This window comes from Microtus pennsylvanicus, chromosome 10 (assembly GCF_037038515.1).
Source record: "Microtus pennsylvanicus isolate mMicPen1 chromosome 10, mMicPen1.hap1, whole genome shotgun sequence".
In the NCBI taxonomy this organism is placed as follows: domain Eukaryota; kingdom Metazoa; phylum Chordata; class Mammalia; order Rodentia; family Cricetidae; genus Microtus; species Microtus pennsylvanicus.
Genome location: NC_134588.1, coordinates 31,126,714 through 31,257,187, shown reverse-complemented (window position 1 = coordinate 31,257,187; position 130,474 = coordinate 31,126,714). Strand labels below are relative to the sequence as shown.

The 130,474-nt window shown below is 49.8% G+C and overlaps 3 protein-coding genes across 9 annotated transcripts; all 3 read right to left on the bottom strand.

The window, feature by feature from the left end:
* Nucleotides 1-8,794: 8,794 nt before the first annotated feature.
* Cacna1s (calcium voltage-gated channel subunit alpha1 S) lies at nucleotides 8,795-73,418 on the bottom strand. The gene is made up of 44 exons (XM_075988086.1): nucleotides 73,146-73,418; nucleotides 71,591-71,696; nucleotides 57,955-58,094; nucleotides 56,253-56,395; nucleotides 55,968-56,120; nucleotides 52,982-53,187; nucleotides 51,676-51,779; nucleotides 49,963-50,108; nucleotides 49,206-49,287; nucleotides 47,349-47,509; nucleotides 43,606-43,831; nucleotides 42,645-42,852; nucleotides 41,504-41,624; nucleotides 40,093-40,207; nucleotides 38,821-38,914; nucleotides 38,094-38,163; nucleotides 36,072-36,204; nucleotides 34,766-34,895; nucleotides 34,190-34,249; nucleotides 32,617-32,723; nucleotides 32,107-32,194; nucleotides 31,801-31,908; nucleotides 29,707-29,759; nucleotides 29,340-29,486; nucleotides 28,734-28,935; nucleotides 28,164-28,322; nucleotides 26,214-26,324; nucleotides 25,601-25,684; nucleotides 22,534-22,590; nucleotides 21,564-21,692; nucleotides 21,356-21,421; nucleotides 20,733-20,824; nucleotides 20,025-20,184; nucleotides 18,971-19,098; nucleotides 16,364-16,460; nucleotides 15,692-15,794; nucleotides 14,818-14,919; nucleotides 14,431-14,555; nucleotides 12,607-12,735; nucleotides 11,664-11,914; nucleotides 10,453-10,538; nucleotides 9,903-9,994; nucleotides 9,510-9,662; nucleotides 8,795-9,382 (listed from the first exon to the last, which is right to left on the bottom strand). The coding sequence occupies exons 1-44, from the start codon at nucleotides 73,295-73,297 to the stop codon at nucleotides 9,209-9,211; spliced, it is 5,553 nt and encodes a 1,850-aa protein (XP_075844201.1). The 5' UTR covers nucleotides 73,298-73,418; the 3' UTR covers nucleotides 8,795-9,208.
* A 1,625-nt stretch (nucleotides 73,419-75,043) lies between these two features.
* Nucleotides 75,044-75,616, bottom strand: Ascl5 (achaete-scute family bHLH transcription factor 5). Its single transcript, XM_075987421.1, has one exon. It carries the CDS (start codon nucleotides 75,614-75,616, stop codon nucleotides 75,044-75,046), a length of 573 nt encoding a protein of 190 aa, XP_075843536.1.
* A 15,809-nt stretch (nucleotides 75,617-91,425) lies between these two features.
* On the bottom strand, nucleotides 91,426-109,457 carry Tmem9 (transmembrane protein 9). Of its 7 annotated transcripts, none has more exons than XM_075988081.1 (6): nucleotides 109,436-109,457; nucleotides 108,790-108,900; nucleotides 107,697-107,788; nucleotides 102,097-102,205; nucleotides 99,164-99,295; nucleotides 91,426-92,395 (listed from the first exon to the last, which is right to left on the bottom strand). In XM_075988081.1, exons 2-6 carry the CDS (start codon nucleotides 108,862-108,864, stop codon nucleotides 92,243-92,245), a joined length of 561 nt encoding a protein of 186 aa, XP_075844196.1. In that variant the 5' UTR covers nucleotides 108,865-108,900; nucleotides 109,436-109,457; the 3' UTR covers nucleotides 91,426-92,242. The 7 variants fall into 7 exon arrangements, with proteins under 7 accessions (XP_075844196.1, XP_075844194.1, XP_075844198.1 ...); XM_075988079.1 differs by lacking the exon at nucleotides 109,436-109,457 and adding an exon at nucleotides 109,320-109,413; XM_075988083.1 differs by lacking the exon at nucleotides 109,436-109,457 and adding an exon at nucleotides 109,320-109,413 and having other exon boundaries at nucleotides 108,799-108,900.
* Between the last annotated feature and the right edge of the window lie 21,017 nt (nucleotides 109,458-130,474).

Sequence of the window (130,474 nt, the reverse complement as noted above, 5' to 3'; positions counted from 1 at the left end):
AGCCATGAAGCACAAGCTAGCACTGAAACTCATGATCCTCCTGCCTCAGTTTCTAGATAACTCTAGGCATACCTCATTGTACACAGTTCTCTGTCTCTTTCTCTCCAGTTCTTGAGACAGGGTTTCTCGATGTAGCCCTGACTGTTTTAAACTCACTCTGTATTCCAGACTGGTGTTGACTCAGAGATCAGTCTGCCTCTGCCTCACAGTGCTGGGATTAAAGGCGTGCACCTGCCATAAATGGTTCTTTTTTTTGGTTTTGGTTTTGGATTTCGAGACGGGGTTTCTCTGCAGCTTTGGAGCCTATCCTGGAACTAGCTCTGCAGACCAGGCTGGCCTCGAACTCACAGAGATCTGCCTGCCTTTGTGCTGGGATTAAAGGCACAAGCCACCACCACTGGCTCCTGTACATGGTTCTTAATTAAACATGGTGATTTTACTTACCTTTCTCCTTCGCTGTACCTTCTAACAGTACTCATGTGACAATTTTCAATGTCACCAAGTCCTAAACTCAAAAAGAACCCCCAGGACACATTTACTGCTAGTTTATTTTCAAGTGAAGGAACTGAGGCCCAAAGGAGGTAAAGAGACTTGTTGAAAGTTGCATAGTACAGTAAGTTGGGGCTGAGCTGCAAGGCTGGAAGTCTGGTTGCTATGCTGTCCCAGGGCAGGCTCCATGGCAGCATGATACGGACCCCAAGGCTAAACATCTGAAATTAGGCTGTCGTAAGTTTATAGTCCTGACAAAACTTTGGTCTGAGTGAAATAACGAAAGACAGCCCAGAGGCTGAGTTGTGATCTTCTGAGTCACAGAGATCTGGGCTCCCATCCCAGTTCTTCCCCTTATGAGCTATGTAGCCCTGGGCCAGTGATGCAACCATACCCAGCATCAGCTCCCACATTGAGGAGAATCACGTTCTCATCTCGGGACCATTATGAAGTTATGGTGGGGGACCCTGCACCAAACATCCCACCCAGTGCTTGCCTCAGAATGGGTGTCAAGCCTTCACATTATCCTCGGGTTCTCCATCTTTTCTCCAGCAGATTCCACCTCTGTCTGGACAGAGGGCTGGGTTTATTAAAAAGAGTACCAGCCGGAGAGGCACTTTCAGGAGTGTGAGCAAGGCTGACAGGACACAGGATGAGGTGTCATAGTGGGGGCTGGGATGGAGTTCAGCGGTGGGAGGCTTGCCCTGCATGCCTGGAATCCTAGATTCATCTGAGCAGCCAGTGTGAGATCTGCTGGGTAGAGAGGGGAAGCTGCAGGAACTTACCCACAGTCTGCTGACTACATACAGCACAGTGGGAGCACAGTGGGAGCCGGGTGCTTTCCAGGAAGAAACTTTAACCTTATGGACCCTTTCAGACTCAGGTAATCCTGGACCACCTCCCTGGAGGCCGGCCCTCTGAAAGGGGAGAGTTTGTACTCTCACCCTGTAATCACGCTGGATGGACTATGTTACATACATGTTCTCCTTTACCCTCACGATCATCTAGGAGGTATGCACTTATCATGCCTGTTTTGCAAAAGAGGAAATGGGCTCAAAGGTCCCTTGGCTAGGGTAGTAGTCGTTAGGGCTGTTCACATATTTCCTGTACTCTGCCTTCCAGCATAGGGCAGGACTACATGTCTTTAATCCTTGGATGGTAAGTGGCCGTGACTTCAACCAATAAAAAGGGAAGCTATAGGAGCCTCTGTCACTGTCACACCTGTGTTGTTCACAGGCCATGCACGAGAAATAAACTTTGATTGTGTTCAACTGCTGAACTTGTAAGTTGTGTGTGGTCCTGGCAGAGCCTAACCTGCTCTGATACAGTTAGTGAAAGCAGACCCAGAGACTGGAGATCTCCCATCTGTAAAGACACCAAAGGGCCCGAGTGATTTCCAGGGCCCTTTGAGTTCTGATCTCCTCGGCTGCTTAGAGGCAGATGGAAGAAGACAGAAGTCTGAGCATCTATCTCCATTCATCCTGACGTGACTAAGGTTTGACTTGGTTTCCCGGTCACTAGGTTGTGGTTACTGAAGAAATGTGTGGTGAAATATGAACCCTTTGGGGTCCCATAGTTCCCCAGGAGTTAAGGAACCACTCTGTGAAGTCACTGGAAAACACCAAGGGCCTTCCTCCGCCTCTGCCTGTCTTGTCAGTAGGAATGGTCCCCAGGTTGGATCCCAGGACTCTCTGTATTCATCTCTAGCTCAAAGATTGGCCCTGTTCAGCTCCCTTATTCCTTTGGGACTTAGTTATTCCTCAGTGAGATGGAGGCGCCACTAAGGGCCACAGTCGCTGCTCAGAGATGTAGGACAAACCTATTCCACAAGCAAGGTCATAACAGCTCCCATTTCTGAATATTGGGCTGAGCATGTGGTCAACGTTTCCACTTCATGCAGTAATGTAATGTTCACAACCCCGGGAGGAATAATTATCCCCACAAAACAACCAGTAAGGTCATGGCGCAACTAATAGAACAGGGTTCAAACCCAAGCAAGAGGATGGTGATTTCATCTTGCGTTGAACTACCATGAAGGAAAAGGCTGGACCCGCCCTTGACTGCTAATGAGCTAAGAAAGTGAGCAATATATCCTGTGAACTCACCTGCCAAAATGTGTACGGGCGTGAACACAACAGGTTTTGCTATGGGCCCAAATGCTCACCAGCAGGGAATGGGTGCACAGGCATAGTCATGATGGAATCCTATTCGGCAATGAAAAGGGATAAGCTACTGGCACATAACTGATGGAGAACAGATGAGTCTCAGTGGTACTCAGGGAGAGAAGCAGACCAAACAGCACGCATGTTCCTAATAATGATAGGAACAGCCTAGAAAAACAGAGTGAACCTGACGTATCAGAAAATAGATTCTGGCAGAAGGAGGGCTATGGGGCAGTAGGGGCATGAAAAGGTCAAGAGGGGCTGCAAAGGGCCACAAAGAAAGTCTTTTGGGTAGTCCGTGTTTGCATTCAGGCATCTGTAGTGGTCTGCCCTTGGGGTCCTGACAGGATAAGTCCTCAGTTGCAGCCTCTAAGAGCACCTTTCTCTCTCTCTCTCTCTCTCTCTCTCTCTCTCTCTCTCTCTCTCTCCCTCCCTCCCTCCCTCTCCCTCTCTCTCCCTCTCTCTCTCCTTGTCTGCCTGTCTCTCTGTCTCTCTTTCTTTCCTCTTTGGCTGCTCTTGTCCCCAGAGGCCTAGCTCCCCTCTCCCCTCCCCCCTTTTCCTATTTACCTCCCCCCAATAAAAGACCCCCGCCACCTGAGCTCGGTCACATGAGCATGACTTCTTTCTCTCCCCTGCCATGTTTTTAAATAACAGTTGATATGTATGTAAGGTAAAGATGATCTGACAGTTATATGCATTTCTCAGGGCAAAGCAAACCATTGTGTGTGCTGGATATGTGTAACTTACTTGGTTAATTTTACCTCAACAAGGCTGCTTTGTATGTGGAAGTCAAAGGTCATCATCTGGTATCTTCCTTAATTGCTCGCTGCCCTTTCTGAGACAGTCTCTCACTGAACCGAGATCACCCATTTGGCTAAGCTAGTTCACCCGGCGAGCCACGGGGATCCACTCTCTCCCCCACTCCTATCCCACCCCCTGAGCTGGGGCTCCCTACAAGGGCCACTTTACCGGGCTTTTTACACAGGGGACTGGGAATCTAAACTCAAGTCTTCATGCTTACCTAAGCACTTTACCAACGGAGCCTCTCCTGCCCACTCTAGCTGTTTTTAAAAGATAACTTCAATTTCCTCTTTGCTCAGTGGTGCTGAGTGGCATTATGACTTTTCTGGGGTCATCGAGGAAGACGGCTGCAGTCCTGAGCCCCTGAGGACCTCTCTGCCCTGAACCACATGGTATAGGGGCTCAAAGAGAGTTCCTCTCCTGCCTGTAGCAGGGCAGGGACAGGGAAGTAGGAGTGAGAGAATGAGGCATCAAACAGGAGCAGGGTAGAGAGAAGAGCTTCAGGAGGTCAGTCAGGACAAGCCAGGTAAGGGAAGGGGGGGGGGAACCAGATGAACCCGCTAGACCTGAAGACCAGCAGCAAGCTTCTCAGACTGATCTCCAGAGGCTCTAGGTTCTCCTGTTGACAGCACTTTTCCCTCGGATGACGCCCACAAAAGCTACTCCTGTCCTTGAGTTATTGATTTTCGGTCTCCCTGGACGCACCATTTCCTTGGCTAGACATAGACATGTGTCTGGGCCAGGCGCTACCCAGCAAATCGCCAGCCCAGAAGTGCTTAACACTTTACATTCCAGGTTAACCTTGAAGGTGCCAGTTCTCCAGAAATGCAGCCAGCCTGAAGATGGTACAGGACAGTGGTGGGTACCAGTCCCTAGGCAGTATATGCTGGGTCTCATGGCCCGTTTTTAGGAACAGTTCAAAGGCCATTTACTGACAGTCAGTTGGCTGAGGTGATGTCACTCTTCAAAAGTTTGCCTGTGTCCTTCCTTAGCTCGGCGTTTTTTGAAACTTGCATCAGTGGACAGAAGAGATGCGTCGCCCTGAGCAGAGTGTCAGCAAGGTCAAGGGAGGGTGCAGCAGAGTGTGAAAGGACCTTTTTTTCCTTTTTCTTTTATTTCCCCTTCTCTGTAATCTCCAAAGTAAGTTGAAGGACCCAAAGGGAAGACTCAGACTGGGTAGAGCAAAGACTTTTAAATCAAAACCAAAATTAGAGAAAGCCCAGAGGGCCAGGTGGTGCATGCTTCTCATCCCAGCCCCCAGGAGGCAAAGGCAGGCAGACCTCTGAGTTCAAGGTCAGCCTGGTCTACTGAGTGAGTTCCAGGACAGACAGGGCTACACAGAGAAACCCTGTCTCTAAAAAACAAAACAAGAAGTTCAGAGAAAGAAGTGTGTCCCGGCTCCCCACTCCTGGGCTGATGTGGGTCCCTTTTGCTAACCTAGAGGAGAAGTGGATGCTGGGGGCAGGCCTTAACTAATGTCAGATCTCTCATGGTCAGTCCAAGTGAGTCTTCCCCCACTTAGAGGGGACTGAGAGCCAGGAACAGCCTGTAATCCCAGCTCTCAGGAGTTTGAAACTGGGAAGTGCTGCATGACCGGACCTTGTCTCAAAAATCAAATCAAAGCAAAACAGCCAGCATGCTTTGCCCAGGACGACCATCTTGGTGAGCTCTCGCTCAAGCCAATTTTAGTGGTCAGAGCAGGTGCAAACAGCTCCAAGACAGGCCAGCAGCAAGAGCACAGGGTTATTGAGTTGTCCGCCCCGAGACAAGAGTAAAATGTGGCTGGAATCAGAGATGCCAAGAGAGCAGGGACCAGTCTCTGAAACACCACATGGAGAATCCAGGCCTCCTACGTGGGTCTGAAGCAGGAGTCAGCTCAATACACACCAAGGTGGTCATGGGACATGTAGAGGTAGCCTAGTGCTGAAGAGGGCTATCACTGCTCAGCTTCCCCTAAAAGCTCAGGTTTGTCCCCTTCAAGTCAACTTTGTCCGGTCTTAGAGATCTGAACCTCACACACAGTATCCAATAGAACCAAAACAGTTACTTATTACCAAGAACCAGGGTGGAGCAAGCCGGTAAGCAGCACCCTCCATGGCCTCTGCATCAGCTCCTGCCTCCAGGTTCCTGCCTTGAGTTCCTGTCTTGACTGCCCTTAATGATGATTTGGAAGCATAAGCCAAATGAACCCTTTCCTCCCCAAGTTGCTATGGCCATGGTGTTTCATCACAGCAACAGAAACCCTAACTAGGACGCGGGCCCTTACAAAGTTACAGCTGTACCTTAAGGTTGAGCAGGAATAGACTTAAGGGCAAAGTGAAATCCCTGGCCCTCACGTGACACAGCAGTCAGGGACTATGACTCAGGTCCCAAGAATCTGGATCCCAAGGTTGCTCTAATAACTGCAGTGTGGCCATTTCTCTCCTTTACAGACACCAGGTAATGGGCTGACAGTGGCTCAGAGTTAGAACACTTTCTTAGCTCATACAAGGCCTTGGGTTCAGCCCCTACTACCACGATAAATAAACCCTGAAGGGGCAGCCCTGTCCAGAGCTGGCCCAGGAAGCCCCAGGACTGGAGCCAGTATTCTCCTAGCTTTGATGGGATCGGACTTGGGCCCACTTCTTCTGGCCTTTCCAGAGAAACCCCATCTGAGCTTTGCACCTTCCAGATGGAGGAGGCTCCCCTCCTCTCCACCGTCTTTGTGTTCATCTTGTGCCCACCCCTTTCACCAGTGACAGCTCCTGCCCTTTCTGGCACAGACCCATCCAGCAGCTGGGGTCTAAATCTGCATAGAATTGTCAGGAGCTGAGAGGGTCCTGGCAGACACTGGTGCCTCCCAGTGACAGAAGGGGGGTCCGCCTGCCCCCATAGTACTGTTAGGTGGTCCTTCTGAGGGGACATCTGTCTCTTCTGCAACATGTCCACTGCTCAGCTCCCTTCTGCCATCATCCTCTCCTTGTGGGCTTTATTTGAGCAGTCTGGCTGCCCTGTGGGAAACCAGTCTTTAGGTAAACTGAACCCCGTAGAGGATGGAACTAACACACAATAAATCAGAGCATTGTGTGTATTGTGTAGGAAATTGCTTGAACTTTTCCAAGACGTGAAGAAGTTTCTCAGAGCCCACGTGTGCATTTATACCTGTCAGTCAGGCTTGGAGGACAGCATAGATTTGACAAATAGTATTTCAGTTCATGAAATGGAATACAATGCCAAACTGCCTAGGTTTAGCTCCCTTTGTGGTCCTCTTATTACGGGCACAGACTTAGGTAAGGTATTTCTCTGTTTCAGAGTTGCAAAATGAAGGTAATGATTTTTTTTCTAGTTGCTAAGAAGACTAAATACAGTAATACATAAAAGCAAGACTATTGAGGCACGACCTGTTTTATAGTTAGTATTTTATATATCGTAAGTACTGTAAAGATACCCAGATCCTTCATCTGAGTACAGCAGCTTTTGATAGCGTTTTATAGGAGAAGAAACACTTTTATGTAGGTTGCACCTTACCTCTCTAGACATGAGTTGGGTGAATGGGAGACAGTGTAAGTGCCCATGGGTGGGTTTGGAACTTCCTTCATCCCGGAGGCTGCAGTGTGGAATCCAGCCTGGCCCATTTGGAGGCCGAGGATTTTTGTTTGTTTGTGTTTGTTTTTTCTTTCTTTCTTTCTTTCTTTCTTTCTTTCTTTCTTTCTTTCTTTCTTTCTTTCTCTTCCTTCCTTCCTTCCTTTTTTTTTTTTGAGACAGAATCTCACTATGTAGCCCTGACTGTTTTGAAACTCACTGGAGGCTGGGCTTGAACTCACGGAGAGACACCTGCTTCTGCCTCCCGAGTGCTGGGGTTAAAGGCAGAGCCACCATACCTGATAAGACAGTTTTTTTCATCTCACCTGTCCCCAGTTTAGATGGATAGCCAAGGTGGCTGAGCTGGTGATGCTGAGCAGGTAGCGTCTACCCTTCTTGGCTCTCTGTGTCACCTGCCTAACAAGCAGCTTCTGGGCCACCGGTGAATGATAAAGAGCGCTGTGAACAAGACTGGTACAGTCCCAGCTTTCAGGGAGCTTAGCCTCTGGCCGGGATAAAATGAACTTACAGCAGGGGCGCCGTTCCCATTCCAGAGGGATGTTCTAAAGAGCCAGGTTCTAAAGAGCTTGGCGTGTCCAGGGAAATGGCAGCGAAACCAAGGTTTGGAGGATGGTTAGAGGTCAGTGAGCTAGAGGGCTCAGGAGGGTTCTAGAGAGACAGGCACACTGAAGCTCAGAGGTAAGCATGGCCGCTTGTGGGCGAGCAGCAGCCTCACCCACCAGAGGGTGGTGTCTGGTAGATCCGAGCCACACTTGGAAGACGACACAAACAGGACCCAGTGCAGAGACAGGGAGAAGGTGGAATGGCTGGGGAGGAAAAGGGATTTTCTTGGAGCAAAGACCCAACTTTTACTAGGTCAAGAAGAAGGGGGGTAGGTAGACAGTATGATTAGAGGGACTGAGGGGACAGGGCCTTCCGGTGGCTTCTGTTTGTGGGTGAGGTGGACAAGGCAAACTATTGGAGCTGAGGTTCAAGGAAAGGTGTGTGTGTGTGTGGGGGGGGTGGGACTGCTTCACTGACAGGGCTCCAGGAAGCTGTGGGGCCCAGCTGGGGCCGGATGCACAGGTCACCAAGTGTCACCATCCCAGGGCAGGCCCCAGGAACTCAGAAGCCCACTGGGGGTGTTCACCAGGAGGCTGTGCAGCAGAGCAGCCTTGTTACCATAGCAACAGCCACAGGAGCAGGCCCTTGGCCCACAGTTAATGAAGGCATGGGCAGAAGAGTGCCCTGTGGAGAGGGAAAGGCACAGCAAGGCAGTCCCAGCTTTAGCTGCAGGTTTGCCTTGTTATCTTTGCTGCACCTCCGTTCCCTCCCCTTGAACGTGACTCTGGTGAGAGGTGAGTGACTTTTGTGGGAAAGTGCCCTGTAAATCCGTGGGAAGCCCTCGACAGGAGATGGTAGTTGGAAAGGGAGCGCGTGAGGCATTTGGTTGGTAGACAGCAGCTGTTCGTTATTGCTGGGTGGTGTGGAAGAGCAGCCATGGAAACACAAACCTGTGATAACCATAGCCATAAACCACTGCCGCTGAGACTGGCCTTGGCGCTGGCAGTGGACTCTGGCCAAAGTCACAGGGTCACAGCTTCGACAAAGGTTGGCCGTGGTGTAACCAGGGTGTGGCATGGCTTCTGATGCCATCAGAGGGAAAGTGAAGATGGCCTGGGACCGTTCTGCAAGGCCCAGGATCTCTGAGAAAGTAGGTAGAGTGTAGAACATTTCAAAATGTTCTAAAACACAAACAAACAAACAAACAACAACAAAAAGACAAGCAGAAGCCAGGTGCCAGTGTCAGGCCTGGAGACTTTAATGTCCAGCTGGTTGGAGTGACTTTGTGACAGACGGACCCTGGCACCGATCAGACCTTTGTGAATGACATCAGAAGCTCTGCCAAATAAATCCTGCTTCTCGCTGGTGAGGAGAGGGCCCGACCCGCCCACCCACAGCCTCCAGCCTGCTTGAGGTGGTTCCTGACCACGGCTGCTCAGTCTGCATAGCTGGTTACTGAGGGAAGGCAGGCTGCTGGGCTGGGCTAGCCCTTCTCCATTCCAGCACCTTCTGGCCCTTGGTCATGGCGGCTCTAAGCTCATATCATTCTGTGTGGGCCTCACACCTGGGAGGAATAACTGTCTTCTGAAAGTCCCCATGTTGGATCTGGCCGCCCAGGGAGGACCTGAGGTTCAAGCCTCCCAGGGCATGGTTCTGCCCTCTGGGGATTCTCGGTTCAGTAGCTCTGTTGCTGCCACCTCTACTTCCTCTAGCTCCATCTGGCAGGCATCCGCCAGGGCCTGGCCTGTTGCCATGACGAAGTTAGCATCTGCTGCTAAGGAGTCTAGCCGTCCTCGAACCAGAGCCTGTAGGGAGGAGAGGAGATTGGGTGGATCTTCCAGCAGACTGGCCTTCTGGGGCCCTCTCCCCATGACAGACTGTCACAGGCCACCCTTTGGTGTGGTCTGCAGCTCCGTCCCAGCCCCACCTTACCTCCTGGATCAGGAAAGCAGTAGCTGGAGCCTTGCACCTGTGAGCTGAGTTGCTGGGAACGCTCTCCTCAAAGTTCCCACTGTGGGGTGTTCCCAGAGACCTTGGCAAGGAGCCGTTATTCTCTTCCTGCACAGGAGGCTCTGCCTGGGGGAGCTGTTTTAAACACACACAAAAAAATCAAAGATCCCCCCCCACACCCGGGCAAGCAGATACACTAGAGCCAACTCATCCAAGGGAGTCTCCATCAAGACCCACAGGGGAGGATGCAGGAACACAGCATCCTTCTGTGATGGATGGACTGCTTTCTGCAAGGCCCCTACCAGAGCCCCACTCCTAGCACCAGGCCAGGCGAGGTCTAGATGGCGCTTCCTCCCAGCGCATTGTCTTTGTTACCTGGCCTGGGAAAGGAGGCACCTGGCCTCCAGGCATCTCTCTCTGGGTCATCAGTCCTTTCAGTTTGTGCACATGGGATTTGCCGTGAGGTCCTGTGGGCAAGACAAAGCAAGGCCAATAGGGCCGCTGACTCCTGATGGGCCAAGTCTCAGAGTCTTTCTCAGCCAGCTTGAGAAGGTGGTTTAGAAGGTAGACATACGTTGAAGGCTGACCAACTCCAGGTCAGCCAGAACTGGCCCGGCTTGCCTTGCTTCATTCTTAAGGTCTAGGAGAGGCTGAGGGCTCTCCAGCAAGCCTGTCTTCAGCATGGCTATGTGCATGCATGTTAAAGCGTGTTGGAGAGCAAGGAAGTACCCTTGCTGCTACTGTACTCCAGCATTCTGGAGCCTTCCTCAGACTGGTAATGACGCTCCCCTCCCAGAGCTCAGCTAGCACCCATCTCATCATAAAAGTTCTAAGCGGCTCTTTCAAGCTCTAAGGAAAGAGGGGGCACCCTTAACTCCCTCCCCCTAGGAGAAGGCCCTGCTTCTGAGTCATGAAAGGGACTGACCAGAGCCCCTGCAGGGCTGACTGAAGGGTCCTTCTCTGGTAGCAGGTGTGTCTGTGTCTTCCTGGAACTCACTTTCATAGCAGATGCTGAAACGGAAGCAGAACAGTCTGGAACCCATTTACCGAGGCGCCAGCGAACATCCTGGCCGACTACAAGTGGCCTTCATGCTGGGGCTGATTCTGCCAGTGCTTGACTCTATCCGATTTTGGCTCTCGGGGAGCAAGTCAGACTCATGGCTGCCTCCACTCTTGTTCAATGCTCCCCCACCCTTCTCACATCCTGTGCTGCCTCGGCACCCTTAGGATGCTAGTTCTCAACCCTGACTACACATGGGCTAGCCTGGCAGGCCTGGAAGACCATTGTCTGTGACCCTCCGTGGTTCTGGCAGTTCTGAAAGCTCCCAGATATTTCTCATGTGCAATTGAAACTGAGACTTGTTCTGGGCCAGCCCACGGTCATCATACTGGGAATACATAACCCTTCTGTATCCCTAGTACATCTAGTTGGTCCTAATTGGTCCTGATCATACCACACAACACACACACCAACAGCAGAACTCAGATCTGACGCTTGTGTTTCCAGGCTAGCTAGCACCATGGTGACCCAAAGACGTGGGTACCTTTCAAGCATTCTGGCTACATATAGGCCTCTTTGGACTGGAGTGAACTGTGGGTCCTGACCAGGGAAGGGAGCTGCTCAGTTGGCATCTGCCCGTCCTGCCCAAAGAGACTGTTGCTCAGCAGGCCTGTGCAGAGCAGAAGCCCGACTGGGAACCCCGTCCCTGTATTATGATGGCTAAGTGGCTTTGCTCCCATCCGGTTGTATTCTATGGCACTTAAAATCACAGCCTGGGATTAGTGTGATTGGAACTACCCAAATCCAGCAACTGACCTTATCATCCAGAGTTTCCTACAGTGCATGTTGCTGCTGGAGGCCCTTTCTTAAGCTTTACTGTGTGACCAACACATTTCAGGGCCTCCCCACTGGGAACCACAGAAAGGCTGGCTCAGATTTAAGGCCAACACTGTCAAGAGGCTGCCCCCTGCTGGCCAAAGCCACCCCTTCAGGTTTGCCTCTTGTGTTAGGGGTGCAGAGTGGTCCCCAAGGGCACACAGCAAACAAAGGGCATTCTACAAATGTCATGGTGCCTCCTTCCCTCTCAAGTCTAACTCAGAACTCGTACACCCACAGCTGGAAGTTACCACTGTTACCTGGAAAACACCGGGCTGTTTCTATGGTTGCTGTTGCCATAGGCAACATTGGCATTGGCATTGTTGGTATTGGCACGAGCAAGAGGATGGGTGCCTGAGTTATGAGGGAAGTCCTCCAAGAAGACGGGTGACTCCAGCTCCTCCATCTCCATCTCAGAGAATTGGAGAGGTCTTTGGTTGGCCATGACAGGGGGCAGGGAGTTGGTCCTTTCCAGGAAGTTGTCCACTTGACCAAACAAGCCTCCAGTCCTCTAGAGGCAAGGGGGAGAGTAGAAATACTGAGAGCAGTGGCTGAATATGAGGATACGGGGTGCATGGAGGGTGGGGTGGGCTGTCACCTTGGGGTGACGGAGCTAGGAGAAAGCAATGGGATTGGAAGATGACTCAATAAGGCCGGAAGAGAATGGACAGAAAGGTGACGCTGGAACATAGCCCCGCCCTCGGCAAGGTCTACATTTGATGGACAGATGGGACACACCTAAGGAACCACCAGGTAACACACACATGGAAACATGGCACACTGAACTGGGAGTGTGCAGAGCTGTGTTCCAGCTCCCCTCTAATCAAGTGACGGGGGACATTGCATGTCGTCTCTTTGGGATACCATTATGGGAAAACCCAATAGAGTTTAATGGGGTATCCAGGAAGAGTCTTCAAGATCCAGTGGGTTACAACTCTCCACAGAACTCAGAATCAGGCACTAGCCTGAGTGGAAACGGATCCTTGGGAGGTGGAATTAGATGAGGATTTGTGGGCACTGTTGAAAAGGGTGTATCACAATCAATACTTTTGGGTCATCAATTCTGAGTCCCAAGAGATGTGAGTGGCACAGCGTAGGTGGTATGTTCAGTCCCCGTGTTCAGTGCAGCCTGGCTTCTGGCCCTTCTCTCTACTGCTGCTTTCTATGTCTGGGCCTCAGAAGAGGGTCATGGCCCTCACTCACCCGGAATATCCCCTCCTCCATGGCAGCCTCCACCATGGCTCTCTCCAGTTCCTCCTCTGCTGTCAGATCTCCTGAGATGGCCCGGTGGATCTCGGGAGCTGCCTCTTCCTCTATGGTCCGTAATCCAGCCTAGGGATGGTGGAGTGACAGAATGACCTTGTGTCCAGGAGTGGAGATCAGAGATGCCTTCCCTGGCCCCACTTCTTTTGAATCCCTGCACCTACCCCTTTCCTGGAACCTGTTCTCCATCTTGGATCAATATCACAGGACTATGTGGCCCCATGGTCCTGCTCTGACCTGGGGGAGACAGTCGGCATTCTGAAACATCTGTAAGGGGTTTTCTGCAATCTTGTGGATAGAGACTTTGTACTCCTCCCACCCAAGCCTTTCTTTAACGGTATGTGTTTTTTAGTCAATGAAACTTCATATCACAACTAATATAACACATAAAAGTGAGTGTCACCTGATAATTCCGAAGAGGACACAACATCATATTTTAACATTCTTACCTAAAATATACATTTTCTTTTTCTTGTTTTTTTTTTTGGTTTTGTTTGTTTTATTTTTTGTTTGTTTTTCAAGACAGGGTTTCTCAGTAGCTTTGGAGCCTGTTCTGGAACTCACTCTATAGACCAGGCTGGCCTCAAACTCAGAGATCTGCCTGCCTCTGCCTCTTGAGTGCTGGGGTTAAAGCTGTGTGCCACGCCTGCCCAGCGCAAAATGTACATTTTCTATCTAGTGTGAAGAAACATCAGCCAACCCAACCAGAGGGATAGCATAGCCAAGGCCTCAAAGGGTCAAGGCCACACTAGGGAAAGACTGCCAAGTAATTCCAAAAAGCAAGAGGCCAGGGCAAGGTGCTGTGCATGCAAGGTGCATGACTGTGTTGGATACTTTCTCTGAAAAGGATGTCATTGGGGCAGCAGGTAAAACCTGAACGAGGTGAGGGGCAGATGGCAGCTGTGTATCAACACTGCCTTCCTAGTTTCGGTGGTTGTGCTGTAGGAGAATTATGTAGAGCAATACCACGTTTTCTGGAAATTCACGCTAAAGCCTTCTGCGTGACGGAGTGTTAAGTGAGATGTGAGCTATTCTCAGATGGCTCACAAAGAAAGTGGCAATTGTGTAAAAGCATAAAGTTATTTCAGAACCACGAGGGTGACTCAAATATGTTATTGGACATATAGCCCAAATGTGTGTGCGTTTTGTTTTTAAAGATCTATTTGTTTTAACTTTATGTGTATGGCTGTTTTGCCTGTGTGTTGTCTGTGCACGTGTGTGTGCAGTGCCCAAAGAGGACAGAAGAGGGCACCAGATCTTCTGGGACTGGAGTCACATGTGGTTGCTAATGACCATATAGGTGCAGGAAACTGAACTCAGGTCCTCTGCTGGAGCAGCAAGTGATGTTAATCGCTGAGCCAGCTCTCCAGCCCTACATGCCTACTTTTGAATTTTTAAATCATATACATTACAATGAACACAGAAAAAAAGCAGTCAAAATCCCTATGATATAGTTCTAAACATTTTTTCTCATACTTAGTGGAGCAAACTCCAGAGTGGGGCAGGGTCTGCTGTCTTTGGAGGCCACTGCTCTTACTGGAGGTCTCTCCTTTGAAGAAATAAAATTTTCTTTGGTCCAGTCACTCAGAGATCAGGAGCTCCTGGATCTTCTGAGGCCTAAGCACCCTCCTTCATGGATCAACCTGAACTATCTTCTCACTTTCTTCCTCCAGCTTCCCTTCTATCTCTGACTATTGATGAGGGACCCAGAAAGGGACTTGGTTCAACAGAGCATCCCTTGGAACCCACCTAGGTTGGGCTTACCTGTATCTGAACCGTGTCCTTTTTGGGTCGATATCCATAATACTCCTCCTGGCGTTTCATGAACTTCCGGAAGTGTTCCTGGATGAGGAATGTGGCGTAGAACTTCCCCACTGTCACCTCGTCATCTGTAGACAGCCAAGGGGGGCGGGGTGAAGGCCAGTGGGGGTCTCACACTGGACTCCGAAGGGGAGGCGGGGGTGCAGCAGGCTCGGACACTCAGTCCATGCTGAGGTGGTGAATGGTTACCTTTCACCCTTAGTTGGTGCCCTGACATCTGCCTATGGTATTAACAGTGTCTAGGCGTCAGATTGCTAAGGGACTTCTTACAGAAGCTTCTCTTCCTTTCATTGTGTGCCCTGGACTCTGGTCTCCCCAGGCAGCACCCACCTCCTATGGGAGGGATGACTTGGTCCAGGAGCTTCATGCTGGTTCTCTTCCATATCTTTTTGATGATGGCTCTCAGCTCCTCATTGGCTTGTTCGAAGTTGCCTGGGGCATGGGAAAGGTGGCCCTAAAGTGACAGAACTTGACAAAACCTTGAACAAGCTACCATTCATGAAGCACACAGTGGTTCAGTGCTCTTTTATGGTAGCTGCTGTACTCTACCCCGGCAATGGGATGAGGGCAGGGGCAGCCCAACCCTTGGGTCCTGTGCTTATGCCCCGTAGGTTGTGGCTAACAATGATCAGACTGGTTAATATTGTAGGTCATCATCTCCCTTTCTTTCTGTTGAAACTTCAAATCTTTACATACCCCTGTGTGCCCCATGGTCCCCAAGTAATCCTCCTGCTGCTCCAACTTGCTCCTTCTTGAGTTCTGGCTTCCCTCTTGTCTGCCCATGGGTGCCTCAGACTTAATTGACCCAGATAGGGGAATGGCCCCAAAGACACCGGAACCCTCAGCCCCACTTCTTCCCGTGTCTGTATTCCTGAGTTAAGGGCTGACAGGATTAGTGGAGTCAAGGGTGGGCCCATACACCTGCCCAATACTGAGTGCTACCTCTGCCCCACCTGGAACAACTCAGAGGGACCCCAGCCCTGAATGAGCACAGTCATGCCTCTGGCCCCGACACAGCTGAGGAATACAGGACAGAACCTTAGTAATCTTGTCCTCTCAAGCATTCGCAGACTCCCTGCAAGACCTGCAGGGTGTGAGGAATTGGTGATTGTGGCCTGGCCTTCCTCTGCATCTGCCCACATTCCTGGGATTCTGTTTCAGAATTCACCTCGAGGAGAAAGGACATTCACGAGAAGTCCCTCACCTTCCGTCTTGATCTTGAGGGCTGTGCGTACCAGGGCGAAGAGTGTGGCGTTAAAGGTGACTGTGCCATCGCTGTTGAGGGGCATATTCATGCCCACCAGCCTCTGTGAGGGAGAGGTCGGATTTGCAGATGCGCTGCTATCAGGCCCAGCCCATCAGGTCCTCCTCAGCCAGTATGGGGTGGGAAGGGGAGGTTGTAAGGACTGCAGTGTGGGCTGCCTAGGATGCATTCGTGAGACCTGAGGTCATCAGGGACGGACTTGGAGAGTGCCGTAGGGCCCAGAATGTCTGCCATGGCCCCTGTGTAAAGGTTTGCACACTAGGGTGGTGCTGCTTGCTATAAACTGTGAGGGATGGACCAGGGGGGCAGGCTTCCTTTTCTCTTTGGGTCTTGGCCATGAGATGAGTGGGTTTGCTCCACCATGGCTCCTACCATGATGCACTGCCTCATCTATGGACTGGAATCCCCAAACCAGGGCTAAAATAACCTTTTTCTCTCTCTAAGTTATTTGTCTCGGATATTTGTTGCAGTGGTGGCCTATCTATGATTGACATAGCAACCCAGGAAGTCACTGCTGAACAATGTCTCCTTCTATCGGGCTCTCTCTAGCTACCCAGCCCCACCTGTTAATCTTCCTTCCCCGAGCCACGACTGCTCAGACTCGCAGGTTACCTTACATGCTACCCTGTGTGGGCAGAACTTCCCGAAGCCCAGAGGGGGCTGGATCCTCCTCAGCAGGGTCACCACATCCAGGTGCTTGATTCTGCCCCTGTAGGAAGACACATAGACTAGCATATCCAGGAATGCCACCCAGAGTTTCCTGGGGGAAGCTGGGGGGGGGGGGCAGGAAACACTTCCTAGTTTTAGCCCTTCTTTATAAGCTCTACTAGCCTAGTATATTATTCTAAATATATTTTAGTAGTTCTTCATAAATTGCATACAATTTGACCATATTCACTCCTGCCCGCCCCCCCCTTCTCAGATCCCCGCCCATAGCCTTTTAAAAGAAGAGAGAAGGTTTGGATTCATGGGTGCCCAGCACAGAATAAGGCTGGCTCTCCATTTGGGAGACACCTGCTTTCTTTCAGGGAGTTTACCCTCTAGCACAGGAGACCTGGATTCTCTCCCTTCATGCTTCCTTAGTTTTGGTCAAGCTGGAAGAGGGGCTCTGGGGTTGCATTAATAAATCAGGGGAGTGGCAGCCCACTTCAGAGAGTCCTCCAGAGCTGGGGACACAATGGCAGTGCCACCATGACCTCCGGAAAAGGCCCAAACAGAGCGACTGGGAAGGTCAGGCGAATACAGTACCAAGGCGCTGGCAATAGAGGAACACTACCTTGAGAGCATGCATTTGGCATGTTTTATGAACTGCCCCAGCCTCAGAGCCGGCTGCGAAAGAAATGAGACATTTTTGTCTTGTAGGGAGCACAGAGGTCATTGTGCTTACAGAGAAGCACTAGGAAAGCCAGGGATGTTAAACTTACAGGGATATCTTTTCAAGGAAAATATGTATAACCTGTTTTCTGCCCAGAAGGCTGGGGATGGAGATGACTAACAGCCTAGGTAACCCCTGTGCCATCTGTAGGGCCGGCCATACCTGGCTCCCCCAAACTCTCTCTACCAGGACTGAGGCTGCTAATAATCTAGATGGCCTTTGCACCATCTGTCTGACCAGGGGGCTCCCCTAAATTCCCACAAACAGGACTAGAGGTAGGCAGTAACCCAGCTGACTTCTGCACTATCTGTATGACCTGCCCAGATCCTTCCCTAGGCCCTTAAGAACCCGTCTTCGTGGAAGAAGTGATAAGTACTCTGAGAGGGTTTCGATGTAATTATGCCTCCTGCTGCACACGGGATTATGTCACACTAGGAAACTTTTTTTCAAGTTGTACTGTATTTAAATATGGCTAAAATAAACTGCCTGGTGTCAGACTCTAAAGTTAGAACTGATACCAGCTACTTAGTTGTGCTGAGCTGGATTTCCTTCTTGTTTTACGGGCATCATTACTCTGCTGGCCGTGGTGTTTGCAGAGGCCTCTACATTATCTGTATCCTAGGTGCTAAGTACATACACACAAACACACACACATAGACACACATATACAAACATACATGCACACAAACACACACACATATAAATGCACACACATACACACATACAAACACACATACACACGCACATGCACACCAATATTGGTATTTAGTACTGGGGATTGAGCTCAGGGTCTCCCACATGACAGGCAAGTATCTATCACTGAGCCACATCCCAGCTCCAAGGCCCAAGTCAGTACTGTGTGGTAGTGATAGACGCAAGTGGATTAAGAAAATTAGTTGTGAGCCAGGCAGTGTGGTGCACACCTTTAACCATAGCACTCGGGAGGCAGGGGCAGGGATAGCTCTGTGAGTTCAAGGCCAGTCTGGTCTACAGTCTAAAGCTACAAAGCAACCCTGTCTCGAAAAACCAAAAAAGAAAAGAAAAAAGAAAAAAAAACAAAGGAAGAAAGAAAGAAAATTTGTTGTGTGTGTGTCTATCTGTCTGAGTTGAGTTAGAGTTACAGGTAGTTTTGGTCATTTGACATGGGCACTGGGAGTTGAACTTGGGTCCTCTGGAAGAGCAGCCAGTGCTCTTAACCGCTGAGATGGCTGAGCCATCTCTCCAGCCATCTCCCCCAGTAGTTTTTAATGTTCCCGTTGAAAACACTTTAGAGTACAGCTGCCAAGGACTCTGGACACACTTGCCTTGAATTTTGGTGCCTTCACTTTTAATTTCTCCACACCTCCGTCTGCTCATTGAGATTACAATGACCAGGGGACCGAGAAGTGTCCCCAGCTTTAAAGTGCAGGCAGATGGCCCAAGGACCAGGCTAAGGGTAATGAGGACTCTAACTCACACAGTCTGAGTGGGTCTTGGGACTCTACACTGTAATCAACCTCTGATACAGCCAGGGGAGCAGAGCCCACAGTGAGCAGCCAGGCCTGAGTGCCTGGTGGGGGACTGAGAGCTCACTCCTCACTCCTGAGTACTAAGTGTCAGACTAGAAACCAGTGAGCGTTTCCCCAGAGTCAGGGTTTTTCTCCTTTGATGGATCCTGTCCACATCTGAGACATGCTGAATCACCCTGGAACCTTAGGTGGATTAAAAGAGACCAGAGAGACTCCTGAGACCCCTAGGAAGGGCGGGCAGTTTGATAAGCACCCAGCACTACCCACGAAGACTCACTGACCCCTAGGAAGGGCGGGCAGTTTGATAAGCACCCAGCACTACCCACGAACACTCACTTAGCCTCCGGATCATACTCGGCCCAGATGGCCTTGAACTCATCCAGGTGGTGAGGGCCCAGAATGGACCAGTCCCTTGTGAGGTAGTCAAAATTGTCCATGATGACGGCCACAAAGAGGTTGATGATCTGCAAAAAGATAAGGATTCCTACAGCCCAGGCAGGCAGTGACTGATGTCGGGGTGGGGAACCGGGGCAGACTAGGCATGGAGTTCCTCCCTCATTCCTTCCTCATTCCACATGCAATTGGGACTGAACTGTTCTTGTCCAGCATGTGCGTTGCCCAGGTACTGGTGACCATCGGCTAAAACCAAGGCACGGTACCTCCCTGGGGGCTACTCTGATCTCCAGAGCTATTCAGCCTCTTCTGGGCCTGGCCCATGCCCCTCTCACCACACCAGCCTTTTTCCGTCTACATCCGGGATCCTTTGAATTACCAGACTTGCTCACCCACAGACTCACTCCATGAGGGCCAGGGCTAGGTCTTGTTTATGTTTCTACCCCCTCACCTGGCCCTGCGCCTGGCAAACATTAGACATTCAAAGGTTTGGGGTGAATATAGAGAAGAAAAAGGAGCATCAGTATAAGGGAGCCAAGAGGATGCTTTTCCTAAGTGATAGCCCTGCCGCCCCCAAGTGACACCATGCCATTTCTGACCCTAACTAGAACCTCTTGGCTCATTTCCATACTGTCGCTTGTCCCTCTAACACAGCATCTTTCTGTGCTGAGGAATAGTTAGGGTTAAACATCTCTACTGGAAGCCTCTTCCTACTGAGAACTGGCCTCAGCTCAGTCCTCTGGATTGAAACTGTATATATAACGTGTATACTATATATAGTAAGCACGCTGAACACAGAGTGAAAATGACTTACAGTCCACTTGGAGCAGGAAAGAAGATCTCACAAGACACCCCCCCCCCCAAAGGATCAGAATAAGGGACAATCTAACCAGAGTTTCCAGTGTTCCTAAGATATCCCGTCTAGGAGGTGATAGGGTCCACCCCAACCCACCCCTTCATCCCTGCCCTGGCTGGAGCCTGCAGACTTCGGTCTCACCAGGAAGGCACAGAGCATGTAGAAGCTGATGAAGTAGTAGTAGGCGAAGTTGGTGCCGCACGTATACTCCTCCCCCGGGGCATAGTCTGACTCTGGGTCACACAGCTTCCCGTAACTGCAGGCCAGCAGGATCTCTTGCCAGGCTTCCCCTGTGGCACACCTGAACAGAGGAGGGGCACTGTTGGCCTATGCATGTCTGCTTGGTCCTTCCTTGGGAACGTCAGCACAGTGTGATGAACAGAACTGGGCTGCTCCCACAGGTAGGATTCCTATAAGTTTGGGTGTCACAGTGTCCCCTCTTCTCTGCAATCCCTCTGTTCCACCTTTATGCAGGGCTAAAGTAGAGTTGAGCTACAGAAGAGACCTTTTTTAGGAGTAGGGGTGGCTTTTATGCATGACTACAACCATAGCAAAAGTGAGTGTCATAGACCAATGTCAAGGGTCACTAAGACCTCATCACTTTTTGAGAGGGACATTTGACCTCTGAACTCTGCTTCAGCAGGGTGAAATAGGTAACATTCTACTTGTTTGGAATTCAATGTCAAACATCAATGCAAGATTTTCACAAAGGTGACAACAGGGCACCAAGCCAGGCAGGGGACCCTCTACTGCAGGGCCAGCGCTGCCCAGAGCACAGGGGACCCTCTACTGCAGGGCCAGCACTGCCCAGAGCGCAGAGGGGAACCCAGCAAAGCCAAGCACTCATGCCTGAAGAGCAGCAACACAGCTTGAGGAAAAGTCTGGAAGTTGTTGTTCCGATTTATTTGTGTCCCGTCCACCATGGCTATCTTCCCGAACATCTGCAAAGCACAGAGAACCAGGATACAAGCGTCTCTTTAACTCCCACCACTTCTTCTGCTTCACCTGCTTCCTACCCTCTCCCTAATTTCTCCCCAATGCCTTTCACTTCAGGCCACGTCAGATCCGAAGCCAAACACATTGGATTCTTTCCTGGATCACATAACATTCTTGCTATCAAACCAAACCAAAGAGGGAGATAGACAATTTCTCTTCAGCAAGCACTAAGTTAGTCAAACTATGGGGAGGAGTTCTGGGGCAAAGCCCCCAGCTAAGGCTTTAGAGACCAGATCTGGTCCCTGAAGTGCACCTCATGCTAGGGTCTCTCCTGGGCTACACCCTGGCTCATAACCCTGGAGCATCTGGGGCTCAGTTCTACCTCCTCTCTCAGCTTAGAGTTGACCCCTTGGTTGCTGTGGAAGGCAAGGAAAGGTAGTATTCAGCTGCATGTTTGGTGATGTTTCTGGGTCCACAGAGACACTTTCTAGCTTGGCTAACACTCATCCTTCGCCGTGGGCCCACCTGCCTCTCACCTGCATCCCGATGACGGCGTAGATGAAGAAGAGCATGACGATGAGCAAAGCCACGTACGGCAGGGCCTGTGCGGAAGAGGACGGAGCATCAGCTAAGTGTCGTCCACAGAACCACAGCCCTGGGCCCTGCAGCCTGTCCTCCCTAGTGGCTTCCCTGGGTCAGTTTCCTGGGTCCCTGGGTTTGGCCTGTTGGGCTGGGCACTCGCACCTGGAAGGACTTGATGAATGTCCACAGCAGGGTGCGCACACCCTCTGCCCGGCTCAGCAGCTTGATCAGTCGCATGACCCGGAACAGGCGGAAGAAGGCGCTGGAGATGCGGGCGCTCTCATCTGGGTCCTGTGGGGCAGCAGCCCCAAAGGTCAGTCTGGGGGTGGCACTCAGGGGGAGGGGGCAGGGCAGGCAGGAGATGCAGTGCACGCGTGCGCATTGTGTTGTGCATATGTGTGTGTGTTGTGGTGTGTGTGTGTGTGTGAGAGAGAGTTATTTATAGTGGGAGGCTTCCAGCCCCACTTCACAGTCTCTATTGCCTCATAGCCTTGGACCATTCTGAGATGCAGGGCTCTGGTGTCCTGTGTCTCAAGAGGGTTGGATGTAGGGTCCAAGTTATGCAGTAAGCCCGTGCTTAGGAGCAGAGCAGGGGTTCTTTCTGGGGTGAGGCTGCAGCGAGGCCCATGGCTGGCTTCCTGCTCATCTCTCCTCTATAAACCAGCACTAAGCTAAGTATCTGGTGGCCCGTAAAGTCTTCTAGAAGCGTCCAATAGCTTTACCAAGCTGTTTGCCATACGTTCAGGGTGCTCACTCCCATTTGCCTAGCCCTACTCTTGAATATTGTAAGTTGGGCAAGCTCCTGCCCTTGTGCAAAACTTAATCCTACTCCCTGTGTGCCAGTTTGGATCCTGTTCCCTGTGCCTGCTAAACTGTCAAGGAGGTCCTGTGCCCTCATCTATAGAGAGGGTATGGAAAAATCCTCCATCCATTGCTCAGGGCTCTAAGATAGCCACTACATCCATGCATATTCTACCACCGAGCCCCCACCTCTACCCAAACTCCAACCCTCACTGGGCCTGATCTAGGGAAAGGAACCCTGATTTCTGAGGGCACCCCATGCGATCCATGCAGCCAGCTCAGCATGCAAGCTGCAGGGCAGGGCAAACAGGCTCATGCGGCCTGAAATTACAACGTTCCCGCAGCCTCCACCCAGGCAATACAGTCCCCCGCTGGAGGCCAGGAAAGTCTGTGGAGAAAAGAGACGAGGGGGGGGGAGGAAAGGGGAGAGAAACACATGGGAGGGAGGTGAAGAGAGTTGTCAGAAAGGACAGACACAAGGAGAGTTAAAGAGAGAAAAAGACAGGCAAGGGACAAGACCTCACGTGGCTGCAGTCGGGGCAGAGAGTGGGTGGGAGCGAGGACCAAGCTCTATGGGAACCATGAGGCAAGAGGAATAAGAGGGGAGGGGAGAGTGGACAGACAGGTCCCATCTCATCTTTGAGGTACATCTATGGAGGGCAAGGGATTGGATTCTTCCTGGGTCTGGGTTATGTGGTACAGGGAACAACTTTACTAAGGACACACTGAGAAATACCTGTTCATCATTGTAAGTAGATCCCCCTATCCGCTGTGACCAGGGTGGATGCCCTCACAGGGGTCCAGCTTCCAGGGGCAAAATGGGTAAAGTTGGAGGAGACTAGAGACTCCTTCTCCCACCAGGGGTCCCTCGATTCAGGGCCGGGACCAGGATCAAGGCTCATATCTCAGTGGCCTGACTCCTCAATGGTTGGGTATATGGGAGTGGCTATCTTTTCCCTGGCTACATTTGAGGAGGGGCCGTCTTGGGAGCCCTGGGTTAATGAAAGAGGCTGTCTCTGAGCTTCCATGCGCCTGCAGGCAGACTGGCCCTAGCACTCAGGCTCCCTGTACCACTGGCCTCAATCCTGGCTGCATGGCAGATTCATCTAGAGAATTATACCGGACATATGCCCCTGCGAGGGCCCAACAGACCAGCAAAGCCCGTGACTATGGAACGGGCCTGGTTTCAGAGGTTTCAGGGCACACCAGAGAATCTCGTGGGACTCTGTTCTTTACTTGGATAGTCTGCCCAGTAGCCATTCACCATGAGTGGCCATTTAAATCACAATGAAAATCAAATAAAGCTAGGAACTAGCTGCTCAATGCCATCAGCTACATTTTAAACAACCAGGAGGTGCACGTGAGCAGGGCAGGGTGGGGCTGGTATTGCGGTTCTAACTCACAGGCAAGGCCTTTCCCAAGGTTGTATGTAAGGAATGTAAATCAGTCTTAACACGACCCAAACACATATTCCTGGCAAGGGAAATTTTCCACTTCTGAAAACCAACGAAGGGCCATGACCCCCTCCACAGAACCGTCTCTGGCGCACGGGCCTCAGACTTTGAGAAGTAACTACTTGAATTGGGGCTCTTTATTCTGGCTGTTTTGAGTTCTCTCTTCAGGCTGCCTGTGACAAGGGTGGCTCTCAGACCACAGGACATATTTCCCCGGCAAACAGCATGCATGAAAACACACAGCACATATACACTACACGTTCTCTCTCCTTCTCTCTCCCCACCCCCACCCCCGCTTTTACCCAGAGCCCACCCCTATCAGGCCTGAGCAGATGGAGCTGTCTGTCACCATTTGTGATGAGGTAAACAGGGTTCCCAGGATCCTCCCCTAGTGTAACAGACAGTTGGTGTGGTAGCCAAGTCCCCAGAAGGTACTACGATCCCCAAAGCCCCTTCCTCACAGACTCAGGCTTTTCTCAGCTGAGCTCCCTTCCAGGCATCTCCAGGGTTGATATCTGCCTTTCCCATCGACTTGGTGCTTTGGACCAGCAGGTAGGATGTTCAGAAGGAGGCCCTGCCTATGATGAATCTCATGCCTCGTAAAAGCAACCCCTTGGGTACAATCTCCCTGTTCCCCAGCTAGAGTAGCCCAGGCAGATGAATAGCCTTCTCGTCTTCCTCTGCCCTTGCCTTGTTCCAGGGTATGGCTCAATGTAAACCCAAGAGGACACTGTCTTTTGCTTTCTGTTCCTGATCTTTGGATCTCCTCTTCTAAACTCCTGTCTCTCTTTGCTCAGCATCCAAAATACACCCCAAGTTGAACCACCTCTTACCATTCTTGCAGCCAAAACCCTACTCTGTCCTCTGCCATGTGGACTGCTGCAAGCCCCTCCTGGTTGCTGTCCCTGGGTCAGCCCTGGTCCCTCTTTGCACAGGCTCAACACAGCAGCCACCGTGGTCTGAGCATATTTCACCTTCCAAAGAGCTCTTCACTATCTCAGAATAGAATCCAAGGTGTAACGACGGCCTTGGAGATATGACCCCAGCTTTTGACCTCTGTTTGTCCCCATTCCAGCTTCAAGAGCCTTCTGCTATTCTCCGCATTCAGCAGACAGGCTCCTCCTACAGCCCCTTGACATAGTCTCCTTTTGCTCTACAAAAGCGCCCCCCATAGCTGCATGGCTTACTCCCTTGTTCTATTCAGATCTCGGTTCCAATATGCTCACGATACCACCCTCTCATTTCCTTCCATGCGCCATCCTTACCTACTTTAATTTATTGTCATGCATCCTATCATGTGATAGATTTGGTTATTGTCTCCTGCCACCTACAATTTTGTTCCCGGCTGTGTGTGCCTCCAGCACCCAGAGCCATGCAAGGCACATATATTCAGTGAGTGTTTAATATCTGGCATAAAAGACTGAATCCTTAGAGAAGAGCCACCTTTTCAGTCCTTTAGATTAACATCTCAAAAACAGATGATTCGTTCAAAACCTTCAGTGACTTTTTATAAAGTGAGTGGGCTCATGAAGTTCCCAGGCTCCCCAGCCTTGTCCAGCCCCCTTAGCTCCTCTACATGTCCTCATGGATCTATGAGACATCCCATCATGTCTGACCTCTTCACATCCTGTCCCACATTTCTCCAGAAGTTTCCCTGCCTTGGGCTTGCTACCCTCTTCAATTCCACTGCCACCTCCTACACTTTCCCCAGCCCAGCCACAGATGACCCCTGCTTGCCGCTATAGTTTTTGATGTCTGCTGTGTGGGCCTACTCGAATCCTTCTGGTACCCCAGGCATCATTCTGCTCTAGAGGCAGAAGGCTTGTCCTTCTGCCGTTCTAACCCCCGGGGTGCCATGTTGCACTTGGCATGGGTACTCCATAAATGTCTGCAGACTGAATAAGAGCCCCTCCCCAGTGAGGGCTCTGCCCACCCCATACTCACATCGATCTCACTCAGGATGACATCAATGATGCTGCCAATGACGATCAGGAAGTCAAACACATTCCAAGGATCTCCAAAATAGCCCTGGGAAGGAAGGTCATGGACGAGTAAGGACTGGGCTGTGGATGGAAACAGCTCTGTTTCCAGGGACGGGAGAGAAGTATGGCAGTATCAGTGAGGGGGCACCCACCAAGGTGCTGGGCAGGCCAGGGTTCTAGCATCCCAGCTCTCCTCTCTTTCTGGCTTCTAATTTTTAATTCTCTTCCCCTAGAGCATCAGTGGCAGGGGGGTTGTTGGAAGCTTAGTCTAGATGGGAATTTCCTTCACCCCCAGAGCCCCCCTTAAAACTCCTGCCAGAGCTTGACAGCACAGAACCAGATCGGACTTGGATGAGACTGTGGGAATAGAGTCAAGAGCCCAAGAAACAAAGCAAGATCCTGGTCCAAAGCCCATGTTTCAGAGGCAGAAAGGCAGGCAGGGGATGTGGGCAGATCCACAGATGCAGTGCCCAGCGTCTGAGAGCAAGAGTCTAGGCGGAAGGGCTGTCAGTAGAAGGCGGTCGAGGTCTCTACTCCCAGGCCACAGCTCTGTCCCCACGGCCACAGTCACTCACCCTGGGCTTGAATGCTATGAGCTTGAGGACCATCTCCAGGGTGAAGATGATGGTGAAGGCTACGTTGAGAATGTCCGAGATGTGGTTCATCTGTTCCGACTGGTTGTAATGCTGGAGAAGCAACATGGGAGAGCTGGGCCAGAGGGGCCAGACTTACCAGCTGCAGCTCACGATCCCAGATGCCTCCCCTCTGCGGGCGGCTCCTACTGTCTGTCCTTAGGCCCACTTCTCAGCAAACTGGGAGGTTAGTAATCCCCTGATTCTACCAGATCATAAGTGCATCTTTCAGGCCTATTTCACCCCCATAACAGGCAATGGCAGAGGACAGAGTGGAGGTTCAACAAGCCCAAGTCCCACAAAGTATGCCTGCGGGCCTCAAAGCCAGATATCATTTACACATTGGTCCTGGGTGACCAGAATTGGCAGTCTTCTAGGCAGCGCTTTGCATAGTCCTTATGGTAGAGGACTAAAGAGAAGACCCCGTGGGTTCTGAGGTTGACATCAGCACTGTCTAAGGGGACACAAAGTTAGCTAAGTTTCCTGAATCTTATATGTCTGCTGCCCCAGTGATGGGGATAAGAGACCCTTCAGTCAACAGTCTTGGCTTCTGTGGACCATCTCTATGGACCATGTGAGACTCTTCCTTTTTTTTTTTTTTTTTTGAGACAGGATTTCTCTACAGCTTTGGAGCCTGTCCTGGAACTCGCTCTATTTTTAAAAGTTGATGTATTTCTAACTTCTTCTACAGAACCTTCCCAGGTGGGCGAGAAGGGTTTGTTGATTGCTCCACCCTTCAGTGGTGCTGCCTACGGTTGCTGCCTGACTCAGTCCCAAAGAAACTATTGCTTATATTCTTCTACATGACCAGAGCCTGTAGCTCAGTGAGTCTCCTCCCAGGACTCCAGGAGCCTACAGTGTGTGGTCCTATCATTGTGAAACATCCCCCACAGGCTTGTGTATTTGAACATTTGGTCCCCACACTGTGGTGCTTTGGGAGGAAGCAGGTCACTGGGGTGGGCCTGGAGTTTATAGCTAAGCCTTGCTTCCCGCTCTGTCTCTGTTTCCTGTTCTGTCGAGAGGGTAGCAGCCGCCACATGTTCTCACCATGTAACCACCTGCCACTGTGCCTTTCCTCAGCATTACAGTCTGTATTGTGCCCCCTCCGATCACAAGCCCAAATAACTCTCTCTTCCCTTAAGTGTTTATGTGAGATGTTTGGTCTCTCTTAGGAGAAAAGCAACTAACGTATATTTAGTATGCCTTGGGCTCCTAGGAGCAGGAAGCCTAGCTGTGAAGGTGTATTATATAGGGCTTAAGGGACCAGATTATTATTATTATTATTATATTTTGGCTTTTCAAGACAGGGTTTCTCTGTGGCTTTGGAGCCTGTCCTGGAACTAGCTCTTGGATACCAGGCTGGCCTTGAACTCACAGAGATCCACCTGCCTCTGCCTCCCAAGTGCTGGGATTAAAGGCGTGTGCCACCACGGCCCAGCTAGGGACCAGATATTTAATTTAATAGCAATGCTACTGACGATGATATGATCAATGAGAGGTGGCTTCTCTCCCCAGAGGGTTGCCTGCTTTGTGAGTCCTAAATCTATTTTTTTGGGGGGGTCAGAGCCAAGTTTCCAAACAACCTGGCCATCCAGATTTGCAATGGTGAAGGGAAAACAGAGAACATGTGTGTTCTGCTCCCTGCGTGCCCTCCTTGCCTGCAGCATCTGTCTCCTGTTTGCAGAATTGCTGTCCCATCTAGTTGGAGGCTTGAATTAGCTCCTTAACAAATAAACCATAAGGGACAAGGCTGGGACCAGTTCATTCCTGTATCCTGCAGCTGGCATGCAGCAGGTGTCTGGAGATACCTACTGGGATGAAATGGGAATGTCTCTGTGTCCCTGCCCTGCCCAGGCCCGAGGTCTTAGTCTGGTCAGTCTCTCAGCTCCTTACCTGCATGCCTAGGCAGATAGTGTTGAGCATGATGAGGGCAAACATCAGGTATTCAAAGTAGGAGGAGGTGACAACGTACCACACCTGATACTGGTATGGATTTTTGGGGATGTAACACCTCAGTGGGCGGGCCTTCAGAGCATACTGTACACATTGGCGCTAGGATGGAACAAGACAGGACAGGTCAGCACCAAGAGGTCCCTTCCTCCATCCCTGTACCTATGACCATGGAGTTGTAGGAAGCTTGGTGTGTGGTGCAGGAACAGCTGTGGCCAGGCGCTACGGGCTGAGGAACTCTGAATGACATACAAATTGAATTCCACTGGGCATCTTGGGTTCCCTTTGAGTGATCCCGGCCCATTCTGATCATAGCTGCAACTCAGGGCAGAGGTTCTGAAAGGCTTCCTCTGGGGACAACAAGTGAGTTCCATAAAGCCCTCCCTCCACCAGTGTGAACTGCGTTGAGTTGGAGGCAAGTGGGGTGCACAGACTAGCACTGGGTCTCAGTGGGGGCTCTCGTCACAGCCCTGGAGGGACTCTGCTTCCCATCTCCAGTGGGTGGCTCGGTACCTGGTTCTTGTCCAGCTCACAATTCTTATACTCAGTCTCCCCCTGCTCCTGGAAGGTGACGATGACAAAGCCCACAAAGATGTTCATCATGAAGAAGGCAATGAGGATGATGTAGATGATGAAGAAGATCGCCATCTCCACTCGGTTGTTGTAGATGGGGCCCGTGTCCTCCTCATTGGAGTCTATGGCCTTGTACAGTAGCCTTGGGGTGGGCAGAGAGGAGAGGACAATGGCATAATGAGGACTGGGATGAGGAGACTGAGATCCAGGCCAGGAAGGCGGGTGTTATCTCATGGGCCACAGGCGCAAAGGAGACTTTCTCAATGGCCAAGGCAGAACTGGTTTAGGGAAGGCTAGAACCCACCCTGCCACGGTCCTGACATTCCATGGGGCATCTTAACTATCCTCAGCCAACCATTCAGACTTCCCTGTGTGGAGAGAGGCATGCATTTGTCGGGGGATCGGGCATACTGTGTCAGAGTCCTCTGGTCAGGCACACTAAGGCCGAACACAGCCACAGGCTGCTATGGTCCGATGGGGGCTGCTGACTTCTTGGCCCCACCCTAACTGCGCCCATCAAGGACCCAGACCCCAGGCCTTACTCACTGAGGCCAGCCCTCGAAGGTGGAGACTGTGAAGAGCGACATCATAGCTGAGAGCACATTGTCGAAGTGGAAGTCGTTGTGTATCCACTGGCGGGGACGCAGCTCTATCTGTGTGGGGTCTCCATCCTTGTAGATGTAGTAATAGCCCCTGGCACAGGGAGGCCAATCATTCCACAGTGTGGCTAGGATACCTAAGCTCCACCCACCTCCCCTGGGGTAAGTGTGTCAGAAACACCAGAGAAGTAGGACAGAAAGGAAGGACACGGCTGCGTATTCCCTCCCCACAGCTACCCCAGTTCCCATCCTGAAGGACACCACATTCCTCATCTGGGCATCCCACACCCTTCAGCTGGCAAAGCCTGGTATACCTGCATTCCTCTTCAGTCATCTTGGATAAGTCATTGCAGCTGTAGAACTTCCCCTGCATCCAGGAGGGAAAAGGAGGGATGGAGACATGGTCAGGAATATAGGGTAGAGAGTGGGCTCTGGGGGTGCTTGGTTGGAGGAAGAAGGGAAGGAGGGAGATTTTCCTCTCTTACTCTTAGGGCAAGGCCATCATCATCAATTTTCACACTCCCCAACTGCCTCCCACTTAGCCTGGCTGCCACCTTAGATGGGCATTTGTGGAATGGCCAAGGGTGGACTTGAGGATGTAAGCACACCCAGCCCAGCTCCTTTGACAGTGATGGCCACTGAGGTGCCCAACTATCACCCTCTGAAGAAATCTTCCTCACAGTTCACACTCTACAAGGGAAGAGCTGGCTCCACCCTTGCCTTTCTCCTGCCTGTGGGCAGTCCAAGGCTGCTAAGAGCCAACAGATGGACCCTTCCAGTAGGGCTCTGACAGATTTAAATGTGTCCTCAGCATTAGATGGGGTCCCTAGCACATCCCAGATGAGGCCCCATCTCACCAAAACTGACTGCAGCGAGAGCACATTTTCCGTTAGTCTTTATCACATACTGAACACTTGCAAAAGGTTTGGTTTGAACAGGGTTGGATGCAAGTCATCCAGAGACTAAGTTAGGTTTGGTATCCATGAATACTAGTCCAGATCCTTGGAAGGCCCTGAGAGAGGCAGGCCTCCGTCAAGGGGCCCAACTGCTCTGCCAACCTTCAGTACTCTGTCATTTCTTCAGGTCACTCCTTTAAGGTTGCTAAAGCAGAGGGTGGAGGTGGAGTAAGAGACCTCACTGGTACTGAGCAGGGTTCTGGGTACTAGAAACCAGAACCCATGTAATTTTACCCAGAAAGCAACACCAAGCTCTTGGGCATCCTGGGCAGAATATGTGACCAATGTTCGGAGAGTAAAATGTGATGTAAAAGGCCGGTTGTACCAGAAAGGCTTCTAGCTGCTGGATGCACAGACCCTGAGGGCTTTGGCTGAGACTAGAGGACAGATGGGTCATTGCTCTTGCATAAAGAGCACGTAAGAGTCAAACAAAAGGTGGACCCTCATTGGTTGCTTCACAGCATGTGATGGTGGGCTCCTGCCTGCCAGACCTGGACTAGATGCCTGGGTAAGAGCTAAACAATACACAAGACCCTTTCCTGGGGGATTTTACCAGAGGAGGAGACTTGGGGGAAGAGGGTGTCTCTCTGCCATGTTGAGCTGGCTGATAGGATGTCCAGGTATTATAAGCATTCTGGCTCCTCCAGGGTGGTGGTCAACAGGACCCCTCCTCTCGGGGTACCTTGAGAGGCCAGATATTGACCACTTTCTTTCAAACCTATACCACATCCTCAAGAAGGATCATGGATTTGCCTTTGAGCCAAGGCCCTGGCCCATCTACAGAGGAAGCGATTCTTCCATATTGGTTGAACAAACCATTAGTGAAGCGACCCTATGACATGTCTAAGGCTGCCTGAGGTCATGGAATCACAAATGGAGTCGTGCTAGGAAGTAGCACAAATCGCACACTCTGCTATCAACTTCAGTGCCCTATAGGAGACTTAAGAGCCAGACATAAGATCTAGAAATTGAAATTCCGTGGGAGAACGTCCCTTGAGAGAAACTGAAGAGCTGCGTTCTCCCAGGGAAGAGTCAGTAAGATAAGGTGAACTGTGGATGAGAGGTGAAGATGGCCTCTGTAGAGGCTCCTGGGTGGTGTGGGTGATGCCAGACACCACAGCCAGGACCATGGATTGCACAGCTTGTTTGCAGCAAGGAAGGCTGCTGAGCCGGGGTGCTGTAGGCAGCCCCGACAATAGGTGGAGGCTGGAACATTGGTGAGAGGAACGGTAACTCCAGGGCTTGTGGGTAACAGCAGATACAACGGCAAGGGTGTTCAGAGAATCGTCGCCTGGCAAACAGGCTCAGGATGGTTCCCTAATTTTGACACCATAGAGTCAGGGTCACTTGCTTTCACGATTTGGGGGTTCCTTTGTTTGAGAAGAAGTGGCTGACTTTCGTCAGATCCTTCAAGTTGGCCAGGGAAGGGCCGCTGGCCAGTCAGGGCCTCACCTTGAAAAGCTGGACTCCGATGCAGGCAAATATGAACTGGAGGAGGGTGGTGACGAGTACGATGTTCCCGATGGTGCGGATGGCGACAAACACACACTGTACCACATGCTGGAAAGGCAGAGGCGGTAGATGGGCATCGGAGCTGTTCCACTGCACCCCACCACTCTGTCAGGGAACCCTAGGAATGCAAGACTGCCTCCTGGCACAACTAGGCCCATGGGGAAAGCTGGCTGGCCTGCCTCACCCTTGCCCCCATGGATGGCCAAGATGGGCATCGACCCCTCCCCCCTCTGGGGCCTCTCTCACCTTCAACCCTTTGGCTCTATTGATGGCTCGGAGTGGTCGCAGCACCCTCAGAACTCTCAATATCTTCACCACAGAGATGGCGCTGGACCTGCAGGAAGCAGATTGCTGTGGGGCCTAGAGGTGTGTGTGGCAGCCAGAGGCTTTGTCACCTCCTACCTGGAGCTTTCCACATGAGGCCTCCCTGACCCCAGGGTAAAGCTATTCCCTGAGCGTGGGGGATGGTCTCATTGACTCACTTCTCTGTGAACATAGATTTTGTCTCTTCTATTAGGCTAGAAATGACCCACGGCTGGGCCTGTGTTTCCCATTCTGGGGGCCTGGCTGCCTTCTCTTTGCTCAACCCACCCCACCCTTGGTCTCAAAGACAAAGCTCTGAACATTTAGCATTGCCACGTTAGCCCAGCTGGGGACAACCCAAGGATGTTCCTAACTAAAGCTCTAAGGCATGTGAGGTCCAGGCACAGGGCACACAGCACCCACGTGCTGGGACTCGGCCCTGCCACAGCTTACTCTAGCCCCATGGAAATGAGGGACACGGCCACCACCAGCAGGTCCAGGATGTTGAAGTAGTTGCGGCAGAAGGAACCTTTGTGCAGGAAGGCTCCATAGGTGGTCATCTGAAGAGAGACACACACACACGACATCTGGAGGAGCAGACCCGCCCCTCCTAGAGAAGGGTTTCCTATCATCATCTGTTCTGAAGAGTTCCCACTGTCTCAGGGGTGTCACTTCACTTAACTCCCTGCTGTAGCCCGAGAGCACTCCCTGTTATCTGCTTCAGATAAACACTGGGCACTTCCAGAGTCGGTCTCTGTCCTCAGAGGGGGAGGAGCCCTTTCCTCCAGATGTGTTCATGCCTTGGCTTCTCCTTCACAGGAGTGAGAAGCCTGGCTGTCCCTCCTCCGGGGACTCCCTGGTTGGCACAGGTCTAATTGTGACACCTCACTCCAAAGTCCTCCTTGAGTCTTGGGCAGCCGCCTTCTCCCTCGACCCCATTGTCAGTGGTGGAAGCGCTGGAAAGGGAAACCCTCTTCCTCTGCTCTGCTCTGGTCTTTACATCCAGTCACCCTCTCCTCTTCTACCGGAAGACAAAGGCCTGTGGTTCTGGGTTCCAGCCAGAGATGGAGCCTCCTCCTGATCATCAGAGCCCACTACTGTGATAACCTGAACCCTGTGTGCCCACCTCGGGAACAGGCACACAGGGCTGTGCTGTAGAAACTCAAACCAGGGCGATGGTTCTTCCTTTAGATGAGAACTGCTTTCTGTCTTTTTTCGATATGTAACCCTAGGTGACCTTAAGCTTCGGCGCTTCCTGCCTTCCCCTCTTGACTGAGCAGATTGCAGGCACATACCACCAGCCCCACTGTTCCACAGAGTTGGGAATGCGAGCCAGCTCTTTATGAATATTAGACAAGTTTGCTCGATGGAGCCACATCTCTAGCCCATGTGAGGGTAAACTTTGAACAAATTTTCAAAGGCTTGGAATTCCTGATTTGTAAAAACATTTGCGCTTATGCAGCAGAGCAAGGTGTGGCATTGGGAACCCCGTCCCAAAGTTAGAAGGCATTTCCAGACCTGCCCTGCTTCTCTAAACAGCTAGGCTCCATAGCACGTGACCAAGATACAGTAAAGCTAGCCTGGAGTCTACAAGTCTACTGAACTCTCACTAGAACACTCTCAGGGGTCACTTCTTTGAGAACTCTAGGAGGACAAGAACTTGCCTGGTGGCTAGAGAGAAGGGCTGTGGGCAAATCGCACTTTCCAGGTGGCTTTTAGGTTAATTGTGTCTTCCATGTTGAAGACCTGTACTTTTCTGATTGGTGGTGGTCACAGCTGGGTATATTTCTCATCTCCGACCTTCCACTCAGTCACCTGCCCCCTTGCCTCACTCCCCTTCGCTTAGGAGCTGGAGCCCTGTGTGGCCTCCTGGACCTGACTAGTCTTTCCTGTCAACATTCATCTCAATCTTACTTCCCTCCCCTCCTTAGCAGTGTCCCCAAGAGAGCCATTGTGTATAAGCTGGAGCCACACATCTCAGAGACACTTCGTCCCCAGAGATGTCTGTCCTGCCATCTTCACTCACCTTCAGGACAATCTCCACGGTGAAAACAGCAGTGAACACATAATCAAAATACTCAAGGATCTGGAGGTGGGGCAAAAAGAGGCAGCCGGTGAGAGAACTGGCAAAACAATGGTCCCACCACAGCCGTCCTCACCAGCATTCCTATCACCACCACCATCAACATCACCATTGCCGTTAACATTACTACATCATCACATCAATATCATCACCATTATCAACACCAACTCCCACCACCATCATCGCTATGACACCATTATTGTTACCATTAATATCACTGCCACCGCTAGCATCACTACAATCACCACCATTATGATTACCACCATTATCATCGACACTATCGATCCCACCACCGTCATTACCATCTTGACTGCCATCATAACCGCCAGCACCAGCAGTATTCAGGGCAGGCAGGCAGAGCCTAACTTGCTTCTGCTACGGCAGCACTGTTCAGAACAGCAGTGTCCAGCCCCAGCCCTGCGGAAACTTTAAGAGACTCTGGCCACATAGAGGGTATAACTGAACTTGGACCCCAGAGTGGGTTGGGGGTGCCGAACCAGTCGAAGGGGCTGCCGTCACCTGGTTCCTCATGGAGTCAGCTCGGATGGGGTCCTCAGCGGCCAGCGCAGCACTGCTGAGCAGGATGAAGAGCAGGATAAAGTTGGTGAACCAGGTGGCGTTGACAATGCGGTGGCAAAGGACACGGATCCTGGTCGGGTGGGAGGATGCGAGCTGTGAGATGCTGGAAGTCCAGGCCTCACTAGCTTCTGTCCCATACAGGGCCGCTGACTCCACTTGCTGTCCCCGCCCAGGCAGGGAGCAAGTATAACCTTGCACCCACACGAGCCCCTGGCTGAACACGCAGGGTTTGGCTCCCCCTTTGCTCTTTCAGTCTTAGTCACGTCTCCCAACTGAGCTCCTACGTCACTTGTGCCCTCTACCAGTGCCCACCACCATGAGGTCCCCAGCCAAGAACGGGGCAGGCCCATCTCCTTCCCTGGGGCAGAAGAAACTCCGTGAAGTCTGCTTATTCCAAAGCTGCAGGTTATAATACTAATAAATACTCCTACTCTCTCCATGCTTCGTCTAAAACTGCCCTTAGAAAAGAACTAGCAGGGCTGGAGAGATGGCTCAGAGGTTAAGAGCATTGCCTGTTCTTTCAAAGGTCCTGAGTTCAATTCCCAACAACCACATGGTGGCTCACAACCATCTGTAATGAGGTCTGGTGCCCTCCTCTGGCCTGCAGGCAGAATATTGTGTACACAGACAGAATATTGTGTACATAATAAATAAATATTTTTTATATTAAAAAATAATTTTTTTAAAAAAAGAAAAGAACTAGCAATGACAGTCCCTCTTAGGAGTAACTAACTGATGAAAAACTTAAAAGCAGGGGCTGGAGAGATGGCTCAGAGGTTAAGAGTACTGACTGCTCTTCCAGAGGTCCTGATTTCAGTTCTCAGCACCCACATGATGGTTCACAACCATTCACAATGATATATGGTGCCCTCTTCTGGCCTGCAGGTTTACATGCATGCATACAGAACACTGTATACATTATAAATAAAAATTTAAAAAAACAACTTAAAAGCACTACATCTCCCAGAAATACTAGCGTTTTGTTCATTTTAAAGGTATTTTATTTTTGTGATGTGCTGGGCATTGAAACCAGCACCTCATGCATATTAGGCAAACTCTGTTATGAAGCTACACCCCAGCTCACTGTGAGCATTTTAGACAGAGCACAAGACGATAACCTAAAGGAGTGAGCTGTGCATAAGGTACCCGAAGATGGGGAGAACCCAGAGTAGATCTCTCTGGGGAGGGGAGCCACTGTCTCAGAGCCTCCTCAGCTCCCCCACTTGGTTGTCACAGTGCTACCTACTTATTGGTGGGGCTGAAGATGAAGAAGGAGCTGGCCTCTGGAATGGGCACTGCTTTCTCTTTCAGCTGTAGCTCGGCCAGAGGGCGTGGCCGGGGGCTTACTGGGATCTCAGGCTCATCTTCCTCATCATCGCCTATGGGGAGAGGGAATGAAATAAGGGGTATTTCCAAACCTTGCCAGGTCCTTGGCTTCTGTACTCAGAGTCCTCCCGGGAGCCTCTGAAGCTGCTAAGCAAAGGCCAGTTTGGGGTTTTAGCAAGGTATGCCTGGGCCTTCCCTTTTTGGTACGTAGAGTACAGTCTAGCTCAGAAGTCCCCCAAACCTTCTGTAAGTAGGGCCACAAACAAGATTGAGGAATCTGGCTGGGCATGGTAGTGCATGCCTTTAATCCTGGGTTAGGATTCTAAAAACAGTGAAGAATTTCTAGCGTGGGCAGAATGGACCAGAATCTCTTGAGCTTTGGCCAGGCTTGTGGTCAGCGAGGCGAAGCAGAAGGCAGAGAGGAGGAAAAGGTACTCTGAGCGCATTCTGAGCACAGGCCTAAAGCTGTGCTCTGCCTGGGTCCCTCCACCCACGCGCCTCCTCCCCACCTTAGCAACCTGGCCAAGACCCTAAGCGTGCCAACAGCACCTGATTCCGCTCTCTCCATGGCGGAGACCTGTGGGTTCCTCAACCCACCCAAATCACACCCTCACTCCTCTCCATCCTAAGAGCCCCCACCCCTTCCCCAGCATGGCCCTCACATCTGCTTGGCCTGCCATGGTTGTTACTGCAGAGAGGGTTCATCCTTAGCGTTTGCATCTTTGCAGCTCCCCTCAATTCTTTATTCCTCGGTCTGTGTTTGTTTTGTTAATTTTATTGCACATATCTGCCACCCCCACCCCCGTACTGGGGATTGAACCCAAGGTCTCACCACTCTACCACTGGCCTATATCCCCACACCTTGGCCTCCAGAGCAGCTGGAATCATAGGGCTGTGCATTAGGGCCCAGACTGCACAGAACTTTTGTCAAAAGCCATTTCAACTTATTTTTGGAGAGAGGTTAGATAGAAATGTATTCAGGGTCTTGGTCAGACCTCTCTCCAGCCCACATGTTCTCTGCCCCTGCTCTCATTTCTCTCTAGCCCCTTCCGGTTCCCCTAACATAAGATTTTCCACAGCCACGCGCGCCCAACAGAGGCTACCCATTAGGTGACACAGCTCCACAGGACGCGGTCTCAATATTTACTCCCGCTAGACATTTGAAGAAATTTGGCCAGCTTTGCTTCCCAAACTTTGTTTAGGAAAATCATTTCCTGTGATCATTTGTTTGATTTGTGGAAGGCCAACTGGGTGCCAAATGCCGCCATTCCCAGCACAGAAAGGCCAGTTGGAGCTGAGAGACACTCAAGCTAACCAGCCGGTTCCCCAGTGAGCTATCAGAGCCTGACAGCACTTGTGCCCCAGGTTTCCCCGAGAGGCTGTATGGTGATAATCCAGCTTGACTCTGCCTCTCTCATGCATCATGCCCTTGGTCCAGATGAGCAGGGTTCACACTGCAGCCGGTGGCTCTATGCACTCAGGGGCTGCTCTGCTTTATCCTTTCCATTCTGCTCTTGTGGATTTTCAGACAGTGCAGTCTGGCAGTCATGGTTTTATTCGAGATCCAGGGTAGGGAATGATCTATCCCATCACCATATGAATGAAATGCCCCTTCTTTGGATAGAACCCGGTGGGCAGGGAGGACTTGTATGTCTGCCAGTCCTGTGCTCTTTGCAAACAGTACTGAGCAGATAGCTGGAACTCAATAAAAGTAAATGGAAGCATGTGTGGAATATTATTTTTGCTGTGTGTACTGTGGGGAGAGGCAGGCTTGCAGGTTGCTTCTTGGCAAGACTAGGTGAAGGGACATCTCTAGGGTTCTGCCCTCCCATCGAGTGGTTCAAGTAGGAAATGCACAGGACACATCCAAATAGAAAATTCAGCATCAGCAAGGTGCCCCTTCAACAGCATCCCGCTTCAGCCCAGGCTCTGGGATCCTTACCTGGGAAATCAGCCGAAGGGTAGGGGTCTTTCACCTCATTGACGTTAGATTCGAACTCGTCAATTTTCAGCTGCAGAAAGGAAGAGTGAAGGTGGTGGGATGTTTGAACTTACTGGGTTTGCGCTAGAGGGCGTTGTTCAGATTCCTGAGTGTTTCCTCTAACCTGGGAAGTGGATGGGAGTGGGGTTATTACGGCTTACAGATAAGAAGTCAGGTCCAACAAGGTATACGACTTGACCAAGCCCGTGTTGGGCACACCAAGGCTCTAGCCGGTCTGAGACCGTCTTCACTGTGTTCCCTTGGCTCTACAGGAGAACAACTTCCCAGGCCAAACTGTTCAACCTCTCTGCGCCTAGGACCCTGGCTCACGACTCCCTTTCCCCACTCTTCACGACGGTGAGCAGGGCCAGGCTGGAACATTCAAGGTGGGGCTAGCAGGAGTGGAAACCCAGGCTCTTACAACTGTGGGTAGGCAGGTGAGCTGCCTTCTTGTTCTACACAGGACTCCAGGGAAGTCTGGCTCCCAGGCTGAAGGGCCTGTGCCTGCCCACACAGGAGTCCCCGGAAGAGATGTAGATGTTGGCTCTCCTCCCAGAGCAAGGGGATGCTGTCCCCCACTACCCTGTGTCTCTTTCCTATCCCCAAAGTGCCCCTAGTAACCTGGGGAGCTAGGGGACTCTCAGAGGCTCTCCAGTCAGCCTGTACAATTCCCTGCACCAGCGCTCACCTTGGCCGTGGTGGGGATGCCTTCACCCTTGAATTTCTGCTCCAGTTTCTTAGCCATCGTGGCCTTCTCTTCTTCAGACTTGTCTGGGAGCCCCCTGAAGTGAAAAAGCAAGGACATCCAAGGCGGAAACTGTAAGAATGGTTTTGGGGCTGACAACACCCTTAGGAATATTTCACACCAGCGGCTCAGGGGAATCTATGGGGGAAGGAGCAGCAATGACCACCAAATGGGAAGGGCGAGACTCTCAGTGTTCGTCCTAGAGAATGAGTGGGAGTGGCTTTGTACCTGTCATATGTAGGATTCAGAATGGAATTATGGCCTGTCTGTCCAAGTTTCAAGCCTAGAAAGACCTGGGGTCTTCGTTGGTCTCTTTACCCCAGCAATTTCCATCTAGTCTCTAAGAAACGAGCATCCCATTCCTGCAGGCACATGCGTTAAAGGAAGCAGGCTCCAGACTGAAGTTCAGTCACACAAACTGTGAGCCTCTAAAACCCAGTTGCGTTAGCATTGTCTTGGTACTGGCTGGAAATTCAAGCCTTCATCCATCCCACCTGGTTCAGACCGGTTGACACGGACTCTATTTTGCATAAAACCTCCAGATGGATCATTTGCAGTTTGAATTTGAGAAACATTATTCAGAAAATGTATCCCATGGGGGCTGGAGAGATGGCTCAGTGGTTAAGAGCACTGGCCGCTTTTCTACAGGTCCTGAGTTCAATTCCCAGCAACCACATGGTGGCTCACAACCATCTGTAATGAGATCTGGTGCCCTCTTCTGCCGTGCAGGTATATATGGTGGCAGAATATTGTATATATAATAAATAAATATTTAAGAAAAAACCTATTCTATATTTACTCCCAGAAGCACCAGGCACAGAGCGACACGACCAATCACAGAGGGACAGATCAGCAGAGAACTGGGAAGTCAACCCCTACTTCACAGAAGCCCAAGGCTCCAAACATAAATGACCCTGTCCAAGGGGTCCAGTCACTGAACAGCAGGACTGTGAGAGAGAAAAGTCTCAGAACCACTAGGCTTGATCATTGCATTCCTTGAGGCCTGTCTAGAAGGCCAATTTGCCTCTAGTTTTGCCCAAAAAATTCTTGGCGTAAATTCTGAAGGCCTGAATGTCTTGCTTGGAGAAGCCTGCCCCCAAGAGGAGGTGCCATGTGGCCCCTGCTTATCCAGCTCATGGGTGGGGGACCCGGCCTAGAGCCTAAAGGCCCCAGCCAGAGTCCGTCCAGCTCTCTCCTAGAGGGTCCAGCACTCACTTAGACATCTTCCTGCGCTTCCTCTCCTCGGCTTTGGCCTTCTGGGCGGAAGTCAGGCTTTCTGCCTCTGCCAGGTTGTCCACAGCGATAGCCAGGAAGACATTAAGCAGGATGTCTGAAGGCCGGCTAAGGAGCCTTGAGTTGTGATGGAAGGCAGTTTCTGTCACAAGAGTTTTGTTTCCCCGTGTGTTTCAAGGCCTTACTTAATCCATGAGGTGGCAGTTTCTTGCCAGAGCTGCACCCGTGGGAGGGTTCAGGCCCAGGAGCATAGTCAAGTCCTCAGGGAAGCTTGACTGCTGATGAGGCCTGAACCCATCAGAGCTTTGAAGTTTTATTCTATGTCTACCAGAACAGATCCCAGCTGCCCGACAGGGATCCCTGGGAGTGAGGCAAAGCAAGGGGCATTGACTTCATCCCTGCCCACTCACCACGATGTCAGATTCCACAGCACAGCAGTAGGACCCTTCGGGTGCCATTAGCATCTCTCTGCTTAGCTCACCTTTTGACCTATCCTAGCTTAATATTCCTGGTCCCAGAGCTCAGACTGATCCCTGGTCATAGCTTCGTGTCAGCTTCCGCTGTCAACCTGATCTACCAGGGAAGAGGGAAACAATATTTAGGAACTTTCTTCATTTAAACTGCTAACTGTAGAAGGGCCCGCCCCACCTGAACAGGTGGTCCTAGATTATAACAAGAAGGTAGCTGAACAAGCCAGAGGGAGACAGCCAGTGAAGAGCATCCCTCCCAGAGATTCTCAACCTCTGGGCTGCGACCCCTTTGGGAGACTGAACGACCTTTACACAGGGGTCGTCTAAGACCATCAGAAAACACAGATGTTTACCTTACAACTCATACCAGTAGCAAGGTTACAGTTATGAAGTAGCAATGAAAATAATTTTATGGTTGGGGTGACCACAGTTTGAAGAACTGTGTTGCAGCATTAGGAAGGTTGAGAGCCGCCATCCCATTGTTCCTACTTTAGTTCCTGATTTCAGGTTCTTCCTTGAGTTCCTGCCCTGACTTCCCTTCATGACAGACCATAATATGAAAGTATAAACCAAATAAAAATTTTCTCCTTCAGGTTGGAGGACACCTTGGCTCCTCCCTGCCTGCCTCCGAGCTGCTGGACCGGGCTGCCCCATCATCTCCACTGCGTCTCTGCTAAGCCCTGGGCTTCTTCCCACTTACGTCAGGCTTTCACCAACCTCACAGCTAATTGTCCCTACTGCTCTCCGACATTTCTGGTGGAAAGAATTATATTGTTGCTGCGTTTACCTTTGCTGTGTCCCATTCCCCACTCCACAAACCTGGGAACCAGAGGGACCTCCTTCCTGACACATAGGGACCCCGGTCTTCCCTGCTAAGCCAACTCCCCCAAGTTCTTCTTTGCACCATGGCCCCCAGGGGATACAGTTGCCACAGACGAAAAGGATGATGAAATAAATGCAGACGAGCACGCCGGGGTAGGATGGGCCTCCGTAGGCCATGATCCCATTGTACATCACAGAGTTCCAGTCTTCGCCTGTCAGGACCTAGGCCGAGAGAGCACGAGGTGAGAGGACAAGTCACCCCAAAAGGCCTTTGTCAGCTCTCCCGGTCCCCACCCTCCAGGTGACTACTCCCTATTGCCCTCATTGTTCCTCCTTCAGCTCTCTACAGTGCTATCAGGGTGTGAGTGGGCTTGGAGGAGAAGCGAGTGGGCTCCAGGGAGGAGAGAGTGGGCTCGGAAGAGGAGCCAAAGACTGAAGGGCTGGCTGCCCGGGGTGGTTGGAAAAAGTCTTATCAAGCCTCTCAAGGGCCAAGTTTGATCATAGGGCCTCTACTCTGTTCTTAATCCCCAGGCTGAAGTGGACTGCACTCAGCCAGGCTTTTGTTACCCCAGCCTCCAAAAATAGCACCAAGGTCAAGTCCCTTGAAAGCACCATCCCTGTCAGCCGGTGAGGTAGTGAACGGAAGAAAGGCAGGATGAAGCCATGAAGCCATCTACGGGACTGACTGATGGTCGCCTACCACCCCTGCTGGTATTGCGTGGTAGAGTGACTTGTGAGATACTGATGACATGAAAAGGAACATGTCTATGCTCAACACTAAGAAAGCTCCTCTGGGAGGCTGTGGCTCTGAAGGTCACTCTCTGAACCCCAGCCATGATCCCTTGAGTGGCTTCTTGGAAACAGGCAGCCTCTGTGCCTCTCATGTGAGAGAGGGGTCTCAGATGCCTGGGCTTTCTCGGCTTGCAGAGGACACCTTCAGCTCGTCTGACTTTGCCCTAGAGATGTGAGCAGTGCACCTTCGACAGCCAGTCTACCCCCAAGTATTTATTTGCATCAGCTGCTATCGCACTCAGGCAGCAGGGACGAAGAGAAACCGACAAACTAGGCGTCGTCAGCCAGAGCTCCAGGGAAAGAGACAAACAGAACAGGATTGCAGTGGCCCAAGACCCAGGCGATAGGAAATGAGAAGGGTATTGAACTCGACCAGGTGATGTTTTCCCAGATACTGAAGCAGGATTCAGGCATCTCCCAGAGCGAGGTCTTCGCAGACGGAGCACCTACCTGGAAGACACTGATGAGGGCCTGGGGGAAGTTGTCGAAGTTGCTGCGTCGTACTTCTGTGTCTTCGAAGTCATATCGGCCCCCAAAGAGCTGCATGCCCAGCAGGGCAAAGATGATGATGAAGAGGAAGAGCAGCAGCAGCAGAGAGGCGATGGAACGGATGGAGTTGAGCAGCGACGCCACCAGGTTGCTCAGGGATGTCCAGTACCTGAGGAAGAGGGACAGCAAGGTGGGGGCGGGACAGGGACTTCTCCCTGGTTCTCCCATGCTTGGGAGGGCTGCGGCAATGGCACAAGACTGGGACATGATAGAAAAGGGCTTCCTGTAGCTGAATCCCTGGCCTCGCGGTGCATGCTCCTTGCACACTCCTCGGCAGGGCTGAGAAAGAACTTCCATCCTCACTATTTACACCGGAAGAGTAAAGACCTGTGCTCATGTTGGCATTGGGTAAATGCTTAAGAACACCCTAGACCCCCTTGTCTGTGATTTCAGCTGTCTGGAGCTGGTGGAGGACATCATTAAATCCTGTAAATGCAGTTCCGTGATACATTTTCAAAGAAAGATCATAGTCACATAAATTGTTACAGGGTATTATAATTGTAATTTTGTGCTGTTGTTAATTGTTCAGGGAAAGGCATGGTGTATTTAAGGCGCAGCACTCTCTACGGTTTCAAGCACTTATGGGGGGTTGACAAATCCCCACAGAGGGGAAGAAGCACAAATGAAAAGCCCTTTCCCCTGTCTGCATGGTCCCCCTCCCCCGTGTCCCTTCTTTCTTTTCCCTACCCCTCCCACGTTTCTCTGTCTCTTCCTCCCATCTTCCAGGGCTTCCCCTTTTCTCCTTTCTTCCTCTTTCCAACTCTTTCCTTTCCCTATCCTGACACAGGCAATAGTGAGACAATTCCTGACTTTGTCAGCCCCTGCATCCTCGGCCTCTCAGGTCCCGGCTGCCTGCACTCACTTGGTGATCTTGAAGAGCCTCAGGAGCCGGATGCAGCGGAGCACGGAGATGCCCAGCGGTGTCATGGCTCCCGACTCCACCAACAGGATCTCGAGGATGCCGCTGCATACCACGAAGCAGTCGAAGCGGTTGAAGATGGACATAAAGTACTGGCGCAGGCCCAGCCCGTACATCTTCAGCAGCATCTCGATGGTGAAGAGAGCGAGCAGCACGCGGTTGGCGACATCTGCGGAGGGCAGCAGAACGTTGCTTCCTTCCCTCCTCCTCCTCCTCCTAGCCTCTGCCCCAGGTGAGCCTCTACCAGCACACATGCCCTATCTTTCCACGGCTCTTGAGCCTTTTTAATTTTCAGGTCCTAGGAAGGGGCCAGCAAGAGGGCTGATATAGGGCTTGCCACTAAGCTCGATGACCTGAATTTGATCCCCAGAAGCTATATGGTGGAAAGAGAGGACAGAAATGTTTTCTGCCCCCCTCCACAAAACCAACCAACAAATCAATCAATTCATTAATCAATTAGAAATGTAAAATAATAATAACAACAATCCCCCCCCTAGGAAAACCTGGTGGATTTTGCCCATCAAAAGAACCTAAATCTGTATTTTCAGGATGGTAATCCCTACCCTAGTTAGCAGGGGAAAGGCTGTATAAATCCATGAAGGTTCACTCTTCCTCCTTAAACACAGTCTGTATTCCTGGTAGAGAGAGGCTGGGCCTCATGAAAGGCAATCTGCTCTCCAGTGCTTGGCCCGGTCCCAACTGGGACGCCCACTATCAGTATCTGTTTGTCTTTCTTAGCTACTTCCCTTCTTCCTTTTAAATGGTCTCTTCGTGTTCAGTTATCCAGCTCCAGGGTCAATTCCATGTTGCCAAACCCAGCAGACACAGACATTCACGTACTTGCTCTCCCACAATCCTGTTCACCATCTGCTCGATCTTTCAGATACTCTCTCCTCCAGCACCCTGGCTTCCGTGACACCACATTCTGTGGGGTTTCCTCAAGCCTACCCCCCTGTCTTCTCCAGTCCTCTCTGCCACACATCCTTCACCAAGTCGCTGGCTGTTGGTCTTGAGCCCTGTACTATCCCCTAATATCTGGTGATGATCTATGACTGCAATACCAGCGCTGCTCTTCCAGTGAGCCCCACCTTTCATTCTCCCTAGACCCAGCCTCTCCATGGCAACCCAGCCCCCGTTTTCCCGTCAGCTTCTTTGACACTACCATTAGATTGTCTCAAAGGTACCTCAGACTCAGTATGCCCAGCACCATAAGGGTGGATGTTGCCCATCATCCCACACTTGCCAGAACTACCTGGCTACTGACTCTCTTTGCCGTCTTGGAAAGTAGGACCACCACCATCTATTTGTCTGCTCGGTCTAGGAATCAAAATTCACCTCTTCTGGGTAGGGTTCCATTTTCACGTGGGTTTACTAATGCTGCCTGACAATGTGTACCACAGTTAAGCGGCTCTCAAGAAGACTGCAATGAATGAATGAACAAATGGGTGCATGCACGCATCTGAATGGCAGGTTTGCTTTTTACTCTTTCAAACTGTAGCCTCCACTTCATTTGAACTTCATCTCTTCTGTCGTGTTTTGTTAGGCCATGTTCCTGCTCAGCTCACTCGCATGCATCAGGCTGGTGACTCTTCCCCAGAGCAACTCTGTTCTTTATTTGAGTTGAGATTTTTCTCCCACGGGAGCTCATCACTGGAGATGTTCTTTCCCCCAGGGATTCATATGCCTTGACTTGAGGACATTCCAAAAAGGACACTTGTGCCTACTTCTGAAGGGCTCCCCCAGGGCTTCCATTTGTCTTTGATTGGTTTGTACGGGTCTGTCTTGGTTTACTATCCCTGCTCTGTGAAAGGTGCTGCAAGCTGGACCTCGTACCCCGATAAGTTGTAGGACAAGACAGATGTTAATTGTTTCCAGTCCATCCATGGAAGGCAATGAAAGACGGTAAGATGGTAAAAGAAAGATTACGAGGAGATGCTGATGGTGCACGAATCTAAAGGACACAGGTTGAACACAGGCTGCAGTTAACTTTTCCCTTGTGACATTCTTCTTCCCTCCGGGGACCCCCAGCAGAGGGAACCTCCAGACTCCTCGCCTATCTCAACAGGCAAAAAGGCTTTAGATCCCCTTACACACAAGCAGCCTCTCCGGGCCCTGGCTCTAAGCAAGTGTGCTGGCTTTTGCTCCCCACCTTACCCAGGCCCAGGGTCCTGTCTATGATCCCTGCATAGGCATGAAGAGTCAGCTACCACCCCTGAGGGGTTAGGTCTAAGATATTTCCATGAGGAAGTTCATGAGCTCCCTGCCTCCCCACCCAGAGACCTCTTTGTTATTTATTACAGTTTGAGTGTGCAATGTTCCTCCACAGAGTCATATGTCTGAACTATTGGTCCTCATCTGGGGGCACTGTTTTATGTCAAATCTTTAAGAGGTGGAGCGTCGCTGGAGGAACTCGGTCACTGGGAGTAGCCATGAAGTTTACAGCTCTACTTCCTATGTCTCTTGCTTTCTGACTGTAGGTACACACGATGCTACCATCCACCCCAGGCTTCTGCCTCCATGCTCTCCTGGTCATAATAGACTGGATCCCTTCTTAGGGGGCAAGCCAGAAGGACCTCTTCCTTCCTTGTGTTGCCTTTTAGGCAGTTGTCATGGCAATGAGAAAACGTTGTCATCCCTTGAGGCATTATTATAACCCATGCCACATTGGTGTTTGTAGCAGGAAGAGTACCTAGCTGTGGGACTGGTTCCTCTTTTGCTTAACTGGTTCTTGGTCACTGCCCAGAGCTCTGCACACAGTGGGGCATTCACCGAAAGGATGAGGCTGACCATCCATCTTCTGCCAAGGCGGGTCATTCAGAGACTCAAACCTGATCATAATATGTTTAGACTTACAACTTTTCATTGACCTCCTTGTACCCAAAGGCTAAACTCCTAATGCAACATGACAGTATACGAGGACCCCTGTGAACACCTGTTGTCCTGTTGTCCGTCACATATGAAGTTCTGTGGCTCCCTTAATTCACCAGACTATTCCACATGTTTGCACTCGTGGCATCTGCAGGAATCCCTGCCGACCTTGGACCGGTTGGGCTTTATCTCTGTATCCTTTTGATGTGTGCAGCAACAGCATCTTCTCTGGCAACATTTTTCTTATCATCTCATCTTTGCTCCTTCATTGTCTTCCCTGGATGGACTGGAAACAATTACCATCTGACTTGTCCTATGACTAAGCATGCTCCTTGAAGTCATGAGCAATGAATTAACTGTTTACCGTTTACACACACACACACACACACACACACACACACACACACACACACACACAAAATCTCACTCACTGCATAGTTGGTTATTGTATTTAACAGTATTTGAACTTGGATGCTTAGAACTCTCAATTATTGACAGTTTTACATGCAATGGTATATAATTGAACAATTTGCCTAGATATTTGAGGAAGCATCTGAAAGTTGTCCCTAAGTGTCATTGGCACTGTCCCAGATCAGAATGATGTGGCAGGTGGGATGGTGGGGATGCCACCTTGCCTTTTGGTGTCTCTACTCTCCCACCGTGAGAGGGAGTTGGGCCAGTGGTCCCACACGAGTAGTACCGTAATTTCTAGAAGGTGTTGTCAATCCCATTGACTTCAACACACCCTACAGCACCCTTGACGGCTTTAAGCTTCTCAGCCCGAGTGCTCAATCCTGGCTCCATTCCAGCTGACTCACCTTGCAAATGGGTCAGCCAGAGGGGCTGGTTGTGGTGCTCCGAGGCAATAGACAGGGTGTTAAGGGCAACGATCAGGATCACCAGCCAATAGAAGACCTTGGATTTCACCAGGTCGTGACACTTCCAGCGGAAGACACGGTTCCATTGCCTCCAGTGTCGACTGCAGGAGACAGGAGGATTAGAATCCATTACTTTCAGCCACACATATTCTCCTCTCATGCAAGAGAAATGAAGGCTGTGGGCCGTAGCACTAGGTCAATTTAGACTGGGCTTCTAATTAACAAAGTTTTGCCTTTCAAGTGAGAATGATAAAGCAAGGATCTCCCAGGCAATTAAACGAGACAATGCCAGCAAAATGCTTAGTTAGCACGGCACCTGATACAGATAGGAGCGAGGAGCACCGTGCATTTTAATTTCCACCAAAGGAGACTGCGCTGCCAATTCTACCCATTTTTAAAGGAAGTTTTACTAACTCAGGGGGGATTTCCAGATGGTTGCGTGGGAAAGGTGTGACCTCACATCGTTTGCTAAATCTTGGGCTTATCCACCGTTGGCTCAGCAATTCTGCTTCTAGAATTCTGCCCAGAACAGCCCATACTTTACCAGGAGAATCTGGTTAAATATAAAATGGTGCATCTATACCATGGAACATTTAATAGGCAAGGTCGTGCTGATAAAGATGTGTGTGGGCTTGTGAGTGTGAACATGTGAGCGTGTGAGTGTGAACGTGTGAGTGAGCTTGTGAGTGTGAACGTGTAAGCGTGAGCATGTGAGTGTGAGCGTGTGGCTGTGAACATGTGAGTGTGAGCATGTGAATGTGAGCGTGTGTGTGAGCGGGTGTGGTGCTGGAGAAATAGCTCAGCAGTTAAGAGTTCTGGCTGTTCTTCTAGAGAATCCAGTTTAATTGCTACTACACACGTGGGGATCTGATCTCCTCTTCTGGCCTTTGTGGACATGAGGTGTGCACAAGGTGCACAGACATGCATGCAGTCGAAACCTCCATATACATAAAATAAATAAATAAAAAATAAATTAAAAAGTGTGTGTCTTTATATATGTACATGTGCACACAAGTGTGAAAATTGACCTCAGCGGAAAAGTTTAAAGAAAAAATGCATAACAAAATAGTGTGCATTCATTTACTTAATGAATGAGTAAATGACTAATTTACTAAGCAAACTACTCAATGAAGTAAATATTCTTCAAAATCCCCTATATACTGGTTACTGTTTTAGTCTTTATGACGATAGCAATTAACACGAATAACCCTATTATATAGAAAGAAAAACAAGAGCAAAATATCCTGGTGTGTGTGTGTGTGTGTGTAAGATGAAAGCACAGAAAGATCTTAGTAGAATACACATCTGTTACCATGGTTACTTCTTGGAAGGGCAGCAGGGACTTTCGTTTTTTTTTCCTTTGGGCTTTTTTCTATTGCTGGGTCTTCCAAAAGTCATAACTATGTATGAATTTGAAAAAGGGCATAGCATTTTTCTCAAAACAAAGATAAAAGCTCAGAGTATCCTCTCCCCGCTGACTCTTAGCTAAGCCCACTTCCTTCCTAAATGCCATCTGCACACCTTCCCTCCTTCCTCTTGCAAGTTCCCAGCACCCAGCGGCATCCCCTCAGAGGGGTTAGCTGAAGGTCCTGACTGTCTTCTGTTTTACCTTGAGTGGTGTAGAAATAGGTCACCCTCTCAGCATCCTCCCTGCTTGCTCATTCCCTGGGCGTCTAGCCACGGCTGAGTCCTCAGAGCAAGAACGGGCCCTGTTTTCTTAGCTAGGCCTTTCTAAGGGCTCAAGCGCCAACAGAAGAGGTTGCCAGATTCTGGCCCCATCTCAGGTCAGGTACTCACATGAACTGGATGATTTTGTTCAAGCCCTCGATTTCATACAAGCTCTCTGTGTCTGAGCCCCCTTCATCCAAAGAGAGCTTGCCTGGGGACAGAACAGATATAGTTAGCAGCCTTCAGGGTCTCTTGGGAACAGACACACTTGGTTAGGCATAGAACATCTATGACGGTGGGCTCTTGGTTGGCCTGGCTCCTGCTGGGACTTCCTATGAACTGGAGAATCCCATCTGCAGGGCATGTGGCCACCGTGGGCAGGACCCAGGATGATTTGAGGAGAGCCCAGGATGCACTTGGGTTCTATCATCTTGAGGCTTGACACAAGGCATTGGTGACCCTCTGAAAGCAAGCATTATACATTCCCAGTGGGTCTCTGACTGTGCTGGCTAATTTTATGTCAACTTGACACAGGGTAGAGTCATCTGAGAGGAGGGAACCTCAGTTGGTATACTGCCTCCGAAAGACTGGGCGGTAGGCAAGCCTGCAGAGCATTTTCTTAATTAGTGGTTGATGTGGATGGGCCCAGTCCATTGTAGGTGAGCTCATCCCTGGGCTGGTGGTGACCCCTCCATGGCCTCTGCATCATATAACTGTGAGTGACATAAACCCTGTCCTCTCCAGATTGCTTTTGGTCATGTGTTTCATCACAGCAATAGTAACCCAAAGACACTGGGGTTTTGGGGACTACTCTCCAGAGAGTGACTGGGGGGGGGTGCTGGTCATCACAGGCAGGGGGATGCTGGCCATGGCTCTGGGCCCCAACCTTCTCTTAGGTCCTCCACGTCCATGACCTCGCCCTGTGTGATCCAGCTCATGTAGCCGCGAAGGTCTTCCTCCAGCTGCTGCTTCTCCCGGAGTTTTTGGAAGGTTCCCCTGGACTTGGCCTTCTCTCGCTCCTTGGTGAATTCCCTAACACAAAACCAGGGAGGTAGGGGAGAAGGGGAGAGAGGAAAAGGACGGTGAGAGGTAAAGGCGGCAGGGCCCACTGAGCTTCCGTAACACAGGACACATCTGAGCTGGACGCGTCTTCTTCTGGTCTGGCGCACTTCCTCTGGGCCAGGGACCCTCAAAGTGTCCCCCCGTCTCTCCTCTGCCCAGCCCTGCCTCCAGGCACATTTCCAAGCACTTTATAGGCCTCTGACTCCTTCCGTTTATTCTTAGATGTCAAAGGTTGACAGAACATTCCATTATTCCAACAGAACCATCCAGGAAGCCTCAAATTTGCCATACTCCTTGGTCTTTTAAGCTATCCTAAAACGATTTCTGATTACAGACTTAAGACCTGAGAAAATCATCTTGGACGCGAGGGGAAACTGGCTGTCACCATGAAGAACCTGGGGGGGGGGCAAGGCATCTTATGACCAGTAGAGGGCAGCACTAGGACACCGAGCGGAACTCAGAGTGCATTAAGAGTGAAGCCCGCTCAGTTAGCAGGGATCTAAACCCAGGCGGCTGAGGAGGGTCTACCTGTAGGACAGTGCTGGGTGCTCTTGACCATTGTATACATTGCAACCCACCCAGTGAAGCCCACCTACAGATGTCTTTTCAGAATAAAGTCACAAAGTGCACAAAATAAGAACACAGGATTACAGAGGAACTGATCAGAGTGAAATACAACCACAGAAATCTAGCAAATGCCAATGGCGGAAGGCAGGCGCTACATTGCTACAGGGATCCTGTTGCAAGTCTGACTACCGCCGTTTGACAAGCACTAATGAGTGTAGACAGGAGTGCAACAACGGACACGTGACACCATTTCCATTAGAGAACCCACAGGCGCTGCTAATGCCCCCGTGGTTAGTTGCCTGCATTCATTATTAAAGGAAGCACACATTTCAGTTAATACAATAGAAAGTCAAGATGGGTTTTCTCTAACCAACCTCACAGACTCCTGAGTTCTGTTTATAGGCTGATGGGGGCGGTAGGGCTTCTGGAGTGAGGTGATGTCAACCCATAAGGGAGCTGAGACTGCAGCTAAGCCCAGCACTGTGTCTGGGGTGGACTCCATTAATGGTGGGGTTCGTGTGTGCTGGACTCTGTCCTAAGCACTTTAAACACATTTCATGGCAGCCCTAGGTCCTAACATGATTATTTGACACATATGAACACTGAGGTTCTGAGGGAGTAGGGAATTAGGCAGGGTCCCAGAGCCTCTAGGTAGTAAGTAGTATCTCAGGGATGAGAGCGGCAAGATACCGCTAGTGGGTACTTGACTAGAAACCGTGTGCTGACGCACACCCAGGGCTGGAGTCTGGGGCTCACAGGCTCACACAGGAGTGTGGGTGCTGGAGGAAAGAGGAACGAAAACTGGGAGAAAGGTGCTAGCTTGAAGAATGCATCCTCTGCCTTCCTAGCTAAGAAGGAAGAGGCGCACCTGGCCCAGTGGGGCTCAGAGATGAGCTGAGGGTCATTGAGGGTCTGGGTCGCTCCTTCCTGCTCCACCTCTCCCACCCACCAACCACCATTACTTTCTTACCCGCTTAGGACACCCAGTACCAGGTTGAGGATGAAGAAGGAACCCAACAGAATGAGGGTGACAAAATAGATCCAGGGCCACTCATTCCCGATGGCATCGTTGACCTGATCCAGACAAAAATGGGAGATCAGCACTCTGACTTGAAGGCTAATTCCCGTCTCCCATTCTGTCCACCCAGACTCCGTAAGGCAAGTAGCCCAAGATCCGGGCCAAACAGTCTTCCCAAGGGACCCTTGCTGACCGTGTACCTGGCAAGAGAGCCTCTAACTGCCCCTCGGACCCCAAATACAGCCCATTTCTGTACAGCCAAAGCTTTTCAAAGTGACAGTCGTCTGAGACCTTAAGCCAAGTTTCCTGACATCTCTGAACAGTGTCTCATCTCTCTCTTAAGGATATGGTACGTGCTCTCCTCCCGGATGTGTAGCAGAGGAGAAATAGCACGCGTGACATTCCTGTGACAAGTTTAATCATCCGCTTCCCTAACGCGAGCCTGCGAGAAATGTTCATACTAATCCTTTATATTTGCAAAGCATTTGACAGTTTTACAATTCCAACCCCTCAGGCAGCGCCACATTGTGCTCGAGAGTTCTGGAATAGAGCCGGAGGAGTGAGGGCTTGAGTCTTGGCTCATTTGCTCATAGATTCATGGGTACAGTTACACAACCTCTCTGAGCCTCAGTTGCCTTACCTGTAAAATGGGAGTGACGCTGTCTGCTGTGCTCCAACACATTAAATAAGAAACGCACAGGGCTAAAAAAAGACCTAACAAAGAGTTTTCTCTAATAGGAAAGCTTCTGCAATGGTGATTACATGCTGGGCAATGTTAACAATTCTGTTGGTTTTCTCTCCGGCTCTAAGGTGTGAGTGGTATATTATCTTTATAGAGAAGACTGATACATAGTGATATTTATGTAAGAAAGTCATCTCACCCAATGACAAAGAGGAAGATCTGAAGGGCCCCTCCTCCCTCAAGTGTCCAAGACACAGGGCACCAGGAAGGAGTCACTGACATTCTAGAGAAAATTCAGGCATTGAAGCTAGAACTCATGGAGCTCCCAGTATCCATCCCTCACCCCCTTCCTGGGTCCTACAGACCTTAACCCATGAGATCTGCCTCAGGAAATACTAGACAATCTCTAAGCATTAGAAAGAGATCAGACACCTGCATGGATGCCCAGGGAGAGCAAGATAGGACCAATGGCACTGAGCAGTGACTGGCCTTTGGGGTGGTCTTATAAGCCCTATCTTCCTGCTCCCCTAGAAAGCCTTTAGAAGTCACAGGGTTGGTTTGGAAGCTCAGACCCACCCAGTATAGGACATCGGTCCACCCCTCCATGGAGATGCATTGGTACACGGTGAGCATAGAGAAGCCAAAGTTGTCGAAGTGGGTGATGCCATGGTTGGGTCCCGGCCAGCCTCCTCGGCATTCACTGCCATTGATCGTGCATGGGCGCCCAGAGCCAGTTCTAGCACAGGGTGATGGCTTCTCATTCTCTACTGTGGCCACAATGTCTGGAGGCAGAAGGCAGTAGCGTTAGGCAAGTGGACAATGAAGGAGGCAAGCTGCTCAAGGGTCATTTGAAAGAACAGAGTGCCAGGCAGTGGTGGTGCACACCTTTAATCCCAGCACTTGGGAGGCAGAGGCAGGTGGATCTCAGTGAGCTTGAGGCCAGCCTGGCCTACAAAGTGAGTTACAGGATAGCCAGGGCTGTCTTGAAAAACAGAAAGGAAGGAAGGAAGGAAGGAAGGAAGGAAGGAAGGAAGGAAGGAAGGAAGGAAGGAAAAAAGAAGGAACCAAGTAAATAACAAGGATGAAGAGGGACAGGGCTGAGACTGGCAGTTGGCACACACAGGTGGCAGCAGTTACGTTTTAGAAGCACTAAAAGAACTTTGGAAGAACCACTTCTAAGATGAACTGTCCCTTGAAGCTCAGCTCATGCTGAGGAGTGACCAGAGGGGTCTTTGCACCTTCTGAGATCTAAAGAGGAGGGCACTGTCAAGCTGGGGTGGGCTGGGGACAGGGGCTTCCGTGCTCTGACCTGAGATTCAGTCTGGGGAGTCAAAGTGGAGCTGTTCCAACCTAGGCTGAGCTGTGCCTATCACAGCTCACACAGGGCCGGGTCCACCTAGGGAGGATGCTGTCAGACCAGATCACACTCCATGTCCTCTAAGGAGTCTTTCATTTCCTCTAAAACTTGGTGCTCACACACATTCTCTCTCTCCCACTCTGTGTGTCCGTCTGTCTGTCTGTCCATTCGTCTGGGCACGCATGTGAAGACCATAGGTCCACATCAGGTTTCTTCTCAGCTGATAACCACTTTATTTCTTGGGACAGGGTCTCTGGCTGAAACACTGCTGTGTCTACGGTGGCTGGCCAGCAAACCTCCAGGCCCTGTCTGTCTCTACACCTGGCTTTTTACATGAGTTCTAGGGACCCAAACTCAAGTCCTCAAGCTTGCGTAGTAAGCACTTTACCCACTGAACTATGTCCTCGGCCACTGAAATCTAGAACACTTTTATCTCAGGAGGTTTTGCAGCATCCTGCTGTGTTCTGAGATGGAGCAATCCTTGGAACACAGTGCCCTTGCCTGACCACACTTACAATGTCAGCTCAGAGCTCTGAAGGTGGGCAGGCAGGACAATGATGGTTAGCTTGGGGTCCCTGGCCCTCTGAAGCTGGCGGCTCTGATCTGAGAGGAGCACTTGAATGTTGCTGCTCATCATTCATCCATCAATGGCTTGGCACCTCTACGTTTTCCCCAGAGCTCATGGGAGACAGTCCCTGCTATCTGCCTAACGGTGCTGACGACAGGATGTGGAAGGCCCTGCTGATGGAAGATGCCAACACTGGCTGCAGGATGTGGACCCTTCCGACAGTGGGAGAAGGGCTGTGGGAGAAGACCGGAAGCTGCCTGCTGAAGCCTTGCCAGAGCTCACTCTTAGAAGCTAGGGTTGACCCTGCATGGCTGGACCCTGGCTACCCATAGAACTGGGGAAGCAAATACCCTCTCTTCAAGAAACACTGAGTATGGGGGCTACTCTGGTGAGCCGAATGTCCGAGATCTGGCAGAGGGCCATCCTCCTTCTGTGTCTTCCTCTCTACCCTAAGATTCTGCTAAAAGCCATTCCCAGAAGAGTCTGAGCTAAGGATGAGGCTGAGTTCCTGGAGATTGCTCAGGGCAAGAGCCAGAGAGCCTTCTGAGGCACCTGCCACCTCACAACTGTCTGCATAGTGATGTCAAGATGTCGCTTGACCTCCCATTCTCTCAGTGGAGAGTGGAGTTGTCCAGCAGTCATGTGACTGTGTTGGGATAGCACCACATGCAGAGTGGATGTGAGCTCCAGTCCACCTGCAGAAGCCAGGCACTGAGGAGCCTTAAAACAGATGCAAACCCATCCCTCTTCTCACTGAATAGACTTTGTTTGGGAGAATACAATCATGCTTACAAAAATATGTTCCTGGCTGGGCGGTGGTGGTGCACGCCTTTAATCCCAGCACTCGGGAGGCAGAGGCAGTCAGATCTCTGTGAGTTCGAGACCAGCCTGGACTACAAGAGCTAGTTCCAGGACAGGAACCAAAAAGCTATGGAGAAACCCTGTCTCGAAAAATCAAAAAAAAAAAAAAGTTTCTGTTCTCATGTCGTCAGCTTGTTGCTGCTCTTAGAAAGGAATTGATGTCCTGATATTTATTCCAATTTCCACATGACTATCAGTGGGCCAGACTTATATAAATCACACTTTTGGGGTCTTAATTACCTTGCAAGGATGTGAAGGGATCCTAAAGCCAAAAAGTGAGATCTGCTGCTTTAGGGAGGGAAGACTTCCTAGACTCTGGGACCTGGAGTCGGCATGGGTTTTCTGACAACCCACAAAAATGTCCCCTTTGAGTTTCATTCAGTCCACACCCTGCAGGCCTAATCTGAGAGACAGTTCAGACCAAAGCACACCATGGCCACAAGGAAAGTATGCAGAGATATCCAGGCTCCATCCAGACCTATGCTTCAATCCCCAACTGGCTCAGGAAGCCTGGGAGATACTGAATTGGATAGGGTGGAGCAGAGCAAACCATAGCCAAAGCCGGCCTCTGCTCTCTGACCCCGGTGGGGCTGTCCTTATCCCACTCTCATGAATCCAGGCAGGAGATGCCTCCTCCTATGGTGGACAGTGGGGAGAGGAGCTGACTTCGGTCCAGAGCTTCTTTCCTACCTGTGATGGCTCCACACAGCTGTGGGGGTTCAACTGTGATGGAGCTGAACTGGGGCCTCCACCCCGCACAGTCCTCCATGGCTCACCTGTCCCGATGAAGTAGCAAGTCTTGTGCATCTTGCCCTTGAAGAGTTCCAGCCCAATGATGGCATAGATGATGACCATGAAGAGGACGAGCAGAGCAATGTGGAACAGGGGGAGCATGGCCTTGAAGATGGAGTTGAGGACTACCTGAAGGCCTGCCACAGACAGCAAGGAGGGGGGAAAAGAGTCACCCCCTCACAGTCTTATGCCCTCCCCTCTATAAACAGTGGGATACCCAGGTCAGAAGGGGCAAAGGAAGGTTTGGCAGAAGAGATACTGTCACCCACTGGGCACCCCTGACACCAGCCGGAGGGGTCTGAGCACACGGAAAGCTCGCAGGGCCTTCACATCCAAACCGGCTCCTTTGCTGCTCAGGGGGGCTGTGTTTGTTTGAATAATGTTAACTTGTTCCAGGATCACAGTGAAGACCCTGGAGGAGGAAAGATGGAGAGAAGGTGGTCAGCAATCAGAGGAGCCCGAGTCCCAGTGCTCTGGGACCCTGATTCCTATGTGAAGGACCTGGGGTGTGGTGGGGGGATTGGGCAAATGTAGATCCCAACTGTCAGTGCTGAAGAGTTTTATTTCCAAGGAATCCGAGGCCAAGTTCACCTTTGAGCTATCGGTGATGAACAGAATACAGAAAGGGAAGTGTCAGGCTGAGATGCAAGATTGCCATGGGCACAGTCCTTGGTTCTGAGGCTGAGAGCACCACAGTGAGCTGCAGATTGGCCCCTCACTCACTGGTAACCCTGGGCAGGGAGTGGAGTTCTCTCCTGATCTCCCTGGCACTGGCCTTCCAGCCAGTGCTGGATGTGGACCTTCAGCTCCCCTCCTCCCCCTTCAGAGCTTCGAAGTCCATTCAACCCTCCTCTTAGGAACATTATCCGACAATGACCCCAGAGTTCATCGGGAAACAATGGCGCTCTGTGGAACAATGGCACTGCGCTCTGATTCTCTATTCCTCCGACATGGCTTCCAACCAGAGCACCTCACAAGGGCCCAGGCTGAGTCTGAGGATGCTGCAGTTTTCCTTGTGGTGAAATGGGCACCGATAGACCAGCAGCCCACCAACACAATAGTGCTGGGCTTCAGGACAGCACAGTGCTGACTGCCCAGCGCTTGGAGCCAAGGATGCCCTGCTTTGCATCCTGCTCATGGTGTGATGTTAGACAAGTCGCTCAGTTCTCTATATCTCGGTCTCTTCCTCCATGAGATGGAGGGAACGGAAAAGGTGTTGAAGAACGTTATATGTTAAAACGCATGGTAAGTCCTCAATAATCGCAACTGTTCTAATTAGGCAATGGTTGATAGAAGTGATGCCATAGGCTAACACATGCTCATTTGCTGAAATTTCAACACCCAGGAACTCAGAACAGAACTCTGCAATAGGGCTATTAAAATGAGGTCATCAGCGTGGACCGCAATCCAAATTGATGGCTATGCTTTTAAGGGGAAATGTACAAAAGACATCCAGGGTGCATGCTCATAGACAGAAACATAAAGACACAGTGAGAGAGAGAGGCCACTTACAGCCAAGGAAGAGAGGCCTGGTAACACCAGGCCCACCCACGCTGGACTTTGGACTTCTGTCTCTAGAACCAACTGTAACTAATCTCCATTGCATAAACCCCCAGTTGCAGAATCTGATGGCCAGCCCAGTATACTAATGTAGACTACTAGATGTCCATGTTTGTGTACTTGAATAACACCATAGTCTGTGGAACCAATGTACACATGGCAAAGGTGGCCACTGCAGCCACGCACATGGCCTTTTGCCTGTGCTGGGGGAAGATGAGGAAACCTACAGCTGGTGAAGTGGTTTGTGACCTACAGGTAGGTGTTGGGGTCACTGGTTCATTTCCCACCAACATTTGCCACACCCCTGGGGTGGTCAGCACAATGCTGAGGTTCCATCTTGCCTTTAGGCTGCTGGTAGTGTCTACAGGCAGAGTCTTCAGGGAAGATCGAACTCCGGGCCCCAGCTCTTACCCCAGAAAGACGATGATGAAGTCCAGCACGTTCCAGCCACTGCGCAGGTAAGCATCCTGATGGAATAGGAAGCCGTAGGCTATAATCTTCATGGCAGCCTCAATGGAGAAGACGATGAGGAAGAAGTATTCTAGTTTCTCCTGGAGGGGAGGAGGTGGTGGCAGACACGGTCACGCCTTTGTGCTGTGCACTCCCAGCGTTCCCTCGCTCAGGCCCCCTCTGTCCTCCAACCACCAGCTTCTGCCTGCCCTAGATGCTCCCTTCCATCCCAACATCCCCTTACTCCCTCAACTCTCCAGCACAGGTCTTCCTGGGCCACCAAGTGTAATGTAAGCCACTCCTAACCTTTCAGCTCTTCTTCCAAGCTTCATGTTGTCTCCTTAGCACCTGGCTAAAGTACTGCATATACATTTGTATTGTGTTCTTTAGCTCTTTCCCCACTAGAATATAAACTCCACCACGTGGGAGACTCTCTGCCCATTTCCCACCTTTCTTCCAGGACCTAGAGCTGGACGAATAAATCAATAATCCAATGCTAGCTACTTTTTTTGTCAACTTGACACAAACTAGAATAGTTTGGGAAAAAGGACTCTCAGTTGGAAAAAGGGTCTTATAAGATTGGCCTGTAGGCAAGTCTGTCAGACATTTTCTTCATTGATGATTGGTATGGGAGGCCCTGGCCCACTGTGGGTGATGCCAGCTGCGAGCAGGTGGGCCTGAGTTGTATAAGACAGTAAGCTGAGCAAGCCATGAGGAGCAAGCCAGTAAGCAGTGTTCCTCCATGACTTCTACTTCAGTCCCCACCTCCAGGTTCCCACCCTAAGTGCCTTCATTTGACTTCCCGCAGTGATAGAGCATGTAAGATGAAGGAAATGCTGTCTTCTCCGGGTGACTTTTGGTGTTTCATCACAGCACTAGAGACCCTGACTAGGACACCCCCTGGTGACTTCTGGTGTGGGTTTTTTTCTTCTTCCACCACTAGGTGACTAAAAGTAGGGTGGCCTAAGCCAGCGACCCTCTCCTGCTGGTCAGGGCCCTTCGCTGGTGTTTACTCTCCTGTATTTCCCTTTCACATCACTACAGCTGTCTGCAGGCAGCTTCACCAGGCAGGGTGATGAGGGAACGGAGAGCCCTGTGTAAGAGGATGCTCTGTGGGTAAGGGGCTGAGGTTTCAGCTCAGCCTCACCCTGAAGATGGCCTTGCTGACTTCTCTATACCCTGTCCAATAGCCTGATCCTCTGGGTCATCCTGAGCCCATCCAGGTCACCCTTTCTCTACTCAGGGCCCAGGCAAGAGCTATTTCTAACAGAGAACTGTCCTCTTCTGGCTGGACTCCAGCCTGAGACTGCCTTTCCTGCAGCTATCTGAGCCCTGGCTTGGTGGCTTCCAATAGCTCTGGTCCTCCAGGCTCTCCAAATATGAGAGCCGCCAGGGGCAATCTGGATACCATTCCTGCTGAGAGGAATGGGGCGAAGCCATTGTGTAGAGTCTCTTGGACTCAACAGGGTGGTCTTCCTTCTGTGTGGTAAGTGTCCAGGAATCAAGTCTATCTCTCAGGGAAAGGTATACGTAAGGAGAGGGAGGTTAAATCAGCACGTAGATTTCCACATTGACTCAACCTCCACGGGACAGACAGGAGAACTTCTGTTGAGGGAAAGGAAAACAGGACCCAAAATAGTTGCCGTGCTCACAGGCCGGGCAGCCGGCCGCATATACCAGAGAGCTGCCTGCACCTGCTGTCTGTCTATCTGTCTCTTGGCCACAAAGCAAGCTTGTAGGGGCTGTGGGCCTCAGGTGGGGGTCACTTGAGGTTCATAGCCCACAAGCTCCAAGATCCAACTCTCTCCATTTACCACTCTGTAGCCTAATGCCGGAGTGGATACAGCATGCCCCTTGCTGAGCAGACATGGACCAGGGATCTGTCCATTCCTTCACCATAGGGACAGTGCTACACTGTGTTGGCCCCATGTCTCTCCAGCCCATGTGCTGTCCACAGTGGAACAAGGGCTATACACTCCCCAGGTATTCATTAAGTTTTAGACTAAACCCTTAGGCACAGCCTGCCTGGCTGGTGTCCTGTAATTAAAGCCATTGCCTTCCTAAAGAATTGCCATCTGTGTCTGTGCGGAGTCTGCTGTCAAGGGTGGGAGGTGGGAGACACAGGGTGTACATTTTCGCTGGCTGTTTCTTTGCTCAGGTCTGTCAAGGAGTCTCAGCTTCCTTGTGCTTGTTAAGAGCTAATTCAGTGGTTAAGAGCACTGGCTGCTCTTTCAGAGGACCCCAGTTCAACCCAGCACCCACATTTTGACTCCCAGGGGATCTAACACCTTCTTTTGGCCTCCATGGCCACTGTGCACACACAATGCACATAAATATGTGCAGGCTGCATACATGTAAAATAAAACAAACTGACCCCCCACTCTCCAAAGAGCTGTCCTGAGGATTAAATGGCATCCTGTAAGAGGTGGTGACCCACTGTTTAGTGGGTCACTGGCCCTTTGCAGAGGGTTCCGCTACTTGCATCATGGCATCTGTGGTGCTCTCTTGGTCTTTACGGAGATGCTGGCTGAGGACACATCAGTGAGTGGTTCACCAAGGTATGTTTCTATCCAATGAGGAACTCAACATGTTTGAGCCTGAACCTCTCTTTACTTGAATCTGTTCTTTCTCACAAGGTCCAGCACTGACCAATAGAGACCATTGACTCAAGACAGGGGTCTCTCTGGGCTTGGATCTGTCTCTAATGCCTGGCATCCATCTCGTTTCCTTTGGTACTGCCCCTGCCCCTGGCCTGCCTTACATTCTCTAATCTGCCATCCCTCGCTGCCTTTGATGCTCCGTTTTTTCCTAGTTCCTCTCTGCTCTGGGTACTCCATCCCTCCTGATCTCCTAGGGCCATGTGATTTGTCAAGTAAACCCGTAGAGAAGAGGGTCCCTTGTGAAATGACCTCTGCTGACCTTGACTGCTGGCCTCACTATTGTCCCACCAGTGGGATGACTTTCAGATTCTCCAGGGGACCTAGGCACTGAGCCTTTGCTCATCTAGGCTCGTAGGACATCTCTGACTGTCCCCAGGAGAATCTGCCTGGGATGTCTTCTGTATTGCCCGGGGCTCTGTTCTCTCCTGGAGCCCATGTCATCTTCTCGTGTAAACGGACTGAGCCAGTGGTTTTGGCCCCATGGGTACAGGATTTGGGGAAAGTGCTAGGGTCCCTCTTATGAGGGCATATCAGGGTGAGTACTAGGAGCAGGGAACAGCAGGTTTTGAAGACTACATACTCCTACCCCCTCCTGGGGCCAACTTACTCCTTATATCTAGTAGAAAGAATTGCTTCTGCCTGGAATACCCTTCCCTGGGGCTCACTCTCTTCCTTCTCTCTGGCTTCAGCCTGATTGGTCCCTTCTGTGTTACCCTCCCTACTTTCCAGCTCTTTACTGAAGACACATGGCTTTGTTTGCTTGTTTGTTTTAGCAGACTTCAAGACTTAACCAGGCAGTTGCCTGTTTATCCACTTAACTGTCTCCTGACGTGAATATAGGGCTGTTTCCTCCATTTCCTGCTATGTCACCTGTATCTGCAAAGGTGCCTACCGTGTGCATGTGCATTTGCGGACAGTGCCGGGCCCTTCTGCCTAAGAGACAAACCGTGGGCTTGGGTGGGCTTGCAGATGGCTGCTACCACCGAGGCAAGATGAGATCAACGGCTCATCAAGGAAGCTCTGTGAATACCCCACAGCAATGCTCAGCTTAGCTTAGCTTAGCTTAGCTTAGCGATTCTCAGTTTTTGAGTACAACCAGATGATAAACATGGGCTTGTCAGTCACATAGCAAGTCCCATGTGGCACAAGCAAAGTGACCACACACAATAGAGCAGATGGGACCCCTGACACCAGACAAAGGGAGATAGTCTTTGACCCTGGAGTAGACTCTTTGCCTGCCTGTCCTCCTGGACTTGTGGGAAGACTAGGAAGCTGCCTGTGAGGTAAAAGCTCTGGCGACCCCATCTACAAAGGCCTTCATCACCAGGTACCCAATACAAGGGATCCTCCCACAAGCAGGCCTCTAAGTGAGCTTTAGGGGCTGCACAGCTTTAAGAGCTTTAAGTATGAGCACAGGCCTTGCGTCTGTATGTTGTTACACTGGAAAGTGGCATCTCCAAAGTCCCGGGCTGAAGAGACCAGGGTTCACAACGCACATCACTGGCTCTGCCTCTCTCCTGCTCATCTCCCAGTGACCCCCACCCAGGTATGCCTAGGACTTTGAGAGAATATGTTGGCAGCTGGCCAGATTCCTCTGCAAAGGGACTTTCCCAGTACAGCCTCCCTGTCTGGGCCACAGGGCCAGCTGTCCCCATCCCTCCTTCCTCTGCCATGCCCTAAGCATTGGGACCTGGTCTGCATTCCTGCTGCGGGCCTTCTATGTTCTTCATGGAGGGCTCTAGGATCTGCAGAATTCTCTGAAAGAACTGCAGTGGCACTTCCTGGGAAAAGCTGAGATGTAGAAGAGGTGGAGGAAGGTTCCTCCCTTAGAGCCCAGGCCTGCGGTCTGCACGGACACAAAGCATACAGGAGCCAGAGGTACCAGACTCACGGGGTTCACTTGATGGAAGGGGTCAAGAGAATTGATGGGGACTTGGTGGCTGCTAGAACTTGGGCTGAGGGTACAGCGGGAATCAGCTGGGTGTCTCCACACATCCCTTGCCACCTGAGTCCTCCCCGCAGGTGCTTGGTGGCAGGCCTGACAGGTACAACACAAGACCCTTTCCAGTTGCAATGGCTGCCCGTCTCCTGGCTTCACCATCTTTCTTGTTTCTGGGAGCAGACAGTAGGAATGGCCTACTCATTATTGGATAAGTCTGTGGCAGAGTCCCCTGCTTCTGATTCTCAAGGCTGGAGAGTTACCCTGAGGTGAGAAGTCCACAGGGTGGGGTTCACAGTGTTCCCAAGATAAGACAGTGCCTGAAGGTCCTAGGACTCCTGAAAGTGGGGTCCGTTCATCTCTGCTCAGGTTCCCATCCCAACAATAGTGCAGACTGCCTGCGGCCCCTATGACCTTAGCAGTGAAGGAAAAGGCACAACTCAGGATAGACAGGAGGCCAGGTAGCCACAATCACCAAGAACAATTGCAGTCAGAGCTTCCTGTACTCCAGGTTCAGGGGAAGCAGGGAGAGGACTCAGAACTCAAGAGGAGGTTCCCAAATAAGTGACAAAAAAGACAATGTGGACTGGGCCTGAGTTCTGATGCAGGTGCCATATTTCTTCTTTCCTATATGAGAGAAGCAAGAGTAGAAGGAGAAGAGAGCTTCTGGGGGAGCACCGGCCTCTTGCCCCACCCCCAGTCCTTGCCCACACTCCTCTGGTGAGCTGGGCTGCTGCTCAGCCCCTGTCCGCTCTCTGGGCCTGGAATCTCCCTGACACTTCATTCTGGAGGGTTTGGAGAATGCCCAGTTGAGGAGTGAGCAAAGCTGCTATATTTAGTGTGCTCTACCCCTGATCAAATGAACATGGTCTGATGGATGCCTCACGTCACCCTACGTCTCCGGGTGGTTGGGGAAGGCGTCTTCGTCCCGCTGCGCCTCTATGCTAGCTTTTTCAGGCCAAGTGTGCAGACGTGTTGGTAGACAGGCTGAATGGCAGGAGAGGAGGTAGGGAAAGCGGAAGGCCTCATCTAGGAGGACTGGGGACAGATCTGTCTTGGGGGATAACGAGCATAACAACTAAGCCTTATTAAGCATCCACTTACCTGCCAGGACCTGTTCTAGCCACACACATGAACCCCTGCCCACTAAGCACTTCCGCGCCCACTTTAGGGAGAAGTAAATCAATGCACAGAGGGGAGTGAACAACTTTCTAGAAGCACACAGCCCAGCAGCAGAACTGAAGTACATGTGTAGAGCGTCTAAGTCAAAACTCCACAGTCTCAACCAGCAGTCCACACTGGAGAGGGAGAGGCATCCACAGGCATTTGCTGGACCCTGATCACAACCCCACCCTGCCCCTGCAGTCCTGGACACAGTATGACTTTGGCTGTGGGCCATCGGTGCTGGAAGAGCAGGAAACAAAAAAAATGAACTTTTGTTGTGTCACAGCTACGCACCGGGTTGTATGTGAGGTCACTTCACAGAGGGCTAGCAGTTCTAAAAGGGGAAGTGCTGGCCCCTGCTCACAGGTGGGACAGCGGAGACTGAGTTCAGGGAGGAATGCTCCTGGCCTTACCCCTAGTGTCCCCTGAAAGGCTGCAGGGTGTGGCACATACCAAGGACTCTGCAGGCTTTTGTTGTTCAGTCCCATTTGGTTCATGGGTCAGGGGACTGATTCAAACAGAATGTCTGGAAAGGGAGTTGAACCCAGGGCAAGCTCTGGGGTGGAGCAAAAGCCAGGAATTGGTTGTATTTTCCCAGATCCTTTTTGGGAGCACTCTTGTGCATCAACATTAGGAGCTTCACATCGAGGGTCCCTCTGTTCCTCAGAGTGGGTGACCCAGTCGGGCAGCTCATAGGTCCTCTGATCTGCTATGCTCTGAAAGCAAGGCCAGAGTGGGGCCCTGCCGAAGGCCCAGCTTCCCCAGATGGTGAGGCAGAGTGGGCCACTGTCCGCAGGCGTCAGCAGGACGTTCTGGACCCTATAAAAAGACAAATGCCCTGGCTGCCAGAGGCTTAGCCTCCAGCCTTGTGGAGGACACTGGGAGGGAACCTGAACCCCAGGAATGTGTCAGAGGCCTGGAGTGTCCTATGATGGCTTAGGGCTGGCTGCTCTGGAGCCAAGGAGGGGCTGGATGGGCGGCAGTCTGGGGAGCAGCTCACAGCGGCCCACGCAGCAGGCCATGCCTCCTATGACTGTTAGGAAAAGTCATCTAGAGCTTGGGAGCAGGCTGCCAGAACTCTTGCAATGTCAGGATGTAATTTGATTATGATTTTGTTGACATTTGTTTGTTTGCTGGAGGAGGGTAAGTGTGCCATTGTTTGAGTGTGGAGGTCAGAGGATAACCGGTAGGAACTGGTTCTCTCCTTTCACCATGTGGGTCCTGGCAACTCTCACTCGGGTCATCAGGCTTGGCAGCAGACATCCTTACCCACTGAGCCACCTTGCCAACCTCACAACAGAATATTTTAAAAGTTATTTAACTGTCTAAGGCAGGGTCTGTCAATGTCAATCCTAACTGACCCTGGGGCTAGGCAATTCCAATTGTCCTGCACTAGTACCTACAGCCCTGCTCCCACTCCATGAGTCTAGACATTGCAAATGTCCCTTGATGGGTAGAAGTCCTCCTTCTGTCCCTCCTTTGGAGACCACTGCATTGAGGGGCTCTCTGTGCTTCATTCTCACTATTGGGTCCCGCAGAGATGGGCTCTTCCCAGGGGAGAAACAGCCTCTGAGCTAAGTTTTCTTCCTGGTAGGCAGCGCACACCCCACTAGCCTGCTGTAGCCTTTTTCCACGGTCACTAAACTCTTCCTCCAGTGCTCTGTGAACCTGCCTCACTCCCTGCTTGCTGTCTTGTGGGCTGGGTTAACTGTTGTCATGTGTTCCTCCTGTACTGAAAGTCACGATTTGAGGGCAAAAGAAGAGATTATAGCCAAAGAAATCTGTTTCTAATCCTCAATTAGGGATGCTGATCATCCCTGAGATTCTCATGGGTCCCCTAAGGTCAGCCAAGACTAGAGTGGTTGCCCTCCCAAAAGTCCCTTTGAATTCAATTGAAGTCAGCCCAGGAACTGACCCCTTTCGAAGCACGCATTTTTGGGAGGACAAGAGAGTCTGGGGCTGGACTGGGAGGCAGGCCATGGGCTCCAGTCTTGCTTCCCAGCTGCAGGTGGATGTGTTTGCCCATCTTCTTACTTCTCTGACAATGGGATCACTTTGGGGTCTCTCTCTCAGCCTCCATTGGCTGGGCATCAGCCACAGTCTGCTACCTCCACCTGTGCGAAGCCACAGCCAGGCTTCTCTCCTGGGCAAGTCAGTCCTGAGGGTAGAGTGGACACTCTGAGCATCTTTTCTAGCCTGAGCAGCAGCTCCCGGAGTCAGGAGAAGTAGGATTACAGTAAGCAGCTCTATTGCTTCCTCCCCTGTCTCTCTCCCCCATGCTGAATGGTTTGCAAAGGGCACAGACCTGTCTGTGAGCCAGTTGGGCCAGGTAGTGGTTTGGCCTCTTTGTGCTGAATCGTATTGGGTAGAGTGTGAGCTCTCGGCAAACACTCAGTGTTGCTTTTGCCCATGGTGATGATAGGGAACTAGGAAGGCTGGTCAGACACACTGGGGACTCAAAGAGAGATGAGAGGCCAAAGAGAGCAAGGACAGAGGGCAGCTTGGGTGAAGAGGGATTTTTCCCCCATTACTGGGGCTCAAACTTAGGACTGACCCATGCTGATCAAACATTATCCCTCAACTACAGTTCTCCAACAAGGGATGGATTTTCTTTGATCTGACATAATCATTTAGCACAACTAATGAGGACTATATCCTTGGATTCTAGAACAACCTTGAGATCTAGTGGCCAAGGGCTGCCTGGCTGGGTCACCCACTCTGAAGAACAGGGGGACACTCAACATGAAGCTCCTAAGGTCAAAGTACAAGGCACAATAGCCTAGCAGACCCTCATTCACACAGAAACCTCTCGCAAGTATACCAGGTTATCTCACCACAAACAAGGATGCTGAGGGAACATGGAGACTACACAGGTCCAAGAGCACATCTCCATGAAGGGGCTAGGACTCAAGATCATCCATTCTGGTCCAGATTCATTGCCCTAACCACCATGTTACAGCACCGCTCCAGTGTGGCTGATTTTAGAGCCCACACCCCCATCCACCACTGGGTCATAAGGCGGTACTAAGAGTCTGGTCCTCATCTTGCTACACTTTGCATTGCTACTACTGTGTACTGTCATAACTCCTTGCCCTATTTGGGCCTCAGTTTCTTCTTCTGTTCAGAGAGGACCCATGGCTTCCCTGCTGACGTAGAACAGGCAGAACCAGAAGGGTACCCCAGACCCAAATACGGATCTGATGCTCCCATGGAATGCTAGAGGGATTTGGAGGGGGCAGCCCATGCCCTCAGACAAGTGCTAGGGCACCCAGTCATTGTCATGGGTCCAGTTCTCATACGTGGCTTGTACAAGGCACGGGCAGGAAGCCACCTTTGCCTGCCCCACATCCTAGCTGGTCTAGCACACGCCACAGCAAGAGAGCTCTGTTACCAAATACTCAAGCCTGCAGAACCAGCTGTCCAGGGTGTGCACATGGCTGAGTCTGAACTTATTTTACTCCCCAAGCTGTCTTGCTGAGTGACACTGAAATCTCAGTGACATTCTGGTTTTCTCTAAGCTCTGTCTCTAAACCCTCTTTCAGTTAGTCACCAAGTCCCATCCAGCCCACTTTGTTAACCTTTCTCAAGGTCACTCTATTATTCGTCTCCAGTGGGACAACTCTGTGTACCTTTCCTAGCTCCCACTTCACCCCAGTCCATGTCTCATGTGGTGGCCTGAAAAGCTTTGTAAAATGCTACTTGATGGACTGGAGAGATGGCTCAGTGGTTAAGAGCACTGGCTGCTCTTCCAGAGGACCTGGGTTCAATTCCCAGCACTCACAAGACAACTTACAACTGTATGTAATTCCAGTTCCAGGGGATCCCACACATAAATGCAGACAAAATACTAATGTGCATGAAATAAAGATAAATGAATTTTAAAAAATGCTACCCTTTGCTCATGTAGCTCCAACCCAAACCCCCTTTCTGCTGAGCCCTTCCCATAGCACTATGAAGGCATACCCTCAACCCACCCTTCACCAAGCACTGGCTGCATCACTCAGGGATGGGAAGGACTCCATTCATATGAAAATGGAAGGTATCTTATTCAAAAAGTAGAAATCTCTGCTCATAAAGGTGCCAAAACAAACAAACAAACAAACAAAATTGCTTTTTCCACATCATCTTTCTCAAACTGCCATAGCATTAACTGCCAATTGACTATTGTATGGGTAAGGTTAGACCTTTGCAAACGCCTGCTAATCTCTCTTCCACATCCTCTCCTCCCAACATTTACCATCCTGTGGTCAAGCCAAATATGAAGAAGGGGAGCCAGGCACTTCCCCATCACACAAACCTGCTATTGCGAACCATGGTGAACTGACAAAACATGAGGGCCTTTAGACCTCCACTCCAGGAGACACGGTGTCCCTAGATGGGGTGGGCCTTAGACTTCAGCCCTGCAGAGCAGCTCATAGCATGGGCTACGGCACGGCCAGCCCAAGGTAGGGACATCCACAATCATGCCCACCTCTGAGACATATAAGGATTTGGGTTCTAATCAGGCCTTCCCCACTCCCAGGGGGCTCAGGACCCCAGGGAGGGAGGATTCTAAGCCTGTGTTTTGAGTCAGAAGGTAGCAGAATTTGAGAGAGTGTGGGAGTTGAATCTCCAAGCTCCCAGAGTATGGGTCACTCTCCCAGCGAACTCTACTTTCAAAACGTAAATTCCAAGGTGAAGTTAAAACTTCAGTGCCATGGCCAAAAGCATTCATTCTAAGCGGGAATGGATCTCTGAACAGATACATAGCCACAAAGCTGGCCCCGCCCACATCCTCCAGGCGTTGGGTTAAATATTCTATCTTTTGGGGAGCCTCTTTGACCCCAAGACTAGTTTAGATTCTCTTTTTCAGACCTCACATGACCCTAATTTCATTTTAAAGCACATATTTAACTGGTTACATTGTAATTATTTGTTTAATTGACTAAATTAATTGAGCTCTGTGAAGATGGGAACTGTCCTCTTGGTTCACAATGACATCTCTGGAGTTTTTCCAGGCCTATTATAGGTACTAAATATAAATTCATGAAATGAACAAGAAAGTTAATTCATATTTCATCCTAGACTTTCCCTTTTTAAAAGCTAAGTATTGTTATAGACAACTGGAATCTTATCAATTTTCTGTAGGCTTCCAAGTAGTCAAAATAATAAGGGAGAGAGATAAATGCCTAATCTGCTCTGTCCCCTCTCCTTGTCCTCTTCTGGGTGTTAGGGACAAGTGGTGGTAAGGGGGCCTCAGACAGAAGCTGCCTTTGACTTTGGGTATGGCCTAATCTCTTTGGAGTTCATAATAGAGGGTTCAGATTAGAGTTATTCCCAGGTGGTGTGGTGACTTGCCAGGTGATGCTGGCCAGCTTGCTGCAGTCCAGCAAACTTACTATGGTGTGTCTCTGAGCTCTAGACTTGCCTGAAGAGCTGCAGTTCCAGCCCACAGACCAAAGGGAAACACCACAGGACTAGGGCTATCTGGGAAGATGGGAGATCGCCCAATCCCTAAGGTGTGGCTTAATGTCTTAAAAGAAGGCAGTAGTTTGTAAAAAACAAAAAAAAACCAAAAAAACAGTTAGCTTCGTGTGTGTGTGTGTGTGTCCATGTGAGTATGTACACATGCTCATGTGTGTGCAGGTGCATGTGTACATGTGTGTACATGCATTTAGTGACCAGAGGACAACCTAGGGTATCATTCCCCAGGAGCTGGCCACCTTGTTGTTTTGTGACAGAGCCTCTCACTAGGAACTAAAGCTCACTGATTCAGCTAGGATGGCTGACCAGTGAGCCATGGGGATCCTGGCATCTCCACCTTCCCAGTGGGAGGATCACAAGCACACAGCACCAAAAGCATTCGTCATTGTAGAGTGCACCTGAAACCAAATCACGAAGTTCTTGGGGTGGACCAAGAACTCTCCCTAAATCCATGGACGTGGATAATTGAGCTTCTCTTGTAGAAGGCCCTGGCTGCACACAGCAGCTTCCCTGGTAGCAGAGGCCACACTGGCCCTGCCCTCATTTGCAACCACTCTTGCTTCGTTCTAGGAACTCAGTTATTTCCATTCCCAGCAAGCATACATTTAGCACCCAACTTCTCCCCAGTTCAGAATAGATTACCATGGAAACCAGCCTGAGGAGAGGCAGAGATACACCCTTTTCTTTCTGGCTCTGGATGCATACAGATGGGCCTCCCGTCTCCAAGCCCCATGGTTCCAGGACAGGGGAAAGCCCTGGAGAATGGAATTCCATTGTCCTGTCCTGTTGGTTAGTTTTTGTGGTACCAGAGTAGAACCCTAGGTCTTCTGGATGCTAAGCAAGTATCCCATCATTGAGTACCATCCCCAGGCTGTTCTTTGTTTCTCTAGAAATGGACTTCTCTAGAAGTCTTCATTCTGTTTACGACCTTGGGGAGACAGTCAATAGAAGGGGCTGGAGAGATGGCTCCGTGATTTAAAGTAAGTACTGCTCTTGCAGGGGACCTGAGTTCAGTTCCCAGCACCCAGTTCATAACTAACTCTGGTTCCAGGGGATCCAATTTCATCTTCTGGCCTCTGAGGACATTGTAAATGCCCACATATCACACATGCATACACATAATTTGAAAATAATTTTTTTAATTTGAAAATAAAAATATTTTAAAAAATAAAGATAAGAACAAGTTCCAAAGTCAGAAAGACCACGGTGTCTATTAGAAGCTTATATGGGGGGCTGGAGAGATGGCTCAGAGGTTAAGAGCACTAGCTGCTCTTCCAGAAGTCCTGAGTTCAATTCCCAGCAACCACATGGTGGCTCACACCATCTATAATGAGATCTGGTGCCCTCTTCTGGTGTATATATGTTAACAGAACATTGTATGCATAATAAATAAATAAATCTTTTTTAAAAAGGAAGCTTATATGGGGGCAATCCTACATGATGTACCTAAATTCCAATTCTTTGGGTTATCAAGGGTAGGTTTTGTTGTATTTATTCAGTAATTAATTTTCAGAGAATCTAATATTATATCGTGGAGATTGCTGTGGAGATTCAATAATTCAACAATGAAAACTACTCAGTGCAGAACTTGCTGTGTTGCTGGTGACAGGGTAGGAGAGAGTGACACCTCAGGTCCGCAGAGCCCTTTCTGCAGATTTCTATATCACATACCCCCAGTAGGTGAGCTCAGCGGGAGCAGCACTCAGGAGTCTATCCAGGGGAGGAGGGAAGTGTTCAGCATCCCTGGCTCACACTGCTGTGGCCCAGCTTCCACATCTGTCAACTGCTACTACTTTGGGGAGTTCTTGGGAAAGGTCTGTGAGTTTGGCCTGTTGGGTGCTTGGCGCGGTGATAACTGACTGATGGATATTGTGGAACTGAGCTGAACAGGTTCAGTCTGGTAAAGCTGCAGGGCCACTGAGGAGCATGGCAGTGTGAGGACATTGGTCTGTGTTGTCAGGAAGCCAAGGCCCCAGCATCCTCCCCCAGAGCAAAGCCTAGGGTGACTCCCAACCCCTAGGGTGACTCCCAACCCCTAGGGTGACTCCCAGCCCCTAGGGTGACTGATTCCCAGCCCCTAGGGTGACTCCCAACCCCTAGGGTGACTCCTAGCCCCTAGGGTGACTCCCAGCCCCTAGGGTGACTCCCAGCCCCTAGGGTGACTCCTAGCCCCTAGGGTGACTCCCAGCCCCTAGGGTGACTCCCAGCCCCTAGGGTGACTCCTAGCCCCTAGGGTGACTCCCAGCCCCTAGGGTGACTCCCAGCCCCTAGGGTGACTGACTCCCAGCCCCTAGGGTGACTCCCAGCCCCTAGGGTGACTCCCAGCCTGGGGCTGAGGAATGCGAGAGGAAGGAAGGGAAGGCTTCCTTACCAAGCCAAGGTTCAGAGTGTTGTTGTCATCTTCAGGCATGGGTAGGTACACTGCCAGGGCCACACAGTTGGCAAAGATGGTGAGCAAGATGATGGTCTCGAAGGGTCTGGCACCAGGGTTAAGGAGAGCTCACCGAGTCGTCAGTGGGATGTGTAGGGCTGAGGAGAAGAGCCTGCTGAAGGCCAGTCTACAAATTTATTACTGTACTGCTAAGAGATAGTCAGGCCACACAATGGTTTGTGGGGGCTTATCTCCCAAAATGGCCAGGGAGGCCTGGGGTTGATGTATCTCCAATAGGACTGGAAAAGATGGAAAATGGTGAGGAAAGCTGGGTTTTCAAAGCGTTGTACACACACTCTTTCTTGTGTGTGGGCTTGCACTCCCACATCCCCTTCCCAGATACATCCCTGCCCCCAGCAGCCGTTTTCAAAGGAATGCTCCAGAATCCCGTCTTTCTAGGTGTGAGGGAGGCAAATCGAGACAGCATCCTTGGTGTATCGTTTGGGGCGGAGAGCATAGGCGTGCGATGTAGATAGTTTTGGGTGAGAATCCCATTCGCTTCCCAGCAATTTCAGTGTAGAGACAGGGGATGGGGATGGCACAGAATGGATCTATGGGTGGAGTGGGCTCGGCGGAGTACAGAATGGAGAAAAGGGAGAGCCTGCCAGGGGAAGCTGTGCTCTCACGGGAGACAGGCAAGGAGGGAGGGGTCTGGAGGTGACACTGTCTGACACAGTGCAGTTACGGGAGTGAGGCCTGACCCCAGTCCGGCTGTCTCTCCCTCTCCGTGTCTCCATATCTCCCTCACCCTAGCAGTTATTCCTCATTCTCCATTTCCCACAGGAACAGCTGATGGCATCCTACTCTTGCAGAGTATGTCAAAAATATTTCAGATATTCCCGACTCTCAGAACCCGCTCAGCATAGGCCTCCTCTCGGCAGCCCCTCCTTTCCCCAAATAACCCAGATATTCTCATCATTCTTCTTCCAGAACTTGTGCAAACCCAGGGAGATATCCAGGCCCTGTCTCAGGGCACTGCTTCTGGGTGAAAACACCCAAATGTGCTTGCCAGAATCCAGGAACCACTAAGTAGGCCTTCCTTCGACTGTTTCACCAGCTCCATTTGTGACTGAGACCTGAGTCAGTGGAAATCATCCCTGGACTGTCACTCTCTCCTGCCCCCCCCCCCCCATGGAGGATGTCCTCAGGAGCTTCTACCTCTTTCATCTTCTTATTCAAAACCTTGAGTGCTACCCCCTTGATGATAGAGACTTGGACACACTTAGAAATAGCTCCCATGAGCATAGGCCCTTCCCACGATGATCAGTTGCTCTCTCTGGCTGTCACCTATGACCCAGGAAGCTCCTCTTTCCATTGTGGTGGAGACCTTCCTTCTTGCCTTATTCCTTGTGCCAGTCTGAGGTAACGGGTTAACCCCCTTTCAAAAGCCCAGCCACGCGGGTGCTAAGCATCTAAAGTCTGTGACAACCCCATACCCTTCCCCTGCCTCCCACTCCCTCCCCACCCCCACTTCCGTGGGTACTAAAAAGGATACTTCCACTCCACGATGCTGATGCAGGCCTTCCTTAGAGGGTTCTGGAGAGTCAAGCAGAACAAGGCCCTGGGAGGCCTCGGTAAGATCTCAGGAACAGGTTTCTTGGGCTGTTTCTTCTTCATGCCCTCATCTTGTTGTGAGGAAGGCTCCATGGCTTCCCTGGCACCCCTCCTTTCCCTTGTTCCCCCAGTCCACGGCCCTCTCCTCCCTGTGTCCCCAATGCCCCCACCTTGGGGACTGGGCCTGACTGAGCCTGTCCTGCTGAGGCAATCAGGGCGGGAGTGGGGGTGGGAGGATTACTCTCTCTGCTCCCAGTGAGTAAAATTAGCCCGTGCTGCCCAGCCCAAACTCCTGAGGCCAGGCAGCTGTCATTCCTTCTAGTCCAGCCAGTGACATCTCAAACTTCCCCCAAGGAGGGCAAGGACTGGGTATAAAGGGGTGACTTACCCGCAGGCCTGAGATGGGGCAGGGGCAGTGGGAGATAGAAAATCTTTGGAGCTGGGCAATGGGGTTCAGGAAGAGGAGCCTGTGGGTGGAGTCACAAATCAGACAGGTCCCTCATGCAGAGATTAAATTCCTCCCCACCCAGCTCCATGGCTCTATCCGGAGAAGGTGCTGGGTGGTAGCCTAGCTCAGCATATCTCCATCCGTTACAGTCGCAGTATCCGTCAGGATGAGTCCAGGACCACCATGCCTTCTCCTGTCAGAAATGGAGCCCACTGAAGTGAAAGCCTCCCAGGCAACGTTGAATGTGCACGGCTCTCACATGGCCCCCGCCCCTCATGTCCCTCATTATACGAGGTCTGTGTGCTTTCTCTCTGGAGCCCTGACCCCCTAGCACGAAGTCTCAGCATTCATTAAGCTGTCTGGAAATATTAGTTGATTGCGTGAGCTAGCAACTACCCAGCACACCTTTGCAGCAAGTATTCTGGGTGGGGGAATCAAATGGAGAAGACCAACAAGGTGGAGGGTGGGCAGAGACAATAATTCAGGAATCACAAAACTCAACAGTCCCTTTATTTTAGTCCTTGATGTAAACACAGTGTCAACGGACCCTAGAAGCTTACAAGTCTTGGGGGCTGGGGAGGGATGAAAGTTCTTAACCTGGGAATAGACCAGAAGACTATGCGGAAAGGTGGGAGAGGGGAGGTGATCACTTGTTGTCAAGAGGACCTAGGACTTACCACAGGGCAGGGAACCCTGACTGCTCTTTGGACTGGAGAGGGAGGGGGAGAAAAGTGGGGGGAAGGGGAGAGGGGTGGGAGGAGGGGGAGAAGAATGGGAGGAGGGGGAGGGAAAAAAAAAAAAAGAAAGTCAACTAGCACCAGCGACAGAAGTGCGCGACACACACACACACACACACACACACACACACACACACACACACACACACACACACACACACACACACACACACACACACACACACACACACACACACACACACACACACACACACACCCTTCTCTCAAGTCTGTCAGTTCCAGGGTGCTGAATTCAAACAGCTGCCCTGCCTCCCTCCCTCTGGAATTCCTTCTATCTAGAGACTATCAAGCTCCCCGCTAGTATCTGAGGCCATCTTGTGGAAGACTCAGGCATGACACATAGTAGTCAAAGTGCGGCTGGCTTTCAGGCGACTTGCTGCTGTAGGGGGACAACAGAGTCATGCAGAGGCCAAGCAGCAATCAGGTCCGGGAGCTGTCCTGGATTCCGCTCCTCACTGCACTCACCACCTCTAAGGATCCGCATCTCGCGGTTTCTACTCGGGGCCTGCACATTTGGCCCAAGTGGGTGGAGATGGGAGCTCAGACCTTGAACATCACTATCCTGCCCGGCACAGATGACCCAGAAACCCCCATACTGATTCCTAGAGGGACAAGTCGAGGCCTCTGGCCTGATCAAAGACTGGGTTCCTCCGACTCCAAGAAAGGCGAGGGGGAGAAGGGGGAGGACCCACTGGACTCCGTCACCCGGAAGGGGGGCTGCGGCGAGTTGCCCTGGCCGGTGCGGACGGGTGGCGGGGAGGTGGCAGCCGGTGGATCGCCGCCATCGGGGGCGGCTCTCAGCAGCTCCTGCAGGTATTTGATGTAACGGATGGCGGCGCGCAGGGTCTCCACCTTGCTGAGCCGCTTCTCCGCCAGGGCTCCGGGGAGGTGGCCGCGGAGGCGCGCGTAGCCCTCATTCACGCACTTTACGCGCTGCCGCTCACGTTCATTGCGCTTCTGGATGAAGGCGGGCTCGAACGGGTAGTCGTAGACCCCAAAGGCGCCTGGGAAGGGCACGTAGGGGAACACCCCAGCGTAGGCGTCGTAGTAAGGCGGCTCGGCGTGGCCCGGGTACAGTAAGAAGGGCACGTTGCCCAGGGGCTCGGTGGCTGCCAGCGGCGTCTGTCCTGCAGGGGCCACGACACCCAACTGCATGCCGCTGGGAGCCCCGCAGTCCACAAGGGCCCGACAGAAGTTACTGTTCATTGCGTCCAGTGGAGCTGGACCCAGAGTGAAGCCCTCACCGAATGACTTCCGTTTGGGCTCTGTGTGGTCCTGACTACGGCGACTAGTCACATCGCTAGCAGCTCTGGGGTGTCGGCGAGTTGCTAAGGCTTCATTTTGCTCTTTTGGGTTGGCATGGACTTCTTAAAGTGAGTCATAGCTCTGGACAAGCGCGGCGCCTTGTGGAGGCTCAGCAGGTACCTGCTGCCATCTTGCTTGCGGTGCCATGTATTGAGTAATCTGAGGACTCTTGTCCGCTTCCCTGGCCCTCGTGATCTGCAAATCTTGCCTCTTCCTGCAGCCCAGCACCTGCCCCTGGCGCTAGCTGCGAGGCTCTACGACAGGTACCCCCAGTGCCCAGTTCTAGTTCTTCACTGGTTCTTGTTGCAGGATCGCCACACTGCAGGGAAGGGGTGAGGGCAGCGAGTGCATCAGCTCTGAAGAAGAGGTCCCAGAATTTCACTAAAATTAAGAAGAGTGAACATATCAATAAGGAAAGGCCATTGTGGCATTCCTGACTCCAGAAATGATCAGAAGGGAAGAGAGTGTGGCTTTGGGGAGGTGTTGTTTAGAGATCAAATCTTGCCGTTCACCCCTCAATGGTCAAGGGGCATTCTTGCCCGATTTCTGTATTTGGAGAGACAGAAAACACCCTTGACAGTTCCTAAGAGAAGAGAACCAAAAGAGAAAACACTTATCCCGGAGCATCCTGTGCCTGGCCTGGCTGATATCGGTGGCCATGTCCTTTGAAAATGCAGACCATCTCATTACTGATACTTTCCAGGGCCTTACATCTAAAAGTGGCGGAAGAAAAACCTACTGGGGGGCTAGAGAGATGGCTCTGTGCTCAAGAGCAGGCATCGCTCCTGCAGAGGACTGGGTTTCCAGCGGCCATAGCGGGGCCTCACAACTGTCTGTAGTTCCAGCCACAGAGAATCCACTACCCTTTGCCTCCATGGGCACCTGTGCTCACGTGCACACACCCACACATGGAGGCAGGATAAAAAAATCATAAAATATCTTAAAGAAGCCTATTGATCTAGTAGAAGGAGTGGCAACAGCTACCTCAAGTTATCACAGAAGTCTCTATGGTGAATGAAAGACAAAGGCTGCTTACAAAGGCTCAAGTGTTGTTAGCACTTTCAAAGTTGCCTGTCAAAGACTGCCACCTGCTCCTTCCCTGTCCCAAGTCTCATCAGGTCGAGGCTATACCATCTTCCACCCTCTTGGTTTTATCCTTTGTGGCACTGAACAGGGTGTCTTCTTTTTCTTGTAGCCAAGCCCCGTAATAAATGTTCTATAAATCCCGGCTGAATAACCAAGAAAGAGGATTAGGCCAAAAACTGGGTTTGCCAGGGCGGGGCGTAATTACAGGTAGCCCTTCCCAGGTTTTAGAAAGCTGTTATTTTGGAAATAATTGGTCTGTGATGGGTTTAAGAGCCACCAGGTTCTATCAGCTGTGCTTATCAAATTCAAGTTATATGTTCTTCCTTTTTTTTTCTAGGCAGCCTCTCTGATCCTGTTCCCTGTCTCATGTGTGTCCACAGTGTGCTAAAGTCCTTGTACCACTTGTCGCTCTGTTGCTTCTTCTCCCTTTGAGGAAGAGGCTTAGTGTTTACTGAACGGCTGAGTGAGCAGGCTGCATTGAGGGTGATGGGGATCCTGAGGCCTTGGCAGTGGTCACACCTTCTTCGTGTGACAGAAAAGAGCCAGTCCTCTCCCTGGTGAGAACTGGTGGCAATCTCAGGTTACTGAGTGTCTTCTGTGCCCTCCCACTTTTACCCTTTTTGCAGGCCTCGAGTCTATCCGCAGTTTGCATTTTCCTCCATGCTGCTGAGAACGATGAACCAACCAGGACCCAAAGCCTCACAGAGACTCACGCTTGCTCTGGAGTGGAAACTGATGTAGAAGACATGGGAACCAAAACTTCTATCTCCCCGCTGTCGTGAACAGCATCCCCAGAGTTCCCCCACTGGTTGTAGAGAAACACTCTAGAAAACATTTCTTCTCTGACAGGCGCTTGGCTTTGTTAGGGTAATCTCCCGACATCCTTTGCTTGGTCCTGATTCACACCTTGGCTAACACTCCAGCTGTGGGGCCCCCAAAAACCTCTCTGCTTTGCTAGCTTTGAGGGAGTTCAAATACGGCTTCTGCCCACACTGCCCGAGCTTTCCAGTTCCCAGCCTGAGCTGTCAGGACTGAGTATCTGAGACTTTACTCAGGTGGTGAGCCTCAATGGGTGGAACTAGGCCTTTCCTTTTAAAGGTAAAGTCCCTCACTCAGTGCTGGGCACATAAAGATTGCTTTAGATAATTGCCATTATTGTTCTGTTTCTTTGAAAATTTTGGATCTAGACTTGATTGTTTATATTTGATCTGCTAGAGGGAGGAAGTTTATTTATGTTAATGACAGTTTTAAGAACACAACCTCTCATGTTGATGTAACATTCAGACCTTATTTGTAAAATAAATAGTCCATGTATCAACATTTGTTTTTTCATAAAGCTATTCAGAAAAGTGACTCACATGGGAAACCTCACGAGGGCCCATGCAGTTCAGGGTCAGTTCTATCTCTACTGTTGGGAAAAGATAGAGAAGCTGCCAGGGAGCACGGTGAGGAGGCAACTGTAGTGGATGGGGTCTTCCCATAGCAATTCTTACCCCACATTAGAAACTGAGACCCAGCATCGCCTGTGACCGTTAGATGGCCTGATAGCTTCCTAAGAGCCTTCTGCTAGTAAGGCCCACTCCAGTCAGCAGCTTATGATGTGGAAGGCGCTGTTCTAAGTGCTCCTCTGGAATGTTTTTGAGTGCTCACACCATTCTTGGGAGGTGGCTAATATTACTTATTTTTGGAAGTGAATAAATAGAGGTGCATGAAGGTTAAGTCACTTCAAGGCACTGCGGTTAGGAATCATGAACTAATAAGTGCTTCCGCCGTACTCAGCTTCCTGTTCTTACGTGGTAGTTCTCTTGGTGACTCGGCATCCCGCAGGGGATCAAAAAGGTTCGCACTGACATAACAAAGGATCTTATTAAGTTAGATTTCCTGTCGGAGGGATGCCCCACTGTAAATTAAAGTTATAGACCTAGTATTTAGCTTCTGCTAAGAGGGGTCACTTTGGTCACTCTTGGGGAGATGTTTTGCTAGTGGTGGGGCGTGGAGTTCTTGGAGCTGAACATCATGAATTCACCCCCGAGAACATGATGAGAAACCCCTTTGCCCGAGTTTAGGGAAAAATAAAAGAAAGGAAAACAACAACCCACACAAACAAGCCTCTAAGTTCTGTGAGGCTCAGACCCGGTAGAAGTGACTGTCAACAGCGCCATAAAGTGGTGATGAGAAGAAATGCAAGTGACGGATGAGCAAAATTCAGGTCCTGCCCTTGTGAAGAAGTCCTAACTTCCTCTCACAACTCCTAGACTGAGGGTTCTAGGGCCAGCAAGGGAGAGCTGCATGGATTTCTGTTAACTCTACTATATTTTCCTTGAGTTTGTTTGGCAAAAACATTACAAAACTTTCATTGCCTATATAGGTGCTTTGTTATCTGATTTGAATAAAAATAAATCGAACATGGTGTTAATATTAGGCACCTTACTAGATAAAGGGGTCCGGAGTAGCCTTCTCTGCACGTATTGCCCCTAGTTGTCTTGCTTTTCTCGCTGTCTTCACTGGGGTTGGAGTTTGGGTCTGAGGTCAGAAGATAGCCAAACAACCCTCTTCACAGACAAGCACGGCTCTGGAAGAGGGTTCGTGGGATGCAAGCTCTTCAAAACTCCGCTGCTTTTCTTGTGGCTCTGAGAGATCCCTGGCCAGTGCTCAGTGTATGGTGCTTCCTGGCCACAATGAGAACACTTCCCAAACCTCCTCTCCATTCAACTGCCCTAAACCAGAAGGACTCAATGGGCGAAGTCACTGGCTTTCAGCATCGTCTCCCCCATCCCCAGGCAAGGTAGTCACTAAGGCTCTTCCCAAAGCGCTCCACAGTCGCAGATTCTGCATTCCCCTCCTTGGTGACCCATGGGGCTCTAGGTAGCCCTGCAGTACAGAAACCTGCTTTGTTGAATTTGGAAATTCAAAATGAACTACATAACACTTTACAAAATTCTTAAGTCTGGGAAAGTCTGCCTTAAATATCCAGAACACATACTTTAACAAAGAAAAGGGAAGAAGGAGGAGGAGAAGGGAGAACAGGAGGAAGAAAAAAAATATCATAGCTCCCCTTGAGTGGTATGTCTAATACACCTATACATATTTTAGAAGGATAACCTGTCCACTCTCACAAGTACATATTAAATGCATCCAAATATGCATCATCATGAGCAGTCATTATGGAATGTTTTGTGCTACATGGGATATGGTAACCCACTCTATGGGACCAAGCCTAAGAGACCAGCAGTCACATCCCACGCCTAGGAGACCAGCAGTCACGTCCCAAGCCTAGGAGCCCAGCAGTCACATCCCAAGCCAACTGTGAACTCACTTGTACCTTAGCTGGGCTGGAAAGTGATGCTGTGTCCTCTGGGTTGACATGACTCAGCAGCCCGAATCAGCCCCACTTGCCCTTGGTCTGCCCAGAATGAACTGAGTCCTCTACTAGGCCGCCATGTTCCTTCCATGCTGTCCCTCCTGCTTCAGGGTTGGGGATCCCCGACGGCTCCCCAGTCCCATTTTTGCAGCCAGCTTCACTCTGGTGCTCGCTGCTTTGCCTAGCAGTCCGCTTCCTTAGCTCTCGTAATCCTTGCACCTGAAAGGACCTAGGGCATCCCTTGCTCACCGAAGAGGAATTGACTGAGGATGAGAGTCCTGCTCATGGTCCTGAAGCTTGGTTGCAATTTACTGGGGTCTAGCATTGATGTATGAGGGTCTTCTTGACTGGACGGGGACCCTAAGCTTTAATAAGAGTCGTTTTATTAAGGAAACTATTAGCAGCTGGAGTTGGATGAGGGGCCTAGTCGCTCCTAAACCTTTAGCATTTGTACTGCTGAGAAGGCACAGGAAGATGATCGGAGAGCGTTTCTCATTCCACAAGAAAGGCATTGGGCTTCTACCTTCTCACCCAGGACTGGGGAGGAGAGTCATGGGAAAAGGTAGCCTGAGGCAGGGAACCCTAGTGTTGAGTATCCAACTGGCAACTCCTGTCTCTGGTCAAGCAGTCTTAGCCCTAATTTCTACAAGTCTCAATGTTCTCCTTTGTGAAATGAGGCCAATGCCTTTTACCTCTGTGGGTACTGTAGATGAGGGTAATATACATGGGCCATGTGGCAGCTGCTAAGAACTGAGCTCTGATCAATAAGGCAGGTGACCCAGTGTAGAGCTCCTGAGATCTCTAGAACCCCAGTGTGTGGCTATGAAAAAGCCCAAGGTGGTAGCCCCACTACCTACATTGCAGCCGGCAGGCTCCCTGATGCCGCATCTGACGGCTCTCAGAATCACATCTATCTGAACAACCCATAAAAGGAAATCCTGCATGTTAAGTCCAAGTTGCCCCCTCAAATGTCTGAATGAGAAGGGTCACGGAAGTCACCTGATTTTAACCAAACAACAAATGTCCTCTGAACTCCTTCCTGGAGCCCTTTGTGGCTGAGTGCAGTAGAGAATGACCTAGATTGCGGTCCTCATCATCAGGTAGGGCAGGACCCCATGGGAGTGTACCAGTCACTGTTCTTAGCGGGCCAGAGAGCGACTCCAAGCATTTCTTGTCAGGACTGATAACACCCCTAGTCGCAGATGAGGACACTGGAGCACAGAGTAGTTAAGTCCCTTGCACGAGGTCACAGGGTTGGGGTTCATATTGGGGCAGATGGGTTCCTGAGTACACCCCGCTCACTACAGGACAGAGACAAACCAATCCCACCCAGGAGAGGTCCCACATGGTGGAAAAGGGAACGTCCTGTGTGTACATCCCAGCCCTGCACCTAGCTTCTGGGACGTGTGGACAGTATTGTGTGTCTGATTTACCCAGGAACTGATGACCCAGCGAGTAAGCTGGCTAAGCCATTTTATGAACTGAAGTTCTGGCCTGATATCAAAGAGAGACCATTGTTAACTTTTGCGGTTGCCATCCACCATAGCAGCTCAACCGGCCATCATCCTCACATTAGTCTGGAACCAGATTTCAAATGTCCTTTCAAGCCTGCAAGGAGCTTTGGAAACATTTACTCTAAAATGGATCATCAGGGGACCTGATAGACTGACCCAAGAAGCAATGATCTGCTGGCTCAGGAGCCAGCAACAACTTAGAATTTGGAGCATGCCCAGTTCGGACAATAATAGCTAAGCCTGGTTGCCCAGGATGTTCCATGCCGGTCCCTACACAATACATATTCACATGTGTGTAAACACCACTCATTCTCACTGTAATACTGAGAAGTACTACACAGTACTCACAGGTACTGTCTCATCAGGTAGGAAAGCAGATTTAGAGAGGAAGTGGCTCTCCCAAGGTCACTCTAGTGATTAAATCTTGGCTGGGGGTCAAGGGAACCTGGTGTGTGCGTTGGGACAAGCCAGCCATTAGCCTGTCCAGGAATGGATCTTGACAGTCCAAGAGAGCGAGCGAGTCTGAGATCTGGAAAACTGAACAGGCATTCCATACACATCACTCACCCTGCCCACCCTGCCTACTGCTTCACCTGTACCCCAAAAATGGAGGAAGAGGCTATGACTTAGAGCCAGGACATCTGGACTCTTGTTACAAAGTTAACTCTTATTCTAAGATAAAACTGTCCCCTTCTTTCCTCTCAGAAATAGAAATTCCCTCTGAGGACTCCAGCAAGTCCAATGGGGTGGGTATTAGAGTACTGGGCGGGGTGGTGCTGGTATAGTGTGACCAGGAGTCGGGGATCTGACTTCCAGGGACACCTACTGCTGCCCCAGCGCTGTGCCCCCGCCCACAGTGTTCATGAAGGCTTTGGGCTCCATCACACCAATCTCAAAAGAAGGCCACACCGAGGGAAGTCCTTTCTGTGGGCAGTAAAGTATGGTCAGGGCAAAGCAGGCCGTTCTGCTGAGGAAATGCACTGTGGCTCCAGAAATTCTAGAAACGGCTCCTGGAGTAGAACAGTCGGCCTGGTCTGCAAGCTGGAGCCATGGGTGAGGCCTGGGGCAATGAGAACAGATATTCCCTGGGGGAGCTGTCCACCACCACCATGGTTGTCTGTTTCCTTGAGAGTCCTGCTGGGCTCACGTAGAAAGCAGAATTGTGGGGGTTCACCTCATTGCCAATCCAGGGGACAGAGAAAAAAGGAATCCCCATGTCCATTTCCACAAAGGCTCACCCTGCAGGATTTCACCAGGGAAAACCCATAGGGACCACAGAGAAAATGTTTGAGGGGTCTCAGGAAAGTTAACAGACTCAGAACATACAGGTGGAAGTCACCCAGAGCTGAATGGGTTATAGGCCTGAAAGGAGGGAACCACACAAACATGACTGAGCACTTGGGACACTCCTTGCTGGTGTTCAGCCTTGTGTCAGGGTGGAACTATGATGTCTCCAGGCCCTCCACGGGAGGAAGATGGGTTGGTGGAACCAGGACCTGAAATCAGGGTAGACTGCCTCTTGTTTCTCAGCTGCCATCACTCTGTCTCCTTCACGGTGACAAAGGTCCTCACCCAAGCTGCCGCTGAATTCACTCATCTGCGTCCTTTACCTCCTCATTTCTTCTTATCTTCCTTGGGACTGAGAGTTCTGGAACTGGCTGGATGTGCCTTAGAACCCCAATGTTGGCATTGCCCAGCTTTAGGAGCGGGAGCCGGTCCCTTCTGTGCCTCTTCTGGATAGGACTAGCCCCAGAACTTGCTACGGGGGGAGTTTAGGAGGACCAGGCCTCTGAGAGGGGCCTGGCTGAGTGCTCAGTAAACAGCAGCTGCTCTTGATGGGGGCAGTAACTGGTGTCCAGGCTCTGGATGCCCGTATTCATCTGTCTGAAACACTGCTTTGGTCACGGTACCCCCAGAGGGAGACAACTGACACTTCCTGTGATCCTGAGCCCCTTGCTTGGCATAGGATTCCCAGTGGGTGCTATCACCCCCTTCCCTCATCTTTCCCTCACCACAGCCCCCCTCAGCCCTTAGCTATACCGCATGCTGCTCTTTTTTTTTTCACTCTGTTGGTCTTGGATCCTCTCTTCCAAGCTTGTGTTCATGGGATGTTCCCTTCTAGGGATATCAGCCACTTCCCTCTTTGCCCGCCCCTCCTCCTCCTGCTGAGACCTGTTTGAGCATCTCTTTGTCCATGGAACCTTCTTTTCCCTTTCCTGTTTCTATTCTTTTCCTGTCCCCAAAGTCTTTGTCTGTTCGTTTCTCCTTAATTCCAGTCTGTTTGGGACACTGGTGGGGACCTCTTGCATGCCCATTGACTTTGCTGCACACTTTTGCATATTGCTCTGTCTCTAGAGAAGGTTCAATGCTGCCCCAAGCACTGCTCCATCCCGTACTACCCACCCCTGCTCCTGACAGGTTGGAGACACCCAGAAAGTAGCCAGAGATGAAGGGGAATGTGTTCTTCCTGAGTACATGCTACCGAGCTGAATGTGGATATAGCAAGCAGGCACTCTTGAGAGCTGCATCTTTGCCTGGTGCCTGCAGTGGAGCAGAGATGCAGCGGTTCAGGGCCCTGAACAGATAAAACTCACCATGCAATATCTGTCTTTGGACAAAGGCACCCTGTATGCTAAACACCACACTGGCTCCTATCACAGAGAAGGGTGGCTGGACATCTACTTTGTGCTAGCAATTTATTTAATCCCCTCCCAGTTCCCTTTCGAGTAGCCTTTTACCCCACCGCTCTAGTAAGCTTCAGTGTTAGAAGCTGCAAAATATTCCCCTCACATTCCCCCTGCAGCTAAATGCTAAACACTCATTTCATTTTCACAGCCGTGCTGGGCGACAGCAACGACTGACCCTGTTGACAGGTGCTAGGAGAGATGCTGAGAAGCAAAGGACCCCAGGCTGCACAGCTGCTGAGTGGTGAACTTGGGATTGCAGTTTTCGCAAGTCTGTTCAAAAAGCCCCGCCCCCACCTGCTGCCCCGCACCTTCTGGGGCCAGTTCTCAAGTTCAAACCCAAGCCAAGGTTCTCTCCTCTCTTTCATCCTTCAAATTTTAGTTCTGTCCAAGAAAGCCTCTCCCAGGCGATCTCTACACAGAAGACCCATGATGATTTCCAGGGAATGCCAGGCAGGCATTAAAGCAAATCCAGCAGGCTCTCTGGGGGGTAGGTCCATAGACAGACGCCGGCTGGTGGCACTGTCCTTGGCAGCACAGCTAACCCCACCTTCCCTCCTGCCCCAAGAGGTGGGTGCTGCAACCCCACCAGCAGGTGTCCCGGCTCTATGGCTCTATTTCTTCTCCTTTGGGTAGGCGAGCTGTAAGGGGGCGACTAAGCTCTAAGTAAACACCAGCCTCCCTCCTCCAACTCTATTTCAGGACGAACCACCCCCCTGTTATCAGCTACTTGCCTGGGGTTTGATCCTCGCACACTGCTGTCCCTGGCCAGGGGTTCCCGGGACTCCTGGTGGCTGAAGGAACTCCAAGCAGCCTGTGTGCCCCCCTGCATCTCCCTTGGCCTCTGGCCCAGCTGCACTGCCACTGTGCTAGGAACAAGGTACACTTCACCTGATGAAGCTTCAGTGTGTGCGACACACCCATAAAGGGAGGGGGAGAGGAGGGGGCTCCTAAGTAGGGGAAGGGCCACTCCTGGCCTGCTGTGATTGGCTGCCCTGAGCCTGGGGGGGGAGAGACTGGGCCAGAGACTAGGAAGAGCTCTGTGTAGTCCTCCCAGCAACTGCCTGTCTGAGGGACAGGGGACACCACAAGTGTGGCCAGAGGTGAGGTTTAGGAAGAACACTGCAAGCATGCAGAGGGAACACACACAGGGTCTTGGGGCGGGAGGGGGGATGTACCTTTGACTAATGGAGATGATTCTCAAGTGGTTTCCAAGGCATCTGCTAAGATTGGGCTGTTTGATGAGTGCCAGACCCTTCTGGGCTGATTTGAGGCTTATAGAACTGCCTTGGCTCTCCAGGATGGTCCCAAGGCAAGGCTAGTGGGATTGGGGGTGACTTTGGCTTTGCACGGCTAGAAAGGTCTGCAGAGTGCAGAGAGGGTGGTCATCTGTAGAACAACCCGAAGCTGGTGCAGCAGAGCCTGTGAAGTTTACCTGGACTCTGTCCTCGGGACTCCTTCAGGGAAGTGTCCCAAAGAGAAGGAGTTTGTCTGTGGACACACATGTGGCCCAGATCTGGCTCAGGAAGGCAGCAGAGCCAGAGAGAAGGTTTAGGCTAGAATCTGGGGGACCCCTGTTTCTGCAGTAGCCACCTCACCCTCACGCCATGCTGTTTCTCTAAGATGGGAGCCTAGGCAGGGGCTGCAGAGCCAGCAAGGACCCTTCCCAGCAGGAAGTTCATGGGAACCCTTCTTCCCACTGCACAGACATATGTTGAGAATAGATGACAAGCACACCCACCACGTCCTGGGTCTGTTGCATGTATATGTTCATGTGCACATGTATGTAGGTGTACACAATACTTGTTTTCCTCCTATAGTACCCAGTGAAATGACACTACCAGTTTTTAGTTGAAGAGGGGAAGGCTGCTTGACCTCTCCAAGACTGCTAGGAAGAGTCGAGCTGGGCTTTGGAGCCTGGCTCTGCATCCATGCCTCCAGCCATCACTCCACAGTGCCCAGTGATGCTGGGGAAGGTCTAGGGTCCAGTGTAAGTCCACCCAGGCCTGGTCTGAGCATCCCTTGGACCACACTAGAAGTCCAAAATTGGGAAACCCATCTGCTGGTCCTTTTCATCCCACATTTCCTGAATTAGGAGACAGAAACCTAAAGAATGCCCGTCACTGACGAGCGCCAGCTCCAAAGGGACCAGATGTCAACAGTTTTAAACTTGAGTTGTTAGCAAAGGCTGCTTCCACCCTGTCTGATGTTCATTCCCAGCATCCTTTGTGTCACAAGCGTAATACCAACTATGACATACGCTCACTCCCATGCTCCTACCAACCTGCTCTCAATAGCAATATCTATAGAGCTATCAAGTGTGCGCACTAATTATGTCTTTGGAATACTCAATAAAATGTGTAAACAGTTGAGGAAAATGCATGGTTCCAGGCTTGTCTCAAATCACCTCCCTCCTGAGAACAGACCTTTCGGGAAAACACAGGTGAGTTTAGTAGGCTCTGGAGTCGTCTAGAACAATGGGGGTCAGTGAGGAGGTTAGGTTGTCCTTGCCTGAGGCCACACAGTGAGTAGCAGCAGCAGAGCAGGACCAGAGTCGACCTGTGTCCCCACAGGCAGTTAGCTATCAGAGGATCTTAGCACCCTTGGGCCTGCCTGATCCCAGATTTTATGTCTGGGAGAGGGTATGAGCCCTGGGGAACGGTGAATCGAGCCTCAGTGGGGGTGGTCTAAGCTAGCTGAAGGTTAGTTGAGATGACCTGATGACCAGGAGCTTCTGGGAACACTGTCAGGAGGGTCATGTTGAGCAGGCATTGCAGTGATGTGAGCCGCAGCCATCCACACTCACCGTGTGCCTATCCAGAAGGCTTGGTCTCCGGGTCTTTGCACCAACAACCGAGTTCTTACCACCAGTGCGGATGTAGTTAAGATTCCTACCTCAGTGAAGAAAGTAAGGCAGGAAGAGGTTTTTTTTTGTTTTGTTTTGCTTTTTTTTTTTAAGGCAGGAAGAGTTTTGTGATTTTTTTTTCTTTTTTAAAGATTTGCTCTAGGACAGAAAGTCCTGAAATGCTATGTTCTATAAAATAACAATAAAATATATTAAATTTCTACTTCTCATTATCCATAATATCAACTATTTGTGGGTATTCATGGGACCCAACGTGATGCTTTTTATTGTTTAATAATTTCATGTATATGCACATAGATTAGTACGTGTAGAGTTTTTAAAGTTTCATTTATGTATGTCTATATGTCTATTTGGCAGAGGGGGCACTAGATAGGCCCTACAGAGACACTTACCTGTGGGTGTATGTACATGTGTAGGCATCTGTGTGCCATGGAACACGTATGGAGGACAAAGGGCAACTGTGGAAGTAAGTTCTCTCCCTTCACTATGTGGGACTTGGGGGTTGAACTCGGGTCATCAGCCTTGGCAACAAGGAGCCACCTCACTGGCCCAACACATAGACTTTTAAACTCATTTCCATGCTGCTTGCTCAGTGAACGGCGGAGGGCCCTGTAGCCAGCCGTTGGCCTGAGTTTATGCTCTAATCTCACCCAGTGCTTTACAAAGGAAGGGATGATCTCATAGGGAGACTTCTGCCTGGCTCATCTGACAGCGCCAACCTTTGATAAGCCCTGATCATAGGTTGGACCCTGTGGCACTACCCACAGACATGGGGACTGGCTTTGAGGAATGGGGGACTGCTCATGGTTTCCACTGGGACTCACTGCCCACTCTGCCTCCTGACTCCCAGAGCTTTGGTAGCAAGCTCCGGTTTGGGGGTTCTTCTAACGCATCGGTCACCCCTTCCAGCTCAGCTCCCCCATCCCTGTGAAATAGGACTAGTGAATTGGGATCTGATGGGAAGCTCATGTCAGCTCTTGTCCAGGCCTCCTGGTAGAATAAGAGGGCAGCTCAGGATCAGTGGCCTGCTGGGACCCAAGTCCTGACACCCATAGGAAAGTGTCTTTCTATAGGGCTTATCTTAGTGCCCCCTCTGCCAAGGACTTGCATGGTCCCAACCCAGTAGCTCATGCCAACTGTTCTGGATCAGAGGCCAGAGGGACAGGCAGACAGTGGCCTCTATAAGGAACTCAGGTACCTACCCTGTCACCTGGGAGTTTTGAAGCAGGAAAGTAATGTGATTGGATTATGAGCAAACTCTCTGGTGATTTCTAACAGGGATGATCAGTGAATGAGAAGATGAGCTGGACCCAGGGCAGGGATAGGGGTGGGGCAGATGCTAGAAGCATTTGGTGGTTTGGGTTGTTTGGATACCAGGGCTTCATTAAGAACTGTCAACCCCTGGGTTTCTGGCTTGGTGGATAGTGGCACCACCGGTTAAGATAAAGAAAGGGAAGGAGTCTATTTGGGACAAAGGTAAGTTTAGTCACAAGCATGCTGGTTTTGAACAGGCACTGCGGGGCCTGGAGGGCTATTCTATCTGATAGCCAGAAAGACAAGCCAGGAGCCTGGGGCCAGGCAGATGTCAGGGTCAGATTCTGTGACCAACACAGGCAACTCGAAGTAAAGAAACTTCTGACCTAAACTGTAGATGGAGCCAAGATGGCTGAGGACAGAGGTCTGGGAAGAAATAGCAATACTGAGGAAGACATGAAGGAACAGAGAGAGGAGGCGTAAGGGCACCGTCACTGAAGCCAGGCAGAGAACTCTGTGAAGGAGAGAGATCAGGGTGTCAGAGGGAGCAGACAGGCTATGAGCAGGACATCTGCACCTGGCAACTGCACAGCCACCTGAGCCCACTGGGAACTGTTTCAGGGGGAGGCTGAGGTCAGCCTCCAACAGGCACAGAGTGGGCGACTGGAGAGGGACCACAGCAGGCAGTTACAGGGCGGGGACCTAGCTGGCCATAGCTGGACCTGGATCCTATGAAAGGGGCAGGATAGAGCATAGGATAAAGAGACAGTGAGGGTCCAGGAACCACTTTAGGAAGGGTGGGCTGGCTTTGAGCTGACCATGGCTAAGTTGGTCAAGAGGAGGATGAATGGAAGGGTATTTTACAGATATATATATATATGTGTGTGTGTGTGTGTGTGTACATACATACTTACACACACACATATATATGATACTCAGATCACACCTAATGACCTGGTTCTGAAGTGAAGGGAAAATACAGGCTAGTGGCCTTAAGCCGGGATGAATGGCTCTGTAGGAGACACCATGAACCTGAAATCGTCCCGTTCAGTCTCCTACAGCAAAGCACTGAGTAACTCAGGAAGGGATCAGAGCAGTTAGGCTGGACTAGGTTGGTTTTGCTGGCAAGGTGTGTGAGGGACGATGCCAGGAAACAGGAGAGCAAGCAAGCAAGGTCGATGCTGCTGGTCACGGGAGGAATAGGGTGCTAGGCCATAGGAAGCGACTAGCCTCCACCTTCCTTCCCTTTCATCAGCTCTCTACCCGCAAATAGCCGGTTAAGGCTCCAGTCTCCAAGGTGGAACCGGTCCAGCTGGTCTTCCAGGTGGGACCAAGGCACTGCACAGCCGCATGCTGGTGGGTTTGATGAGACCATTTCTGAATAGGACATTAAATCTGCTCTCACTTCCCATCATACGAGATACAGTGGAGAATGCTTTTTCAGGTCCTTTCCCATCTTGGTTACACAGTCTCTCCTCTGGAGGCAGGGGGTTGCCGCCAATGAGAGGCACTCTGGAATCCATGTCTGCAAATCAGCTTTGTTTGTGTTTAAATGTGAAATTCTGATACAGTTAGATGTTTGGTTACATTGAAACCTTATTCAGTGGACACGTTTCTAATCTTATAAATTTTCCTATACTTGGACTTAAGCTGAGGCTGATTTCTGGTTAGCATCAGGAGTTTGCTTCACAACAAACCCCTAAAACCACCGGAGTCTGGGCAGATGTCTGCAGGATTTACCGAGGACTCACAGACAGCGCTCATGGTCTTTCCCCGGCCGAGGGGCTGCAAAGGAGAGGTCTAGCAATTCCAGACTCCAGATGAGTTACTGGCAAATAAATGCAGCCATCGGCTTCTTTTATGAAATAAGCACATCACGTTCTGAAGATTCCTAATCAGCGATGAGCCCTAGGAGGGGCTAACGAGCAGCAGGGATGTAATCTGCACTGGGCCTGAGCCAGTCCTGTGTTCACGATCATGTCCCTCCTGTCAGCCCTGTGTGGGACTCCATGCCAGTTAAGGGTGCCTGCTCAGGATCCCATAATCAGCTCACTGATTCCATATCCACTCTCTGTACCTTTTAGAAGCCCCATCCGCATGCCCCACCCCTTCCCAGCCCTGAGGACTCAGCACAAAAGTCTTTGCAAACTGAAGCTCCCAACTTACACTGAGCTCATCTTCAGCCCTCTGTCAGAACCAAAGGCTTCATAGACATCTCCATGTGTAGGGACAACCCTGAAGGTCAGCAGCTCCAATCCAAAAGACTGCTCCTTACAGGTGTTGCTTTGGGCTTGTGTCTTTGACTCCTCCCACCATGCCCATTTGGGTCTGGGCTGAACCACAATGGACTCTACTGAGTGACCACTCTGGAAGCCGCTGACTCTTTCAGCGAGGGCACACTTTTCTTAATTTTTTTTGTTGGTTTGTTTTTTTGTTTTTGTTTTTTTGAGACAGAGTTTCTCTGTGTAGCTTTGGAGCCTGTCCTGGAACTAGCTCTTACAGACCAGGCTGGTCTCGAACTCACAGAGATCCGCCTGCTTCTGCCTCCTGAGTGCTGGGATTAAAGGCGTGCACCACCAACGCCCAGCAGGCACACTTTTCTTGACCACCCTCTTAGTCCTTCCCCTATCTGGGTTTCGCTTGAGGACATTTTGCAAGGAACACCATTCAGTGTATCGATAGGGTAAGAGTGTCATCAGGCAGGTACTGTGATGTTTCAAAGGTGGAGCAAACACAACTTCCAGGGGCCATGTCTCCTTGTGGGGCTCCTTGTGGTATGCACACGTACAGGTGTACACCCTAGAAGGTGACAGAGTCTACCCTGCCTCTGCCTGAACCTGCCTACACAATGCTCTGTCCCCTATATGGGACAGTACACCTAACCGGATCACTTGCAACATACATTCTACGACTCCTCATCTCCTTTGAAATCTAGAGTATTTGAGAAATTAACAGTTTAATGGCTTCCTTGATTTACAGACAACAGAAAGACAAACATTTCTCTCCATGCATGGTACAATAAAATCCAGAGACAAGAGGCCATCCCAGGACAGGAGCCATGGCATTCCAGTCCCCTTCTGCTCAGCTCCCTGTCATGTGGTTCAACTTGATGGCTCTGCAGCCGCAGTCACTGGGAAGAGATGGGAGGCTGCATGGCCTCCTGAGACGTGAGGAAGGTGACAGTCGCTGAGTATGCTGGCATGCCTGGGCACTGCCATGCATTGGTGGACCAGGAGCCAAGGAGAGGGAAGGAGGCTTCCAGGTGGGTTCTCAGTGGCACCAGAACAGTTCCTGAGGCTGGGTCCAGGCCAAGTAGGAGCTAAAGTACTGGCACCGGAGGAAGTGGGAATGAGGACCACAGCACCCTGGGTATCCAGAGTTCTTAATGACACAGTTCTATCTCCCAAAGGGCAGAAAGATTCCCCGAGACGAGGAGCTGGGAGGAACGGAGAAGACAGAACAAGGAGGGATGAATTCTCCCCAGTCTTGTGGTGATGTCATACGTCTCTGTTCCTTCTGCCTTGCCTTCCCACCTCTCCACCCCAGAGACCTAGAGAGATACTAGGGACCAGAGACCCAGCCACATTCCCTAGTCATAACAGTTGAGTGTACTGCTGGAGAGGGAGAAGGACAGATGCCAGGGGCTTTTGAAGGGAAGACCCAGGGAGAGTGGAATGAAGGAAGGGAACTGGTCACTTGCTCTGTCCAGCCCCAGAAGCTGGCAGCCATGACCTGGCTCCCTGATACAAACATGCCGGTCATCTAACTGAGCATCTTGTGCCGGTCGAAGACTGTCTTCCTCTGCTCCTGCACCTGCAGCTTCCATCGCTGCTGAGCGCCTTCCACTCGCTCCAGGACAGTGTTTGCTCGGGGTCCTGCAATGGACGCAGCTGCTGCTGCCATGGAGCGTGCATCCTGCAGCGGGAAGAGAAAGGAAGACTGATCTGGCATGAGGAGGGATAGGTCCGAGCCCTGGATCTTTAAAGGCTGGGATAGAACCAAGTGCCCCATGAGCACCTCTAAAGTCTGAATTCCACAAGTGCTGTGGGCTTCACGAGGGCCATCCCTTGTCATCTGCAGACCTTAACAGTGTGTGTGTGACCAGAAAAGCTTTAGTGTCTTCAAGAATCAGAAGGAGCATTTTCTGGGGCTCTAGCTGTCCCAGCAGGGCTGGCTCAAGTCTAGGTCCCATCTTAAACCCGTAGGCTCACTCCAAAGTCTCAGAAGTACTTGGTATTGGTTACAAGACCTCACTTATACAGGCCAAGGCTTCAGTGCTATGTGCCCAAATGCACAGGGCTGGTAGACTAGGCTATGTAACTCCCCTACCTGTCCTACTGTCTAGGGAACACGGGAAGGCCAGGGACCAGGGCCTGGCTATCCTGAGACGGCTCCCTCTTTTCCAGGAAGGGGGGCCCGTTAAGGAGACAGCACAGATCGCAGCTGCAGGATCTCTTGGAGAGAATAGTTGGATGGACGGATGGACACAAAAACACACACATACACGCATGCACATACACACATGTACACACACATACACCTAGCTCCTCCTGGGAAAGAGAAGATGGGCCAACATTCAAAGCCTGGTAGGGGTGGGAATTTGGGGCTGAAGACCAGTGTTTCCATGCCAGGGCTGTTGTGACCATGGCCTGCTTGGCAGCCCCGCTCCTTCTTAGCCCGTCTCCCTGTTCCCCCTTCCCCTTTGCTCCCAGACCCACTTCACTGCTGTCGTCAATCTTCCCATAATTACTACTCCTCTGCCTCTGAAGCTCCAGAGCCCATGCATTTCCTGCAGGACCCGAAGCTGATCTTTGGGGGAGAATTAGAGCCGAGGGCCAGGCCCACAGCCCATGGGGATTTCCTCTTTAGCTCTCCCCGCCTCTCATCTCCTGCCACATATCTCTTAAAGGATTAGTGCACCCCTCTAAGCCCAGAGCCGCCCAGTAAATGCAACTTTGCTTCTAATGCCCCAAGCTGGCATAGCTTCTGTCGCCACACGGCTGCCAGGCTGGAGAGCAGGGCGGAGCAGGAAGGCAGTGCAGAGAGAGAGGTGGCTGGCAAGGGGGCTAGAACCGTCTTATCCTTGAAGCACGCTGCTGGGCGATTTGTCTTGAGCTCACTTGTTTCTAAGTGACTTAGAGATAGTCCCCTGGGAACCCCTGACCAAGACCCTGTGCGGGGTATCATTGTCAGGCCAGGTAAGGCCCAGACCTGTAATCCCAGTTACCTAGGAAGCAGAAGCAGGAGGCTAGCAAGTTTATGACCAGTAGGGACAACTTAGTGAGATAACACAGGATAACCCGTGTTTAAAGAACTAGGGATGGGTCTGGGTAGTAAATAAAGCACTTGCTGAGCATTTGTGAGGTTGCAGGTACAATTTCTAGCAACATACCAAACCAAAAAGCAAATCCAAACAAAAGCTCTAGTCATGTTTCACAGACCCCTAATGTGCTTGAATACCATACGTGACTAGTGGAGGTGCATGTCACAGCGAGACCCATATGTCAAGTGAACTGGCAAGCACAGAAGGGGGCTCAAGGGGCCTTCTCTCTGGGAGTTCAGCACAGGGGTGTTGACTTAAACAAACCTGGCTCGGACCCCTACCAGACACATAACCTTAGGTGAGTCACCTCTCAGAACCAATCTCTCTACATACAAGATGGCTGTCGCAGTCACACAATGAATGCAGAAACTCGGTCAGCATTTGGAGAGAGTAAACATTCCAGGTCAGTGCGAGAGTCTCAAACGCTGGTTCAGGGATCCACCAGCATTTGAGGGGACCTGCCAGCAAAGGGGGCAGGGAAGGAGTTAAAGCAGCAGACGACTGTAGCCGGGCTGCTTCTGAAGAGTCACCATGGCTAACTTCAGACTCTGCTCCTCTCCAGGCTGCCTGCGCTGCCTGAGTGGCCGTAGGAACACAGCTTGGCTCGGAATAGTCTTAGCACGGGTGTGGGGTTGCGGTGGGCACTGAGGGCCTGAGGGGCTGCTTTCCTCCCAGTCCTACTCTTGTTCATTCTAGGACCAGCGTTGCTCTGGAGGCCTCTGGCAATTGAGTGCCGGGATGTGAAGCTGGGAGGGCAGGACTATGGGCATCTGGGGCAGAGTGGAGTGGGTGGGAGGCAGTGGCGCCACTCTTGGGTTGTCTGAGGAAATGGGAGCCAGGGGAGAGCCAGAGCAGGGCATGGAGGGAGCGTGTTACACGCCTCACCGTGGCTTTACCACAGCTCCACTTGTGAGTGCATACAACGTCTTAGCCAACAATTCCCAAGTGGCAGAAAACTGCTATTGAGAGGCTCCATGTCTCCATGGCTAATAGTCTGATCAAAAGGTATTAGAGCATCCACATCTGTTCCCAACGGAGAGCCTCACCCCTGCCTGTTCAGCAGTAAAGTTGGCAGGTGGGTGGGAGGAGGTGGGTGGGGGGCAAGGCAAGGAAGTCATCCCCCTAATCTTTCTCCCTGCAGGGCTGGGTCTGAGGACTGCAGGGAGGCAGGGGACAGTTACGGGCAGGTGGATGGAGCCCCTCCCACAGTGGTACATGGATAGGAATGATTCCCTAAAGGTCCCCAGGTAACCAGACCAACGAGACCCTGACAAGCATAGGCCACCATATACCAGGATCTTTCCCAGGCACTTCACAGGGCTCACTCCTAGGCTCATCTGCTGGCAAACAGTTAATGCCACCTCCATCTTACACACAAAGCAACTGAGACTCTGAAGAACCTTGCCACCCGAGGTCGCATGATTGCATGGGACCCTGTTTCAACTTGCACACATATCTGTATTATCCCCGTATTTACTGTCTTAGGACTCAGTAGCGTCTGTCCTAGGCTGGCTTTCCCCAAGCGGAAATCATATGGACAACCAAAGGACCAGGCACAACTCAGCCCCGAGTCAGCTCAGAGACTCATGGCTGCAAGTGACGGGGTGAGAGTGTTCCAGGGCCCACCAAAGCGTCCAGGGCCTGATCCCAGCACTGACACCGAGGTAAGAGCTACTGTGTCTACTCTAGGTTTAGGAAACTACTCCCTGAGATCTGTAGCAAGGACAGGGAGTGGCAGAGCCGGGACCCCACTAGGACTACCCAACCACAAGACGTTCTAGAAGAGTCCACTGAATGGCACACCTTCCTAGTCTGTTATCAGAGGGAGGAACCATCTGAGCAGCCTGCACCAGTGTCTTCTAGACCCCGGGGGGCCCAGGGTTCTCAGCTCCCACTGCACAACCATCCACAAACAGGAAGACGGGCCATTCTTCAGAAGCCCTGGCTTCCCTTTGTCTAGACCTCCACACCCTTAGTTCCCACCATCCTTGTTTTTCTGGCTTCCACGTACACCCCCTCCCACAGATCTTAGAACTGACTCAATCCACGGCCCCCACTGGGGTGAGAACTTTGAAGACCCTGTCAGAGCTCAGGGGAGAGTGGGGAGACAGCTAGCGCCTCAGAGAAACCCTTCCTTCTCTCTCTTCAAAGGGGGCCTTCTGTACATCTAAAACAGCTCTGTTGCCGTTTCTGTCCCCACAAACATACTGGCTTCCTCCTTTCAAAGGGCGTCTGAGCCCAGGGATTAGGCCTAATGCCGCTGGAATCCAGGGAGGCAGCACCCAGCAGCCAGGCCCACTGAGGCTCCGCCAGCGCTTTCAAAGGGAGCACAGCAGGCTTTTATCTCCTGAGGACCGAGGTGCCCCGTGGGGGGACGCCTCCCTTTCTTTGCCAGGCTTCCAGCTCCTACCTACAATCAGTGGGGTGATGGAGCCAAGGAGCCCCCAATCTTGACAAACACTCTGGCTACCAAATCTCACCTCTGCCTGGGCCCCAGGCTCTTGGGAGAGGGGAAGGGAAGTCCCTGAGGCCAGGACACTGTTCTTTCCAAAGCCACTGGCTGTATAAGCTCGTGTGACCTTTCAAGGAACCCCCAGGGCTCACTTCAATTTTCTCTTTTTTCTACTTTTTCTTTCTCTGGATCAGGAGAGGCCTTCTCCTTAAGGAAACACTGTCTGGGCCAGGAATTAGCCCAGAGTCATGGCTGTAGTCACTCAGAAGGTGACCATGGGGACTTTCCTCATGTGCACTGACTGCAGAAACAATAGACTGTCCCCCACCATCCCCGCCCAGGCACCCATGGCCATTTCCAGCTCAGGGCCCACCACCCTCCCTGACAAGGCGTAGTACTCCCCCTCTCCCATCAGTCTTCTGAGTTGTAGGCAAAGCCCCACTCTGCTGGAAGCCTTCCCTCCTAACAGGGACCTCTTTTTACTAAAGATGGCCTCTTTTGCTAAACCTTAAAGAGGATTTTCCCAAAGTACCTACTTTCACCAAAGACTGTCACCCCACAAGATCATCTTAACTGCCTGCCTTTGTGGCCCTGGCCCAGCCAACTGGTTTTGGCTATCTTGGGGCTGAAGCCGGTGGACAGGCTAAAAGTCTTAGTAGATCTTAGCACAGTACCACCTGCAGGATTTCAGAACACAGCAGGAGAGGATGGGAGCTGCTGAGCCATAGGCACCTGGGCCTGGACACTATGCGGGATGATAGGAAGGCAGGGGATGGGGCAGGGGCCTGGACACTATGCGGGATGACAGGAAGGCAGGGGATGGGGCAGGGGCCTGGACACTATGCAGATGACAGGAAGGCAGGGGATGGAGCAGGGATGACATGTAATAAGAACACTGTATTTCCTGGCCCACTTTGAGGGTGCTCATCCTGAAATTGATCCTGCACACCCATCCCACCCCAATCCCCGTGAGTTGGACCAATGAGAGCAAGTTGACTTCAGGTCAGAGTGGCCAAGAAATGAAATACAATGTTCTATGACCCTTAGAAGCCTTGGGTGGGAGACGAGGGGTGTCCTCCTGCCTGTGCTCTACAGATGGGAAATGAGTTCGTAAACTCTGCCTTCAGTCTGCAGTGACAGTTCTCTGCAGCCCTTTATAGCTAGGTAGCAATCCTCCTTAGAAATTCCTTCCCACCAGGCCAGACCTGCAGGCAGAAGCCTCTACTGTGATTCAGGTCCTGTTCCTGGGACCTGACCACATCCTCAGGGCTCTCCACAGACAGGCTCCAAGAGAGGAGCACCTAGGTCTCTTGGACAAGGGGAAGCCTAGGCTCAGACGCAGAGACGGCAAGCTACCCTTCCCTGGCTCCATATCTAGGATGGCAGGAGACACAGCAAGGCCATGCCCAAGAGCCACACATTCCTAGGGAATCATGGCGCAAGCTGTGTAATCATCGGCTGCATCTCTCAATTATTCCCCGGCCAGGACTGCAATTACCACATTACCCCTAATCGCCCTATGTTTATTAGTGATGCTCTCTCCTATCAGAGCTGCTATTACTCTACATTAATAACTGGGTAGGCAAGCAAGCCTTCCTCCCAAGCACAGACCACCCAACTGTCAGGGCCACCACCTCCCAAGCCCCACCACCTCCCTAGCCCCACCTCCAGGGAGGTGAGACTTCTCACCTCTGCTCCACCTTTGGTCAAATCCATGCCAGCAGGAGGCTGGTGGGAGTGGCAAGCTCCCAGTGCCTACTTACTGTCCTCATCCTCATCCTTATCCTCGTGGTCTGGTCCAGACCCTACCACCTGGGAAGCTGCACACAGACCCATAGTCTCAGGGTCCGCACTCTGGATTTGAACTTGCTTTTTCTTGTCTCCAATCCAGAACTTTAAAATCTCTAAAACTGCAGTTGCCTAGTACAGCTTGGCCTAGGCCTGGTCACCTCTCCTGATCCACAACTCATTAAAGGGAGTGCTTCTCTCTCTCACTCAACTGTGTAAGGGCCGGCATGGTCCAATCTGCAGCTCTGCCATTCCCTGGGCGAGCATCTGAAGGCAGCAGGCACGTTCTGCCTTTTCTTTCTTCTTTAAGCTAGCCAGTCACCTTCCAGTTTCTGTGAGGAACTCTCCCACGTGTCAGCTGACATGGCTGAGGCACATTCCCACTGTGTGCTCACTGGGACACATCTAGGTTCCTGTACCAAATCCCCATTCTCAGACAGGGTGTAGTATCTTCCAGCAATGAGGCCTCAGGGGCAGAGCGCAAGGACACTTTCCCTCGGGTATATAGGCAACCTGATGCAGTGGTTCCCGTTTCCTTACCATAGAAAGGCAAAATCCTTTACTACCCTCTATTCTGGCATTTACGGCCTTCATTAATCTGGCTGGACTTCCTGGCCAGTTCTGCTTGCCATCACTCCAGAAATCTAAATTCTGCATTTGTACCTGGAGGTGCTGGAGTATCACCCACATGGCCCCTCTAGCTTCTGAGATGCTGTCTCTGCCTTCAGCCCTCAGGGCCAAGCTTTGAAGTAAGCAAGCACTTGACAGATGTTTGTAGAATCCCTGAACAAAAGAATAAAACTACCGCCTCCAAGTCCCTGTATACTGTCACCGATTGGAGTAGGCAGCATAGCACATGCACCTACATGTCATAGGCCCCGGGTGGACCACCCTCTTCGCCCCAGCCTAGTGACACCATGTACTGACCAGGTGCCCGGGAAGTTGAGGGCACCATCTACGTCTGGAAGGGCAAAGGGAGATTTGCTGTTGTATCTGGGTGAAGCATGGGAAAATAGACGGGGAAAAGCAACCAAAGATGACAGGGGCGGGGAGGAGGGGCACCCCTACTTTAAGGCTTAGCCTAGTAACCTACATGGTGGGAGCCCAGGGCCATGGTTACCTCATTTTCCTCTTCATTGTGCAGCTGCTCAGTGTAAGCATCTGGCTTTCGAATCAAGGGGTCCACCAACATCAGGAAGGCCATGTAGAGTAAGAGCGCCCCCACCACAGACAGGTAGATGACAATGATGACCTAAAATAGAGACCAGCCTTACTCTGTGATCCAGCATCCGATCAGGACCCCATTTCTAGTCTTTTATCCATGTTGGCTGTGGGTGATCATCAAGTTAGACACTGGTACTACGAAGTGATATGGGACTGGAAGGAAGGAGAAATGGCCCATGCCACAGGCTCTATGCTAGCCCAAGACGGTTCTATGACAAGGAACATTCCAGTAGGTACCATGATGACAGGACTGCTGCTGGACACCCAAGAAGCTCCCAAGTGAGAAGCAAAGGTCAGTCGGCTATAGGAGAATCTATATAAAGGAGCAGACTCACGAGAAGCTAGAGCAAGGATCTCAGGCTGGGCAAGATGGGAATGGAGCAGCCTGTGTCCTGAGGGTGTGCTGGTCCATGCATAGAGCATCATGATGCAGGGATGGGAGGACAGCAAGAGGCTGCATCCTGAGGGCCAAGGGTGGGAAAGGCATCTTAAGGTGACGACTTCACCCACCTCCCACATATGGAGCCTCCTAAGCTAGAGTAACTGTGTCTTATGGAAAGGACAGATCCAGGCCAGCAAGATGGCTTAGCAGATAAAGGTGCCTGCCACCAAGCTGGGTGACTGAGTTTGATCTCTGGGACCTACGTGGTGAAAAGAACTGACTCTCATAAGTTGTTCTATGACCTCCAAATATGTTCTGTGATGTGTGTACCCCAAAACATAATTTTGTTTGTTTTCTGAGACAGGGTTTCTCTATGTAGCTCTGGCTGTCCTGGAACTCACTCTGTAGACCAGGCTGGCCTAAAACTCACAGAGATCTGTCTTCCTCTGCCTCCAGAGTGTTGGCATTAAAGGTGTGCATCACCACCATCAGTCTTAAAGACTTAAAAATTGAATTAAAAAAATTAAAGGGCACGCCTTTAATCCCAGCACTCGGGAGGCAGAGGCAGGCGGATCTCTGTGAGTTCGAGACCAGCCTGGTCTACAGAGCTAGTTCCAGGACAGGCTCCAAAGCCACAGAGAAACCCTGTCTCGAAAAACCAAAAAAAAAAAAAAAAAAAAAAAAAAAAAAAATAAATTAAAGGGCAGATTCAATCAGACTAAGAATTCAGTGTGAAGTATGGGTATTTGATGCATTTTAGTGGGGCCCCTACATGACATCCAGCACTCATACTCTCTGCTGAGTCACTAACCCCTCAGTTATCAGGGCCACAGAAGCACCTTCCCTCGGCCTGAATTGGCCCTGCGTGGCTGTGATCACCATATGGGAACAAGGCCAAAGAACTCACCCAGGACCACAAGTCAATGGTAGAGATGAAACTCAGACCTGGCTTTGCTGACTCCACCTCAAAAGCCTTTTCTCCCTGCTAAAATGCCTAGTTATTGCTGGTTTCTAATCCCAGTGATGTCCCTTACTGTAAAAAAGGTGTTTGAAAACCAAGCAACCCACTATGGGGGCTGGGAAGACAGCTCAGTCAGTCAAGTGCTTGCTGCATATGCTTGAGGACACCAGTTTAATTCCCAGAACCGGCATTTAAACAAACAAAAAACCATGTGTGATGATGTGTGCCTATGTGCTCGGTGCTGGGGAGGAGAGACAGGGCTTGCTGGCCAGTTCATCACCTGAACTGGTAAGATCCGGGTTCTGTCTCAAAAGACAAGGCAGAAAGTCACTGAGGAAGACACCCAAAGTTTACCCCTGACCTCCACACGCATATGGATTACACACAGAAAACGGCAAATCTTAGACTCTTTAGCTTCATCAGAAGCCAAGTTCAACTGGATTCACTCTCTCCTGAACTGGGGCAGCAGTTGCTGTGTTCAGGTCCCTTTAACAAGGTGGACACTCTGAACTGCTGCCTGTACCCAAGATGGGGCAAGAAGGCAGATGACGCAAGTGTTTGGGGCTCCTAGGTAGAGAGAAATGAGAGGGGTTGGGAGTTTGTGCTCAGATGGTTCCATGCAGGGAGGAGCTGACACTGGGCTCTGAACTGGGCATCTAGATGGTCTCTAGAGGGTGGCACCTATAAAGGAAGTTCAGAACCAGGGAGCTGGCGCAGGAGGGTGAACCTGCACAGGCTGACAGGGCCAGGGGAGGGCAGACAGCCATTTGCTATGTAAATGATGGGGGTAGCAGTATAGGGAGTTCCAGTCCAGAAAAGACAGGTAGGAGGGCCATGTGAAGACTACCTTCCTTTTAAACGCTCACAAAAGCAAGAGCCCAAGGGAGGATTTGGTTTCTTTGAACTAATAAGTTATTTCTGATGTTATTTCTTGACTTGTCAGAGGACAAGCCTAAAAGGGCTGGCTTTGTGATCTCTAGACAAGGTCTGATGAGTCCTGCCTAGCGGCAGAAGGATGGACAAGGGCTTTGTACATCCTTCTTCAGTCCCTGGCCGTGTCTATCGTCTTCAATTTACCCAGATGGTTAACAAGGATGAGGTTCAGGAAAAATCAGAAGAGTAGAGTGTGATGCCCAGTGCATCACGTAGTCATGGAAGCTGTCTCTAGGAAGGTGACGTCATCTTCAATCACCTGCAAGCTCCCTAGGAGTCCACTTCAACTCCCAGCATGGTGCATCAAATCCAGATAGCCAGGCACCCAGAGATGGACCAGCGTCCTCTCTCTACAGGAAATATGGAGTCTCAAGCAGCTATGAGTTCTCATTTCTCACCACACAGGAGCCATTGCAGAGACGTCAGGAAGCCCATTCTCTCAGGCCCACCCAAAGGTGTAGGACTCGGACCCCACATCCGCATATTGGCTTTGGAATGTTAACAAAAGACATGGGACAGGGCACATGTATGCAGTCCCCAAACCCGGCAGTACCTTGATGGTGGTGGTGCTCCGTTCCTCGTATCTGCACTCGCAGAGCAGGCAGTAGGCTTCCACATCGTGGCCAGGCACCGGCATGGGCTCCACCACATGCAGGCAGTTGCTGAAACACAAACAGACAGGGCTGCTGAAGGGTCTCACGCCTTGGGGTCCAGCAAGCAGGTGACAGGGTGCTGAAGAGGTAGAAAAGCCTGTAGGTAGGTTCTCCCAAGAAGGGCAGAACCTCTTTCCCAGCCAACTGCCTCCTTCCTGGCCACTGACCAGCAAATCTCTGTGCTAGCACCATACACCTCGGTGTTCCTAAAGCCTCACCCTCAGCTGCCTTCTCCTCTTGTGCTGGCTTCCCTGGAGGCTGCATCTGTTCCAGCAGGTTGCACTCAACTCATGGGTCTCCAATCTGAATCTCTGACCAGGGCTTCTATGCTATCATAACTGTACTCCTTAGGTCCACTGATGGCTGTGATCACCACCTGACTGCCCTAGAGGAACAATAAATGCACATCTGTGCACTCTGCCCCTGGTCCTCAGTCTTGCACACTGGCTATGGGACACACACTTCCGAGACAGGGATAGCAGACAAGAAACTTCTAGCACCTCTTCTGCCAGCCAAGTCAAACCTGGGAGTCCTCTGCGACAATACTTATTCTTCACCTATAAAGCCACCACATACCCATGATTTTCTTCCTAAAATGTCTAAAATCCATCTTCTCTGTTCCCTCCCACTGGCACACCTCAGCTGAAGCGCTCATGATCTTCCCCTGGCAAAGTCCAGCTCTTTGGCCCTGCCTAGAACTACCTTCCCATGGTGGCCAAGTAGTGTGAGAGGTCCTTCTGTCTATGTGTTGCTTTTATTGGTTAATGAATAAAGAACTGCTTTGAGCCTATGGCAGGGAAAAACAGAACTAGGCAGGGAAAACTAAACTGAATGCTGGGAGAAAGGAGGCGGAGTCAGAGAGAAGTGATGGAGCTGCAGGAGACAGGCACTGGGAACTTTAGCCAGTAAGCCACTGTCACGTGGCAATACACAGAATAATAGAAATGTGTTAAATTAATATGTAAGAGATTAGTCAATAAGAAGCTAGAGTTAATGGGTCAGGCAGTGATTTAATTAATACAGTTTCTGTGTGATTATTTCGGGTCTAAGCTAGCTGGGTGGCTGGGAACCAACAAGTAAGCTCCCTTCTCCAACAGCCAAGTGACAGTACCAAGTGACCATACTAAAATGGGTCTCCTGTCACATCATCCTCAACTTAAAACCAACCGGTGCCTCCCTAGCTCATCCAAGGCCTAGGCAAACAAACTGTTCCATCAGGGCTTTACAACCTCTCTCAGGCCCTACCCGCAGCCCAATCTGCCACTCTTCCCACCCCACCTTAGAGCCAGGCTGACCTGTGACTGTACTCAGAAGAGTCACACGAAGCGTGGACTGTGTGGTCCATGCATATCCTTTTCCACACAGATGATTCAGCCCGAAGGCCTGACCTCCCACTCACACTGCCAGTTCCCCTGCCTCATCCCCACCACACAGCTCCTAACCCTTGATCTGTACTATTCCACCCAGTGGATGCTGAAGTCCCATGAAAACAAGTCTATCTACACGTCTCCATATCCCTTGTGTTGAGCATGGTGCTAGCCAGGGCTCAATGAGTGAGTGCCAAACCCACCACATGCTGAGGGTGAGCCCCTAGCACCCACTGTCACCAGCGGTGCTCCTGAGCAATGTAGGCAGGTTTTGCATTGAAATGAGGGAAACAATCCAGGGACAGCAAAGGTGGCAGCCCCACCATGCTTGTGAGGCTTTGGCCACCACCTGTGGTTGACTCAGTCTCAGCCGGCCTCGAGCCAGTCTGTGAGTTGGGTCTCATTCCCAGATTTCTGGGATCCGCAGATTTCTAACCAAAAGACCCCCAAAGGAAAACTACTATCACTGGGAAGAAAATAAGCTCCTCCGAGGTTCAAAGAGGTGAACCAGGCATCGTGGTATAGTGGGTAGTTAGTCCGCCTGCCACTGTGTGTCCCCTGTCCTTTCTTGTAGGACATTGGGGTAAAAACATGGAGACCCAAGTCACTTTAGAAAGGTTCCTCTAGCACTAATGAAAGTTCTGGAGAAGTCATACATGACTTCCTGAATACAATCAGGCCTGATAGTCCAAGTTGTCAGGCTGGGTTTATGGGAGGCACCAAGAGTATGCAAGACCGTTCACTGACAAAAGAATGGAAAGTCTTTCAGAGTCTCTGCTTCTCCTCAAGTCCAGTATGTGGTCCCCATCAGTTCTCTAGACCTCCGAGGACCTGGTTCCACCTCTGGGAAACATCTCTAACACTCTATCCCCTACAGCAGGAATAGGTGCCTCTTTGCTGTACTGCAAGGTACTACTTCTAGGCCCTGCATGTTGCTTTCTCTGGGCATCACCTGCAGACAGACAAGACCATTGGTCACTATGAGCCAGACTTGGTGGTGCACACCTGTAATCCCAGTGCTCAGAAAAGAAGGCCAGGGCATCTTGAGTTCAAGGCTGTCCTGAGCTATGTGAGACTGTCTATAAAAACTAAAGCAAACAAACAAACACTAAACATTAATCTCTCATCATTCCTGCCCAGAGTGAATGTTGCCTTCCCTTCTCCAGCAAATTAAGCTTTTTGGGCCTTCCTTCCTGAGTTACACAGGACTCTGGGTCAGAAGGGCTACTACTCTATGGCTACCATGGGCTCTGTGAAAGCTCCTAGGAGTCCAAGGTCTTTTGCTCTTCAATTTGTGATCTTGGTACCCAGGAAAATACACTTCAGGAGGGTACAGGGAACAGTATAAGAAAGTGAAATATTTCTGTCCTTTCTGGTTCCCTAGAGAATCACTGAAATCCTACATACTTTTTGTTTCCCTAAGAAAGACTTTCATTTACCTTCTTGGGGCTGGGTAGGGAACACTGGGGGAAGAAAGGGAAAGAGGAAGACAAGCTGGGTGTAATTCTCCACTCTTCTACTTAGACTGTAATATCTTAACCTCTCTGGCCTCAGTTTCTTCATTGATTAGAGAAGCTAAGCTTGATTGGTGTCTTTCCAGCTGTGCCCTATTGGGTAGCACTAGAAATCCCGCGTAGGAGGCAGGTGGAAGATAAGGAAGGGTTTGCAGAGCCTCTCTGTCAGTGCGGTTCTGATTTCACACCTCACAAAGCTTGTGTTTCCTGAACAGATCGTGTGTGTAGAAGGATCCTACTTTAACAAGCCAACCTTGGGACTTGTCGCTGCAACATTTAACAAAGCCAAGAGGGCCTTTTTACATGCCTCTGATTATAGACTTTCAACACTACATGGCATAATGCCAGCAACACAGGAATATACAGCTGTGACACTGGGTGCTGGCCTCAATCTAAACACCAGCAGGTAACCCATGAGACATAGGAGCTGAAGACTCAAAGAGATCTCTAGTTCTAGCCCTACCACTAAGATGCCAGGAACAGTGTCAATCCCCACTCCACCAAGGGACGCTGAGTTAATGTGTGATTGCTCTCAGGCCCTAAAACCCTGGGGTCTCACGGCCAAGCTTCAGCTTCTACCTAACATCCTAACATCTGTATGGAACTGCTCTGACCTAAGATCCTTCACGGGAGACTGCTCAGCAGACAGCTCCGGAGTCTGCCCCTAAAGGGGAGGATAAACTATAGCTGGAAAGGTTTAGGCTGGACCCCATTCTCTGGGAAAGCAAGCTTGGGTTTCCAGGACACCTTAAAACCCCAAGACAGTGTTGCTAAAATTTGCAGTAGCAGAATTTGCATGCATGAAGGAAGTGGGGTCGGTGTAGTGTCTTTGCTGATGACAGGAAACCGTTGGGGTCCCTCCCAGACCTCCATTATTTTAGTAGCACCAGGTCAACAAAGCACAAAAAATTAGACTAGTGCTTCAAAAGGGGGCCACACTTTCCAGGGCTTCAGCATACATTTGACTAACTCTAGGAAGGGATGATATTATTATTATTTTATTATTAACATCAGCTAACATTTATATAGCACTTAGTATGTTCAGGTATCACTCTAAGGGCTATATAAATTCACATAAACACACACTCTTCACACTCAAAGTATTACCACACTTTACTCAAGGAAATCAATATTTGGCTGGAGAGAGGGCTCAGTGGTTAAGAGCACTGCCTGCTCTTTTCTTCTAGAGGACCTGGGTTTGATCCCAGCACCACTAATCAAAACTTCCTATAAGGCTCCTTCCAAGGGATTGGATGCCCTCTTTTGGCCTTCACAGGAACTGCATGCACACAGTGACCAGACATACAAGTAGGCAAACACATCCACTCATATATAAATACATAATTAAATGAGAATTTAAAAAGTACATCAAAGCATAGTGGGGATTAAGCAACCTGAAACATGGTTAACAAGTGGCAAAGCTAGGCTGGGTCCAGAAAGACGGAAGCAGAGTCCGTCCATCCACATAGATGATGTCTCAGAGAATCCAGCTGCTTCTGTCTGGAAACTCTCAGGTGTGCTCTGGACAATGGCATCATGGGCACCTCAAGGACTCCAAGCAAAGTTACTCTTCTGACGGACACTACCATATTTGCTGAATCAAAATCCTGGCAGGATAGTACCAGGACTGCGTATTTTCTCAAGGCTCACCTAGCAATCCTTGATGTCCACGTAGCAGCAGCCTTGACCCATCCCATTCAATGCCTATGCCTGGACCTTATCCCATGTGTGTCTGACGTCTTCAAGGATGAAGCTTCCCACCCTAAAACTACCAGTACTGAAAATGTTTCCTTCACTCACACTGAGGTCTATTTCCCTGAAGCTTCCATCCACTGGCCTTCCCTCTATACTATGAGACCACCCCCATCCTTCTGGTTCCAGTCCTTCCCTCTACACTATGTATGCGACCATCCTAAGCCTTTCTGGTTCCAATCCTTACTTCTGCACTCTGCGACCACCCCAAGCCTTCCCAGTTCCAACCCCAAACACCCCTTTCTTCCTGGCATGGCAGCTGTTTCCCTCTCTTGGAACATCCACCGAATGCCTAGGTCTCTCTCCCTTTTCAGGGAGATAATAGCTCCTCAAGCTATTCCTTCTAGAACACCGTATCTATACCTCCTTTCACTGGTCTTCTCTACCTGAATAAAGTTTTGGTTATTTGCAGGTTTTTTTTTTTTAAGTAAAGGGCTAAGAAATGAATTCAAGACCACAGACACAAGGAACATAATGTAAGATCTTTGTTTGGATCTAAGTCTATGCAGTGGCAAAATGAGAACAATAATCTATTCCATTCACCTTACAAGGTTGCTATCAAACTAGCACAGAATATGGGTAACAGCTTTGCGAAAGCACCAAATGGTACACACTGCATACCTCTGCCTCTCCCATTCTCTACTGCCCTTCGTCATGCCCCAATTTAAAGGCTTAAAGCAAAACAACGAAATTCAACTCCCTTGACTGGAATTCAAGATACCCGGTTTTTGTTATCAAATAGTTAAGGACAAAATATAACTTGGTAGGCTCTCCACAGACACAGGCAATTTATCTGTAGACTAGGAAGTCTAGAAAGCCCTGGCAATTTCAACCAGGCGATGGAGCCAGTCATTTGCAATGTCTTACCAGTCCTTCTGAGACACATTCTGGTTGTAAATGTGCCCACTGATGTTTCTATACGGTGGACAGATACATTTGCACCGGATATCTTCTGAGCTCTGGAATTTAAAAAAGAAAGAAAGAAAGAAAGTAAACTAGCAAGGAAAGATGCCTGCCTGGGTTCAGATTCTAGCCATGCTAGCACATTTTCATGTTGTGTCCTGTTCTGTGAGGTATGTATGCTTTTGAATGTTCCCATCCGCAGCTCACTGAGGACTGGATCTACAGGAAGGCTGTCCCATCACAGGGTCCTCAGGATAGGAACCTCTCTGGTAGCAAAAGAAACAGAAGCTGCCCGAGGCTGCCATTCAGAGAGTGGTGTGCTTGTGTGCAGGGCACACAGCAAGCCAAGGGCAGACTTCAACCCTGGGACCCACACTTGTGGATTTCTGTCCGGTGGGGTGGGTGGCCAGATTTTCTCCCAATTTTGTCTTAACTCCCTGGGTTAGACTGGGGAACGGGTGAATAAAAAAGACGGGATGTTACCGTGAAAAGGCCCCCTCCAGGAATTCCTTAAAGGAAAGAAGCAAGGCCTGCCGCCACTCACGCTCACTTCAGGGTCTTAGTGAGCCTCAGAATCCAAGCCACAGAGCCGCCACAGAGCATCTAACCCCTGCTGCTGGTCCCCTACCCCTAAGGAACGGGAGCAGTCTCAGGAGACCAGCACGAAGCTGGGTCAGGTTTAAAGCAAAAGCCTTTACACTCAGAGCATTTTACAACATTACGTGATTTGATTATCCCCAAACTGAGCGGCAGATTCTGCTACAGCTGTTTTTACTTAGGGCAAAGGAAGACATGGAGAACTTGGGAAACTTCTCTAAACAAACTTTCTTGCCGGTGGGACATTCCGCGGAGGGCCAGTTTGGTCTGAAACCTATGCAGTCTGCCCCGAACCCTGTGCTCCCTACACCCTTAGGAAGGCCTGCAGCTCGCCCCAGGTAGGAGCTTTCAAGTAAGGTCCTCGGGTGGGTGAGGGGCAAGGGTGGCGCTGCGGCTACTTTGGTGGCAGTCTCGCAGGCCCGGGGCTAGGGGCTAAAGCAACGAGATGCTGCTGGCTCACCTCCCTCACCTTGTTGGCTTGAGCTGGGGGTACCAACAAGCACCCCACCGCAGCCACCAGACACAGCAGCTTCATGCTTATCAGGCTTGTTGAGCCAGCAAGACTAGATGCCTGGGGGATTAAAAAGAAACATGGAGTCGGAAGAAGGGAAGGTGGTCACAAGACAGCCAGCACCCTCGGTCCCATTACAGCTTTGCTGGAATAGGGAAGGGGGCCGAATTCCAGGATTCCTGGGCCAGCTCTAAAGTCCAGCTCTCAGAAGCTTCCCGTGCGTTAGCAGAAGGAGTCTTCTGGGGTTGCAGCTGCGCGGAGCCCCCAGATCCTGTCACCAGGCCCCGCTCAGACCCTCGCCTCTCCTCCTCCCACCTCTCTGCCTCCACTGCCCCCGTAGCGACGATAGGGCCCAACCTGAAGCCCCGATTCGGACCGCCAAGGGCACCGCACACCCTGCCTAAGGATTTGGGGCGGCTGGGAACCCCCAGTGTTCCAGCGACCCCCCGCACCCCTCCCCCAATGCCCGGTCCACCAACCTGCACGCTCCGCCGCAGCAGCCACGGACCAGCAGGCCCCACCCCTCCAGTTTCTATTGGCTGTCAGAGCTGCCGCTCAGCGCAACCTCACTAGTCGTCAAGACAACAAGACCCACCTTCGCCTGGTCCGGGAGGCTCCCACTCTAGGGAGAGGAAGGCATTTCTCTACCAAGACCTAACAAGAAAAGGGACTGTCTACCTTTCCTACAGAGAACCGAGGATTTCTCCTGGCGGGTCCTGCCAAACTCCTCTTAAAGACTTTGTTCTTCCTAGTGTTATACTCTCTTCCTGTTTTAGCGAAAGCAACTTAGAAATGAAACTAGTCACAACAATAACGATTTAAAAGCAAGATCAAGTACGATTGTGGTAATTCACAGTCTGAAAATATTTAAAGAGCCATATTTTTTTTTAAACAGGGAATTCAAGGGACAGTCCCTATTCCTGCACGCAAAAACAACCCAAGGAAGCCCTTGGGAGGCAGAGGCAGGTGGATCTCTGTGAGTTCGAGGCCAGCCTGGTCTACAAAGGGAGTTCTAGGACAGGCTCCAAAGCTACAGAGAAACCCTGTCTCGAAAAACCAAAAAAACAAAAAAACAAAAAAAAAAACCAAAAAAAAAAAACCTAAGGAGAATAAAACAGGATTAGTAATAGGTATGGGGCTGGAGGGGGCTGTGCCTCATTATTCTACACTGCTTCTAAAGGCTTGGCAAATTGAGACAAAGTGTACAAGCCCGGGGCTGGGAGGAGGGATAGGTTACAGGCTGCAGAAGGACAGATACGAGCTTCTTACAAACTGTGAAGGGAAGTGGAATCATCTGAGCCCAGGGCCACTACGGAGAGGACATCCGAGCTTTGGCCGGGGACGTTCATGGAACTCAGTACCTGTGTTACACCTACTCTTTCTGGATACCAGTTTCTTTAGCTGGTAGTCCCTTCAGCTTTGATGGACTGGGGCTCCCAGCAGGAGGAATAGTCATGCAGACAAAGTGTAATTTAGTATTAAAAACCACAGAAGAGTTTCCCTGGTGTGTTATCGGAGCACTATTGTGTCAGGTACTAGACACTGCGGCTGTTTAGGGGGAGGGGGAAGGCACACCTTGACGCTGCTCTTGTAGAACTTGATATGTCTTACAAAGAAAACGGTCAACCAGCCATTACAATTTAGGATAGTAAGAGCTTTGTTGAGGAAAGAATACAAAAGCTACTGGAAACTTAGACCAAGAGCCAGGGGAGCCCAGGCTGTTGGCGAAGCTTTGAAGGTGGCAAGGGGCTCTCTGAGCTGGCGGTGTGTGATAAGAATACCAGCACCGCTATCAAAGGTCCGCGTGCTACTGCCAGGACCTGTGGCCGTGTTATCTTATCTAGCAAAAGGACTTTGCAGATGTGATACAAATTGAGGCCATTAGGATCTAGAGAGTATATTGAGAGAGTACATTGGACTGTTCAAGCCAGCCCAATCTAATCAGGCCTTAAGAGAGGAGTTTTTTTCCTGACTGTGGTCAAGAAAAATGTGGCCGTGTGTCTGATGGTCTGTTGCTGCCTTTGAAGGCAGAGGAAAGAGTTTCAAGAAAAGGGATGTGGGTGCCTTAAAAAAAGCAAAAAAGTGGCCTTCAGTAGATGTCTAGAAGCCCCATAGATATATACCTTGATTTTAGTTCACTGTCATACATGCCGGACGTAAGACCTACAGAGATGAAAAACACTTGTGTTGGCATTTTGTTACCACAGCAACAGTAAAGGCAGAGGAGGTAAGGTGCAGGGTGGTGCACACAGGTGGAAATGCTTGCAGTAAGAAAGTAAATGGCTCAGCACGGGTCTTCTTGCACCTGTTTTCACCCTAGCAACCTTGAAGAGGTTTGCCAGTATAAGCTAGGTTTGGAATCCATGCTAGAACAGAGGGTCTGTGTTCTTCCCACCCCTGCCCCTACTGTTGTGCTCCTAGGTAGGGACCTGATGGTTGTCATCGCCTCTGAACTGTGGGTCTCTCACCAGCATCAGCTATACGCCCCTATTTTCCCTCCTATACCCAGCCAAGCTTATTTGTCCAGTGCCCCATGGTCTCAGGCTCCAAGGAGATGATGACCTCCCGAAGATGATGTTAACAACCACACCTGAGCCACACCACAGGATCATCCAACACAAATAGAGGATAAAGCCCAACAGACGGATGTCAGCCATGTGTGTGATGTCCAAAAGGTTAATAACTGGGGACACAGTAGTCTCTGATCCACCTGCTATATGAAGATGCCATTCTGTCCACTGATGGCGGGTCAGGTGCATGGGGGCCGTGATCCTCGATATGGATGGTGCCCCACGCTCAGATACCCTAAGTAGATGGATTGTCTCTAACCAAAGCAGGATTTATCAAGCATCTGAGAAACTGGAATGCTGAGATGTAAGGGCAGAGGTGTTGTTAAGGAGTTTGTGACCCTTGGAGAAAAGACCATAGACTCAATCCAATTATAATTAAAAGATTTACTGATTTAACTGCTAACAGGACAAACAATCTCTGAGCCAAATTTGAGGTTGCCATGCAGGAGGGATATGGGGAAGGACTTTTAAAGGGAAAAACCACAAGAAGACCCTCAGTATCTACGTAAGCAAGTAAAAACTGTTCTGTTCTGCCAAGGTAAGTGGTTAGGGCAACTCGAAACAACCTTTGGGTATCTGAGTAGCAAGTTACAGAAACAAAAACAGGAGTTAGTCATATCATAACCAGCAAGCAGATAGCCATGGCGAGGCTATACAGTTTCGGGTGGGGGCGGCTTAGTCAGGGTTACTGAGAACTTATCTTCCAGGAACATATGGACGGCGGGCACTGAGATGGATGCCTCGCATAAATGAAAGTTCTTTAGCGGTAGCAGTGTCCTGCTTGTTGTGTGATATTTTGATCACATTCTGACAATAAAGTTTGCTTTGAATCAGAGGGTGGAGCTCCTAGCTCACCAAAATTAACCATAGAGGTTTTGGAGGTCTGAGGACAGATAGAGAGACAGGAAGTAGTAGGGTGGGGCTTAGGATCTCAGTCCTTTTGAACGGAAGAACAGAAATAGTCTGTGTTTTCTGCCACTTCTCTGATCATTCAGGCTCTTATCCCAATATCTGACTCCCGATTTTTTATTTATAAAGAATAATTAGGTAAATGCAGCATCTATCCCCCAACATGGGCCATTGTTATAGATGTCCTTATCATTAGATAATATTATACCCTTCTGGGATCTTTGATGGAGTTTAACACTAAATAATTAGACTTAAAGTTTTCCTTAGTTATGATAAAAGATAAATTAAATATAAAATTTTGGACTCACAAAGATATAATAGATAATAGAGTATTTTCTCTAATTTTGCCAAATACAAATGGACTGGATAGTGTAACTGTAATTCGTACTTGATAACTGTTTTTGTTATACTAGTTTTACTATGTTAAAGTTAAAACCTTACTTTTTTGTTTTGTTTTGTTTTTCAAGACAGAGTTTCTCCGTGTTGCTTCAGAGCCTGTCCTGGAACTAGTTCTTATAGACTAGGTTGGGCTCGAACTCACAGAGATCCCCCTGCCTCTGCCTCTGCCTCTGCCTCCTGAGAGCTGGAATTAAAGATGTGTGCCAAAACCACCCAGCCACTAAGGTGATTTTTACAAAAGAAATAATCATCTTAATTATGAAAATCTTGAGATAAATTCTGCTCAAAGTTTAATAAATGCTACGGACCCTCCAGTCTATTGTGTATGCATACAGAGCATCGTACATAACACACACACACACACACACACACACACACACACACACGTGCATTTCAGCTGTGCACTCTCCTAGCAGTCATGCACCAGGCCTCATGATGCTCATGGCCTTAGGTCAATGTTTCCTTGTCCACTGCATTTTCTTGGCTCAGCTCCCACCTCTGCACATGTGCACATGGGTGTAGAGTATAGAAGTGTGAGACAACTGCTTACTTTGGGGTTCCAATTTTCTTACCCAAGCCAAATATTTTGATTTTTGGTTTGCATATTAGCTCATGACAGAAAGCAAGAGTGCCGCTATACTAAGTCCATGGAATCAGATTCACAAAGTCTGTTTCTACTCGAAGGGACTCCTGCTGAATCACTACCCACAGGGCCTCAGTCTCCCTCTGTGGAGAGTTGTTTGGAACAGTAGTTTTTAAACATTGTATCTCACATCCTCTTACACTCTTTAAAATTATTTAGGACTCTAGAGACCGTGAAGGTTCTAGCTATATTTTCACTCTCAAAACTAAAAGAGAAAAATCACAAATATTTCTTTCAAATTGCACACTCACAATAATCTGAGGAACAAGAGTAGCATTGGTTTACAGTTTTGTTATTGTTGTTGCCCCATAACATCTGGTTGCATGGAGAGCTGGCTTCCCACATTTGCTTCTGCGTTTAGGCCCTTGTGATGCATCCAACCTAAGAAAAACTCCATTGTGTGATGTGGGAGTGTCATATATCAATCTGTTGATTTCATTGGTTAAGTAATAAACAAACTGCTTGGGCTCATAGCTTAGAACATAGGTGGGTGGAGTAAACAGAACAGAATGCTGGGAGGAAGAGGAAGTGAGGTAAGATGCCTCAGACAGAGACGCCATCTTCTCCTCTCCTGGGCAGACAGACGTGATTCAGCTCCGACCCAGGATGGACGCAGGCTAGAATCTTCCCGGTAAGCGCACCTTGGGGTGCAACACAGATGATTAGAAATGGGCTAAATTAATATGTGAGAATTAGCCTAGAAGAGGCTAGAGAGAAATGAGCCAAGCAGTGTTTAAATGAATACAGTTTCCATGTAATTATTTCGGGGCATAAGCTAGAGCTAGCCATGTGGGCAGCGGGGTGCTGGGGACGCAGCCCCGCCGCTCTTATTACTACAATTGTGTGCTTGGAGGGAAAGAGACAGAAAAGGACAAATCCCTTCTTAGTGCTTCTAGGGAAGTAAAGTTTTCAGGCTGTGATTTCCCTGAGAGTCTCTAGAGACTCACAAAAGTCCCCAGGCTGTAGACTGAGAAGCTTACGTGTCCTATGAAAGATGATGATCTATGGCTTTTCTGAGACTACTACATGGTAGCAATTTTCAAAGTGCCTTTTAGAAAACACGCTCCAAGGAATATTGTCAAGGAGTGTTATTGTAAGTTGGATGCAGCCCATGTGGGGATACATAAATTAGTATGGGAAACCCTTAAAGTAAATTCAACACACGTATTTTGCTTTAAAACATTTTAGATACTTCAGTGTGGTGAACACATTATAAATTTCTTAAGGTATATTATATGTCACCATAGTGTTTTCCTGTAGTTTTTTTCATTAACTGTATGTGTATAGGTATGCGTGCATATATTTTTTTTTGAGTTTTTTGTTTTTTTTAAGACAGGGTCTCATTATATAGCCTTGGCTGTCCTGGAACTTGCTATGCAGATCAGGCTGACCTTAAACTCACAGAGATCTGCCTACCTCAGAGGTCGAGTGCTGGGATTAAAGGCGTGTGCTGCTATGCTAGGATTCTATTTTTTTTTTTTTTAATTTTAACTTAGCCTTGGTGTGTTTACACGTGAACTCTAACTGGGTCCTTGCTGTTGGAAGATCACAGGTGCACAGTGTCAACAGGGATCAACTAGCACATGATTTAATAGGGGGATTGGCTGTTCAGACAGCTGTAGGCCACTGGCACGTCTTATAAAAATACAATTTGTATGGGCAAATGACTAATATCTCTATATTAGCTACGCCTTGTTTTGAATGAAATTCTTTAATTTTTTCTACCTTAGCTGATAACAAGAACCAAAGAATCCAATCAAACAAAGAATCCCAGCAGGGGTCCACCTCAGGATCACCCACTGTCAGAGACCAGACAGGGAAGTTTTCAGATATACTCCTTCCAGACTGAAGGAAATATAAGATAGTGTTTGTAGAGACACCCCTTACACATACACATGGAAAGTCGGAAGCATGGGCAAGCAGGTAGGGGATGGGGCACAAGTGTGCTGTGGCCAACACCTTTAGTCCATGATTCAAACATGTCTTCTACAGAGTTTTAACTAATGGTTTAGAAGCAAGCAGACAGGAATTCTAGGACTCCCTAGGAGGCAGCCACTGTGATGTGTTTGCACAGTACATGCAGGGCCTCATGGCCATCAAAGTAAGCCAGTAGATCACACGGAGGGAAGTGGTCACCAGTAGGTGGTGGCAAAAGGCAGATGTCTGGATGGGCCCCTGAGGAACTTGGTTTGAAGGAAATTAGAAACTGTCTGAGGGGTTCACTGAGCCCTGCTTCTGGTGTGTGAACAGCCACCTTCTAAAACAGATGTGGAAACGATATGAAAGTTTGCATATTTACCACACACCTTAATGCGTATCGCAGCTCCAACTCGTTATGCTCAGTCATTGAAGACAGCACAGAAAACCAAGTCACGGGTCATCTGTTTTTTTGTTTTTTTTTTTTAAGATTTACTTATTTATTTTTATGTCTGCAGTGTTCTGCCTGCATGCACACCTGTAGGCCAGAAGAGGGCACTGAGATCCCATTATACATGTTATAGATGGTTGTGAGCCACCATGGGGTGCTGGGAATTGAAGGCCAAATCTCTGGAAGAGCAGCCAGCGTTCTTAACTTCTGAGCCATCTCTCCAGCCCTTCATGTTTTGTTTTTTCTTTATCTTTTCTTCATGGAGGCATAACAAACATACAATAAAATGCATGTGCTGGCCTGGCTTCCTTTCCAGTGACAAAGCCTCTGAGAGAAAAAAGCCAACTTAAAGGAAGAAATGCTGACTTTGGTGCACAATTGCAAAGGTTTAAATGCTTGAGTTCTTGATTCCATCATTTTGGGAACTGTGGTGACACTGAATGCCGTGTCAGGGTGTGTATGACAGACTGAAACTGTTCTCCTTATGGCCAGGAAGGGAGGATGGAGGGTGAAAGGGAGGAGGGAGGGAGGGAAAGAGGGAGGGAGGGAGGGAGGGAGGAGGGAAAGAGGGAAAGAGGGAGGGAGGGAGGGAAGGAAGGAGGGAGGGAGGGAGCACATGAGCTATTTTTTCTAACAAAACCCTGCTTGAGACTCATTCATTAATATATGAATTGAATTAATTAATTCATGTTGTCCAAATCTTCATGAGCCAAACCCATCATCAAAGGTCCCATTTCTGGACATTTTATTTATTTTTATTTCATGTGTATGTGTGTTTTACCTGCATGTATGCCTGTACACTATGTGTCTACAGTGCCCTTGGAGGCTAGTAGAAGGCACTGGAGTCTCTGCAACTGGGTTTACAGATGGCTGTGAACCACTCTGCAGGTGTCTGGAATCAAATCAAGTCCTCTGGGAGAGCAGCAAGCCTCTTGACTGCTGAACCATCTCTCCAGCCACATGAGCCGTCTCCACTGTCCACACTCTTGCCTGATTCTGTCTTAAGAACCTCCATTGGAACCACCAATTAAACTATATTCAACAACATTCTAGGCCTTCTCTAGCCTGCATTTCTGAACAAATCCAAGTAAGTTCAAATGGCGTCTGAACAACATTCTCAAGCAAAGCTACAGGAATGGCTACGGTGTCAGCTTTCTGTGCTACTCAGACCATACATCGCCGTCAAGAACATGTGGCATTAACATGTAAAGTGGGAAAGGTCAGTTTTAGCTCATAATTTCAGAGGTTCTGATGCCACGGTCCTGAGTCTCACTGTTGGACCCTAGTGTCCAATCACCGAGGAGGAGGAGTCGCCCCAAGAGACCATCTCTCATCACAGCTGATGTAAAAGCATGAGGATTTTATTCATTCTGTCATGACAGGGTCCTCTAGCAGTCGGGAGGCTAGAAGACCCTGAATGTCTGGAACAGGCTATTTTTAAAGGGAAAAACCACAGAAGGAAGGGGTGTCTGGGGGTTGTTCTTTAACTATTATGATTGGCTTATTCAAAAAGGCTATTACCAATAATTGGCTGGAGAGTGGTTGCCAGATCAGATGAGATAAAGGGAAAACATCTGAGGGTTACTTTGCCCCTTCCCAGGGACTAAGTCAAAACATCAGTAACTGAGTCAACACCTAAGGGTTATCATGCCCCTATTCAGGGAGATGGAAAGTTCCCAACATCTCAGGACATGCATGCATAGCTGTTATGTCCTTGGTTCCCAGGGGAGGTGGGGAAGTACTGAGAGTTGTCAGAAATGGCTTCAGAATTGTCTTAAAATTCTACACCACCAAAGTGTGGTCCATGGTGAAGTAAAATGTCGCAGCGGAGCGGGTGTGTAGAGGAGAAGACTCTTGACGTGGAGAGTGAACCGGAAGCAGGGCTGGGGGGCTGGACACTGGCTCTCACCTTCCCTGCTCTGCCCCATCTCCTGAGTTTTAAACCACCTCCCTAAACAGTGCCACCAGCTGGGAACTGGAGCACTTACCACATAGGCCTGTTGGGGACATTTCTGATCTAAACCATAATAAGGATGGATAAGAAGAATACAGGGGAAAGGAAAACTGGACACCGCCCCCTCAAAAATCCTGCATGGCTGAAGCGAAGGCTCAGTGTGTTTCCCACTTATACAAGCAATGAGAGCGGAGTAATTGAGGCTGCGCTAGTGCATAGCACAGCACAATGCGACTGCGCAAATGAAAAAGCACATTTGACCTGGGGTTACTTAACAAAGCTTAGAGCCTAGAAACTCTATTTTATATTTAAAAAAATTCTATCTAGATCAGCGGTTCTCAACCCTCTTAATGCTGCAACCCTTTAATACAGTGCCTCCTGTTGTGGCGACCCCCAACCACAACATTATTTTCATTGCTACTTCCTAACTGTAATTTTGCTGCTGTGTAAGCCGTAATGTAAACATCTGTGTTTTCCAATGGTCTTGGGTGACCCCTGTGAAGGGGGTTGTTTGACCCCTTCTGCAAGGGGAGCTCAACCCACATGTTGAGAACTGGATCTGGATTAAGTAATTCACCCACATATGGGTGCTGCGTTCCACTCAGGGACACATGCTGTGAAGAACACATACAAGAATGCCCTGATAAGACACTGGCCAGCACAATGAGGGCCTTGACCCCTTATGAGAATCTCGACTGACAACCATCTTGAACCATCGGAAGGCATGTCCTATGGGAGAGGGATAGAATTTGTCGTACACGGTGCCTGAAGGAGACATAGAATTCTTTCGGTTAGTGCCGGGAAGATGTTTACCACATTGTCTAATGTAGGGATGAGTGGTTGTGACTCCCACAGTTGGGGGTTCCAGTTCTTTGCAATAGTAACTGAATAGTTAAACTCAGAAGTGTGAAATTCATATCATCTAAGAAATGGCTATGGAACTAGGCACGAAGAGCGCAGGCGAGAACACTCACTCACGGCATTCCACAGGGACGTATCTGCAGTGAGGGTTGCCTCCCCGACCCCTGCTTAGATAGTGAAGTCTAGAAGAGAGGCAGTTGCATGCGCTGGGCGTGGTCTCAGGTCAGGGCACTTTGGTAGGTCCAAGGTCATCTCCGAAGTTGCCAACAGAAACTGTTATTAGGAGCAGAAGAAACAAGTGTCCTCCTGCCCCCCAAGTCTCCACCCTTTTCTCTCCCACTTGAAAGAAGGTTGTTGTATTTGTGTTTGTTTTTAATAGATGAGTCTCACTATATTGCCCAGGCTAGCTCCAAAATCCTGGGTTCAAGCCATCTTACTATCTCAAAATTTCAACTAGCTGGTGTCATAGGCTCCACTACTATTACCGGCTTAAGTTACTATGTTGGTTAGAAACAGTGTCGATCTCGTCTAACTTATCTTTCAAAGTGATAAACACGCCCATCTGGATGCTTAGCAGCACACGTGACAGGTCATAACTGTGTGATGAAATACCTACTAGTCTGGGACCAGCACTTCCCTAGGAGACAGACAAACTGAAGGACTTACACATTCAACAAACAGGTATCGGGTGCCTACTATGTGTCAAACTCTGCTAGACACCCAGATTCACAAGCCACTGCAAAAATGGAAAGGTTAAATATCTGCCCCTGTAGACGCAAAGGGCAGAGGGTGGGGCTCTCCAGGGGGGAATTCCGTTTAGGCCAAGTACCATCCTAGCCCCGCCTACGGGTGACCTGACGTTCTGTCTGTCCAATCCCGGTCACCATATTCCGAGATTCTCCACCTCAGATCTAGGCTTTTGCAGCCCGGTGGGACAGGTGGCGCCCCCAGAATAAGGACATTTCTGTCCCAGGCCAGCAACTGTCACCTGAGAAAGATTAAGATTCTCCCACCAGGCGACAAGGCTTGTTGTGCCCGAGACAGAAACAGCTCAGATTCCCAGGCTGAGGTAATTAACCCGGAGAAAAATGTGACACATCTCCCGGGCGTCTGCCCTGCAGCCTCCTGCCCGCTGGCCCTGGCCTTTCTCAGAGCCTGGGAGGGTTTCTGAGAAGGGATGGTGGCAGAGCCTTGTGTTTTCCTTCTGTGGGGTTGAGAGGGGCCCCAGGTTAGGACCTCAGCACACAGCGTCCCTGCCCAGAAGGTGGCTGTGGAAAGCCGGCTGGACACTTACTGCTGAGTGCGCTGGCTGTGGAGCACTGGGCTCAGAGGTCACTGCTCTGAGTCCTGGGGGCGGAGTAGGAGGCTGGGTCCTGCTGATCCCAGGAGACATAGCAGCACGGACACACTAAGCCGCTGTTTTTACACATAATCACTTCACACGCAGAGATTACCCACCTCAGATTGCATTCATAGCTGGCTAGGTCTCTTGGCTTTAAAGGCTTTCAGCTCATGTTCTGGGGAGCATCGAGAGAACAGAGGCTGACCCTGACTTACTGATCATAATCTCTCCAAGATGCCACTCGCCCTCCAAGGTGTCTGGATGGGGCTGTCTTCTTGTCTGTTCAAATGCGTTAAGCTGACCCATAGGAATCACCTTACCCTGTGGGATAAAGTGGGGAGATGGTCTTTAGAAAATTATGGGGTTCTCTGGACTGAGGGTCTCACACCCTTCTCTGGATGCTACCCTAAGAAATTGTGGTTTGGTTTGAAAGTCGGTTGTGATTGGCCATAAGGAAATCGGACTAATTGCTCAGGCAGGTGGAGTGAGTGGTCAGGTAGACTCTCTGCTCACATGCACGGACTGAGGCCTGGAGAGTAATTTTCATAAGGATCCCAATGACTAGAGCCATTGTTGACTCTGCTGACCTCAGTAGGAGTCTGGGAACTTTCTTGAGCCAGTCACTCACTTAACAGGGAAAATGAGGACCGGATATGGGCGGTGATTTGCCCAAGTCCAGGTAGCTAGGTAGCTGGTGGCCAGAGGCAGCCCTGACTTTTTTAATTTTAATTTTTATGTTTTTATCGAGGCTGTTACAAATCGTCTTCCCGCAGAGCGGTGACCTCTGAGCACAGTGCTCCACCACCAGCGCACTCAGCAGTAAGTGTCCAGCCGGCTTTCCACAGCCACCTTCTGAGCAGGGACGCTGTGTGCTGAGGTCCTGACCTGGGGCCCCTCTCAACCCCACAGCAGGAAAACACGAGGCTCTGCCACCATCCCTTCTCAGAAACCCTCTCAGGCTCTGGCTTGGACATTCACTCTGCTGCCTAAAGGGCCACCCTCACTGAAACCAATGTTAGGATTTTGGACATTTCCCCACAGATTGTTCTCTACTTCCAAAACATTTTGAACTCCTCTAGTAAAGCCATTCCCTAGACCATGTTTCTCAAGCTGGGACAGGCAGGAGCCTCGGGACTTAGAGAAGTCACTAGGTGGTTAGGGATTTGGGGAGGTGAGATCTTCATGGGCACTGTGTACCTGATCGGTTTACAGCTTGCTGCTAATAGAGGCCGTTAATCATAGCCAACTGCAGCTGGTTCAGCCTGGGATAAGGAGCTGGCTTGCCGTCCTTGGGAGGGACGGGCAGGAGGGGATGTGTAAGAAAGAGGTTCCTACGGTTTCCCTGACGTGTGAACATCAGTCCCGGAAGACACAAGACTTGAAGAAGCAAGTGTCTCATCCAGTCCACTCAAGTCCTCCTCTAAACGTCCCAGCATGAGCGAGAGACCAAACACAGTGTTTGGTAGACATTAGCTGCTTTATTTTTCTGTGTTTTTTAAAAAAACTATTTATTTAGTTATTTAATGGATACCTCTAAGAAGAGACTGGGCTGCAATACAGCTCCCTTTACAAGGCTTAGTCTATATGAGTGAGGTCCTGGGTTTGTGCCCATCACTGCAAAGAAACAAATAGAGCCTGGGGGCTGCAGCGATGGCACAACAGTTAAAACTGCACGCTGAGGACTCAAGTTTGGTTTCCAGTGTCCATACCAGGTTGCTCTCACAACCATCTGTAATCCAGTTCCAGGAGATCCAGCACTTCTGGTCTCCATGGATACCTGCAATCATGTGCACATACGCCTTTGTATACATAGTTAAAAAAGTAAGAATGGAATTGTTTTTTTTTAAAAAAAAAAATAAATAGAGCCAGGAATTTAGATGGCTCTACCCTAAATATCAAGGGGATGCGGGGAGAGTTCGCTAGTCTCAGTGGCTAGGTCCATGGAAGAAGCCTAATGATTAGTCTCCCAAGTCAGTGCAAGTTGTCACTGGGCACTCAAGTTTTTCCTGGTAGGGGACAGTAGTGGGATAAACAGCCAGGTCACTGGGCTCAAGACGTCAGTTTCATGTCCAAGAGCATGCTTCTCATTTTTTTAAGTTTTTATTTTTTATTAATTTACTTTTTAAAATTGTTTTTATTGAGCTATATATTTTTCTCTGCTCCCCTCCCTTTCTCTCTCCTCCCCTTCTACCCTCCACCATGACCCCCACACTCCCAATTTACTCAGGAGATCTTGTTTTTTTCTACTTCCCATGCAGATCAGATCCATGTATGTCTCTCTTAGGGTCTTCTTTGTTGTCTAAGTTCTCTGGGATTGTGAATTGTAGACTGGTTTTTCTTTGTTTTATGTCTAAAAGCCATTTATGAGTGAGTACATATGATACTTGTCTTTCTGGGTCTGGGTTACCTCACTCAATATGATGTTTTCTAGCTCCATCCGTTTGCCTGCAAATTTCAAGATATTGTTTTTTTTCCACTGTGTAGTACTCCATTGTGTAAGTATACCACATTTTCTTTATCCATTCTTCAGTCGAGGGGCATTTAGGTTGTTTCCAGGTTCTGGCTATGACAAACAAAGCTGCTTTGAACATAGTTGAGCACATGTCCTTGTGGCACAATTGAGCATCCTTTGAATATATACCCAAAAGTGGTATTACTGGGTCTTGAGGAAGGTTGTTTCCTAATTTTCTGAGAAATCGCCACATTGACATCCAAAGTGGCTGTACCAGCTTGCATTCCCACCAGCAATGCATAAGTGTTCCCCTTACCCCACATCCTCTCCAGCATAAGTTGTTGTCAGTGTTTTTGATCTTGGCCATTCTTACAGGTGTAAGATGGGATCTCAGAGTTGTTTTGATTTGCATTTCTCTGATGGCTAAAGATGTTGAACATTTTTTTACATGTCTTTTGGACATTTTAGATTCCACTGTTGAGAGGTCTCTGTTTATGTCTGTATCCTATTTTTATTTATTGGATTATTTGTTCTTTTGATGACCAATTTCTTGAATTCTTTGTGTATTTTGGAGATCAGTCCTCTGTCTGATGTGGGATTGGTGAAGATCTTTTCTCATTCTATAGGCTGTCATTTTGTTTGGTTGCCCATGTCCTTTGCTTTACAGAAGCTTTTCAGTTTCAGGAGGTCTCATTTATTAATTGTTTCTCTCAGTGTCTGTTCTACTGGGGTTATATTTAGGAATTGGTTTCCTGTGCCTATGTGTTCAAGTGTACTTCCCACTTTCTCTTCTATAAGGTTCAGTGTGGTTGGCTTTATGTTGAGGTCTTTGATCCATTTGGACTTGATTTTGTGCATGGCGATAGATATGGATCTATTTTCATTCTTCTACATGTTAATATCCAGTTATGCCAGCACTACTTGTTAAATATGCTTTCTTTTTTTGTTTTATATTTTCTGCTTCTTTGTCAAAAATCAGGTGTTTGTAGGTGTGTGGATTAATTATCTGGGTCTTCAGTTCAGTTCCATTGGTCCTCCTGTCTGTTCTTATGCCAATACCAGGCTGTTTTCAGCACTGCAGCTCTGTAGTAGAGTTTGAAGTCAGGGATAGTGATGCTTCCAGAAGTTCCTTTATTATACAGGGTTATTTTAGCTATCCTGGGTTTTTTGCTTTTCCATATGAAGTTGAGTACTGTTCTTTCAAGGTCTGTGAAGAAGTTTGCTGGGATTTTGATGGGCATTGCATTGAACTGGAAGATTGCTTTTGGTAAGATTGCCATTTTTACTATGTTAATTCTACCCATCCAAGAGCATGGGAGATCTCCCCATTCTGGTGTCTTCTTCAATCTCTTTCTTCATAGATTTAAAGTCCTGGTCATACAGATCTTCCCCTTGTTTGTTTAGAGTTACTCCAAGATATTTTATGTTATTTGTGCCTATTGTGAAGGGTGATGTTTCTCTGATTTCTTTCTTAGCCCGTTTATCATCTATGTAAATGAAGGCTACTGATTTTTTTCGAGTTAATCTTGTATCCTGCTACATTACTGAATGTGTTTATGAGTTGTAGAAGTTCCTTGGTAGAATTTTTGGGGTCACTTATGTATATTATCATATCATCAGCAAATAGTGAGAATTTTACTTCTTCTTTTTCGATTGTGTCCCTGTGATCTCCCCTTGGTGTCTGATTGCTCTAGCTAGGACCTCAAGTGCTATATTGAATAGATATGGAGAGAGTGGACAACTTTGTCTTGTTGCTGATTTCAGTGGGATTGATTTGAGTTTCTCTCCATTTAATTTGATGTTGACTATTGACTTGCTGCATATTGCCTTTATTATGTTTAGGTATGCTCTTTGTATCCCTGATCTCTCCAAGGCCTTTATCATGAAGGGATATTGTATTTTGTCGAATGAGATGATCATGTAGTTTTTCCCCCCTGTTTGTTTATATGGTGGATTACATTGACAAATTTTTCATATGTTGAACCATCCGTGCATCTGTGGGGTGAAGCCGACTTGGTGTGTGATTTTTCTGATGTGTTCTTGGATTTGGTTTGCCAGTATTTTATTTAATGTTTTTGCACCAATGCTCATGAGTGAGATTGGTCTGTAATTCTCTTTCTTAATCATGTCTTTGTGTGGATTTGCTATCAGAATAATTGTAGCCTCATAAAAAGAGTTTGGCAATGTTCCTTCTGTTTCTATTGTGTGGAACAATTTGAGGAGTTTTGGTATTAGTTCTTCTTTGAAAATCTTGTAGAATTCTGTGCTGAAACCAACTGGTCCTGGGTTTTGAGTTTTTTTTTTCCTTTGGTTGGAAGACTTTTGCTAATTGTTTCTATTGCTTTAGCAGTTATAGGTCTATGTAATTTGCTTATCTGGTCTTGATTTAGTTTTGGTAAGTGATATTTATCTAGAAATTTGTTCATTTCCTTTACGTTTTCCAATTTTGTGGAGTACACGTTTTTGATGAGTCTCTGGATCTCTGGATTTCCTCCATGTTTGTTGTTATATCTCCCTTTTTATTTCTGATTTTATTAATTTGGATATTCTCCCTCTGCCTTTTGGTTAGTGTGGATAAAGGTTTGTCTGTTTTGTTGATTTTTCTCAAAAAAACAGCTCTTTGTCTCATTGATTCTTTATTTTTGTTTTTTGTTTCTATTATGTTGATTTCAGCTCTCAATTTGATTATTTCCTGCTGTCTAGGCCTTCTGGGTGAATTTGCTCATTTTTGCTCTAGAGTTTTCAGGTGTTCTGTTAACTCACTAGTGTGAGATTTTTTCCAGCTTCTTTATGTAGGCATTTAGTGCTGTGCTTTCCTCTTAACACTGCTTTCATTGTATCCCATAAATTTGGGTATGCTGTATGTATGGCCATTTTCATTGAATTTTAGGAAGTCTTTAATTTTTTTCCTTTATTTCTTCCTTAAGCATGCTTCTGTTTCTGTGACCTCTGTTGGTGTCTATACTTCTCTAAGTCTTACACATTCATAACACCTGCCACTGAAGATCCCAGACCCCTCTTGGCTCTGTTAGGGCCCAGACCAGGACTCAGGTGAACTAGGTTTCTAATACCCCAAAGGCTCTTAGGTAGCTGTGATGGCTAACATTGCTCTTGACAGCATCTGGAATCACAGGAAACAAAACTTCAACGTCTCTAAGAGAGATTCTCTAAACTGATTGAGGTGGGGAACCCCATAGTAACTGTGGGTAGCACTATTCTGTGGCCCTGGGTCCAGGAGAAGGCAAGCTGATCACTAGCCTTCAGTTTTTCTGCTTCCGGGCTACAGATACAATGTAACTTCTTGTGTCATTCCTGATGCCATGACTCGCTGCTATGCACACCCTCAAACTGTGAGCCCTTCCCTGTTTAGTTGCTTCTGTCAGATGCTCTGCCCCAGAAACAAGAAAAGTAGCTACTACCTGGAGTGAGGTTGTTGCTGGGATACATCTGACCAGGTTCGAACTGGTTAATGGGAAGAATGTGAAAAAGTTTGGAACTTGGAGCTAGTAAAGCCCTAGAATACCATAAACTGAACTTAATAGGCCATTCTGACTGTAGTTTAGAAAACCATAGTGTTGGAAGAAATGTTGACAGTGTGAACATGGGGTTTCGGAGGGAATAGGACTATTGAGAACCGAGTCACAGGCCATCTGTGTGGTAAAGGACCTGGCTACATTCTGCCTGTGTCCTGAGACTTTGAGGCAGAATTTTAAAGGAATCAGCTAGTTTATAGGGCAGAGGAACTCTCAAGAGATGGTTGTACCCGGGCCAGGCCCTGGTTATCACTCACTGTGCTTACACAGGTCTGCGGTGAGAAAGCAGTAGGAACAGCAGGCAGATATGAAGCATATGCCCTTTGGAGGGGAGAGGGTGGAATCCGACATTGCAGAGATGGCTGATGCTGAGGTAGAAGCTATATTTGTTAAGGAGACTAGCACCATTCTTGAGACCCTTTCTGAGCTGCTTTGAGACAACAGGAAAGCTCTTCAAAAGGCAGAATCCCATGTGTTGAAGACGCCTTCTGAAAGCCAAAATTATTTGAAAGGAGAGAGCCTAAACTGAAAACTACTGAAGGCATTACTGACCCCAAAACAGCCACCCCAGGGAGTCTTTCCCACAGTCAGTCTGAAAGGAACACAGAAGCCATTGCTTCTAAGATCCAGGGGGTCAGGCTGAGTCTTGAGCTGACAGCAAAACTAGGCACGTCCATGTGGTACGAGGTTTATAGTCATGATGAATAGAAGAGCAAAGGGGTCGTCGAGGTTTTTGCCAAGGTTCTATGCATGAAGGCCCTGAGGAAACATTGTATGGGGCTAGGAAGATGTAGCTTAAGTTAGAATGGAGATGCCAGGATGTCGGAGATGATAGAACCCTGGGATGTCTGCCAAAGAAAGCTGTAGGCATGAAGTGCAGCTGGCCTAAGAAATAGGATATGTGTGTGTAGGCAGAGAGTTGGAAGGGTAGGGCTATCTGAGGTCTCACTTTATAGCCCTGGCTGTCCTGGAATTTACTATGTAGACTAGGCTGGTCTTGAACTTATAGAGTGCTCCATCTGCCTCCGCCTCTTGGGTGATGGAATTAAAGGTGTGTCCACTATGCCTAAGTCTTTTGGAATCTAGATGATTGTTCTATCGGGAGCCCTGGATAATAGGCAGAATTTCATGTTTACCTTGCTGAGTTTTTGTTTTTTTCTTTGTTCTGATATTTCTTGTTATTCCGCATTCCTTCCTTTAGGAATGAGAATTTTACTGTGTGTCATTATATATTTGAAGTGTGTAACTTGTTTTTTGATGTTATAGAGGATCACAGTTAAGAGATTGCCTGAGTCTTAAAAAAGACTCTTGACTTACACATTTGAACTATATTAGAACTTTTTAGAGGCAAAGGGCTGGAGAGATAGCGCAGCTGGTAGGAGCACTTGCTGCTCTTCCAGAGGATCCAAGTTTGGATCCCAGCACCCATGTTGAGTAGCCCGTGACGACCTGTAACTCTGGCTCTGGGAGATCCAAAGCCCTCTTCTGGCCTCTGCAGGCACCTGCACACAAGGGGCGTATGTCCCATCGACATACACAAGCACATTTAAGAATAAATCTCACAAAAAGACTGTGTGTGTTTATGAGTTGGACTGAATATACTTTGCATGATGAGATGGCCATGAGCCTGTGGAGACAAGGGGTGGAAAGTGATGTTTTGATGTCAAGTTGACAAGGAGTGGACTTGTGGTTAATATTGATAACTAACTTGACAGGATCTAGAATCATTGCTGGGCATAGCCATGAGAATGTCTACATTGGGTTTGAAGAGCCACCCTTGTTGTGATTGGCACATCTCATAGACTTGGATCCTTGACTATAGCCTAAGGAAGAAGCAAGCTAAGTATCCGTGTTTATCACTCTGCTTTCTGACTGCCGACGCAATGTGACCAGCGGTGTCCAGCTCAGCTGCTGTGATTTCCTGCCATGAGACCCTCATTCTATGAGACCCAAATAAACATTTCCTTGCTTACGTTGCTTTGGTCGGTATTTTCTCACAGCAAGAAGAAGAGCATATAATAGCCCAGTGTTAAGGAGAAGGCAGGAGAAGGCCGGCGGCCTCAGGGTGTTCTACTGTCCACAATCAGCTTGGACTCTTTTCCAAACACTGATTTATCAGAGTCTACCACTTGCTGGAAGTCAGGGGAATAGCGTTGTTTTTGCTAATTTGGTTGTCTTTGTTTTCTGTTTGTGTGGTGCTGGGGCTTGAACCCAGGCCCTTCCCCACACTAGACAAGCATTCTGTCACTGAGCATTTATTTACTCTTGACCCTATAAAAAAGCAAGCGAGTTTAAGTTAGGAGCAAGGACTAACTTGGATGTGTTCAGTAGTCACTGTGTAGAATTTACCAGCTGCCAGTCACTCCTTTATGGATTATAAAAATACTCACCCATTTAGAACCCCCCAAGCCTCATGAGATAAATGCTTTTATCCCCCACTTTATATGTGCTATAGTAGTGACTTTTCCTTTGCTGTGATAAAATAACAAAAACAGTTTAAGGTAGGAAGAGTTTATTTTGGTTCAAACTTCAAGGATTTCCCGTCATGGAAGTTGAGACAGCAGTGTGACTCAATGGTCACATTGTGCCTGTAGTCAGTAGGAAGGGAGCAATGAACTCCCAGCTAACACCCCCTTTTTATGCAGTCCAAGACACAAGCCAGGGAATAGTGCTGCCCTCTTTTAGAGTATGTCTTCCCACCTCAGTTAGGCCCAATCAGGATCATTGCCCACAGGCACACCCAGAAGACGGCCTCCTTGGCAATCCAACCCCTTGTCAAGTTCATAAGCAATATTAACCATCACAAATATAGAAAGAGATATGCCAAGAAGGTAAATTAGTTGGAAAATTGGGTGGTGGTGGCACACGCCTTTCATCCCAGCACTTGGCAGACAGAGGCGGGTGGATGTCTGTGAACTTGAGGCCATCCTGGTTGACAAAGTGAGTTCCAGAACAGCCATGGTGGTTACACCAAGAAATCCTGTCTTGAGAAACTTAAAAAAAGAAAGAAAGAAAGAAAGAAAGAAAGAAAGAAAGAAAGAAAGAAAGAGAGAGGGGAGGGGAGGGGAGGGGAGGGGAGGGGAGAGGAGAGGAGAGGAGAGGAGAGGAGAGGAGAGGAGAGGAGAGGAGAGAAGAGAAGAGAAGAGAAGAGAAGAGAAGAGAAGAGAAGAGAAGAGAAGAGAAGAGAAGAGAAGAGAAGAGAAGAGTGGGTCAGAGCTGGCTTTCCAACCCAGGCTCCAGAGTGGGTTCTCTGAGCACCTAGAGAGAATGGGCCTGGAACTTTCTCCTCTAGATGTGTGCAGCCCTCCTGCAGAAAGGCCCTTGCAATTGGTCACCCGCACACCCTCTCCTCGGAGGATTCCACCTCCACAAACTCCACTGGTTTCTCTTTCTGCGCCATCTAACATCTGGCCCATGCTTCCTGACTGAATTTGGCTCTTGCCCCAGGAGAGACCTGCTCCAACCCTGTAGGATTAGGAATGCTGATAAGGAAGCTATCAGAAAAGGCAAAAGCATCATTTGACAGGGCCTCTCTGCTTCACAGGTCACAGAATGTGGAATCCCCTTGCTGGGCTACCTATAGCCCAGCCCCTCTTGCTGTCACCTGACTCTTCTTGCCTAGCTGTGACATGTTCATAATCTTTCACTAGACCTTTGAATTTACCCTTGCATCATCCAGTCTCAGCTCACAGAGAGCCCGGGAGTTAAGCCCAGTTCATACGGCTCTTCAGATGTCCTCTTGCACGCCCGAGTGACAGCCCTCCTCTGTAAAGGGGATATGGCACTGTTATGATCATGTGAATTTGATCCCCAGGAGCCAAGTGTATTGGCTCACACTTATCATCCCAGTGATGGAGAAGGGGAAGGCAGGAGGATCGCTGGGACTTGCTGGTCAGCTAGTCTAGCTAAATCGCTGAGCTCCAGGTTCAGGGAGAGCTCCTGTTTCAAATAATAATGTGGATGCCAATGGAAGAAAACTCCTAACACCAACCTCCGGCACATGCATGTGTACACGACATAAATCTCCACAGAAGGCTCGTCATGTTTTTGGTCCATGTATTTCAGAGTTGACAGTTCATGAGGGCAGGGCCTTTGGTAGGATGGAGTTTCTGAGGCAGGTTTTCAGGATTTGTTGGGGTGTATACAAGGATTTAAAGTATGCAGTCTGCCCAGCCCAGAGTTCTGCAGACTTCTTCCATGAAGTGAATATTGTATGCAGAGCACACCGGGTTTTGAAATTGTAGCAGAATGTTCTGTATAGTCAGAGAATGAGCTATGATAGCCATACTTCTAGTTTTCATGAATAAATTTAGTAAGTATATAGCAAACCAAAATAAAAGAATAAATAATAGATGGATGGATTAGATAGTTGGATGGATGGATGGATGGATAGAAATATATAGATGATAGGTAGATAGGTAGGTAGGTAGGTAGATAGATAGATAGATAGATAGATAGATAAATGTATGATAGCAAAACTTCATCAAATCAAACACTCAAAACGTCCAGCTAAAATTAACAAGGGAAATCCCTCTACGGCAGCTGGCTGGAGTTCCCAGGCAGTGCAGTACTCCCTGGGATGAGGCTTCCAAAGCAAAGAACA

What these genes read in the sequence shown, in the direction of transcription:
- Tmem9 (XM_075988081.1), bottom strand. Translation starts at nt 108,864, where the DNA reads ATGAAGCTGCTGTGTCTGGTGGCTGCGGTGGGGTGCTTGTTGGTACCC. An exon ending in AAGCCAACAAGGTGAGGGAG is followed by an intron (nt 107,789 to 108,789) that starts GTGAGCCAGCAG and finishes TTTAAATTCCAG; the next exon opens with AGCTCAGAAGATATCCGGTG. An exon ending in ACAATGAAGAGGAAAATGAG is followed by an intron (nt 92,396 to 99,163) that starts GTAACCATGGCC and finishes TTCCCGCTGCAG; the next exon opens with GATGCACGCTCCATGGCAGC.
- Ascl5 (XM_075987421.1), bottom strand. Translation starts at nt 75,616, where the DNA reads ATGAACAGTAACTTCTGTCGGGCCCTTGTGGACTGCGGGGCTCCCAGC.
- Cacna1s (XM_075988086.1), bottom strand. Translation starts at nt 73,297, where the DNA reads ATGGAGCCTTCCTCACAACAAGATGAGGGCATGAAGAAGAAACAGCCC. An exon ending in TTCATCATCGTCTTTCTGGG is followed by an intron (nt 56,396 to 57,954) that starts GTAAGAGCTGGG and finishes TTCCTCCTCCAG; the next exon opens with GGTCTTCACTGTGATCCTGG. An exon ending in TCAGCCCTGCAGGGGCTCTG is followed by an intron (nt 9,995 to 10,452) that starts GTCAGTCCCTTT and finishes TCTTGCCCACAG; the next exon opens with GACCTCACGGCAAATCCCAT.